Consider the following 118,265-nt stretch of genomic DNA (forward strand, 5'->3'; position numbering starts at 1 on the left):
ATCCCCCCTGAATAAACTCTATCTCTATTCTCTCCACTGTTCTTTGGACCACAACCCGGCTACAGTATGCCGGATTCTAAGGACACAACAACTGGCGATCAGGCAATGGCAATGGCGGATCTCACCAGGCAGATATCTTCACTGCTCGAAGCGTTCAGTAAGATGGCTCAATCTACTGGTACGTCTACAGGATCTTCATCAGTCTCCAACACAAGTAGCCAACTGGTGGAATCACTCTCAACCCGGATTCCGATGTTCGCATATGAACCAGATGAGGACAAGACGTTTGACTCATGGTACAGCCGCTACGAGGACATCATCACTAAGGACGGATCATCTCTCACAGATGACGCCAAAGCACGGTTAGTTCTAGCTAAACTCAACGCTAAAGAGTATTCTCATTTTGCAAATCGTATTCTCCCAACGCTTCCAAATGCACTCGGGTTCACCGATCTCATTCAAAAGCTCAAGGAGACGTTCAAGTCGACAAGCTCCATCTTCCGGAAACGACAAGATTTTCTCCGAACGGAATACAATGGGTCAGCAATTGAAGAATACACAGGTCTCGTGCTCCGTCGTTTCACATCATCAGAGTTCAAAAAAATGTCGGATGACCAGATCTGCTGCATGGTCTGGATAAATGGGCTCCGAGACAACTCATACTCGGACATCCGCACCAAAGCCCTACAAGTGATGGAAGCAAAGCCAAATTGCACACTTCTCGAATTGGAGCAGGACATCAAGCGCCTTCTTGACGTCCGAGCTGACTCCAAAAGTGTGTCAAAAGTGGAAGCAGTGTCAAACGAGATCAATGCCATACACAACGCAATCAAAAGGGACAAGTCACAGAAAGCTCCACCTTCACCATGCTACAAGTGTGGAGGTAGTCATTGGGCTAAGGAATGTAGTAAAAAGGTCACATGCTCTAACTGTAATAAGAACGGGCATATTGCAAAATTTTGCAGATCCAAGCAGCGAGACTCTTCTAAAGTCAACAAGAAGGTCAGATCAGTAGTCATCTCCACCGCGTCAACTTCTGGATCCAGTCGAATCTACCGTATCATCTCCATCAACGGAAAGAAGATTCAAATGCAACTGGATACCGGAGCCGACGTAACGTTGATCAGCGTAAAGGACTGGAATCGTTTGGGTCGTCCTCAACTTCAGGCACCATCGATCAAGGTCAAATCGGCTAACCATCAACCGATTGCAGTCAAAGGATCATTCCAGTGCAATTTCATCATCAACGGAAATTCAGCAACTGGACAGGCACATGTAGCTGAGACGGGTACTCTTTTGGGAACCGATTGGATTGCTAAGGATACAAAGCTCTGGCAACTCCTCAACAACAACCAAGTCAATGCAGTACGTTCTGATGTCGGATCAGCATGCGACTACCTGGACGGCAGTCGTGAGCAACTGAAGATTGATTTGAAGAAGGAATTCGATCACGTTTTCCAGCCAGGACTCGGTCTTTGTACCAAAACCAAAGCATCTCTTCTACCTAAGCCGGATGCACAACCAGTGTTTCGGAAAGCTCGACCTGTGCCATACGCTGCACTAACTACAGTATCCGATGAACTCGAACGTCTACAGCAAGCAGGCGTCATCTCACCAGTCGATCATTCGGAATGGGCAGCTCCGATTGTTCTGGTCAAAAAGAAGAATGGATCACTTCGCATGTGTGCAGATTTCTCCACTGGATTGAATGATGCCATCCAGCAGCATCAGCACCCACTACCAACGGCAGACGATATTTTTTCAACTCTAAACGGTGGGAAATACTTTTCGCAGATTGATCTGGCCGAAGCATATTTACAGATAGAAATTGATGAGCAAGCCAAGCAGATGCTCTGCATCAACACACATCGTGGATTGTATCGCTATAATCGACTCCCATTTGGTGTCAAGTCAGCCCCAGGATCCTTCCAACAAATTATGGATTCTATGACTTCTGGGTTAGATGGAGTTGCGGCCTATCTCGACGACATCATAATCACTGGCTCATCAGTGGCAGAGCACAATCAACGACTCAAAACGGTGATGAGTCGAATTCAAGACTTTGGATTACGCGTAAGAATAGAGAAATGCACTTTTCTAAGTCCGAAAATAACTTTTCTTGGGTTCATCATTGATAAAGATGGACGCCGACCGGATCCGGAAAAGGTTTCTGCAATTCGACACATGCCAGTACCACAAAATGAAAGTCAAGTCCGATCTTTCCTAGGACTCATTCAGTTTTATGGCTCATTCGTAAAGGAACTCTTCAAACTTCGTCCGCCACTGGATGCTCTCACCAAAAAGGATGTCGAGTTCAAATGGACATCTGAATGTCAAAATGCTTTTGACCACATCAAGCAGATTCTCCACTCGGATCTGTTGCTCACACACTACGATCCGAAACTGCCAATCATCGTCGCAGCGGACGCTTCTCAATACGGAATCGGTGCTGTCATATCACATCGATTTCCGGATGGCTCCGAGAAGGCCATCTACCACATCAGCAAGGCTCTCACTGCTCCACAGCGAAACTACAGCCAGATTGAGAAGGAGGCTTTTGGCCTCATCACTGCCGTCACCAAGTTCCATCGATTCATTCATGGTCGACACTTCACACTGCGAACTGATCACAAACCTCTTCTATCCATATTCGGCGAAAAGAAAGGGATTCCTGTGTACAGCGCAAATCGTCTCCAACGTTGGGCCATCATCTTGCTCAACTACGACTTCAATATTGAGTACATCAACACTCACGATTTTGGACAAGCCGACGCTCTCTCAAGGCTAATTTCCGAGCAAATTCAGCAAAAGGAATGTGAGGATCGTGTCATTGCTCAAATCGAATCGGAAGTCGTGACAAATTTGGTCAGCACGTGTGAACAACTACCAGTGACAGCAGATATGGTGCGTTCCTACTCCAGAAAGGACAAACTCTTAGCCGACGTGTTCCAATACACGATCTCAGGTTCGTGGCCAAAAATCATTGAAAAAAATTCACAAATTTCTCTTTTTCACAATCGACGTGACCAACTATCGATCGTCTCGGACTGTCTCATGTTCAACGATCGAATTGTCATCCCCACTTCGCTCCGAACACGTGTGCTCAAGATGCTCCATCGGGCTCACCCAGGAATCGTAAGGATGAAACAGTTGGCTCGCACTCTTGTATACTGGCCATCCATTGACAAGGATATTGAGAAGATTGTGAGAAGTTGTGATCAATGTGCCGCAATGGCAAAGGATCCTGTCAAGAACACGCTCTGCTCCTGGCCGATCTCGACTGCTCCATGGCAACGCGTACACATAGACTACGCTGGTCCCATTGATGGCACATATTTTCTGGTTATAGTTGACGCCTATTCCAAATGGCCGGAAGTGATTCCAACCACATCAATCACTTCCACAGCTACGATCAACATTTTGCGCAAACTCTTTGCACAATTCGGAGATCCAGAAACTTTGGTTTCTGACAACGGAACTCAATTTACATCCACACAGTTTGACGAATTCTGCAAGCAACGAGGAATCCGTCACACTCGATCTCCACCATTCCACCCTCAGTCGAATGGTCAAGCGGAACGATTTGTGGATACCCTGAAAAGGGCCTTAGGCAAGTTAAAAGGGGAGGGAACTACAGATACCGCCTTGTATTTGTTCCTTCAGAGTTATCGTTCTACTCCTTGCACAGCCAGTCTGAATGGCTCAACACCAGCTGAGAACTTCATTGGTCGAAAGATCCGCACCTACTTGGATCAACTACTCCCCAACGACCAACTCACCGTCTCGCACGATACAGAGATGGAAGAGCAGTTCAAAAAGCAACATGGTGCTCGCCCTCGCAACTTCCAGAAGGAGGAAAAGGTTTATGTTAAAGACTATCGAAACATAAATACTGCCTCGTGGATTCCAGGTACTATCCAAAGTCGCATCGGAAAGACACTCTACAAAGTCTTGGTCAACGGCACTACCTGGATCCGCCACTCAAATCAACTGCGCCGACGTGATGATCCAATTAAGGATGTTCCACTGGATACGTTGGACCTCATGGATTTTATGCCAAGTTCAACTACACGCCCGGACGGCTTCAACAATGCACCGCCCAAAGTGAAAACTCCTGTCAAACCGAGGACGCCATCGCCACCACCACAACTTCGTAAATCGACTCGAAATGTCAAATCACCATCAAAATTTATTGTCAAACCATCTTTGAAATCTTACCGTTAGTTATGATCTCTCTTTCCCAGTAGTTAAGCTATTTCTAGGTTCTTCCATTTGTTTTATATTGTATTCATCTTAAAAGGGGAGGTGTTACATTCTAGGCTCGCATGCATAAATATTTAGGTTTGATCTATCCCAAGTAAGAGCGCGCACGTTGGTCTGTATGCGCGTCTCTCTTTCACATTGTTTGTAGTTTGGTCAGAGTTCCCTATATAAGGGACTGACATACCTCATTCTAGTTCTTCCTTCTTTCCCAACCTATCAGTGACTTCTATTCTGTGATAGTTTATCCCCCCTGAATAAACTCTATCTCTATTCTCTCCACTGCACAGTCTCCCAGACTCCGAGTAAGAACTGCAAGGAAATTTTTGATCTACCCTCATGAAACCAAAAACTTGAGAAATTAGCAGGTCTAAAACGTTATTACTTTAATTTTTAGCGTAAAGCTCAAGGTCAGAAGTAAGAAAATTTCAGTTTTAGAATTATTCTGAGAGCATTATCCACGCATTCAATCCAAAAAATCCTGGTTTCAGATACTTTTTCAAGTCGAAAAGGCTATTTTTCATTTTGATTTCGGAAAAATCTACGGGATTTGTTCATTTCTCAACATTACCCAACGAATGATAGCTCAAATCGTGCTCCGGAGATTTTTACACATTTCTGTAGGACGGTTTTTCAATTTGCTCATTAGTTTTCGAGAAATCGATCAAATTCCGAATTTCTTTCAATTTTTTGTTATTTTCTCAAAAACTAATGAACAAATTAAAAAACCGTCCTACAGAAATGTGGACAAATCTTCGGAGCACGTTTTGAGCTATCATTCGTTGGATAATATCGAGAAATGAACAAATCCCGTAGATTTTTCCGAAATCAAAATGAAAAATTGCCTTTTCGACTTGAAAAAGTATCTGAAACCAGGATTCTTTGAATTGAATGAATGGATAATGCTCTCAGAATAATTCTAAAACTGAAACTTTATTATTTCTGACCTTGAGCTTTACGCTAAAAATTAAAGTAATAACGTTTTAGACCTGCTAATTTCTCAAATTTTTGGTTTCATGAGGGTAGATCAAAAATTTCCTTGCAGTTCTTACTCGGAGTCTGGGAGACTGTGCACTGTTCTTTGGACCACAACCCGGCTACAGTATGCCGGATTCTAAGGACACAACAGTTTCCTTACTTGATTTTATTAGTGCATTGCCCTTTTTGTTTTGTGATACTTAATTTGAAAAATAACTTCTGTGCTCCAGTAAACCCCTGCTCTAAAATCCCGCAGACACAACCAACTCGAAAACAACAATTATGATTTGAGCTTGTGACTCCCCTCGTATCAGCCGAATTCCATTTCTTCCTTCCATTCTGTCACTTTAATTTTTCGGCTCTGTTCGACAATAGCGGGACAATGGAGAACAAGCGGGACAATCCCCGAACAAGCGGGACAATCACCGATTGAACGGGATAATCACCGAATGAACGGGACAATCCTCGAATATCCCCGAGCAATCACCGAATGAACGGGACAATCACCGAACGAACGGGACAATCCCCGAATGAACGGGACAATCCCCGAATGAACGGGACAATCACCCAACTGATATACTCATCACATTTTTTAGTACTTGTGCCTATTTCTTTTTCTGGTTTTTGTTATCGAAAGAAGTTATTACAGTCATTTATTTATTTAATTATCATTAATGGGTTATTCTTCTTCAGTGTACTCTTCATCCTCAGCCATTTCCTCTCCTTCAGTGTACTCTTCATCCTCAGGCATTTCCTCTCCCTCAGTGTAGTCCTCGGTGTCAAGGTGTACACGAACGAGGTGGCTGCCACGGATTGTAATGGCTTCTATGCTTGAAAGGGGAAGTCGGTGCTCGAAGAACTTGAACCAACTGTTGTTGATGGAGCACTGAAAGTGTACTTGTGTGTATGTGTGTGTTTCAAGCGATGAAATTACCTGAAATCCTGCTTGAAGCACTTGGATGCGAATCGAGATGAAATTATTGGGGAGGGCCGGATAAATTCGTCTCTCTTCAGTGTCCCAAGTTCTTCGAAAAAAAGAATTGAAAACGATGCTCTGGAAAAAAAAAATGTTGAAGTAACACTTATGTACCACTTACGCCAAACTCTTCACGGATAGACATCAAAAAAATGAATTTCCTCTCGATTCCCTGTTCCATTAGAATGGATGTATGTGTCAAATCTAAATAAGCGTCTATTGTGGTTATAAATGACAATAAGGAACCTCGACTGAATGATTGCGTCGATTGCAATTTCGGCGCCTACGCGAAGCTCAAGAGACTTAACTTGAAATGCCAAAAAGTGCATCAAATCAGTCACTATTGGAGTGTAAATATGATTATTGGTAATTTGAAACAGCTTTGAACTTCTACGCCATTTTCCAGGTACAGGCTGTATACTTATGTCGAGTCGAAAAAAGCTGTTTTTCACAAAAAATCAATTTTTTCGAAAAGTATAGAGAGGGATCTAATTTCTTCTATCGCATAGTTTTATGCCTCCAGAGCAGTATTTTTCTGTATTTGAGATTCCATGGAAGACTTTCTCATTTATGAAAAAAATTTGAAAAATGAAGTGGCTGTATACTTATGTCGAGCAGTGTAGAAACCATCCCTGGAGAACTGTCTAGAATCTTCACACTCCTCTCATAAACACTTCTGTCTGCTCACATTCACATCATAACTATACGAGTCCCTCACATTAAAACTATGGGATTTATTTCTGAAATAAAATATCTAATTCAATGCATTGTTCTTGTATTCTCTCTGTTTGTCAACTCTCTTTTCTTCTATCTCGTCATCGCTGAATCCCCAAAAAAGTTGGGAAACTACAAGTAGTGTGCTATTTTTCAACCGGTAAGTTTCAGAATAGGATTTGTAGAACCTCATGACTCTCTTGAAATTTCAGTACGTCATGAGCAAAGCAAGCTTTTTCATTGTCATGAATTTAAAAGATAGTCCTCTTCAAAATTATCCGACAGCTGCTCTTTTGTTACTTTGTAAGTTAAGAATTAAAGATTTCAGACTATAAATTAAATTTCAGCCAGTGTTACTGGATTGTTCGGGGTTACACTTTATGCGATCTCGATTAATTTCATCTTCAGATATTTCGCACTACAGAGGTAACAGAATTGCTTGAAACGTTAGTGTCATATTGTGAAATCTTTGGTGCTTTCAGAGCCGGCCGTCTACGATATTTTGCCGGAAAATTCCTCATCGTTTGGATGGTTTATCCCTTTGTCATTGCGGTGATTGCAATGGCGGTAGTATATCAGATGGGTCCAAACGAACGTATGACTGCTCTTTTGAGGTGACGAAATGCACAAATTAAGTAGAATAATGTTTTTTTTAGACAAGATCTGAAGAAAATGTACGATTTGGATATTGACAAGGCTACGTATTCTGGATGTTTCTACTATACCATTGATGAATATGGTAACAAACTATTGTCGATGGTTACGTCTTTATTAGAACATAGAACAATCACATCTATAACCAAGCCTCAGTGGCTTTTATACATAGAAAAGGGGGGAGGAGTTTTAATATATGAAAACAATAAGTGATGCGGGGGAAGGAATGTCGGGGGATAAGAATGTGAGGATGAGGAAACAATATCAATCAGGAAGCAAAAGGGAAAGTGCAAAAGAGTTCAAAAGATTATGATTCATCATCAAAAAGGCACCCGGAATCGGGTTGACAAACATTGGAATTGGAAAGAACTCTCTGGAATTTTTTTGAACCATTTTATGAAGGTTATTCCATTATTCATCATATTCTACTTTGGAACCAAGAGTTATAGAATAATCAGAGGATTGATATCTCAAGGAGAGAGTGAATATTCTAGAAGACTGCAGACTCAACTGTACAAAGCATTGGTTGCTCAGGTGACTTTTCTAGTGAAATTATCATCTACTACTTCAGAATTTTCGGACTCTGATCCCCTTAATCTGCTTATTTCTCCCCCTTGGCGTGTACTCCTTAAGCCCATTAGATGACTTTCACATTGAGTGGGCTGGTTTGATATTCGAGTCTATGTATTCATTGTATCCCGCCATGGATCCGATTCCAATCATTTTTCTGGTGGATAACTTTCGGAATGAGTTTTTTAGTATGTCTAGTCAATAGAAACACATTTTGCTAATAAAACCCAAACCGCTCACAACAAAATAAATGAGTTTCAGATTTCTTCCGTCGAATATTCTCGAAAAACGAAGTGGCTTCTGTGACCCTTTACGAACCAAATATGGACAGTATCCCTCCTTGATTTTTGGTGTTTCGAATGTCTTTATTAAAAAACAACCGACTGATGCACACCTTTTTCGAATTGTGATACTTACTTTGAAAAATAATTTTTGTTCCTGGTAATATGGTCATGTCTAACGATTCCAATTATGTCTACTGAAGGACTCCAGTCATCCCCATCATCTAAAATCCCCCAGACACAGGCAACTCGAAAACAACAATTATGATCTGAGCTTGCCACTCCCCTATCATTTGACCGACCTTCCCCTTCAGTGCTAATCTGTCACTTTTATTTTTCTTCTTCTCTTTATTCTAACGATGGGAGCATTTCCCCAAATAAAGTTTTATATCGACTTGATCGCTATGATACTTGCCATCGTAACCAACTCTACACTCATTCTTCTTGTCATCACTAAATCCCCACAAAGACTTGGAAATTATAGACATCTCATCTGCTATTTTTCTGCAATATCGATTGTATTGGCGTTATTGCATTTTCTGGTCCAACCGGTAAGTTTCAGAAGCATTTACAGAACCGTAAGACTCTTTCGAATTTTCAGTACGTTATGAGTGAAGCAAGCTTTTTTATTGTCATGAACTTAAAAAATAGTCATCTTCAAAATCATCCGACTGCTGCTCTTTTGCTACTTTGTAAGTTAAGAATTAAAGATTACAAACTTAAAAAGGAATTTCAGCCAGTGTTCATGGATTGTTCGAGGTTACAATCTATGCGATCTCGATTAATTTCATCTTCAGATATTTCGCACTACAGAGGTAACAGGATTTCTTGAAACTTGTGACATATTGTGAGATCTTTGGTGCTTTCAGAGCCGGCCGTCTCCGATATTTTGCAGGAAAATTCCTCATCGTTTGGATGGTTTATCCCTTTGTCATTGCGGTGATTTCAATGGCGGTAGTATATCAGATGGGTCCAAACGATCGTATGACAGCTCTTTTGAGGTGACGAAATGCACAAATTAAGTAGAATAAAGTTTTTTTAGACAAGATCTGAAGGAAATGTACGATTTGGATATTGACAAGGCTACGTATTCTGGATGTTTCTACTATACCATTGATGAATATGGAAATAAACATTGGAATTGGAAAGAACTCTCAGGAATTTTTTTGAACCATTTTATGAAGGTTATTCCATTATTCATCATATTCTACTTTGGAACCAAGAGTTATAAAATAATCAGAGGATTGATATCTCAAGGAGAGAGTGAATATTCTAGAAGACTGCAGACTCAACTGTACAAAGCATTGGTTGCTCAGGTGACTTTTCTAGTGAAATTAACCTCTACCACTTCAGAATTTTCAGACTCTGATCCCCTTAATCTGCTTATTTCTTCCCATCGGCGTGTACTCCTTAAGCCCGTTAGTTGGTTTTAGCATTGAGTGGGCGGGTTTGATATTTGAGGGTTTGCTTGCATTGTATCCCGCAATGGATCCGATTCCAATTATCTTTCTGGTAAATGACTTCCGGAATGAGTTTTTTAGTAAGTGAAGTCAATAGAAACACCATTTTACCAATAAAACCTTCCTGTGGAAGCAGTGAACCGATCTCAACCAAATAAATGAGCTTTAGATTTCTTCCGTCGACTTCTATCAAAGAACCAAGTGGCTTCTGTGACTGTTTACGAACCGAACCAGGATAGTGTATCTTCTTGACTTTTTCTGTTTTGATTTTGTTTTTTTTTTTGAAAAACAACCGACTGATGTCCTTTTCGAATTGTGATCTTTCCTGTGAAAAATAATTTTTGTTCCTGGTAATATGGTCATGTCTATCGGTTTCAATTATGTCTACTGAAGGGCTCCAGTCATCCCCGTCCTCTAAAATCTCCCAGACACAACCAACTTGAAAACAACAATTATGATCTGAGCTTGTGACTCCCCTCCCATGAGCCAAATTCCATTTCTCACTTCTTTTCTGTCACTTTCATTTTTCTTCTTCTTCTCAAACGATGTCAACTTTCTCTCTAATAAAGTTTTACATTGATTTCATTACTGTGATATGTTCTATCATAACAAATTCAACACTAATCGTATTGGTCATCACAAATTCCCCACCAAAACTCGGAAACTACAGACATCTCATCTGTTATTTCTCTATTATATCGATGTTATTGTCGACTCTCGCTTTCCTTGTGGAACCGGTAAGTTCGAGGTCTAGAACCATTCCTGTACTTGCCATCCAATCCGGGCCGACTGTTTTAATTGAATAACTTTCTTCAAAAAATCGGATCAAGTCGAATAGTGGCTCAAAAAGAGGTGTTTGGAATTGTCATCGGATACAATTAAATCGAACTGAAATCCCACAGAAGCCTCCGTGACGGCTTAAACTGCAGTTAGTCGGCCCTGAACGCAAACTCCTCATTTTTTAGCAGACAACTCCTCATTTAATTTTTCAGTACTTGATTAGCGATGCGAGCTTCTTTTTGGTCATGAATTTGAAAGATGGCCTGTTTGAAAATTATCCAACTGTTGCTCTTCTGCTGCTGGGTTAGTCTGAAAAAGGGAAACTTCTGAAATATGTTATTTCAGACGGTCTTGCTGGATTGTTTGATACTACTATTCATGCAATATCAATCAGCTTTGTCTTCAGATATTTCGCCCTTCAACGGTAAGAATGCTCACCTAATGAGGGCCCTGCCATAGGGAAAATAGGGGAAAAATATAGGGGAAAAATATAGGGGAAAAATAGGGGAAAAAAGTTTCCTTTGAAACAATACTTTCTACTACAGACTGATCACAATAAGATGCCAAATGAACACGGAGATAGTTCCGTTACGTTCTGAACTAGTCATCTGTAGATTTGGAGCAGTATACCAATTACTTGACATATACGGTACCATATGTTTTCAGAGAAGGTCGCCTTCGATATTTTGCGGGAAAATTCCTCTGCATCTGGATGGCTTACCCTTTTGTTTTCGGCTTTATTGCAATGGTTATTCTCTATCAGCTGGGCCCTAACGATCGTATGACATCACTGTTAAGGCATGTTACCAAACACACATTACTTGGAAAACTTCAGAATTTTAGACAAGATCTGAAGAATATGTACGGCTTGGATATTGAAAAGACCACATATTCTGGAGGTTTCTATTGGACAATTGATGAGTACGGAGATAAAATATGGAATATTAAAGAAGCGTCTGGAATCATGGTTCTGAATATTAAGAAGCTTATTCCATTATTCATCATATTCTACTTTGGAACCAAGAGTTATAAAATAATCAGAGGATTGGTATCTCAAGGAGAGAGCGAATATTCTAGAAGACTGCAGACTCAACTGTACAAGGCATTAGTTGCACAGGTGACTTTTTTGGTATGATGAGCTGTAGTACGTTTGGATTTTCAGACCCTGATCCCATTGTTCTTCATATTTTTCCCTCTCGCTGTGTATGGCATGGGCCCATTTATTGGTCTTAGCATCGAGTGGGCTAATTTAATACTCGGATCTTTCTTTACCGTGTACCCTGCTCTGGATCCAATTCCCATCATATTTTTGGTGGATGACTATCGGAATGCCTTTTTGAGTGAGTTAATTCTAAAGAGGACACATATCCAAACTGAAATAATCCTCTAGAAACAGAAAAAAAGGAATTCTGTCAAACTGAACTACATTTCCAGACTTCTTCCGTCGAATATTTTCAAAGCATCAAATTGCTGCGGTGACATTCTACGATTCGAATATGAATACTTTCCAAGCATGATCATGTTATTTTTTGAATTTCTCATTGATTTTATTCGATTTTCGCGAATAAACATTCAGTTATGTTCTAGTTCAATTATAAATTTTGTAATTTTCCGGTTATTGGAAACAGATGGTTTATCAAAATGGAATACTAATTCAAGAATTCATAAGCAATTGACATGACAGTAAACTTTAGTTGGAACCAATTTTTTGCTGTCTCTTTTTCTGATTACCAGGCATTTGTTTTTCGTTGATCTAATTTTTTCTGTTATTCTACTGATGTTCCAAAAATTCAAAGTATCTACTTTGAAATTTACAGTTTCGTCGTTATGACAAATGTATTGCCTTCATATAACCTCATTAGATTTGATTTCTTGTTCGAGTTATTCAAACATCACAGCTCAATTCCCGATGAACACATAGCCAACTCAATACTCTTCCTGGTCATTCTGATGTTACAGAAATCTAGTCAGAAACTCATTCCCGAGAGATCAAAGTAGACATCAAAACAACTCTTAATTCTACTAATGAAATTATCGAGACACGCGAAATCACGAGTTTTTTCCTCTCTTTTCCCCCCGTATTCATACTAAACTGCTTTCAAAACGTAAACTCAAGAACCTATCTCTCTCAAAAAATGAGTTTATTTCATCTCGCGAAATCGTTCATTCAATTTCTGATTGTTCTATTTTCAATGCTCATGAACCTCATTCTAATCATCCTGGTGATCCACCAATCACCCAAGAAAATCGGAAATTACAAGTATCTCATGTGCTATTTCTGTGTGATGTCGATGATCTACGCTGGTATTGATTACATTGTTCAACCGGTTGGTATTGCGGATGTTACAGCTATCATTATTATTTAAAATTTCAGTATATTCACAGTTATGGATCCAGTTTCTCCATGATCATGGATCTTAGAGACAGTATTTTCAGCAAGTTCCGACAGGTTGCATCTGTATTGACAGCCTCTCTAGCTGCATGTTTTGGAGTTAGTATTTATGCGATTGCGATCAATTTTATTTATCGATACTTGGCGATTCAGAGGTGATTAACACAAAAAAAAATGGTATAAATTTTTGTGTTTCAGAGAAGGACGCACCCGATATTTCCATGGTTTTCGTCTATATATCTGGCTTACAATTCCAATATTGACGGGCATCCTTTGGCTCAGTGTTGCATGGTTCTTGTTGGATTATGATGAGGAATTAGCTGAGTATTTGAGGTGAAGAAATGCATTAACCATTGTTGTAAACCCGAGATATGGTTTTTTTTGGAATATTTGAAACCGAAATTTTTTTTATAAATGAAAAATTGAGAGTTAGTAGCGAATTTTTGAAAATGGAACGATGCATGAGTTCTTTAAATAGCGGACGATCAATAGAGAAAGATCATTGCTCCCAGATAATTCACAAACATTTTCTGCTCATTTTGAAGCAGAAAAGATTCTTCTAACTACTAGAGTTTCGCCCCGTTGTAGATTCTTTTTATACTATACTCAAGAACTCGTTTGAGAATTCATTCGCTAAAAGTTTAGTAAGACAATAAAATATTTTTTCCGCTGTTTTTTTGGGAAACTTTTTATCAAGACTAACTGATTGGTAGAGTCCTGGAAATGGGATCACGAGAATGAAAATTGAATATGTTTGGAGATTTATAAAAAATCATATTTTTAGTACCAGAAATACACGGTTTTTATTTATAAATCAACCTCTGTTCTTTATTTCTTTCTAGAACGCAATAGGCATCCCACTGCACCCATGAAACAATCACAGTTATTAACATTTAAAAACAGGAATATTCACCCAATATTATTGTTGTCAGCTTGTCGTTTATCGCTTCCCTAACCAACTAACCAAATTAATTTCCAGAGACAGCATCAACAACAGCTATGGCCTCGATGCAAGTGAGATAACACTAACTGGGTGTATGTACTTTAGACCAGATGAGAAGGGAAACTTACGTTGGTGTATTGAGGATACAGTCGGTGCAGGGATATTGTGTAATGTTATGGTAAGGGAAATATGAGAATGTACTTTTTGATAGGAATTGAAGAGGCTTCAAACAAAGATGAGAGCGCAATAATTCGATTTCTGATTTCCAAATTTCACTAGACTTTGAAACATCATTTTCAAAAATTTGTCTTTAGCATAACCCAATATTCCTAACCGGGCTCCACTGAAATTCTGTCTCATGACAAATTTTCAGTTTCTTGTACTCTATATACAAATTTTGAATAGCTATTTAATAATGGAATTTCCTTGTGTCTCAAAAACATTTCTCCCCAATTTCCAGGCAATTCCATTCTGTGTCATCTGCTATTTTGGCTACAAAAGTCACAAGAAGATCAGCAAAATCACTGCGAATGGAGAGAGTGATTATTCGAAGAGACTTCAGACACAGTTGTATAACGCACTTGTGGTTCAGGTGAGAATTTTATTTTACTGTTTCAAAAAAGTCATGTAGAAGATATGCCTCTTGTGAAGCAATTGACTTTGCACGCACTATTTTTTCAGACAGCCATCCCGGTGATCTTTCTGTTCTTCCCAATTGGTGCCCTTTTCACTGCTCCACTCCTTGGAATCAATCTGGAAAAAGGAAGTTTCCTGGTCACATTCTTCTATTCATTCTACCCAGTTGTTGACCCGATTCCCACTCTTTATTATGTGGATGAGTATAGAGACGCGTTTATGAGTGAGTTTAAAAGTGTTTCTGAAAACTCTCAGAAATTTATTTGTTTTCAGATTTTTGGAGAAGAAAATTGTCAAAAACTCAGATAGCCTCGGTGGTCACATTCGACGCTCACGTGGATCTTCCCTAGAACTTCGTTTTGGAATCAATCCAATAATTATTCATGAAAACGATGCGCTTCTACCCTCCTTAACCACACTAATTCCACCAATTCCTGAAATATTGAACCAAATGAACGAATACATTTGTATCCCACACACTCCGCGAATAATATTTTTCTTTACCTCATCATGTGATGTGGGAAAATGAGGTGTACATGAGAATAACACGTCAGGAGAAGAAAGAGAAACTAAAAACGAGATCACTGTTTTGATTCAAATTAATTTGCGGGCGTTTCTCTTATTTTTTGTAATTTAGATAATAAATATAGTAGATTCACGGGATTCAATCTTAAAGGCGTATTGAGGACAGTTATGATATTTTCACATCATAATGTATGCACTTCGGCGAGAGTTCATTTTCATACTTCAAGATTTTTTAAATTCAGTGCACAACACGCTGAAAGCAAGCGCCGGAAAGTTTGGTTAGTGAAATGGCTGAAGAAAAAAAGGCGGCCTAGAAATTCGACTTCGGCCGCGTTGATTATTTATTTGCCGGTATTTTCAATCACTTTTATTGTATTTCTTCAATAAATTCTATAGAATGTGACCAACATTGATAGAAAAACACTAAAAACTCTCGAAAATAACGCCAGAAATAGCACCATAAAAAACCAACTCTACCGAATTGAAATTTCTTAAACTTTTTCACTGATCAAACGTTCCGGTGCTCGCTTTTAGGGGGTTGTGCACCGAACTAAAAAAATTCTTGAAGAAAGAAAATGAACTCGAAATAAAAATAAACGCATTCACTATGATATGAAAATACGATAGCTGACCACAATTTGTCTTTAAAGTGTGTAGATTTTTTATATTTTGAACTTGTTCTGGCAAAAATAATTGAACAGATTAGTATGAGAGCTTGTAGTCGACTTCATAAATGTATTGAAAAATTATTTCATAGTAGTCCCCAACACATCAATACGCACGGTTGATGAGATTTATCGATGGCTAAACGAAGATTGTTCTGAGCAAATTCAGATTAAAGATAAGAGTATGGTGATACCGTATATTTTTGAATTTCACATTCCAAGTTCAGTTCTTGTTTGCCGTTTGCAATTTTCCCCTGTTTCTCGCCTTTAAATTATTTGGGACTTGATTTATTCCAGCAATGAGTCGCATGTATTTGGTATCGTTTACATCTCAAAAATTATCTGGATCTTTGATTGATGAATTCCAATGAGGCCGGTTGATGTTTCAGTTCGACACTTGGGAAATGTGTAGTCGTGTCTGGCATGTCTAGAATCTTGTAAATCTCGAAAACATGATGACAACGTCAATCAGAAAACCTATAAAAGCGCTGAAGATTCGTGTTATGGTAGTGGAAGTAGGTTTTCGATGGAAAACGTTTTCGTGTAGCTTCTTGCAACCCACTGGACCAAAATTTAGGTCTCAAAGTTTATCAAAGTTTTGATTTGAAACAAGAAAAGAATATGAGTGAAATAATATATTTAGATATAACTTGTCCTATTAATTATTTCAGTGAAACATACAGTCATAAATATGCCCCCCACCCCCAAATCGATGTTTTCGGAAAATATAGTTATTTTTTCTGGAAATACGTTATTAAAGTCGAATTCAGCGTGTCAAAAAACCTGCACTCCCCAGTTTTGAGAAAAAATATCGAAAAACACGTCCGGGATCACCAAAAAGTCGCTAAAACGGCGATGTCCCAAAAAATTAGAAAACTTGGGAGTACAAGTTTTTTGACACGCTGAATTCCATTTTGATAACGGTTTCCCAGAAAAATAACTCTCTTTTCCGGAAACATCAATTTTAGGGGGAGGTGCATATTTCTGACGCGCACTGTAATCTTGGAATCTTTTTGAAATTCTTTTCCAGTCTTACCACCACACAGTCTCCCAAACCCCGAAAAACAACTGCAAGCGAAAGTTCTCAGTGGAGCGCAAAGGCCGCGCGCTACAGTAGTCAAAAATAATTTTTTATTAATTTTTCAACTGAAAATTTTGATTTTATTCAAATTACGAACAATAAAGGAAATAAAAAGTGAAAATTGTCCATAACAAAAAACGAGAAAGGCAAAAGCAACATTTCGGAAAAAAGAAAACTATTTTTGGAGCAAAAATAAAGGCGCTGATACAGATCGAAGTTTTGGCCTGAAAAATCGGTTTTTCCATTATTTCTCGAAACTTATTCGGCAAAAAAGTGACCCATCCATAATAAATGAAGATCTATTTATTGCGGATTTTTTGAGCTATAATAGAGGTGGAAATGTCAAGAAATAGAGAGCTGGATACAGTTTGAAGCCGAGAATTCGCCAAAAAATTTTCAGTGGAAAATGGTGTTTTCTTAGAAAAATTATCAAATGCAACACTCAAAAGACATGATATCATGGTTTTTATAAAAATAATTGTTTTTCCTTGATGTATTCATAACATTAACCTTTATTGGAGTGACTTTTTCATCTTTAGCTTTACGCTAAAAATTAAAAAATGCACTTTTAGACCTGCAAATTTCTCAAATTTTTCGTTTCGTGAGGGGAGATCGAAAATTTCCTTGCAGTTCTTACTCCGACTTTGGGAGACCGTGCACCAAAAAAAAAAATCATTGTGCTCCATCGAGGTTCAACCAAACCACAACTTCCAATCCCCTCCAATCATCAATTCCTTTCACAACTCTCCAATTTTTTTGGACTTTCTTTCCCATAATTCATTCATCTAATGAACCACATTCATTTCCCTCCTCCTGCAACTTTTCCACAAACTCAAAGATCATTTCATGCTGTTCGAATATGGACTAACGTCACTCAATCCGGTTAACAAAAACGAACTTTTGATATCGCTTTCTGGTCACTCTCGAAATATTATAAACTTTTTCACGATTCTAATCCCCCAAATAAATCTCAAATTCAATTGTTCCTCGTAATCCGTTTTACTCTCTGAAAAACAAGCATATTCCTTCTTTTTCCAGCATTTTTTTCTGGAAAATGGCCTCAACATTTTCCGTTATCAAATCCTCCATGCAATTCCTAACCGTCACATTTTCCCTGATTATGAACTGTGTTTTAATCTATCTTGTTATCACAAAATCCTCAAAGAAAATGGGAAATTATCGACATCTGATGTGCTTTTTCTCGGTGTTCTCTATAGTTTACGCGATTTTGGATTGGATTGTACAACCGGTCAGTGTGATGGGAGATCTCGTTTTACATAAGGGTTTTCAGTACATTCACAGTCATGGAGCGAGCTTTTCGATGATTATGGATTTGAGGGAAAGTGCGTTGAGTCCGGATGTCGCGTTCTTTTTTGTTGGTGAGTAGAGACAACGATTCTAATGAGCAAGAGGATACTCAAGGAGTAATGAGCGTTTGAGAAATATTGGTGACAAGTTCTACATGAAACAGACTTATTTTTCTTGCTTCAGATTATTTATGCATTTGAAATTTTGGTCGGTTTCACTGAGCAGTCTTCATGACCAGCAGGAGTTTTCATTTGATATTGTAATTACTTGTTTTAATGAGAAATATCCGAGTTAAAACAGTTACAACTCAAAACTGTTCTAAATTGAAAGTTTCCGAATTAAACCAGAATTAACATAGGGATGCGAAGCCTAAGGTCGCGTAAACGCGCTCAGTCGCGGAGCGTTTGGCATGGTGCCAAATAATGACTTGCCTGAATCCGATTTAAATTTAACGTTTATTTGTCGTATCAAAAATTCAAAAATTTTCGTTGCGGACCTTACGCGTCACACCACTGTGGCTAAATAAGTTTTGAGCTTTTGAAGTTTTGGTCTGTTTCACTAAACATTAGAGTGTCGTCTCGCGAGAATCAGTTACAGCACTTCGCGAGAATTCCAGCTGAATCCAGCATCGTCTCGTTTTGTTCTGTCTCGTTTTGTCAAGCATAAAGTTCAGCATATTCTCGTTCAGCATAATTCAGCAAAGTTCAGTTCAGCAAAAGTTCAGTTACAGCATATTCCAGCACGTTTCATTTATTTTTCATTCCCGCATAATTTCTTGCTGGACATTGCGAGAATCTCGCGAGACGAACGTGGTCCTTCTTTTGTATAAAGAAATTTAATTTTGGCGTTTCTTATCATTTTTTCATGCAAATTTTTACGAAAGGAATGTTGAAAATAAAGCAAAATTGACATTTTTAGAACCGTGACCTTCGAAAAAAGTTCAAAATGAAGGAACACTGTACTTGATTCACAATGAAAGACCACGGAAATAACACTTTAGCATAGATTTTTCTATTTTTCTCACAGAAAAATAATTCACGTTCGTCTCGCGAGATTCTCGCAATGTCCGGGAAGAAATTATGCGGGAATGAAAATAAATGAAACGTGCCGGAATATGCTGTAACTGAACTTTTGCTGAACTGAACTTTGCTGAATTATGCTGAACGAGAATATGCTGAACTTTATGCTTGACAAAACGAGACAGAGCAAATCGAGACGATTGCGAGAATATGCTGGAATCAGCTGGAATCGTCTCGCGATACGACACTCTACTAAACATGCAAGTTACAAATGGAACAATTCGAAGATGTTAAACGTCCAATTTTGAACATCTTGCTGGAGCTTGGACTATTGGAGGTGCCTTATTCAGGGCATCGCACAGTCTTAAACTTTGCTGGGAACGTATATTTCATATTCGCTTATCGTCGACTTCGAGAGTTATCAAGCCCCAAAACTGAACCACTGTGAAAGCTTGATGGTTAAACTTCCAGTGTATGATGATTTTTGAAAAACCAGAGGATTATTCAAAATTTTGTTGCAAATGGATAAAATCTTTTTGTAACAGAAGTTTCTAGAAGTTTCACATCCCTGATAAAAATTTTAGTTCAAATATTCAGTAAGCAGAGAATTTCATACATTGCTGATTCATGCATTTGCCAATTAAGTACTAAACCATGAGTACAAGTACTGTAACCTTCACCACAATGTTTCAGCATCACTCGCCGGGTGTTTCGGTGTCACAATCTATGCAATTGCCATCAACTTCATTTTCAGATACTTTGCACTTCAAAGGTAAATTATTGAACTACAATGATATTGAAAAGTGATATAATAATTTTCATTTATGAACTAATTGGAACATAATTTTTTTGGAAATATGATAGCGAATATCAAACCAACCCATTTCCAGAGAAGGCCGTCTTCGTTATTTCGCTGGCAAACGTCTTCTCTATTGGTTCTCCATTCCAATTCTCGGTGGATTCTCTTGGGTTTATCTCTGTTGGTTGTCAATGTACCCTGAACCAGAATTCACTGATTACTTGAGGTATTTGAAGACCATTCAATAAAAACATTAAATAGAGAATTTGTGATTAGCAGTTTAGGAAACTGCAGATTTTTCTAGAAGTTTTTGAACAATATTGCTCTCCACGTTCCAATTTCAACTTTTCAGAGACTGCATAAAGTCAAGCTACGACTTGGATGCTGAAAATATCACTTACACGGGTTCATATTTCTATCGAATCGACAAGAATGGGAATGTTAACTGGAGCATTGAGAACACACTTGGAGCAGTTGGATTGAATGTTTTGATGGTGAGAATGACATGAATAATCTGTATAGCAAATGCTAGAACTTATTCCGAATATATTTCTTCTGAAACTGAATTTTTCTGTTTCAAGTATTTGATGTTACTCGAGAACCGATATTAATGCAATTTGAAGTTCAAACCTGTTTCTTCCAGTTGATCCCATTCACGACAATTCTGATATTCGGCTACAAAAGTTACCAAAAAATCAATAAATTGATGTTACAAGGGGAGAGTGATTACACGAAACGACTTCAAATGCAGCTGTATAAGGCACTGGTTGCTCAAGTTAGTAATTCAAGATGAAACGTACACATTCCTTAAAGTTTTTCAAAGCTCTATTTATGAAAATCATGAAACAAGTTTTACTAGTAAATACTGTTACACATAATCCACTTGAGCTCAAACTTTATAATTTTTATTGCTGATTTCTTCATTAATTTTCTTTCCAGACAATAATCCCCATGGTCTTCCTATTCTTCCCAATTGGAATCTTATTCTCTGCTCCTCTGTTTCATTTGAATATTGAAAAAGGAAGTGTCATTGTCACATTCTTCTATTCTTTGTACCCAGCAGTGGATCCAATTCCAATAATTATGTTCGTAGATGATTTCCGGATCGCATTTTTTGGTAAGGTTGGAATAGAGAGAGAGCCCGAGCACGCGAGGTTAAATTTTCAGCATTCTGCACTCCAAGACCTCCAAAGAATCAAGTTGCGTCAGTGATTTCTGCGGATGCAACTGTTGATGTTTCATGAATTCGATAAAAGTCGAGATCTCAAAATGATAACGATGCCAACATACTTTATAAACAAATAAAATATTCTCAAATAAATTAAAAATATAAAGCTCTCACAGTTTAAAAATTATACACATCTTATTTCATTTTTGCGAGTACACCTATTACTCAATGAGTGCAAAAAAAAAACTGTTTCTTTGAAGTCTCAAATTTTCCATGTGATACTTTCTCTTGTTTGACAAATTTTTATAACGGAAAAGAAAATGCATACATTCTCATGAAACAAACAATTCCATGTGAGAAACTCCGAAACGTTGTAAACTCAAATCAATTCAATGGTAAAGAAATCTGTCTTCTAGAGCCGCTGCTGATGTCTAATAACGATGCGATAATAAGATTTCCAGAAACTGCACTTTTTCAAATTTTGTCAAAATCAATTTTTATTGTTACGATTTCTTTTTCAGATAATTCATAAAGTCAAGATACTGCTTGAATGTTGTTTATGTAAATTAATTCATGGATATTTCAATCGAATTGATAAAAATAGGAGTGTGAACTGGGGTAGTGAAAACCCACTCGGAGCAAGTGGGCTCAGCTTTTTCATAGTGAGAATCGGATCAGTTGTTGATATTTGAAAATAATTTTAAACGATTATTTTATGTTTCAAACTACTATTATTAGTTGACTACCTTAACTAATGTAATGCATAGTTCATTTCACTTAGCCATCAATTATCTGTTGAAATATTTGGAGCTTGAACGACGTAGATTTTATAGAAATAAAAGATTTTGTTGAAAAGCTGAAGAATAATTTTTCTTATTGAACGAATTAAACAAAAAATATTTCAAAAGTACAAAACAAGTTTCTAAGTGTGTTTTTTTCAGAATTCGAGACAAAGATGATGATGATAAAGCTTTCAACTTGCTCATTTCAGATAAATAATACTATAATGATTCCAAAAACGTTGCTGATTCACAACTAGCACTAAAACTTCTGAGATCATAGTCCAACCAATAAACTCCTAGAACTTATAAGGATATGCACTCTTGAACTCTTCAATCTCTGCACTGACTAATCCCCTCTTCTCTTCTTTTTTCAAATATTTTTTCTTTTTCTCATCTTTCCAAATGAATAAATTTTCAATTACACCATCAAACAGATACATGTCTACAACAAAAAGGATATTACCTGAAAGCTCTTCTGTCTTCTCCCAACTCCCCTCCCCCTCAAAGTTCTCATTAATCTATATCATTTTGGCCACAACCAACAGACACACTTCTCTCTTTTTCTCCCCACGTGAGATATGTTATTCGGAGCGGTCAAGTATACGATTCAACTGATTTCATTCATAGTTTCGTTAGTGTCTAACGTATTACTCATCTACTTGATTCTGATGAAATCACCAAAGAAAATGGGAACATACAAATACTTGCTTGTCTATTTTTGCAGTTTCTCTATATTGTATTCTGTGTTGGATATTATTGTTGAACCGGTGAGTTATGAAAATAGAAATTAGGAGGACCCTCGCTCCAGTGAAATTATTTCTGAGCACCGAAAAGAAAGGATAAGTCTATTAAACTTTAATGGGACTTTAGACAGTTTTACATTTAATACGAAACAGTAGAATATTGCCAACGAAAGTTCAGAATTACACTACCTGTCTGAAAAGATTTCACAATTCTTAGAATAACTCAGTGAATTTGAAAAACTGTTTGTCCGCTTGGGAAAATCTCACTAGTCTGCCTCGTAATATGCGAAAACAATCATGTTTATACATATGTATGTATAGAAACAGGGGGAAATCACAAACAGGGTTAAGAGGAATTCCGTCTTCCGTCATTTCAAGATTTTTTCCGCCTTTCTCCTACAGGATATCAGCTTGAAAAGTTTGTTCGACAACTCGAATTAACTGATATTTTTGAGTTTTTTTTGCAGAAAGTATATCAGTTTTTACAAGAAAAAAAAACTAAGTTCAACACAAATAAAACCCAATTTTAGGCGCTTTTTTCAGCAATACAAGGTCAAGATCGTCTTAAAAAAGAAATTTTATTCCGCCTTCCGCTTTCCTTTCAAAACCCGTATTCCGCTCAACTCTAATTACAAAGTTAGTAGTGCCTACAGTTCCGGTTGTACGTTAAATGCTCATCATCTTTGAGCATAATGAGATCTCTGTCTTTGGCTAAAAGTTATAGCCGCAACCAAACAACATAGTCGTGGTCTAGTGGATAGCTCAAGATTTGATGTCCTCACAGTTGCCATTACTTAAAAAAAACTTGATCGCAATCGAGCGCAAATCGAATTTTCTCGAAAAAAGCGATAATTTGTAAATCGATGCGCTTCGGCCATCTTGGGACCAAGATATCCGGACAGAAAATCTATTAATGCAACAGTACTGCACAGATGATTGACTAATTTTTAACCGGAATCCAATGGCTTATACCAAAGTTGCATGAAAGCAATAATTTCTGATCCGGAAGTCAGAAATCGGATTTTCATGGCTCATACGTTAAAATAGCCCTTAGAATGAAACTATCGATATTAAACTACTATCGATAATAAAAGTGAACAAAATGAAACATTTTTTTAAAAAATTTTTTTCACCTTCATGACCAGTATGTACAAGTCAATGTCGCACCAAAAGCGTCATGTTTTTATCCTCTCATCAAAAGCTGCCAATACAACTATGACTTTCTAAATTGCACTATCTGCAAAAGCTTATAAAACACCATACAGGCCAGGGCCGGGCCGAGGGAAGATTTTGCCGGCCCGGGTGGAAATTTTTTTTGAATTTTAGCACCCCAAAAATAATTTTCAAGTGTTTTTTTATAACTAAATTCACTGTAGAGCTAATCAAATTCCTCAATTCAATCGAATTTTTGAACAAAATGGCGGTGAAAATATGGAAATCGGCCCGGCGCGTGACAAGTATGCAAAACACAATAATGAGGAGCAGAAAAGCGACATTGAAACTTCCCCATCCTCCCACTTGAAAATAACAAAACGAAACACAATTAATTGTTTTTTTACCGAAACAAATATTTACTGTTTCCCCTACCTGATTACTAGAAACCAATGGAAACCAAGATACTTTTTTGGATCATCGCTTTTTCATTATTATGAGAATTCAATATTTCAGTACATTCACAGTCACGGCTCCTCGATGTTCATGATGATGAAACTACACCATTTGAAGCACAACCCACAAGTAGCTTTCATGTTTGTCAGTGAGTATTTTTCTTCATTTTCTGAGAACTACTTATGAATTTTCCATTCATTTCAGCTCTGCTCTGTGGCTGTTACGCGGTTTCCATCACCACCATAAGCATTCAGTTTGTGTTCAGATACTTTGCAATGGAGAGGTTAGTATCATTACTTTTGAATACGAATAAAGAGTAAGTGATTCTGTTCCAGAAAAGGCCGACTATCCTATTTCCGCGGGAAATATCTGGTCATCTGGTTCCTCGTTCCTCTTATTGCAGGAGCCACGTGGATTATTCAAGACTGGGTTTTCTTGACTCCAAATCCAAAAATGAGTGAATATATTAGGTACGAGTGACAACGTAATAATAACACAGTGTGTACCAAAAATTAATATTTAAGTGAAACAGTTTACACCAAGTACGAGGTGAATGTCACTGAAATCACCTACGTCGGTGGTCTTTACTATCTGCCTGACGAGAACGGAGTACCTCAACTGGACTATAAACTACTCTGGGGCTTCTTATCGTTCTCTGTTACTATGGTGAGTATTTCCGATTTCTTGTTGTTTATCTCGTTCTTGAAATCAAAGTGATAAATCTCTAATCTCCTTATTTCCCAGGGAACCACATTCTGGACGCTGATAATATTTGCCGTGAAGAGCTACAAACTGGTCAGGGAGCTGCCGAAACACGGAGAATCTGAATACACTTATAAACTGCAGTCTCAACTTTTCAAGGCATTGGTTGTGCAGGTTAGTTTTTTGAGGGAACAAAAATTTTCTGTTTCACATTTTTTAGTAACACTGAAAAATAAATGTGACGTTAATCCAGTCCTTTCAGGCATTCAATTTAGTATTTTTGAGATTACCGGCTACACGTAATCTAAAAGTTGTAAAAATGTCACAAATAGTCAGTTTCCGCGCCATTTGATCACTCACGAGGGTGTTCAACTGCAAAAACTCGCACTAAAGGGGCTATTCACCTCCAAAAAACAAAAAATTCCGCAAATAAAAGATTTCACAAATAAAAACGCCACATCGCAATTCTTGCTACAACGCACATTGAACTGGAAAAATAATTGGCTATGAAATGTTCATCAAGTAACAGCGAAATTTAATAGTAAATAAAAATAAAAATGAACTTAATATTATTCTCGGTAAAAAACCTAGTTTGCAAATGATAACTGTTATGGAACGTCACTGAGCCGGTTAGAAATATGACACGATGCTTCCAAAAACCGAGTTATGCAACTTCAAAACCAAACTTTTAATGCTACAATGCATTATTTATGCATTTTCAAATTAAACCCCTTCATCACAAGTTATTTTGATAAGTAGCTCCCGGATTTGAAAACTCATTTAGAAATCAGTTTATTCAAAAGCTACAAAAGACGAAAAAGAAAAAAACTGAATATTCCGTAATCTTACGAGATTAGTTTCTCATCTATATAAATTTCACCGGAAATCTCTTTTTTGAGTAAAAAATGTTTTGTTAGAAACTGTACGTTTTGTGAATACTATGCATTCCATTAAACTCCACCCCTGAGTTTTATTAGATTCCAAATTGTGCTGCCAGATACTAAAATTCCAACATTTCTCTCCAAACCTCTCCAACTCTCATGCAATCTCAAAAACAGAAAATACATATTCCATCCATAAATATTCCAGGCGTCCATTCCGATCATCTTCCTATTCATCCCAATTGGAGTTCTATTCACTGCCCCTCTGCTCCACTTTGATATTGAACCCGCTAGCTTCTTAGTCACCATATTTTATTCAATGTATCCGGCCGTCGATCCACTTCCCATTATGCTCATTGTAGCGGATTATCGGGAGGGATTGTCTGGTGAGTTCAATTGGGTGTGGAAAAGATTTGGAAACGGACACATGAAAGATTCTCACGATTTCAGACGTAGGTTACCAAAAGTTCAGACTAGATACGAAAAAGACGTATACTGAAAACATAAAAAAGGCAGTCATGGGAAACGAGCAGAGTTCGAGAAATAAGATCTTGAACTCCGGCGTTGAGAACGAAGGTATTATCGCTGTCTCAAATCAATGTCCACAAAAATATTATAGGAAACAGTATTCAAATATGAATTAATCAACAAATTAAAAAGTTCCAGAACTATGCCGAAACCTTGCTGGAAAACGGAGGAACAATGTGGGATCTTCTTACACTGACCAGCAAGCGACCTCAATTTCATAAATACCTTTTTTCGTTTGAATGAATTTTTTGAGTACCCATTCGTTTTTCTTTGTTTTCCGTTTTCTCCGAACAAATATATCAAATTCTATTGTGAGTCAAAAAAACAACCGAAAAACGTGATTAACCCAACGAAATTTGTAGACCAGAAGACCGCCTCACACTCCTTTTTTGGCAATTCAAGCGAATCTCGTTTTCAGATTTTTTGATTTTTTGAATTCAGAGTAGTATCTGAAAATTTGAGAGATATGTGACAAATTGTTTCTTGTGTTATTTGTCGAATGTGTACACAGTATAAGGTTTTCACAAACTCAAATCCTTGCAATTTTTTTTACTTAATTCACACCTCATATTTTCTCACGCAACTCATTTGCAGTATTAATGAAAGTTACTGTGGTCTGACCTTTTCTCGTTCCAGCTATTAAATCAAGTTTCACATGGATTAGTTTCATTCACATTGACCAAATGACCTTGTATGAAAATAGAACACATTTTGATTCAGGAAAAAAAGTTTTTCCTTTCGAAGTATGGTTGTTATTTTGAAATTTCTTACTCGCCGTTTCTTATCCGCTAGGTTACTTTATATTTTTTATATGTATTTCTCCTGTTTCTAGATGTTTTTGAAACAAACCGGTCGGAATATTTTTGCTGAATCTTTCAAGGAACGGTTTCTGGAAAATCAGCTCTATTGAATTCCTTCAAATATGTAGGTCCAAAAACAGTCACCAAAGTAAGGTATTTAAATAAACTAATTGCATTATGAAACTGTGTTTTCCAATTTATTAGTCCCACTGAAACAAACTTCATGAAAAATTCAGATTAATAATTTTTCAGTTGCCCACAACTAACAACACACGATAATTCAAAGTGAACCTATGCAAACGCGCTCTTTTGAGAAAAATCGCTTACCTAAAATTTTTTTGTTTAAACTGAAAAACTTTGTCAAGAAATAGTTTTAAGGAGAAATATAATCGAGAAAGGCCAATTTTTTGAAAAAACAAAAAATATCAAAAAATTTCAATTTAGGCGTCAAATAATATTACCTAAATGTAGTCTTAATTTTCCCGTTGGCCCCCATATGATCCAATCGGCCTAGACGAGATTTCATTGAGAACGAAAAAGTGATGATACGCTTGTCGATTCACTTCCTTCCCACTTACTCATCAAACCAGAACAATTCCTGATGAGTTCATTATTATTAGTTCAAAAAACTAAAGGTATTGAAATCCGTGAAGCGTATTCTCATTTTCTTTTCATTTTCGATTCTTTTTTTTTACGAGTTCGATTTTTTTCGAAAATCAGTATTTGAATAAAAAGTACAAATTCGGAGGAAGGGATATTGCAAGAATGACTCCATTTTTAACGAATTTTCAGAATTACCTGAATTTTTAACGGTGTACCTTTTGGAAAAATCTAAATTTGTGTACATCCTATTGCAAACTAATTAGTTTTCGTTGAAGTCTCCAAAAGTTCCATAGACCTTTTTTTCGAAAAGAAGTCGACAAAATGTTTCCCTGTTGTTTCTTCTAGTAATAATGAGTTCACTGAAACTTTTGGGTATTCTCATTCTGTCTACCGAGAGCGGCACCTTTAACCTGTTTAGAACTTCCACTCTCAGCATAAGCGCAACTTGAAACAGTAAAACACAGTAATCTCTGATTTGTTATTTCTGATCACCTGACGTATACATATATACAGTCTATAAACATTCCAGACATTTCCCCAATGAGTATTTTATGTTTAGCTTCCCTGTTTAACATGAGGTGACGTTGTTTTTCGCTCAAGCATGTTATGTTTTGCTCACTGTTCTTTTTGGCTCTCAAACAACGTGGGAAATATGGGAGACCTATAAATATCTGATAATGAGAGTGACCCTCGGCTGTTTTTGTGTGTGTGTGTTCCAATCGGAATCTAGATAGAATTTTACGAAAATTTCACTAGTCGGTGTCCTATTGAAATTAACATATTTACAATCAGAAAACAACAAATTGAGATTCACCAAAGATTATTTTGGCTGTTAGATTTTGTGAAGTTTGTTTCTGTTTGATAAAAAAACGCTGCAACTCCCCTATAAGTTGGACTAGAAAAACCTGTCATATGTAGATTTCGGAAAAGTGTTATATTTGGAATTGTTACTGGAATTACCCAGGAAATGCGAAGATTGTTTTAGTACGTTCAAACTAGACTACGGACGATTACGAAGAACTGTCTGTTGCCTACTTACTATATCCCTAAAATAGAATTATTCATGTTTCGTAAATAAAATTTTTCCTGACTAATAGTAACTTGAAATTCTTCTGCACAGTGTGATTTGGTACATTTCATTTTCAAATTATATGTTTCTGACTACATGCTGATTCACCTGAAAGTTGTTATCGTGTGCTCTGAATGTTTTCGCTTGAAATTCATACTAGATTGGCCTACAATTATATTCTGAACAACCCATAAGAATTCTAGTTTGTTTTTGTACTTCCTTGTAAATTTTAAAGCAATGAATTCAAGACATTTTGTTTCGATTACCAGAGAAGTCACCAATAACTGTAGATTTATCTCTGTTTCATATGTAGAACTTGTAGCTTGTTGATAAAGTTCCGAAAATTTTAGTCTTATTTGAGATTAGATCATCAAAACAAGTTGATTTCCTAATGTAGAAAAAGTTATTTTTTCCGGAAATTGGTTTTTTTTAGAGAAGAAGAGGAGGAGCTAAGGTTACGTATACTGTTATTATGTAGGTGGATTGTGCGAAAATATCTTTTTGAGAACTTTGTGTGCTCGCAAGAAGGTTTTCAAGAAAATCAGATTCGTGCTCTACTAATAAACTTAATGATGAATTTTTAATTTATACCACCTCAAAACAGAGTTTTTTTGTTGATAAATGCCTCAATAGCTTATCTAGACTAGACCTCCATATTGTTCGGTTTCAAGAATGTGAAAAATAACAGTTCTCAATAAATGCGCAGTAATTTTGCTCTAAACTAATCTCATAATTTTATAGCAACATTCGAAAACCGATTTCTGAGGAAAGTTCAATATTTACATGTCAAAAATATCTGCACATGATAGTTTTCAGAGTTTGTTTTCGATTCACGTTTTCATTACTTGATTTCAAAATATTCCTGTTTCGGAACTAGTGGTTTAGTGGTGGTTGATTATTCAGCAGTATTTCTTCTTCAATGTTGTTCTGAATTATCACCAAGTGAAAAATGTTAATGAATATTGCTTTTGAACATCACGAAGAGTTTTATTTCACTCCCAAGAGTGCTATAATTAAACTCAAACTGATCAAACAACTTGTGAATTTTGCGAAATTTACTTGTCAGGGAAATCATAAAGATTTAATTGAGATATTGATTCATATTAATCGAATTCCAACCTTCTCACATGCAATTTTCAAAAAAGATTAATATGATTTTATTCTTAAAGTCTCACTGGCATTTTCCCTTTTCCTAATCCTTATCCAGCATACTCCTCATCACTTTTCCCCGAATAATAGTAAATTTCAAAGAACTCATCTTCCATTCATGACCGTTGAACACTTTGCTCTGAATACTCTCAAATTTTTGATCCTTCAATTCTCTTATTGAACTTTCACTAGATCACACCGCCCAAAGTCCAATAATTCCAGAATTCAAATCATAAAAACGAGCCAATGAAACAAGAGACGGCATTCGATGCGATGAAGTCATCTGTCCAAACAATTGCATTCATTTTCTCTTGTTTTTCAAATCTCATTCTCATTTTTCTCATCTGCACGAAATCACCGAAACGACTTGGCTCCTACAAATACTTGATGGTCTATTTCTGTGTGTTCGCAATTTGTTTTTCGGTTTTGGATATTATATTGCAACCGGTGAGTACAAGGATATTGGTAAATCGAGCAGCGGGTTTCAGATGTAGGCGTTAATAATATGGTGTTGAAACATTAGGAAACGATTTTTTAAGTATCATTCAGTTCAACAACATCTATATTTATTCATTATTTAATTATTTTTTTTATTTTATAGAGCCGTTCAGATAGAAAATATGAAACAGAAGATTGGACAAACAAATCTTCTTTAAAATACTCTAAACTGAGAGTTGCAAAACTGGAGCTTATAGTGAAGAGAAGTAGTTTTCAAGATTTCAAACCTTATCTTGAAAACTAATTTTGAGAAAAAAAACACTATTTCAATATTTCCATAAAAACTGTATTTGAGGTGTCTCTGTAATACTTTTTCCACTTCAATGGTTGAAAAATATATATTTCTGCAGTATAGAAAAGAAAAATAGAAAATTATTACTTGTCAAGGCCCGGATAGTGGGCGCCAAATTTCAAAACTTTCAAAATTAAACATTTTTTTTGCAAACAGTCAATTTTTCGACTATGACAGAATTAGAAGAAATTCTTAAAAACCATCAAAAATGTTTTTAAAAATTGTCGAAAAAATTTTCAAGGGCAGGGCCTTGACAAGTATATAAAAATTAATTTTTTGTATAACTGCAAGATCGAAAGTACATTTGTCAGAGATATTTATGTACAGTAGACCTGCTACTCCACCAACTTCAACAAAAATTTCCATTAGCTCTCACAAAAAATGTTCTAAAAATTGCTAGATGCGCGGTGCGGTTTTCTTGATAGAATATGCTTGATTGAAGACAACAAGTGCAAGAAAATATCATCAGAAAACTATAACTATTCATTTAAATTATGTTTCATCCAGATGTTGAAATATAAACTACTAATTCACTGATGTTGATATATTTACTACAAAGAATTCCACATTTTCATTTTTCGTTGTTCAGTACATCCTCTCCGCCGGCCCTGGATTCATCGTCATCACTGAAATCAAGAACACTTTCCTGGGATCATTCGGGGAAACTTGTCTACTCAGTTCCCTATGTGGTTGTTTTGGATGTATCCTTGCCACGATTGCCATTCATTTCATTTTCAGATACTTTGCTCTTGAAAGGTGAGTTCTCTGATTAATAAATTAGTCTAGTTTTTGATTCCAGAAAAGGAAAACTGCGTTATTTTCAAGGACAATATCTCATCGGGTGGCTCTCAATTCCAGGTATTGTAGGTGCTGTCTGGACTATTGTTACCGTCTATTTCTGTGCTCCGAATGATATCACTATGGAGTATTCTAGGTAAGTCAAGGACATAATTACAGTAGCCAAACATATGTAATTGTTTTTTCAGACAATTGATGAAAGACCACTACCAGATAGACCTAAATAATGTCACCTACATTGGATCTATCTACTTCATAAAAGATGGAAAAGGAAACTCGATGCCGAATGAGTTTGCACTTCTTGGAATGGCGATTCTGTTCAGTATTATGGTTAGTTTTTCTGTTTCTGGTGCATTGTTAATACGAATTGATGATCACCCTTTGATCCATACGGGATAGTAAAAACTTCATTTTCAGGGCGTCTCCTTATCCATCCTTGCATTTTTCGCAACCAAATGCTACAATCGAATCAAGACTCTGATCTACGAGGGAGAGTCCTCATTCACCAGAAATCTCCAGAAGCAACTATACAAAGCATTGGTTGCCCAGGCATCCATTCCAATGTTATTCATTTTCATGCCTGTTGGACTCTACTTAACCCTTCCACTCGTTGGAATCCAATTGGAAGTCAGTGGAGAGATTGTGACGTTTGTGTATGCTTTGTATCCGGCGTTGGATCCGCTGCCGATCATTTTTATCATTGACAACTATCGATACGCGATTTTTGGTAAGCATCAAAAGAATCAATTTCAGTTTCACGAGATTGATAAACTCCTTATGTAGTACCTAACTTGTTTATATAAAGACCACACGGATTTTCAGATTTCTTAGGCTGCTGTCACCCAACAAATCGAGTGAATGCAGAAGATGAACCTACAAGTGTTTCCAGACATATTTCTAATTGCAATTGATTTCTAATTGTTTGTTTTCTGATATACATTTTTGAACACTCAAATTTCCCATTGAATTTTGCATCACTGTCGAGCGAACTGAATTAAGATATTTTTAGGATAGGGGATTAAAATTAAATAACCACGTCGATTAGGAAATTAAGAAATTAGTAACCACAATACCTTACAGAGTCACCAAAACAGAAAAAAAATGTAGAACGGGGAAGTGATTCGGGTGAGTCTCTTAACGGAAAACATGTTTTACCGTTGCTCGCAGTGCTTATGTTGTCTTATGTAGAACTGCACCGCTAAGAAATGTATTTCAACTACAGGACCCATCTGAACAAATTATATGCACCTATAACACTACCCGGTCAGTGTTTGCGAATTATTAATAACAGTTTCAAAACATCTGTAAACAAAGGTAAACGTTCTGAAATTAATTTATGTTGAATTTAATTATTACTCTTCATAATTGTCAGTCTTACTCTTCATAATTGTCAGTTTGCTGCTGTTACCACAAAGATTGATAATAGGGTCACCATTGGTGCCTCATGAAGTCAAAATTAGAGAAGTAACAGAAGCTAATCGAATACATGATCAAAAAGTAGCGTTTACTGTAATAAAATAACTTGAATGACAAATCATCGATCACAGTTTTTGTAGATGCAGGTAATTAGCGGGGCAATCTGACATTCGCCATTATAATTTTTGGTTCTAGAAAATTCGGTTTCAGTCAGTAATTTTGAAGCTTGACCGTATTCTTAGTTTGCTGTATTCGCATATTCAGGTGTCTAAAAAAATATGTGTGTCAAGAGAAGTCAAACCAGTCAAGGAACAAGAAACTATTGAAGTCAAATAGACCAGAAAGGAGTGTTTTTTATAAATTCAACAGGTTTTTCAATACATTTTTGTTAATATAGCCATCCGGTTTCAGAAGTTTCGTTTTCAGAAGGTTTCAACTGGGCCTCGTTTTTCCAATATCGATTGTTTCTTACGTGACTTCGAAGTTAATCGCCCGTTGACGGAGCATAAAAAGATTCAACCCCATATTTTATTCCAGTTTCAACATGTTGTGTTAAAATTACTGCCTGTGTGATTGACATTGATGTGTTACCTTTTTATACAGACCAGTTCAAACGATCGTTTTTATTTATGCTTCAAACAATATTGTTTTTACCAAGCACTGAACTTGGTTATTGAAGGTATCATAAGTAAAGTCCGCTCAGAAAATAAACCAGAACAGTTCGCCCAGTAATGTCTGTGATTAAAATTGATTTATTAATTTCAACTCTTAAATTACGAAACCAAACATCATCAGTATATAGTCCATATAAAATTAAAGGAAAATGTGAAGCTTTCTTATTAAGAACTCCACGAACCATTCGACATTTATGGAGTCTTTGAAACAGAAAGATGAAGATTTTGTTTATAAAAGATTGTAAATTAACCATTTCCTCGGTAAAATAATGTTTCACTCACAGGTAAAATCAAATTGTTTTCTGTCGAAAATTAGTCTAAACGGTAATTTTCACAAGGTGTCAAAAATAAATACTTGCTTTTGAACATGCTCTCTGGAACTTTCTTTTCTGAAAATGCTATTACTGCAGTTTTAAAAAAAACTCAAACTCTGTTATAAACGTTGATTTGTTCACATTTTTATTCAAACTTCCCTGGAGCAACAACATGAGAACTGAGACCGCGAGTATGCAAAGATGTGTCTCGAGACGAGTCAAAACAAGAAAAAGGAACAAAAAACAAATGAAGTCAACTGGACCAAAAAGGGAGTGTTTTTCACTGATATTTGAATGTTCAATCACCAGTTTCTGTAGAACCACATAGTTAGCAAAACATTATTCAGATTTTATTTGCAAAAACTTACCACTTTTCCCTTAAAAATTGATCCCGGTTTCAGTAAATTATTTTGAATATTTGCTTTTTTTCAAATCTGCTTGGAGCGTTTTGTTCACCGACAGTATAAAAGTAACTTGATAGTTCACTAATCCAGAAATTATAATACAGTAACGCAGAACAATCGTATACTTATTTCATTACTGTACCAATCAGTTAATTTATGTTAGAGTTTATTTTGAAAAATAGTAATGTCCGTTTAGAAGGCATTCTCGACATGGTTTTTTTTCTCAAAAACCCAACTCCGATTCATAAAAATTTTTCAAACTCCAAGCAACAACGCTACCCTAACGAGGTATATCGTCTTGTGAGGGGCTTGATGAGGTCTCTACTGATTTTTTTCTAGAACACTATAGAAAAACAAAGCCCCCACATTTATAAGAAAAAATATGAGTACTCATTAACTATTGTCTTCTCTTTTTTGCTTTGCGAAGATATTACTTATTTGATTACTGGTCTTGCAACTTAAGAATTTTTTTTACCGATTCAGTTTCAGCATTTGTTCATGCTTCTATTTTCTTTCCGTTTTGTAATCCGTTGGCTTTGAAAAATTCTCTAGTCTTTCTACAAACTACGTCACAATCTCAATCATCTGGTCTTCTTTGCTCCTACAAAATAATTGTTGAACATTCAGAATACAAAATAGATGATTTCCGTCTTGTGATTCATGGGTGTGGAGATGAACGTAAGAGCTCAAAGGGTTCAGAAGAGAGGGGAGTGCATTTGGGTGGGGTGATTCCTTTCTCATTTTCTGATTGGTATTTAGGGCTCAACGAACGAACAAATTGCTTGTCAAACTAAACCATTTTTTTTCTGTAGGTCATATAACTGTACATTTTTTCTTGTTCAATAATCGTAATTTGTGTAATAGATGTTTCAGGGATCTGGTTTATTTAAATGGCTTTGCTTCGAAACGGTCGTTTACGTTTTCCCTCAGAATTGCTTACTTTGTTGTTTTTTTTTGGGTGAAATGAGTGAGAGCTGGTTTTCGGGAAAGCCTTTCGCGTCTTTTTTTCATAAATTGAAAAAATAAAGGAAAAAAATGCAGTTCTAATTTTGTGTAAATGCCAAATTTTCCTATATTTTGATTTTACTGTTTCAATTACCTAACTTTTTGTTAAAATGTAAAAAATAGATTATTGACAGCGCATCGTTCATATACACTTCCTCTTCCATTCAGATCACTTTTGGTCTTATTATTCAAAACAATTATTCACAATTCTGCCTCTCGCTCGATTCTAGGATATTTTTTGTAGTGTTGACGTTGATATCCTAATCAGAAATTTCCGACTAATAGCTTTCGGGTAATTCATTTGAGATGTGTTTTAATGGAGAAAGAAGGTCTTATTTGTTTTTTTTTCACAGTAACTCAATACAATTACTGAAGCAACTTCACTCATGTCTAATTGAGTAGAAGAAACAGAAATTGTTTTCGAAACTTTTCAGTTATTTTCAAAGTTAGAAAGTAAAACAGTTTCAAACACCCGATGAATCACTGAGTTAACTACTTTCAATGATTTAGAAACTTTTTCTTATTCCCAAAAAATTGTATTCACCTCCCTGGAAAATTCCAGATTAATGTCAATCCTTATACGAAAGCATGAACTTTTGTTTATGCTCTTTTGTTCCTGTTTCACCTGTCTGAAAATTAGAAATAATCCTAGAATTAATTATTTTTCATGGGCTAGTTTCACCTGAAATAGTTTTCATTTCTAGTAAGGTGTCATACTGTGACACCAAGAAGGATGGAAAATGCACGTTTTGTTAAGAAAGTTGCTTTTTTCGGTAAATGCTGAATAGCAGAATATCTGTTGAATAGTATTCTCAAATCAGTTTAAAACTTTTAACGTTAAAACTTGTTGCAAGTTATGTCTGAGAAAGCCAATTCCTTATTTATCGTTAAACAAATTTTGTTTATCATTGATCACATCTTAAATGGAACAGGCGGAAAATTCGAGAACCTCGTGAAAACAAAACAGGAATTTATTTTCTTCGTTTAGTATCTGTGGCCCTGATAAAAGATTTTTTTCTCAATTATTAGATCAATCCCAAAACATTTGTTATCTATTCCACTCAAGCTGATAATATCTTTTATTTAAATATATGCAATGCATTAAATGTGACTCTTTTTCATACACTAATGTACCTAAATCTAATCTTTATTCATTAACATTTATCCCCTCTCTCCTCCTAAATACTCTTGAGATCACTGACATTAATCGTCTAGACTTTCTTCTCATTCAAGATTTTCATTTCACTTTTTTCAGCTCTCTCACTCACTCTTTCATATTTCCAGATGCCAACTTATCAAGAGCTAAAAAACATTGTTCAATGGACATCCCTTGTCTTTTCCCTATTTCTGAACTCCCTTCTAGTCTATCTAATTTTTACAAAGTCACCAAAGAAAATGGGAAATTATCGATGGCTCATGATTTACTTCTCCTGTTTCGCCATGTTCTTTTCAATTGTTGACGCTGTGACAGGGCCGGTTAGTTTTTCAGCTGAGGTGCTAAAAATTAGCTTAAGTTTTCCATTTCAGTTCGTTCACAGTTACGAGAAAAGTTTTTGTGTGTTGGCGGACCGAACGAATTGGAAGTTTGGAGAGGAATTGCAATATTTATTGATTTGTAAGTGCACGAAAAACTTATTGAAACAGAATCCAGTTTAAAATCGAAACGGCTTCGAGAAACAGAAAATTCTCATCAAAAATTAAGGGAATTGTATTTGTAAAAATGACGTTTTATGATATCAGAGTACTGAAAATCTCACGGGAAGGTGACAATGAACTTAATGAATTTCGGTGAGAACCCCGTTCCTCAATGGAGCGTAGTTGTGAGACAAGTTTTTAAAATATCGGTATATTCACACTTAAAAAGCTTATCAAAAACCTGTACGTGAATCGGAAATAATCTGTTATGTTCCAGGTGTGCTATGTGGATGTTTTGGCGTCACAATCACATTCTTCGCCATTCATTTTGTCTTTCGATACTTTGCATTGGAGAGGTTGGTCTAGTGCCATATACGTACACACTACTGAAAAATAAAATTGATAAACTTGACTGTTTTAGGAAAAAGTGTTAACTTTAAGTTTTCTACCTCCTCTAGTTCAGATTTAAAATGGTAACAAATTATTTCCAGACAAGGCCGCCTCTCCTATTTCCACGGCTGCTATTTCATTGTCTGGTTAACAATTCCAATTCTCTTTGGTACCCTTTGGGGAATGACAATTGCATTTCTAGTGGGTCCCGATGAAGAGAAAACTGAGTACTTGAGGTAACTTTTTTTGGTTTTCCCAATCTGAAATACTAATCTGTTTTCAGAGAAAGTATAATGAGCAACTACAACTTGAGCATGGAAAATATCACTTATGTCGGATCGGTTTATTTTAGAAAAAATGCGAAAGGAGAGGAGGAACTTGTGGTGAATAGTATGATTGCGATTCTTATTTTTACGACGATGATGGTAAGTTTCCTTATACCATATTATTATAAATCAAAACATGGTTGCAAATAGATTTTAGTTATGAAACCGAATAATATTCCAGGGTACCTCCTTCGCCGTTGTCTGCTATTATGGATACTTGAGTTATAAAAGGATTACTTCATTGATAGAGGAAGGAGAGTCATCATACACAAGGAATTTACAGAGGCAGTTGTATAAAGCATTGGTTGTGCAGGTGAGTAGTTAATAATACAGCAATGATTATCATTCTAACAAGTTTGATCGTTTTCAGTTGAAAATGTCTGATTTTCAGAGGGTGTCATGGTATAAATAATTGTTCCACTAAGAAAATTTTAATGGTTCATACAGATTAATAGTAGAGCTCCATTTTTGTAGTTGCTTTTCTGTACGGGCGCTTCCTAGAAAGATATGATTATTTTAAGAGGACAGCTCAAAAATCGCACTATTATGCACTAAAATTGTTATCTTTGAGAGAGAATTTACTTTTTCGATACGTACATTGCTAGGGTGTGCCAGTACAAAAAAGTTGACAACTACAAAAATGGAGCACTACTTTTGATCTGCGTGAGCCATTAAAAACGTTCTTGGTGGAACAAACTGTGATACCATGACACGTTCTTGAAGTTGGAAATTTTCAACTGAAAAAAACCAAAATAGTTAAATTTTTAGGATAATTATGTCATGGTTTTTTTATAAGACCTGCCAAAATTGAAGAAGGTCTTCTGATATTTTGGGAAAACTGTATCAAAAACATGAAAATTTATAATGTTTCACGGAAGAGCTATCATTTAGAAATTGTTTGGGAATATCGTTGTTGAATACGCAAACTGTGAAAGAAAATAAAAAATATACATATCTGACAGTAAGAGAACCGCGAATTTCGGAACTATAAATATTTTCACTAAATTTTGAATTTTTCAAACTTACCCACTGTTTCGAAACATCATTACAAGTGTGTGTGCTCTGTGGCAATATTAGTACGTTCGAGGGAATAATCAGTCTTCTTTCAGGCAATAATCCCAATTGTCTTGATGTACCTCCCCGTCGGAAACTACCTCATTCTTCCAGTCTTTGGTGTCAATATATCTCCATTCAGCAAACTTGTCACCTTCCTTTATGCAGCCTATCCCGCGGTGGATCCACTACCACTTATGTTCATTATTGATAACTATCGAAATGCGATAGCAGGTGAGACTACGTTCAGCTTGTCGTAGCATCAACTAAGTTGAGTCGTAAGATTTATATAAATTCTCTATACGAAACTGTATTTTTTCTTCATTTTAATAATTTGTACAACCTCTCTTCCCAACGTTATTGTTGTTATTTCCAGACTTCTTCTACTGCTGTTCATCCAACAAAAATCGTGTGACTGCTAGCGAAGACGAGATCTCTCGGGGTCAAACTACTATTTGATCAGATTCAACTTTTACATTACATAATAAATCAAAATATTGTACCTGTTATAAAAATTTTTATTCGGTTACTGAAAACCTGTTTAGCGTTTAGCACACATTAGCACATAATCAAAGGAGAGGATTAATATGCTATCTAGTTTTTCTTCATTTCCTCAACTCCGAGCTATCTGTTGCGCAACTATTTCTTCACTTCGAGAATCCCCGATTCTGCTATTATTGGACGAGCAGTGACAGAATATATCTGAAACACTTGTTTCCGTTTCTTCCTTCTTTCTATTTTACACACCTGTCACACCTCTCCGATAGTCTTCAACGAAAAAGAATATGGGCAATGGATCGATTGCTGGGTAGATGGCATACAAGAATGTGCAAGGAGCAGAGAGAAATTGACAGTTCAGTTCGAAAATTGGGGAGACGAATAGAAAACCGAATGGGAGGAAAAGGAGGAATACTGGGATGGCTGTCTGGAAATGACGATTTAAGATTCTGTATTCTGAGGTTGTTTAGAATATCAAGAAAAGTGAAAACGGAAAGAAAACATTGAAGTTCGGGCTGAGTAGTACGGGATCGACACCAAGGCTGTACGAAAAAACTTGACCGAAAAATGTTTGAAAAACTTTTTTTTCGAAAATGTTTGCAAAAATTTTGGATTTTTATCACTATTTTTTTGTTACTTATTGAAAATTTCCACAGACATTTCCAAAATGTTTTGGTTATTTCAAAAATTATTAGAAAAACTGAAAAATTGTTCGCCGTAAAACTTTCCGAAATCACCGAAAAAAACCGAAAACTTTTCAAGCAGCTTTTACTCGCCCACTGACTTTTAACAAGCACCGTTTCAATTACATGAGAACTACGAAACGGTGAAAAAAGTAGTTCAATAGGTACGTTGTTCTCGATGTACAAAAATTCAGCCCATTTGGTGAATCCGCGGCCTCGGCGGCTCTAAAAGCCGAGGCCCGCGGCCGGTGCGACAACCTTGCTCCCAACCAACCTGTGCAATCAATGCTTTGTACAACTGTATTTGTATACTTCTCGAATATTCTGATTCTCCATAAGCCCTGACATCCTTCACTTGCTTCCAACTCTTATACCCAGCTACCATAATCACATTGAATGGAATCGTCATAACTACAAAATATCCGAAAAATCCATAGAAACTGTTCCAGTTGATTCGATAACCTCCAGTTGAGGAATCGGGAAGATGAAACACTGCACCGGTGTACATTGTATCCTTCATATCAAAGTCGAAAAACTGTTTGACAGTTTCTCTGGAAAAATATTTTTTAAGGAGTGCTAAGAACATCAAAGTTATGTACCTTAAGTATTCATTTTTCTCTTGATCAGCGGGTAGAAGAAGTATGGTTATTGAAAACCAGACAAAACCAGCAGTAAGGGGAACTAGGAACCAGAGAATCAAGTATTTTCCATTGAAATATTTCAGCTTTCCTTGTCTGGAATTTTTCATTTTCAGTGCTTATTTTAGTGCACAAGACAGTGTTATCAACCACGCTCTACCGAAAATAAAAAAACTTGTTGAAAATTGAGAGATGCAGAAGATACGAGAGGATTCTCCTTACAGAGCAAAACATAAGATACAAAAGTTGTGAAACGGCACAATTTCGAAATGTCTCTAATCTAACAGCTTGAATAGAGCGAGTTTGCAATGTGTACATACCTCTCCAACGCAAAATATCTGTAGATGAAATGAATCGCTATTCCATAAATACTGATTCCGAAACATGAGCATAGTATGCCTGAAAACTAAATAAATTACTTCTATACACTTGCCCGGGCCTTACTTATCAAGACCTCAGCAGTCTCCGGGGTAATTTTTTCCTTGATATCGCTTATCATGAAAAATGCAGATTTGTAGGTGTGAATATTCTGAAATGACCGAATACCATAAACTCATGTATAACCTGTGTACCGGCTGCACAACAATATCCATAAAAGAAAAAAAGATAGAGGAACAGCAAAAACAAACCATAAGATACCGATATGTTCCCATTTTCTTTGAGGATTTTGTGATGATGAGATTGATTAATAGAAAGTTGATTAGGAAAGATAAAATCACGGACAGAGTCTGGACAATAAATTTGATGGAATGGAATGTTTTTGGTAGCATGCTGTAATGTGTAAGTAAGTGATGAAGGACTGGTTATCATGTTTTTGGTCAGAAGACGTGGGTGATGAGCTCATTGAGTGTTCCGGAAATTGGATTGCTGATGAGTTTTACTGGAAGTGTCTTCCTCATTCAATAAGAAGTCTACCCTCAACTTGCTGCCCGCTCTTCAGAGTTACTAGGAAAATACCGGGAAAGTTGGATCTTAAAACAGAGTTCACAGTGGATGAAACGGCAAAACAATTATTCATCAGATGATAACAAAGTCCTGATACAGAATTTAAATCAGATGTTTTTGAAATTTTGGGAAAAAAGCTAATTCCGTCTTCCAATTTCCAATTTCTGACTTCCGGGCGTTTTTCTCGATTCCGACTTCCGACTTCCGAATTCCGGATAAGGAAATTCACTTCCGACTTCCGTTTTAGAAAAAATCACTTCCATGCAACTCTGGTATCTACATAGCATTACGATCAGTGGAGAGTGTATAATACATTCATTTATTGTTACAGTAAGTGAAAATACAAAACAAATTCTAAATAAACATGAAAATATCAATAAGTACAAGATAACAAGAATACGTAAAAGAAACCAAAAGATATGGAATGGAAATACGATAATGTTTCTTATTTTTAATCATGCAATTGCTATTGTTATTATTATTTCTCCGCCATTTCAAGCACATGTGCCTTTATCTTCAATAATACATTATCATCAGTCTTATAGTTTTGAACAAATGGAAGTAGAGGAGGAAGAGAAGGTTTATATGAAAGAGAGGGTTTATGTCCTTCAAAGATGAGCATCGCAATCACCTCCATTGCCCAACCAACAACACCGGTTATCTTCGAGTGCTGAAGGATTTCCTGAATAATTGTATTCTCAAGATATGCATACACAATGCAGGATGTAAATTCGAATTTTTCACTCAATCTGAGAGCACGGGCGTTCAAATACTTAATCATGTCTTCTTCCGCGCTTTCAACTCCTTTTAATTCCAGACAGAATGCATAGGTAGAACAAATCGATGCAACATAGAACTCATTATTCACGTCGGTATTTTTATCGTTCATTATATTTCTGAAAATTGTTAAATTTTAATTGTTCCGCTATGGATAACTAACGTTAATAACAGTGTATTGAAGATTTTTCTCTCGAGACCCGTGATATCAGGAAGTATACAGATCTCTCTTATCATTTTAGTCACTTTTCTTAGTACTTTGGGTATGTCCTGTTTTTGAGTTGTCATTTTTCCCAAAACTTCTTCGGTTCTCATCGCTCTCAAATGTCCCAGTAGTCGTTCAATACCTCCCGTAATGCCAAACAGTTTCTTTCGTAATTCTACACTTCGGCGCAGAAATCGTATGAAAACAGTGCATATCATCGAATATGCTTCACAATATCCATACTCTCTGACTATTCCACTGTGTACGTCGAGAAACCAGAATAATTCTTTGAAGAATAAATCCAGATAACGATCTGCCAACGGGGTGCCTTTTCGTGACGGATCGAATTCTTGTTTCGCTATTTTTGTACATATCAGCATCACTTCAATAGCTGGTTCAACGCCTCTCAAACAAACTGAGGTACTTTTTAAGCTAACACTTTTGTTCCACAGAGCGTGTATATAGCAAGCTGACATATAACAGAAAAGGTTGAGATCCACCTTGAAAGCATCTGATTGTGATCCAAATTTCATCGTTTCCCACAAACATGAATGAATAGGGTGCGGAGTGGAGGGCTCGAACATGCTCATCGCCAGGAGCATGTGATTGACGAATCGATTCATGTCAGTCTCGAAGGCAACAACACGGCTGAAAACATTAACGTCTCCACAAGCCACAATCTCTCTTTCCCTTCGTTTTAATTATTTTTGGATGAACTAACCTGCACAACTCATACCAAAAGAAAACGCATTGTTGAATGATGTCATTCTCTCCCGAAAATTCATCAATAATTCTGTGGATCCAATAGAGATAGTCATCCGCTCTATCACTGAGAATTTCATTTGGATAATCTACCAAGTTCCACTCGATAATCTCTCTGAGAACTATTGTGAGATCTGAGCTACGTCTTAACCGTGTACAGTATTTCATCGCTTCCACAGATTGTCTTAGAGTCGCAGTGTTCACAAGAAAGAGGCCATCGATATCAACTGATTTCATCGCTTCAACTTCTAAATGAATTAATAAAGATTACAAATCAAAATGGAGAAAAGACTAACCCAGAACAACAACAGTTTTCAAGGCTTCATGTCTTCTTTTCAGTTGAGTTAAACATTCTTTAGTAACTCTGGTTTTTGAACAATCCAAAGTTTTAAGCCTCCTCAGAACTGCTCTAGAAGACAAGAAATCTTGAGTGACATCTAGACAATTAGATCTGCAAAAGGCGGATAGACAATTCATTATTTTCATTGTGTTCTTACGTTTGTTGTGATATATCTAGATATTCCAATTGAGGAGCACTCTCCAGATTTATCCAAGTTTCACGCGGACACTCTATGATATCTTTCATGATAAGGAACTTCAGACTCGTCATTGAAGCCATTTTGGTGATCTTTGGAATTTTGGTCCCACTGATATCCAGTTGAATAAGGTTCGGGAAGCGCCCACAAATTGCATCGATATCCCTATTTCTCATCGTTATTCCAACCAATTTGAGACATTTGAGGTTTCTGTAATTGTCGGCGATCTGAAATTTACATATAAATCATTCTTATTGTATAAATGCAAAACACTCACAGTTTTAGTACAACTGGTTGGATAATTTCTAGTTCCACTCACAATCAGGCTCATATGAGTCAGACTATACCCACGTGACTTATCTGCAATCATTATTTTCAACTACTTGTTTGTTATTTCCCACATACACAATGTAGCAGCATCGGTTAGACGCACTTTTATTTCCGCATATTGAGTATTGTCGAGCGATAAGTCGAGGTGTGCTACCAACTCAATTCGGCACAGCCTTGTTAATGACTTATCCACGCCCCTGTTGGTCCGCATGTTGTAGATTTTAGTAGCAACTGGGAATCCGAAGTAATCATAAGTGAGCATCTCCTTTTCTGTCAAGTTCTTCGGTCCTGAAAATTGAATTTTATTTTCTCAAAAAAAATTTCGAAATAGTTCCTTACGTTTCTCACTTAGAGCTATCCTAAAAGCCATGTCTCGCAGTGTGGATATCACAATCTCATTGTTATTAGCGGCCATCTCGACTGGGAAGTGTTCGACGAGAAAACTGTAATGAAGAAGTTGGTTGAAAGAAGTTGAAAAGAATTTGAGAAAAATAAATGTTAAAATGTGAAAAAGAGGAGAGAGAAAATGAAAATCGGGAGAAGTGATGATGATAAAAAGGTAGATCAAAATGAAACAAAAACGAAAACTTTGAATATTAGATCAAAAAATAAAATATATCTGAAAAGACGAAAACAGACAAAGTTTATGGTGGCTAGTCTTTCCAGAACTGTTCCATTCTAGAACTGACTTTTTAGAAAAAGTTCTGATACAGTTATGGAAAGAGACGGTTTTGTTAAGGAAGAGTTCTGATAAGACACAGTTCTGAAAAGGGACAGTTCGTGGCAACCCGACGTTTCAGAACCAGGACATTTCGGAACTAAAAGGTTTCAAATAATCACTGAAAATGGAACATTTCTCAACGTGGATAAAGAAAAATGAGTAATTTGTAACTTTTCAACTATCTTGGGAGCTTAAGAATTTTTCGAATCGGAACCGATTAAACAATGAGAAATCGTCATTTTTCATCCATCAGGCTTAAACCCGATTTTGAGTAATTAACATTTCAAAAATGAAGAGTGTATAATTCATTAATTTATTGTTACAGTAAGTGAAAATACAAAATAAATGTTAAATAAACATGAAAATATCAATAAGTACAAGATAGCAAGAATATGTTCAAGAAACCAAAAGATATGCGATTCAAATATGATCATGTCATTATTATTATTATTACTTTTGTTACTTTGTATCAATCAGCCCATTCCAGCACGTTTGCCTTCATCTTCAATAATACTTCATCATCAGTCTCATAATTTTGAACAAATGGAAAAAGAGGAGGAAGAGAACGTTTATATGAAAGAGAGGGATTATGCCCTTGGTTGATTAGTATCGCAATCACCTCCATAGCCCAATAAACCACACCGGTTATCTTCGAGCGCTGAAGGATTTCCTGAACAATTGAATTCTTAAGATATGCATCCACATTCACATTGCAGCATGAAAATTCGGATTCTTTACTTAATCCGAGAGCACGGGCGTTCAAATACTCAATCATGTCTTCTTCCGCACTTTCAACTCCTTTTAATTCCAGACAGAATGCATAAGTAGAACAAATCGATGCGACATAGAACTCATTATTCACGTCGGTATTTTCATCGTTCATTATATTTCTGAAAATTATTAAATTTTAATTGTTTCGATATGGGTAACTAACATTAATAACCGTGTATCGAAGATGGTTGCCCCGAGATCCATGATATCAGGAAGTATACAGATCTCTCTTATCATTTTAGTCACTTTTCTTTGTACCTTGGGTATGTTCTGTTTTTGAGTTGTCATTTTTTCCAAAACTTCTTCGGTTCTCATTACTCTCAAGTGGTTCAATAGTTGTTCAATAGCTCCAATGCCATGTAGTTTCTCTCGTAATTTTTCACTCCGGCGCATCAACTTTATGAAAATAGTGCATATCATTGTATATCCCTCACACTTTCCATCATCTCTAACTATTCCACTGTGCATATCGAAAAACCAGAATAATTCTTTGAAGAATAAATCCAGATAGTCCTCTGCCAACGGGGTGGTTTTGTCACCTTCTTTTGACGGATCGAATTCTTCTTTCGCTTTTTTGGTACATGCCAGCATCACTTCAATAGGTCGTTGAACGTTATTCAAACAAGATAAGCTACTGTATTCTGAGTTCTCGCATCTTTCCCACACAGCTGTTATATAGATAGCAGAAATATAGCAGAAAATATCGGGATCCATAGGCCTAAAAGCATCAGAGTGTGCTCCAAATTTCATCGTATCCCACAACAAGACATGAATGTTCTCCGGAGTCGAGGATTTGAACATGTCCATCGCCAGGAGCATGTGATCTCCGAATCGATTCATGTCAGTCTCGAAGGGAGCACGGTCAAGAACATTCACTTCTCCACAAGCCGCATTACACAACTGATTCCACAAGAGAATGCTTAATTGCATCATGTCATTCTCGTCGGAAAATTCATCCATAATTCTGTGGATCCAATGAAGATACTTATCCACTCTATCACTGAGACTTTGAAGTGAATTATCTTTCATGTGCAACTCGAGAATGTCTCTGATAACATATTTAAGATCTGATTTCCGTCTTAACAGTGTGCAGTATTTCATCGCATACAGAGATTGTTTTAGTGTCGCAGTGTTCACAAGGAAGAGGCCATCGATATCAGCTGATTTCACCGCTTCAACGTCTGAAAGAAATGACAGACTTTACAAATCGAAGTGGAGAAAAGACTAACCCAGAACAATAACAGTTTTCAAGGCGTCATGTCTTCTTTTCAGTTGAGTTAAACATTCTTCAGTAACTTTGGTTTTTGAACAATCCAAAGTTTTCAGTCTCCTCAGAACTGCTCCTGAAGACAAGAAATCTTGAGTGATATCTGGTAATAAGTGACGACGGGATCTGCAAAAGGCGGATAGACAATTCATTATTCTCATTGTGTTCTTACGTTTGTTGCGATATATCTAGATATTCCAATTGAGGAGCACTCCCCAGATTTATCCAAGTTTCACGCGGACAGCTTATGATATCTCTCATGATAAGGAACTTCAGACTCGTCATTGAACCCATATTGGTGATCTTTGGAACTTTCGTCTCGCTGATATTCAATTGAATGAGTCTCGGTAATCTCCCACAAAGTTTATCGATATCCCTAGGACTCGTCGTTATTCCAACGAATTTGAGACATTTGAGGTTTCGGAAAGCGGCGCCGATCTGAATTATAAACATAAATCATTTTTATTGTATAAATACAAAACACTCACCTTTCTAGTACATATGGTTGAACATATTCCCGTTCCACTCAGGTACAGATGAGACAGACTATACCCACGTGCCTGATCTGCAATTATTATTTTCGACTACTTATTTGTTATTTTTCACATACACAAATCAGCAGGATCGGATAGACACAGTTTTATATCCTCAGGTGAAGTTGGGGAGGGCGATAATTCGAGGTGTGCTACCAACTCAATTCGGCATAGCCTTGTCAATGATTTCTTCACACTGTGTTTCCAAATGTTGTAGATTTTAGTAGCTACTTGGAATCCAAAGTAATCATAAGTGAGCATCTCTTTTTCTGTCAATGTCTTCGGCCCTGAAAATTGAATTTTATTTTCTCGTATTTTCGAAATAGTTACTTACTTGGGTTGAGCCTTTTCTCTCTTAGAGCTATCCTACCAGCTATGTCTTGCAGTGTGGGTATGACATTGTTATTAGCGGCCATCTCGACTGGGAATTGTTCGACGAGAAAACTGTAATGAAGCAGTTGGTTGAAAGAAGTTGAAAAGAATTTGAGAAAAATAAATGTTAAAATGTGAAAAAGAGGAGAGAGAAAATGAAAATCGGGAGAAGTGATGATGACAAAAAGGTAGATCAAAATGAAACAAAAACGAAAACTTTGAATTGTAGATCAAAAAATAAAGTATGTCTGAGAAGGCGAAAATAGACAAACATTTCGGTAGATATCTTCTCAAAAGGGAAGTTTATGACGAGCCTTGATTTTTTTTTAATTGGACCATATATACTTTCGACCCTCCTAATTCTAAAACTGCAATTAAAATCAGTTAAATGCTCACGTGGACCGAGTTATGAATCTTCAAAGTTTTAATACTGAAAAGTCATTTCCACGTGTACCGAAAAGTGTACCTCCTCAATCCCAAGATATTTTCGTGAAGGTTTGTCTGAGCAATTGGCTGATTTTTCTTGCAGTTCTGGAATCAGCAGGGTCGAAAGTACCTTTGGATAAATTTATGGAAAAATTTAACTCGACTCGTCATTGGCTGAATTTTCCCGTTCCAGAACTGTTGTGAGTCGACAATAACTGAAGCGCACCTAACGAACTTTTGGCTTTTTGAGGAAAAATTGAAAGTTTCAAAATAACACAAAGATCATAAATCGGGTGGCAGGTGAATCCAGAATCACCTATTCTAACAAAACTGATTAGAAAGCATACTTCTCTCCCCAATTTTATTTCAACTTCCAAATGTGATTGTCTGCGAATTAGTCTAGTCTGCAAAAAAACTATGTTTTATCCAAATTTGAGTTGTTTCGGAGACGGAAACAGATCATGTCACTATGATTATGATACTGAATTTTCTTTTGCACTTTATTCTGTATTTGTTGGTTACTTGGCTAACATTGTGATATTTCCTATTTATGTTTATGTGAATAGAACGAACGAAAAGAGAGATAAAAAAGTGAGATTCAGAGTGAAAATATTAAATTAAATTAAACTTTTAGATATCTTTGTATCCGTTTACCAATCATTTCTATAAAGTGATTAGAAATTTCAATATTCTCTCAATCATTTCATTTATCAGTATTCTAGTAGCATTAGAAATACATCCTCCACGATCTCCTGGGTAAGCTCATCAGAAACTCTTATTCAATTTCGATGGAACAAGTTATTCTTCTCACATAAATCTCTAAATTTACAGAACTACGTTGGAAGCTTTTGTATGGTTTGGCGGAGCTATCGCTTATTTTCTATTTCTTTTCATTGTGACAATCAGTTTCCACTTCCACCATTTCATGCTATTCATTTTGTCATTACAAAGATGTTTATTTCACTTTTATCCCAATTCGAAAACTTTTCTCAAATTGGATAACTTGTATAAGCGACAATTTGTAATATTTCTCTACATACTCACGGGCGTTCTGGTACTTCTGAAATGCGTCGACCCTCATGATGTTAATTTGCCAACAATAACCTTTTTGGTGAGTTTAATAATAAATCGGCTTTTGTAATAACTTGTTTGTAACTTTTCTTATTAATTTTTAGTTGATTACGACTCTTCAAAACACTTTTCTTCTGGTATCAGCACTTCTTCAAATTCTAGTTGCCTACCGTATTAAAAAACAAGGAACTTCAAAGCCTACAAAACTCCAAAAGTTTGTATTCTGGCAAACAATAGCCATAGCTATCTGTGTCAACTTATCTCTGATACCTTTATTTTACAATGTACTCCGTGATGGCTTCAAATTTGATGATGTAAGTTTATAGATTCTTTTCCCAACACCTCTGGAATGCAGTTATAAAAACTTTCATACTGTATTAGCACGACATGCGTCTTACAACCGCGCTCTACCGAAACCAAAGAAAAATGTGTGAATTGAAAGACTCAAAGTAAGAATGTCATTTTTCAAGGGCTTTTCGGTGGAGCGCAGTTGTAAAAATTGTGCCGAGCTAATATCAAATTCAGTCTAAATAAATTTCAGTTAAAAGGATACTCCATTGCCATCGACGGTGTTATAACTCTACTTCTGATTCAATTCACATATTTGGTTTGCAATCGGAAGAGTTTGGCGACAATCTGTAAGAAACTCAAACCTCGACAATGTTGCAAGTCCTCACGAGTTCAGCCTATCAGCAGACTCAATGTTGTTTCCTAGCAATGAATCATCTCAGAATTCAAATCATTTATTGACTGTGAATTCATTAAAAAATTGACAAGAAAGAGAAAAAGGCTTATTACTTATTATTAATTAATTATTAATTACTCTTCAATCATCTCCAGAGTCCGTGTCCTCTCTCTAACTAAATCGGGATCTGATGACCGATATCCTCTCACATCTTGCAAGTACTTCGACACATCCATATCCAGTTGCTTCATCCGTCGAATCGTTCTCAACGACCAAATCACTTGTCCACTATTTCTTGGATGTCGGAGAAAGAATTCGAGATGTTTACTGGACAAGTAGATATTCAGACTCTGGTTTACTCGGTTTATTGGGATTGTACGGACGTATCGGCATAGACGATTGGCTGGGTTGTCATGTTCCCTAAACACTTTATGTGTATATTTCACTTGGACAAGAAGAGTGGATAGTGTGGCTGCCACGTTATACGAGACTTCAGCGTTATAGTATAGTTGGGTCTCCTCGTCAAATTCTTCATTGTTGCATACGAGCAAGGCGCTGAAAAAATATGGTTTGGCTATATTCCTCTAATATGTAGAAAACTCACGCGAATTCAGTGAGATCCCATCGTTCAACACGTCTCACAAAGATACAAACTTCAGAAGCCACCGATAGATATCTCAACAGTTGAGTAATCAACAAATACGGCATTTTGCTAACTCTGTCCTGTCGTTGGAGAGCTACGAAAAGTTCTTCAAATGCTCCCAACTCCACAAGAATATTGCGTGCCGATTCACTTCTCTCCGTGATACCAATCAAAACCTGAAGACACCACTCGACCATGAGGTTACTTCTCAAGTCAATCCAACACAGCAACAGTTGCCACAACTCGTTCATGATATCCCAGTTTCGACCGATTTTATCAAGTTTCTCTAGACTCATTTGACGAACAAGCGTACCGAAGATGACAAAAGTCGGGAGAAGCGTATACTCAAAGGGAGGAATCGCAACGCTCATGATACAGTCCAGAGCCATAGTGCACACTTCATCAGCACGCGCACGACAGATTTCCAGAATATGAGGTTGTTCGAGAAGAATCCACGCGGATTCGTTGAAATGATAGTCAAGGGATACCAAAAGTTGATCAATCATCTCGAATATTTCATGTTGGGGAAGCATTTCGAGGCGGCCCTCTCTGAAAACACGTTGATACAGTTACAGACAAGTATCTGAAAATACTCACGTGGCAAGAACACTCAACGAGAAGTTGGTCGCGTGATCAACCTGACAATCCCACGGGAACATCCTCTTGATATCCAAAATGAGACGAATGAATGCAGACGTCCGTCTCATATCATCATTCTCATACTCCCAAATCTCATTGACATCTTCCAGAATCATCAGAATCGACTCCTTCCGTTTTAACTTGATGTAGTGTCTCAACGCTTCTTCCGTTGATTTCGGAGTCGCCACATTCAGGAGGTCGATATTGTCGACAATCGATCGACTGAGCAACGTTCCAACCGTTGCAACACTCTTCAGATTCTTGTGAGTCTTCATAATCTGTTGAAGTGTTCCCAAGTCGAGATCCGTTCCAGTACAGTCCATGTGTACTAGTTGGGGAAGCACGATTCGAGAATGCAAATATTTCAGCATCATCAATCCTCTCTTAGAATATCTGAAATCAGGGACGGCCTTCAAATTGAATTCAAAAGTTTTCAGTAATATTTACCCAGTTTTTGAAACATCCAATATTTGTAACATAGTTAGTTGAGCAATACTTTTCCATTGGTGATGCGACTTGAATTCGATATCTCTCAATATAAGAATTTTCAGATTTTTCAGTTGAGCTATGGGTCGAATGCTTGGGAAGGCAGTGTTGCTGACGTCGAGGAGCCGAAGATTCGAGAAGAATCGGCATAGATTGTTGAAGTCCTCTCCAGTGATGGATCGTCCAGCGATGGTGAGACTCTCGAGTGATGGAATTAGTGGAAACGTCTGGAAATTTATAATGTGAACAAATTCAAAAGTTGCAGTATTTATTTATTTTTGCATCGAAACAGGATAATTTTGAGTTTTGATTTTTATAGATCTATGTATTAGCACGGTACGCTTCTTACAACCGTGCTCTACCGAAACCGAAGAAAATTGGGTGCGAAATTGAGAGACTCAAAGTAAAAGAGACGCTTTTCAACGACATTCCGGTGGAGCGCAGTTGCAAGAACTGTGCCAAGCTAATAAAACCAAACAAAATTTAGTTCGTACCGTTTTCAAAAATGTAATATTGAATGCATTCGAAAACTTTTATGTATTAGCTTGCGCCAAGATAGCGGACCTATATCTCGTGGATGTGAAATAGCACAAAAATGTTGTCAACTACAAAAATTTAGCCCTAGATGTGATCTACACAGACTTATAAAATTTGAAACAATTGAGCATGTTTTGAGACCGTGATGATATCTCAAAGTTTATAGCTTCTATTGAAAAAATATCGATTTCGTTATTTTCTAACCGCTCTATCAATACTTCCTAGGTAGCTTGAATATCTAACAACCGCACGAAACAGTAAAATATTATTTTGATTTTGACCGAAAAACTAATTTCCAGTTATGTTCTTTCTACTTTCGATCAAAAAGTTACTGTTTCTACATCTCCATAATCAAAAAAAGGTTTGCAGAACTTCAGTAGATCTAGTCTTTTTGTATTCCCAAAATCGCCACTTACCTTCCAAACCCATCCTCTGTACAACTTCTCGTCTCCGCTGATATCCAAACATCTCAACTTCGATGAAGACTTCGGATTCAACGCCATTTTTAAGATTCTAGCCATATCGATATCTGAAATTTCGAGAATAATCAGTCTACAGTGTCCCCCAACCACTTACATATTCCATAATGATAATGATTTCTGAAGTCTTCCAATTGTCCGATAGTCAACGATACCAAACTCAAATTTCGGAGCATCGAGACGACTGAATCATCACATTGACAATCTGACAAATCCACGTTTGTCAGGAAGAAATTCTTCGAGAATCGACGAAGAATCATCTCGATCGACTGTTTTCGAGAGAGTAGTGCTCGGGAGAAGATCTCATTGCTCAGGTCGGGATGGATTATTTTGTTAGTTTGATTGATTTTATTATAGTCATCTGGAAATTTAATCATTTTCAGAGAAACTGGGGTGAAATTACTAGAAAACTTACCATTACAAACATATTCTGCAAGTGCTTGAATAGCTATATCGGTCAATAGAGGAGCCGACATATTCAAAGGGAATTAGTAGAGTAATGGGGGAGAGAAAACACGAAAACTAAAGGAATACAGGGGAAAAACAATGAGAAAAAGAATGATAAATGATGATAAATATGGATTGGTAAAATGGCGGGTGAGCAGATCAAAAATAGTTGGTGGAAAGAGGATGGGTCAAAATTGTTCTAGGTTGAACATTTGAAAAATTTGGTTTCGAAAAATTTGTAGATCAAAAAAACTATTTTAGTGGGAAAGCTGGCAGGCGTGAATTCGAAGATGTATGAAATATATGAACAAAAAGAATTTATAACAAAATAAATAATTTGTTTCTGAAACTGGTCTTCTATGAAAAAAAAAGAATTTGAGAGTTCACTTGTTTTTGTGTGATTTAGAAATTTCAGGTTTCAAAGATTTTTGGTTATAGTGTGACCAGCCTGGCTGCCGCGCCTTCGGCGCTTCATCCGGCTGGCCTTTCGTTCACCTTCACAGAAAAGTGTGCGCGTGGCCGAGTGGTCCAAGGCGGCGGTCTCTGCGCAATAAGCGCAAGTTCGATTTTGGGCCCGGCCGCTTTCCTTTCTCATTTCTTAAAATTTGCGGACATTGGGACAGATGGACAGACTCCCCATGCGTTTTATATATAAGAATGATTTTTCAGTTTCAAAGTATCTTTTCCAGATCTTCCCAATTATGAAATTTATTGTTCGCATTTTATCCGAAGAGATTTTCCGAAAAACAAAAACTCAGAATGAAGCAGAGATCAATGTTTCATGTTGAGTACATTCAAGATGATGGTGTTCATTAAACAGTGAGTCGAACGAAAGGAAACTATAATAAAAACTGAAAATAGATGAATTTCATGGACTACTGGGTTTTAATTTAATGGAAAATTTAAAAAAAATCGGAAAAGACTACATAGGATTGTAGATTCACAGCATCTCCAGGATAAGTCGTCACAGCCAGTTTCGAAATGAGAAGTTTGGAATCGAACGGTTTAAAAATATAAAAGTTACTTTTTTTACAGTTTCAAAGTTGTTTTGTTTTCTGACTTATTTTTAGATTCTGCTTTTTCTTTCTGTAATACTTTTTAAAAAAACTGAAATAAGACCAAAAACTCGAGATGCTTGACCATATTTGGAATTGCGTTGATTACCTAATAAGTAGATTGATCAGCGATTTCTGATCGGAATAAAATAGTACTGTTTCATGATGTATTCATTCGAACAGATTTTTAAAGTGATTTGTTGTGTTTGCGAATAATATATGAATAGAGTGATTTTAGTTCTCTTCTGTTTGGTTCTCTCTGAAATCGTTTCGTAAGAATTTTTGCACACCATTATTTTTTGTATGCCTTTAAATTTAAAACGTTTTCAATTATTGAGAGCTCAAAGAATTCAATTCAGAGATTAATAAGCAGAGGGTCATTAACCAATCAGACAGGTGAAATAAATGATGTTTCCCGCCGAAAAGTTTTCTCTTGAGCGGTCAACCTATTTACTTCTAAAATGAACGTAACTCAGCTTCTCAATATTTCTGACTTTTTTGAAACTGTAGAAAACTTCCAAGCCTTGTGGCTCGACGTGTTCTATTTGTTTCTTCTGATGGTTCTGGTAGTCCTTGTGATTTTATTCCCGTTTTATGTGTATGTTAACCAAGTGAACCGGAGAAGAGATGAGATGGTATGAATCTATACGGACTAGTTTCTGTGTATAGAGAAGAAATTTCAGATGCCAGTATTTCCCATCACCAATCACTTTTATGAAATGATGAAGATTAATTATGTATTGTTTCTTAGCTTGGTGGTTTCGTATTATCTGTTCAACTTTTTTGCAGATATGGATTGGTAAGTACTTGCACTTCACTAAATTCGTAGAAGACAGTTTTCTTGAGGAATGTGAGGTTTTTGCTGAAAAATTGGTGGAATTTTTGCTGTATCAAGTTCCACGAAACTCCTTCTGCGCAAGTTTAGCCAATTCAGTAAGATCTTATAGTTCAATGCGTTTTACCTCAATTTCACTTTACCGGATCTAAAAAATTATCGATAAGGAAAAATTAATTCACCGGAAAAACTAATACCAAAATCTTCATTTTGAAACAGTGCAACTATACTGCTTTTCTCATTCCAGGTCACTAACTTCCTTGCTTTTTCTACTCTTTGAAGTTCTCATTTTCCTCATGCTCCATGTCTACACTCAAGTGTTTCATCTACTCACATCCGTCCTTGTCATTCAGAAGTTTCTCATTTACTTCTTCCCATCAACCGAACCTTATATTTCGAGGGCCTCTCTACGTCTTAATAGTATGTATCCGATCTATTTTATTTTTGGAGGAAAAGAAACAGTAGCTATTATTGTCTTTTTCTTCTATATATCTTCTGGCAGACTATGGTTATTCTAATATTTAAAACTGTAAGTTTCCATACGAAAGTATCTCAACAATGACGGTCTTCAGGTAACAATCCCCAGTGCTTTCATATTACAATTCTATATTCCTTATCAATTTTATATTCTCTCAGTTTTGATTGTCTCCGATATCATCATCACACCGTTAATGATTCAAGTATCGTATTTATGTTGTAACAGACGAAATATCATAGCGATGAGAAATGTTTTTGAGATTTCAAGATTTCTTAAAACTATATTCAATGTCAAGAACAATTCAACTGCCAAAGTGAAACCCAGAACTTACTCGTAAGTTTGAATTTTTTTAAATTAAAGTAAAGTGTTTTGATTTCAGCGTCAGGCAGCATGGTGTCTGAGAAATCTCGAGGTTGAATCTGAAATAGTTTCAATTTCGCACGCAAAATGTCTGATAACTGCTGCAACAATATTTCATTGGAATGAATGTGTTCTCGATACAACTAGAGTGACGTGCTGAAGAATTCCTAAATATAGGAAAATAGTTTCAAATGTTCACGGTTTCTTCACCACTAGATCACACTGCACACTGACCACTAATGATTCAAGTGTCGTAGTTGTTGAAAAAGAAGTCAAGGACAGTTCAACTACTAAAGTGAAACCGATGTAGAGCAGAATTGACGCGTAACTTGCGACTTTAGAAGTTTTCGAAAATTTCTGGTAATTTAGCGCAGGGCAATATTGCGTCTAAGTAAATGTTGAGCTTGAATCAGAAATGATTTCAGCACCACACGAAATAAAATGTCTGAAAACTATAAATGATTAAAATTAAATTTTTCCTGTTACAACACTTTTGGAAATCTTTTCAGGTTATCATACGCTGATCATTCTTTAGAATCAAAACAACTATTTTTTGTTTTTTTGCTATCTTGTGCCTATTATACAGTGCCGATCATTGATAACTTTACCATTTGAAAATCAGTCATTTTAAAACGATTATTTTGAGAGCCTAACATTTAGACCCTGGTTAGAATGAATTTAACAACTCTGCAATATTTTGTAACTTTTGACATTTCACCTGTTAAAATGCAAAAGTCTTGAATTAAATGCACAATTAAATGTTTTCCTTATGGATTAGTAAATAGCAAACCACCTGTTAACAATCCAGCCATTTATTCTTATAAATTAAACCCAAAGGTTACTGTATCCTTTCAAGATTGTGTTGTCTGTTCTGGTTCCACTATCGAGCTAGATCCAATTTTAAACACTTTTCTGATCAACTTCTTAATCCCAAACGATGCAATCAACACATCCATATTCCGTTTGTTGCATCCAAGATATGATATTTGAATAATTAAAGGAGTAATTATAATATCAGTGGTCATTGTAATTATCATGATAGTTGATATAGGAGTTCCACTCAAAAACATTACTATATCAGCGAAAAGACAAATCTGGAATAAATTAGTTATCAAGAATCGCCTCTTTGTTCGCAGCTCACTGATTTAAAAACCAAAACAATCATTGTCTGCCAGAAAATATACTTGTGTGGTTTAGTTTTCAAAGCCATTGGGAGATACGAAAACTTTTTGACACTTATCATAATTGGAATGTATAAAAGAGAAGAGGATATCAGCAAAGCAGTTATTGACCAGAATGAAAAATAAAAATTCCAAAGGTTTCTGGAAGTCACAGTTCTAAAATACTCACTTCATATAAAACCATCGCTATGTCGTCATCAGAGTCATACTCGTAACTCACACTTCCCGTGCTTATATACCACAGAAAACTGATAATTTCTTTGACACCGAATGCCAAATAAATTATCCAAATAGTTTTGTTCAGTAGTTTTTGAATAACAGTTATAGGTCCTTCACTTGACGGGATAAAGTAGAGAAAGAATTTTTGAATAGCTAGTACTGAAATCATCAAATGGAATACTTGAGTGATAACGAGTAGCACGAGGAAGGAGAGGACGACCAGAATGTAGAAGAAAATAAATAGTAGTCTGAAATTTTCAATTTAAAAGTCTGCCGGTAAAAAAACCTACGAATTGTTCACTGTCATAAGATATGAAATACAAATTGATAGAAAAAAGAAAAACAACAAGAAATAAGATTTCTTTACCATTTCACAAAAATGATTTGTGATCGGAAATATTATTGCCTGAATTAATCGTGTATGATTATAAGTCATTATTGTTTTTGCATCAAATCAAACCTTCTCATCCCGCTTCATATTAATATTGAAAACATAAACATAAAACGGAAAAATCATCAATGAAACTACCATGAGGATGAAGAATAAATAAGCAAACGAAAGCAATACTGTAGGACCAATGTTTTCCATGATAATTTCAGTGATTGGTTTAGTTGAATTATTCATTCTGATTGTCTCAAAAGAGTATTGAGAACAGTGTGCTCCACCGGTGAAGAAACCGGCGAAAACCCGGTTTTTTTTTCACCGGTGAAAACTGTTATAATCACCGGTGAAATTTTTCTCGGTTTTATAAAAGTAAAAACCGGAGTTAAGTTTGGCAAAAACCGGTGTTCATCGAAATTCCCCGGTGTTCAAAATTGAAAAACCGGTTTTCCATGGTTTTCATTTTTCACCGGTGCCCGGTTTTCCCCGGGGAGTCCCCGGTGTTCACCGGTTTTCACCGTTTTTTTCTGATGATGAAAACACTTCAACGTGAACGAACAGGACAGCAACCGGGCATTTCGTAATAGGACATTTTATAACAGGACATTTCGAAACCGGACACTTTGAAACCGGACGTTTCGCAACCGAAATTATTTTGTTTCGAAGTGTCATTCGGTTGCGAAACGTCCAGTTGCGAAATGTCCGGTTGCAAAGTGATTGGTTGCGAAACGTCCGCTTTCGAAGCCTTCGGTTGCGAAACAACCGGTTTGTAAATGTTCGATTGCGAAATGTCCGGTTTTGAAATGTCCGGTTACGAAATGTCTAGTTTTGAAATGTCTGGTTGTGCATTCCCAATTTCAAAAAAACTCCGGTGAAAACCGGTGAAAACCGGGGAAAACACCGGTTTTTTCACCGGTGTTTCCCCGGTTTTTCCCCGGTGAAACACCGGTGAATTTCGGTGAAAACCGGTGAATATTTTCACCGGTTTTTCTATGAAAAACCGGTTTTCACTAGTTTTAAAATCCCGGTGGAGTACATTGATTGAGAACATTCGATGTGTTCGGCACAAAATATAGTCTCGAAACAGTGGATAAATTGTTTCAAATTTCACCTGTTCCTCCCACTTTTAATAGTTGCAACTTCCTTCATTCTCGATTCTAGGAGTGGGTGAGAATGCAATGATTTTGGTGACAGGGAAAAGTGTCTTCGGTTTCTAAATGCCGTGTGATTTCACTCACATCGAAGAATGGTGGCTGAACCTAGCTAATGGAAAATGGATCATTGGCGTTTCATATTTAGACACTTTTTTCAAAATCAGATCTCTCACTGAAAAACTCCATTTAATGTTCCCCACCCAATATGAAGTGCCCTTTTGATAGTGGTGCCATACGAACAACTATTTTAACAATTGAGGTGCCCTTCTAATACAGTTGCCCTCCAGCGATTTACACTTTTCTCTAATATCATCATTAACTGACTCCAAACTGTTCTCTCACATTACTATCAAAATTCTCCGTTTTTAGTGGAAATGCTCAATGATGTCGATGTATTGAACAACTCTTGCAAAATTAAATTTAATTCAGCAGCTGAAACACTAATAAATTTTTATCTAATTTGAAAACGGAACAAACGATCCACCTGTTCTCATGTTTCTATTTTTAATACACTTCAAGTTAGGTTACTGTATCTTCTAAATGTGTCTACTACTCTTAATTGTGATTATAATTATGTTCATAAAAAGCTGTTCATAATTTTGATAGTTTTTGTAGCGATGATGAAACACCAGTTTTATTTTCTTCGGCATATAACCATGTTTAGTATAATACCTGGATTAATATCTGTTCTTCGAAAATATTATCTCGAAACGGTGAATAATTGGTTTGAAACTTTACATGTTTCTCCTATTTTTAGTAATACCGAAAAAAAGTGACTCAGTTTTCAAATTTCCAATAAGGTTTTTGCAAGAAAACGATGAGAAAGAAGAAGAAAAATCTTCCGTACGAAACAGACATTGGTGAGTAATTTTGACTACTGAATTCTTGTTTTTTGAAATAAAGACATTTCGAGCGGAGGGATTACTTTCCCAATACCCAAGACCTGGAAGGAGGAGGAAGGAGGATTCTAAGCAATGGACGTTTAATTAAAATTAGTTTTTATTAATAAGTATATTGTATGAAACAGCTTTTGAAAAAACAGAACTACACTAAAAGAGATTGAAGTTTGAACAAACCAAAAAATCTCTTATCATTTAGCGTTTCGTTTCCTCATCTGTATCACCGCGTCCTTCGCGTACGCTGCCACTTTCCATCTTTCCGGCTCCACGTGTGATATCCTACATAACTTCAAGGATCGTGCCCTCGAGAGCGCCGTGTACATGAGGCCTGGCATAAACAGGCCTCTAGAGTATACTACGACGCCGTCGACAGTACGGCCTTGAGAGTTATGTATTGTTAGTACCTGAGCTTCTCTGACAGGGAACTGTCTCCACCAAAAATACTCGTTGCTCTTGTTTCGGATCCGGAAGCTGGTTCTATGAAGTATTTGGTTTTTGACTCCGGGGAAACTGAAATTCGAAAATTTAATATATTTTTATAAAATATTATCAACTCACTCAACCACCAGAGAATCGGGATAAATTTTCTTGATTTTCCCAATCGCTCCGTTGACTAGCTTCCTCCTCTTGTCGATGGTGGTGACAAGAGTCACCTTGCATCCGGGGGCCAGAGTCAATGGTCTGACCCATCGACTCGCTTCGATCCATTCTTCCACTTTTTCAGCATCATTCTTCTCCACCTTCAACCAGCGCATTCTAATCGAGTCGGGCATCCTGGCTATTCTCTGAAGATTAAAATATGAGTATGTTACAATAAGAAAAAAAACTCACTTATTCATTTAAACGATCCACAGTTTCGTTTTGTGGGGCTAACATAATGAATTCCTTCTCGGGCCAGGATGCCCTCAATTCATCCAACTCCTCGAAAAGCCCTCCGTGTGTGGTATCCCTGATTCTACAGAATCGTTTAAAAAACTTTTCTGTTTCTTCCGGGATCCTCACGGAGGGCATTCAAGTGTTTCGCATCCTCTTGCTCCTCGACGCGAACGTTTCTGTGGAGTCTCATCATCTTAAAGAGACCCCACAAATTTTCCGTGATGCAGGGGTAGCTGGCGTCCCGTAGAGCTTTAAACTCGAGAGGGAGAGCTGAAAATTAAAATTTCTTTTTTTTTCAAATTTTAAAGTCAAAAAATTTCGATAGTTTGAAATGTTGTATAACTAACCTTCATAAACTGCTCCGTGGGTTACCGGTTCCAACTGGAGGAGGTTTCCGAACACTACCATCGAAATCCCTCCAAATGGCTTTGCTGATCCTCCCTGACCCAGTTGCATTTGTGCGGACATTTGGTGATAAAGAAGTGCCGAAACGAGACTAATTTCGTCCACAAATGCCACGCGTACTCCTTCAAGATTACTCTTGAGGATTTTTCTCTTGCATTTGATGAAATTGTATTGCCGAAACAAGACTTATTTCATTAACAAATGCTTCAAGAGTGCTCTTAAGCGTCTTCCTCATGCGCGGTGTCGGGTCGGAAAGCGCCTCCTCATCGCTGATCTAGAAGTTTTTTCAATTAATTTCTCTAAATAGAGCCTCTACGTCATAAAGCCTAATTGTTTTCAGAATTGCAAAATCAAAAAGTTAAAAACAAAAAATAATGACTTACTACCTCTCCGACGGAAGGAAACCAGATAAAAAGAAATATTAGAATTTAAATAAAATCAGAAATATACAGTATTTTAGACGACCAGTCAATTGGCCGTCAAAGAAGTAGATATGATGAAAAAGTCAAGAAAGTCTTTCGGTGGAGAGATGACAAGACACAGAATTTTTCGTTAGTCATTTCTCAGTAAACATAAGGAATTTGAAAATTTGAAAAAGAAGAAAGAATACGAGAAAAAGATCAGAAGTTTGAATTTGAAAAAAAGAAGAAAGTAGTGTTGAAATCAGATAATCATCGGCAGCTACCGTAATCTGTTCGGGTCTCGACATTTTATTATGTATAATATAGTTTAGTTTCACACCTCTCCTACTTCTTCGGTATGATTCACTTTGTTAGTTGTCGTCTTAACTTTTGTGACTAGAGAGGAAGTATAAGTTCCCATACTAGTTACAAGTCAAGCGTGTTAGATTACTAGAGTGAGAGAGCGTGAATGACGAGAGGAATAGAGACGAGAGAAAGACGAGGCGAGAACGAACGGAAGGAAAAACAGAGGAAGACGATGAGGACGAACCGAGGAGTCGACGAAGACAGAACGGAGAGAATAAAGAAGAATAATTGTGAATAAATGATGTATTTTTAGTGGACCTAAAATGTAAGAGAAGACTTGTGAAGAATGGAAGGAATCTGAAATGAAAGAACAGAAGAAAACACAAGATTGGGTGAAAGAATGGTTTATTGAAGGATGAGATTCTAGACAACCAGTTGGTCGTCATCAGTATGGTGAAATTCGGGTAATTTTAGGGGAGAGTTAGTTGCCACGGGTTTCAGTGGACTGATGATATTCCTAATGGAGAGGGGAGACGAGAATTACAGATAATGGGAGTGGAATAAAGTGGAATTACATTAAGTGAGAAAAAGGTGAAAATATCATGAAAAAGGGGACAGTAAAACGAAGACCGTACGTCGACGCAATCGATTCGAAAGTCCCTCGTCAACGCGCCGCCCATGGAGAGAGTGAGGAGACGGCAGAGAAAAATGAGATCAGCAGAGCGCGAATGCAGCAGACGGAGACGACACCAGGGAAAAGGACGACGGGGAATCTGAAAAGGGGGGATTAGAAGAATAGAGACTTTGCTCTTTTATGTTTCAGATAGATGACTGTGTATAAGTGATATTACGTTAGATTCCGACTTGTGGAATCAATAGATTTCACAACACTCCCCGCCCCGGGAAAAGTTCCGAGTAACTGTGTTAGTCGGAACTCGAGTCGTGACGGTAACGTTTCACTCCTTCCTTCGCTTTTCTTGAAGGCATGATCCGAGTGGTCTTGGAGTTATTGGTCCTTGTGGACTTGACGGTAGATTCCTTTGGATCTGGGATGCTGGTAGGTTCTGTTTGTGTGTCTGTGTCGTCTTCGATTTCTAGCGGAATCAGTTGGTTGACAGCTCTGTCTTTGCTGGACCCGTTTACAGACACCGTGACTGAGCGAATGTTGGGATGTTCGCCTTTTATGGCTGTAATTCGACCGAGAGGCCATCTGTGTCTCGGGATGAAGTCTTCATTAATGAGCACGATTTGTCCGATTTTTGGGGGAGTGATACTGTATCGGTTCTTTTTTGTTGCACTCTCACGTAGAAGTAATAGATATGATGAAGACCAGATTTTCCATAGTTTATTCAGAGTTTCGTCAAGTTTCAGAAGGTGTTGGCGGGTTTCAGATTCTGTAGTGGTCATGGTTGGGTCGTAGATGGGGTCTCCGTTATTATTATCGGTGTCGTTTGGGACATCTAGGAGAACTGATGGTAGAAGAAAGTCGATCGGGCGAAGCACCGGTACGTCATCTTTTTCGGATGGGTTTCTGATCAAGGGGCGAGAGTTTATGACTCCTTCTACTCGTTTCAAAGTGTAATGAAGTTCTGGGAACGTGTAGGTTAGTTTTCCCAGTACTTTTCTGAATTGGCTTTTTGCGGTTCCGACTACTCGTTCATAGATTCCACCCATCCATGGTGATAGTGGTGTAATATGCTTGAACGAGATGTCGTGTCTAGCTAGAAAGCAGATTATTTCAGGGTCAGCGGAGAAATCCTGCATGTCTTTCTCGAGGATGTTTTGTCCCAGTTTGAACGCTTGAGCGTTATCAGAATATAGATAGTTTGGGACTCCACGTTGTCCGAAAATGGCTTTCAGAGCTCCGATATAACTTCTGGTGGAACTATCCGCACATAGTTCGAGATGTGTACACCTGGTGGTTAGACATGTATAGATGAGCACGTAAGCTTTCTCCTGTGTATCAAATTGGGAGATTTTGTACTTTAATGGACCAAAATAGTCGAGTCCCACTTTTGAGAATGGTGTTGATGGCATCGTTCTGTTCTTGTTGAGAGTGGATGTGTATGGATAGTGGGAAGGGAGTCCTTTGACCTTTTTGCAGGATACGCATTTGGAGATAACTGTTCTGGCTAGTCTTCCGTCCGATCTGATCCAGTATTTGGTTCTGATCGCCATCTGTAGATATTGTGTTGGTAAGTGTGTGTTTTGAAGGTGAATTTCCTGTGCGAGTAGTGTAGCTAGTTTATGTTCGGAATGAACCAGGATCGGTTGGCTGGCTTCCATAGGAATGTTCGGAGAGGAGAAATGTCTCTGTGTTCTCCATAAACCGTCTTGAGACTGGAACGGTTTTAGATTACCTTTGAATCTCCAGTTTCTGCTTTTGGCTTCCTTGTAGTGTTCTTGGAAGATGGCTAGTCTTGCGATTCTTCGTCTTTGCACTTCTCTTTCGGTTCTGTTTACGATGTTGTCGCAATCTTTGTATTCTCTGAGGAGTGGGTTCTCTGGTGTCTTTGTGTTGAGTGATTTCGTAATGAATTTCAGGATAGTATTCGTGATGTTTGTCAGCGAACTGAGCGAGTTTGTATAATCGTAAGGTACGAAGGACCTATAGTCTGTTGTCACATTTGTACTTTTCTGTTCCTGAATTGATACAGAGAATACTTCGGTTTCCGTCATAATTATATTTTGAGCCACTTTATTCATTTTTTCTTTCTTTGTTCTTCGGATGCTGGTATTTTTTGATTTTGGTTTCAGTTCTTTTTCGAACATTTCTTCCGCGTCGGAAGAATACTGTAGTTCTCCTTCTAGTTGAGTTTTCCACGTGTTTCTGTCCTCCTTCAGAAGAGCTGGTCCCGTGAACCATAATGTGGAATTTTGCAGATCTGTGGTGTTCATTCCTCGTGTGGCTAGATCTGCCGGGTTTTGGTCGGAAGCCACGTGATGGAAGGATACTTCGATATTCATTTCTTTGAGTTCGGCTTCGATCATATGCACTGAGTTTACACGATTATGTACCCATTGTTTAATCTGTTCCTTTGTTAGGATCCATGACAACGCGATTGTTGAATCGCTGAAAACGTCTAGTTTTGACGGTTTTTCGTCGTCTGATAGCTCTTTGATAAGGCTCTGGGCGTGTTTCATTCCGATTTCCACTGCTAGTGTTTCTAGTCGTGGGATTGTCCATTCAGATCCGTTACTCGGTCTTACTTTTGACTTTGCACCGATTAGAGTGGATTCGGCACTTCCATTTCCCGATCGGTATAACAGATATACTGCGTTTCCATAAGTGTGTTTCGACGCGTCACAGAATACCGCCATTTCTGGTTTCTGATTCGGGAAGTAGTGACTCTTGAGTTGTCTTGGAATTTCGATGGTTCTGTGTTTGTATAGTTCTTTGACTTTACGCCATTCGATATTGAGTTTGTCGGAAAGAGTTTGTTTCCAATCGAGTCCGTCGTTCCAGATGAGTTGCACAAATCTCTTTATTTGGACTTGTAGTGGGGCAGTGTAACCCATGGGGTCGTAGAGTTTTGCGAGAAATGACGCGACGTCCCGTTTTGTCATAGTCTTTTCTGGTGGCTCTGGGATGAGGATGGTGATTGTGTCCGTTTCTATGTTCCAGATATATCCTAGAAATTTTACTCTGTTTGATTCGGCTCTATCGGCTTCGGGAATTTCTTGCATCGTTGGTTGGTGATTTGTTGCGATTTCTCGTACGTGCATTCCCATCTCCCGGAATTGCTTTTGTACTGCGAGTACTTTTGGGAGTACTTCATCTGGATTATTTGTGGTGATCATCAGATTATCGACATATAGATTTTGTTCGATTTCTTTGCTGAGTATCGTAGCTGCCAGGAGCAGATAGTGACGGATTGTGGCTGCCAGGAGAAAGGGCGAGCATTTCATTCCGAATGGAATTCTAGTGAATCTGAATTCTACTAGATTGTCTCCCGATGGAGGTTTATTGATATCCTTGATCCATAACCATTTTGTAGCGTTACGGTCTTTCTCTTGCAACCTGATCTGGTGGAAAGCACGAGCGATATCTCCGACTGCGGGGTATTTCTTTTCTCGGTGTCGTAGTAAAATACCGGGAGCAGTTTTCAACATATTGGGTCCTTCGTAGAGGCAGTCGTTTAGTGAAAGTGTGTCTCGTTGTTTCGAGCTCGAGTCACCAACGATTCTGACTTTGGTGTTGGTCGAGTTTTCTTTGAACACCGCGTTTTGTGGGGCAAAGTACTCCGGACCCTGACTCTTCATCTCTGGAGTTACTCTTTCGATAATTCCAGCTTCGAGCTGTTCTTCGATGATTCTGTATGCTTTTAATAATTCTGGATTTCGTCTCAACTTCTCGATAAGACAGGTTAGTCTTTTGTAAGCGAGAGATTTGTTGTTTCCCATGCGGTCTTGTTTACCGTTCCATGGTAAGGCGACGTATAGTAATCCATCTTCTCCGATGATGATCTCTTTCTCGAAGAGTTGTAAGAGGTATTCTTGTGTGAGATACTCTGATTCGAGCATCGTGGCTGATTCGATCCCACAGTTCTCTGTTTGCCAGAGCTGAAGAATAAGATTTGTGAGTTCGTCATCGCTGTCCGTTCCGTATTTTTGACTCATTAGAACATTGATTGAAGGTGGATGTGAATCTTCGAGAGTTGACACTCCAGTCGGTATCATATTTTGATCCATTACTGGGCAGTGTTTGGCATTTGGGAATGTCATGGAAGCGAACGGACCAAGTTCGATGTATTTGCCTGATGGTAGGCAGATTCTTTGGGAACCGCGGATAAAGTGTGGTAAAATATCATTTCCGAGGATCATATCCATTCGAGTGTTATCGTAATCTTCGTTTGGAGTTACGTGTTTGTAGTTGATTTTCATATTTCTCAGAGTCTGTTTATCAGCTGTGGAAAAATTCGGTTTGCGATATTTTGTGCTGGGTAGGTTTGGGATTCCTGCTACGTAGGTGTTAAACTCGATGGAATCACCGACAAATGTAATTTGATAAATGTTACAGGGACTGTTTGAAGAGCCTGTTACTCCGGCTAGTGATAGTTGGATGTTTTGGACTGTTTTAAGTCCGAGTCGTTTTGCTGATCTTTCAGAGATTAGAGAAATGGCTGCACCGGTATCGACGAGTGCCAGAATTTTCTCATTTTCAGTTGTAGATAAGAGGGTGAAGGGTAGTCTGATGTCCTGTGACGAGGACGGTAAATTTGTTGGATGGAAGGTTTTGTTTTGTATTGTTTCGACAATATGATTGATGGTTACTGTGTCATCTGTTTCTTCATAGTTGTCATAGAGGCTTAGTAATGAGAACTTTTCTTGGGTGTTTGATTCTGGTGTGCTAGTCTTGTCTTCTTCTTTTTCTGACTCGCCTGTTGTTTCTGAATCATAATCTTCATCTGATTCTGAATCAGAAGAGTTTAGTTGTGATGAGTTTTGGTTCGACGGTGTATTTTCTTTTTCAGATTCTGATGTGGATGTTTCTAGTGTTAATAGTTTATTGACTTTAGCTGATAGGCTTGATATGGTTGAGTTGTGAGTTTGTGGCTCTTCTTTCGGTTTTTTGGGTGATATGGGTGATGTGATTTGTATTATTTGTTGATTTTGATTGATTTGAATTTGGGTGGAGGATGTATAGTTATTGTGAAGCGCATTATTGTTGTTGTTGACTAAGAAAAAACTGGATATCGGCTGGTTTTGGAGCGTTTGTCGGGAAATTACGGTAGTCTCGGAAGAACTCTTTCAGCTTGCACGCTGCTGTGTTGTGTCGTCCGTTACAGTAGTAACAGCTTGTCTCGGATCTACAGTAATTGAGAGAATGTTTCCCTCTGCAGTTGGTGCACAGTCTGTTCTCTTCCAGATATTTTCTGACGTTAGAGCTGCTCTTAGGGCACTGCAGTAGACGGTGACCGGGGCCACAGAGTGGGCACACGTGATCAGTTGCATAAGATTTTGGGAATGTGTATCTGATCTTTTCGATGTTTGGTCCGTTTCCGATGTTAAAAAGGTATGGTTTTTTTGAATTCTCGATGCGTGTGCTCAGCGCTTCATCGATGGTCATTTGACGCCCTTCGGAGTGCCCTGGGCAGTCTGGTGTTCCGTCTGGGATGAAGGTTGGTTTATCGGAGTCTTGTTGACTTCTTGGTCCTTGGCTGGGGGCACCGTTCATGTCAAATTTTTTGAACCGAGTGTTGTTTTCTGTATCCGGCTTCTGGGTGGGACCCGTATGTTGAGCCTGGTTTTGAGTGTAAGGGTTTACGTTTATATCTGTATTTTTGTTATGTGTATACTGAGATTGAGAGTGTTTATATTGATGACTCGCGGATCCATTTTGGCTCCGGTTTTGAGATGAGTTTTTGAATTGATTATTTCCGTATGATTTGTGGTTATTGTTGTGGGTTCTTTCTCTTTTGCCATTGAAGGCGAAGACATCTGATTCTTGTGTGTCTTCTTCGTGTTCTGTGGAACTATCAATAGCGTCGTCGTCTGATTCGGTTACTGTAGATACTGTATTAATGTTTGTTTTTTCTGTATGATGTTTCGATTTTGTTTCTGGACAGAGTCCTGTTAGTTCTTCATCCGCTAGCATTTCACTGAGGAACAGATCTGCTTTTTCGAACACGTATTCAGGTGTGATCGTTCTATTTTCTCTTTTTACTGCGCATCGTTGTCGTACTGGGTACGGCATCTTTGCCAGCAGAGCTAGAGTGTGGTGGTATGTGAAGAACTCTGGGTCGGCTTCGTTGATGCGATCGTAGAGTTGTCTTGCTACACAGAGGTGGTGGGTGAAGTTTGTTGAACTGTCAGATGGTACTCTCACACTTTCGAGTTCTCTTGCGAGACTGGTGACGCTCACCTGGTCCATGTAGAATTTGTCTAAGCTCTGGAACGTAGCTCGGATTGCTTTAGTGGCATCCGCCACAAGTGATCGATGCACTGCGGCTTGTCCAGTTACTTTTTCCAGTAAAATATCTCTGGCTATATCGAGATCAGTGTCTCCTAGCGTTACTATTTTGTTGAATAGTGTGCGGAATTTGGGGTAATATGACTTGTCTCCAGAGAATGGTGTGCAGCGTCGGAAATGGTCGAGCAGTTGTAAACTCTGTGCGCTGCTCATGTATCTTGGTCCTCTGTTTCGTTCTTCTTGAACGGATTCTTCATCGGAATCTCTTCTTTGTCTTTGGTTTTCGTTCGGTTTGTAATGGGATGGTTTCTTCTTCGGTTCTGGTAGGAAGCTCTCGTGCATTGACTGAGCTCTTTCCGGTTTCGGAGTAGACGTCGCGGTTGGAGCGTGATTTTCCGCTGAGTTGGAGTTCTTGAGTAGGCTCAGCTCCATTTCTTTCTCCCGTAGTTGCCTTTCGGCCTCTTCATTTTTTAACTGACGCAGAGGACAGTTGTGATAGGTGTGAAGGAGGGATGTGCACTCCATGCACCTGTTTGTGTTCACACAGTATCTTCTGAGTGTGTCCTTATCCACCGTGCAGGTGGAGAGATGATGTCTTCCTTCGCAGAGTTCGCACGTGGGTGGTCTCTGTTGGCTTATTGCCGCTTCGATGTTTTTGTTCACTTCTGAGTCTAGTTGTTGGTTGGACTCATTAGAGAACCTTTGATAGTTATGTGGAATTTGTTGTTGATTTGAGTAGTATTCAGTGTTGTGAATTTTTGAACGTGTTGGGTTGTTGTCTGGGTTCTGAGTCTTACGAGCGTCTTGAGAGTTTCCTCTGTATGCTGAGTGCTCGGGTAGCTTGGAATATTCGGTGTTGTTTGATTGTCTTTGCGCGTGGTGTGGTAGGTGGGTACTGTAGTTTCTGGTGTTGTCGAAAAGTTGTTGTACGTTTGGATTGCGGAAGTTTGCATTGAAGTAATTGTCCGATATTTTTTCGGATGTTCTGGTATTTTCTTGGTTATGGAAGTTTCCTCCCGTAGTCATAAGAATTGGTGTTTCTGGGATCTGGTGTGGGTGAGGGTTGGTTGGTGGGCTGGTGATAGGGTGAGTAGGTGGGCTGGTGGATGGTGTGGGTGATACAGAGCTAAGAGGTGGTGATAACTCTTTCTCTTCTTCTTGGAGACTGGACTCCTCGAAGGAGCGTTCCATTTCCTCCAAAATTTCTTCTGGAGAAACTGGAACGCTGACATTTAACTCATAAGACACAGTGTAAGCAGTTAGAATTGAAAGCAGATCTGCTATGATTGCTTTCTTTTCGTTCAGGATCGGAGCATAACTAGATACCAGTGCGAGTCCTAATGACTCGACTTCTTCTGGGTCGGATCCTGACTCGAATGCTTTAGACCTAGCGTCAGATACCTTGTTTCCTAAGAGAACAGGAAGCTCACCGACTTGTTGCAGCATCCGTTGCAGGGACTCTGCGATCCGAGGCGCATGGACGCGATCCACATCATGTTGTTGACCGCCTTCCGAAGCTTCTTGGTCGCGGATGACTTTTTGGTCTCGCTGCCACAGTCTTGCTCCATCGATGACCTTGTCGATTTGTTTGTCGAAGGCAGTAACATAGCTCTGGATCGTTCCGATCCTTTGTCTCGCGGTGCGAGGAGGAGGAGCGGGGGGACCTGGAGCCATGTTGGAGAGAGAGCACGAAAACTGTTGAGATTCTGGAAACATATAGATTAGAGGGGAGAGAGGTCTTTACGACCGAACGAGAAGAGGGAGAAATGGAAAGAGAGAAAACGAAACACAGCGGTGTAGAAACATAGAGGTTTTGCATCACAGAGTAGCAGTCGTCAAGTATCAATAGTTCGTATCTCGAGTTACGGTGAATTGTGTCAAGATTTATCCCTTCTGCGCAGAAGGGCTAATGAGAGAGAGTTGCCTAAGGTTTCGTGGCGTCGACTCCACAAACCCTTGTCTCTCTGCATAGTGTATCTTGTTGGTGTTATCCTTTAACTATTGGTAGCTGATCCTACTTTTAACCGGGGGGCGTCCATGGGCGGGAGAGGCCCAAGTATAAAAATTAGACATCCTTTGCAGGAGCGGTCTAGTGTAACATAAGAAAAAAAGACTTGTTGACGAAGTGTTCAACTTTTTGAGTTTATTTCTAAACCTCGACATATGTTTAATAATAATATAACATAAAGCTAGTAGTCCCTCAGGGAGGTTGAGCCTCATACGGTGATCTACTAGCAGTATTAACAGGTTTGAATGGATATGAGTGGGGGATGACACATAGTATGTTACCGGTACTGGTATATGAGATACTAGAATGAGGGAGGGGAAGAGGAAGAATGATTTAGAGAGAGGGAGAAATAAGAATAAGAAGATAGTTAACTAAGGAGAAGGACTGAACATATTAAACTAAAGATAAAAGGGATGAGTTAAAAGATAGATGGGAAGATGTGAAGGGTAACTAGGGAATAGATTTAATATTGGGGGTAACATCCGTACGGCTGCTGGGGAGTTGGATTGAATCCTTGTGGATTCGATTGCTGGAATTGTTGATGATGTGGTTGTTGATACATCATCTGTTGTGGCATCATTTGCTGCTGTGGGACTCGAGGCATGGCGAAGACCGGTTGAGCAGGTTGATGTGGCTGTTGGTAGTATTGTTGGCTTGGAGCTGAAATTGTATCTATGTTTTTTCTGAGGTGTTATTTAACTCGTTTACCTTGGAATTGCGGAAGTTGTTGCTGTTGTGGCATCTGCTGTTGTGGCTGCTGTTGTTGATGCATCTGCTGCGGGATAGTTTGTTGTTGTTGTTGCACCTGCTGAGATGGCTGAGGTTGCTCCGACTTCGCCGGTGTTTCCATCATCTTTGCTCGTCGTTCCCTCTCTCTTTTGTCTTTCTGTCTCTTGACAAACACTTCATCATAGAGACAGACGATCGGTAGATGGTAGCACGATGGTGGGCTCTGCCGGTCCTGACATTTGGTACATGTCTTGACTGAGTTAGGACATTGACTTCTTCCAGAGCATCCCAGCTGTGCACACTTGAGACACCTTCCCGTCTTTTTGAACTCGTTGAGCTTGCTCAGTGCAGTCGGGAAGAGGACGCAGTCGTTCATGAAGTGGGCACCGTCGCATAGTGAACAGATGGTAGAGTCTTCTGGTCTCGACGCTGGTTTGCCTCCAGTTTCAGATGATGACATGCTTTTGGCAATCTTTGACGGTCCAGCTCCTTCTTGAAGAGACGGTTTTCTTTTTAGAGAAGCCATCATAATCTCGATGTGGGAGATCCGTGTCAACACGTGTGCGTGATTGGCTGCGGTGATGGTATCAGTTCGCACTCGAGTTTCCAGAATTTCCAGATCTTCTTTTAAGCTGGCGATCTCTTCCTCTGACTGAGCAAGACGTGCCGTGACCTCATCGACTGTAGACGCCGTGAGGGACAGAGCGCCTTCGATCGACTTGATGTGTGTTCCATGATTATCGAGTTGCTTCGACATCTTGGCGACTTCATCTTGTCGTTTCTTGTCCTTTTTGCTCAGTTTTGGAGTCACTTCTGTTTCTGTCGAAGCGTTCTTTTGCTCGTCCTTGGACTCATCGGATTTGGATGGGCTTCTGTAAATCAAGGTGTTTTGATTATGTATGATTTGGTGAATGCTGCTGTGCTCTTTATCAGCAGTTATGTTCGATTGAGGTTATAAGTAACTAAGACACATAGAGATAAAGAGAAACTAAGAGAGTACAGACATAAAGAGATAATGAGAGGGACTAAGAGAGTATAGGGATAAGGAGAGTTAAGACTGAAACTGATATAACATAGTTTTAAGCTATTCTGAGAGTAAGCACCTGTCTGGTGTGTATGTATGTGAATAATATTTAGAAGGATATGATATATGGTTAATGAATTACTTGGGTTGTTGCGTTGTGATCGTCAGGTTTTAGTATTATACGTCACTAGTAAGTGATGTGATTCAACGATAACTAGATTTACGAGTCTATCTTATCATTATCGAGCCGATTATGTGACTGTTTATTATTTCTATTATACTGGTTATAGTATTTATATTTCTAGAACCGAAATGAAATACTTACTTTTCAGCATTTTCCTTATTGTCTTGGTGCTGTTCGGTTTCCGGTTTCACCGGTGACGATGTCGTTGACATTATTCCGAAGATGTTGATTCGGTTGTAAGAATATTAGCTGGAGAAGCGAATTGGGGAAGAACGACGAGAAAACGAGTCGTATAGATGATGAGAATTCTCTGTAAAGAGAGTAGGAATATGAAATGTTTTTTGATTTTCGAAATTGGTGCGAAATTTTTAGGATTTGAGCGTATCGATTACTGTGCGGGTCTCGCCGCGAAATGTTAATGCCGCATTACTATAGGCCGTGCGCCTTTGAAGAGGAGTTGCGTGTTTTGTACACTTGTGCGTCGATCGTGGTAATGAGGAGCGTGTGGGCCACGCACCGCTATCATCCGGATTATTGATTAAATAAACAAGTCGAAGGAATGTCTTACATTTTAATTTAAGACTTAGGTATATAACTCGCGATACGAGATAAGTAAATAAATATAAATATAACACTGGCTCATAGCCTTTATTATTCTGAATATAAAGTCAAATTACGAACTGTTTAAATGAAATTAAGTCATGAGTGCATAAGGTGATTACTATAAAGGATACGAGATGAATAAGATTCGAATATGATGAATTTTTGGTATAATTTAGTTTGTAGAATGAAAATTACTATAAAATTTAAAGTACTATAGAAGGGAGAAGAGGGGTGGAATGATACTTTGATGACAGTCGGTACAGATTGTATGAGAATCGGTATAGAACGTGATTAGAGTCGGTATAGATCTTGAGGATATAAGAATGGGGAGGGAATGGAACGTAACTAAGGTAAGTTCAAGGTTGAATGAGTTGAGACTCTTAGGGGACTATTCGAAAGGAGGTGAAATTGGTACGATCGGTGACAATAAACGAGTGGGAATTGGAAAGACTTTAGAATTTGGATAAGTTCGCTCGTTGTCATACTGTTGGTTTCTCTGACTTTGTTCTCTCTTTTCCAGATATGGAACTGCCATCGATTCCACGTAATCGATCTGATATGCGCAGCTTGCTCGAAGTGGTCCGGATCGATTTGATCTTCAGTTGATTGAGTGCTTCCTCGAAGAGCACACTTTACGTATTCCACGACCGCCTCTGGTAATGTTTCTTCTCTTTCATGAGTCGATTCCATTGCTGACTGATTCATCTTCTTTTGTGAAGCCACTTTACGGTCCTTCGACGGGAACTGCAAAAAATGTGACGTGAATTTAAGATTTTACTGTTAGCTTTCTTTTATCATCACTTTTTGTGATCGATTTCTGTATGAGTTGATTAAACGCTTCTAATACTTACATGTATCTTCCTTTCTCGAAATTTTCATTCGACTGGTTGCTGTTCTTAGCCTCGTAGACGACGGATGTGTTGAGTCTGGATTGAACCGTCTCTGAAATATTGCTTATGTATGTCTATATACTGGTTGCAACATGGAGGTTGAAATACGTAACCATTTGATTTTGATTCAAGTTGATTATCGCGTATGGACTATCTTTTTGATATATCGATTACGAATTTTGAGTAATACTTACAGATATATTGATTCTTCTGTCGGGCGGCTTTCTCGCTTGTGTGACGACGAATCTGCGTGACGCTCTTTTCTGAAATTTGTCTCATATATATAGGTATATTATCTTCGATTATTTGTTAATAAACGTAGAGGAAGGATATGTAACGGGAGTATAATTGCGAGAAACAGAGAAATTTTAGGTGAAGGTAACGTTTTAACGCGATGATGATGATGAAATATCGATTTTTTTTGCGATGATGCAATTTTTTCGTTTAAAGGTGGTTTTCGTCGGTGAGGACGGTTCAGTGGTTATTTCGGGTTCGTAATAAAGGAGATGCACCATTTTGTGACTAGAGAGGAAGTATAAGTTCCCATACTAGTTACAAGTCAAGCGTGTTAGATTACTAGAGTGAGAGAGCGTGAATGACGAGAGGAATAGAGACGAGAGAAAGACGAGGCGAGAACGAACGGAAGGAAAAACAGAGGAAGACGATGAGGACGAACCGAGGAGTCGACGAAGACAGAACGGAGAGAATAAAGAAGAATAATTGTGAATAAATGATGTATTTTTAGTGGACCTAAAATGTAAGAGAAGACTTGTGAAGAATGGAAGGAATCTGAAATGAAAGAACAGAAGAAAATACAAGATTGGGTGAAAGAATGGTTTATTGAAGGATGAGATTCTAGACAACCAGTTGGTCGTCATCAGTATGGTGAAATTCGGGTAATTTTAGGGGAGAGTTAGTTGCCACGGGTTTCAGTGGACTGATGATATTCCTAATGGAGAGGGGAGACGAGAATTACAGATAATGGGAGTGGAATAAAGTGGAATTACATTAAGTGAGAAAAAGGTGAAAATATCATGAAAAAGGGGACAGTAAAACGAAGACCGTACGTCGACGCAATCGATTCGAAAGTCCCTCGTCAACGCGCCGCCCATAGAGAGAGTGAGGAGACGGCAGAGAAAAATGAGATCAGCAGAGCGCGAATGCAGCAGACGGAGACGACACCAGGGAAAAGGACGACGGGGAATCTGAAAAGGGGGGATTAGAAGAATAGAGACTTTGCTCTTTTATGTTTCAGATAGATGACTGTGTATAAGTGATATTACGTTAGATTCCGACTTGTGGAATCAATAGATTTCACAACATTAACCTTTGTCTTGGCGACCTTAGCTTGCTGATTGTGTTTGCCATCTCGCTACGAGTTAGCAGAAAATGGCGAAGATGATTCAGCGTAATTGCTGCTAACTAAGTAAGAACACTTGAATGTCGACCTTTACAATAAGAGCACGACCTGACACATACCTTCAAACGCAAAAAAAAAGTTTATTATCATACCGAAGTGAAGGTGAATATAAAACTATTAACAATAGTGAAATCGCCAGGAATGTGTAGGAAATTATATGGACAGCAGACCTATGCGGCTGTAAAATTTTTGAAAAAGGAACTCGGAAAACGGGAGTCGAAGGAAGGAATTCCGCACAGCTCTGACAGCTCTGATGGACTGACATTTGAGCAGTACAAAAAGGGAGCGAATCGAGAAAACTTATTTTCACCTGCTTTTTCAATTAACACTGTCTGCTAGCCTCGTATCAAATTTAGACTCGGCTTTTATCAGTAAATTAGTGTCCCGTTTGAAATCTCGCGCAAGATTTTCACTCTATGTCAGTGGAACGTGATTGCAATGATTATTTATAGCTAACAGAGAGAATTTATTGACGTCAATACAAACACCACTAGTTCATTTACACACGCGTTGTTTCGACTTCCGGTTTCGGAATTTCAGGCTCCACCGTAGACTTCACTTCAATATTCATCAGAATCCGCATGAAATTTGCATATTTAAACTCCGTGAATATTCGTTTTACACTGTTCTTGTTCATACACAAATACGAGATTTGTACTATGAATGGTGTACTAACAATGTCAATTGCAATCGAGAAGAATCCGAAAGTTCCAAGATAGTAGGAAAACGATATAATCAGTGTTGAGAGCTGAAAAACTCAAAAATAAAATGAAACACTGTGAGATTTCGTCTTACAGTTTTGAAAAAAAGAACCGCTACCGTTTGCAAGACAATGTATCTTTGTGACTTGCTTTTTTTTGAATATTTCAAACTTTTTGTTTTTTTCATACTTATAACAACTGGGATGTAGAGTGAGCTGGATATCAAGTAGAACAAATTGAACATGATGTTAGAGACCTTCAGAAATTTATGAAAATTGTAGAAGTGATTGACTTACCGAGTAAAGCGTGATTGTCTCTTCTTCATCACAAACGGTTACTGTAGATATTATTGACCGATACAGGCAGATTAACTCCTTCATCATGATAGAAACATACAATGTCCAGATGTATTTTGTTAAAGTTTTCTGGATATCCACTACACGTGGAATTGAAGACGGATAGAAGTAGATAATGAATTTACGAATTGCAACTAATGAAATCAATAATTGAAATACTTGTGTGATTATATGAAGTGCGAAGGCGAGGAAACCCAATGAGTGAAAAAGTAAAATCAATGAAATCCTTTCCAATCTGAAATTAAATGCTTGATGGAATTCATGAAAGTTGAAACGCACTTTGAAGTATCCGAGTTATCGTCCTCTCTTCTTGAAGCGATTAACAGTAAACCAGAGATACTGATAAAAAGAAAAAATATTATCAAATAAGTTGCTTGAACCATTTTATAAAAATGGTTGGTTACTGGAAACAAGATCATCTGAAAATGAGAAATACAGTGGAGACTACTTGACTCTTACTGTCATATTAGCACGACACGTTTCTTACAACCGCGCTCTACCGAAACCGAAAAAATTGTGTGCGAAATTGAGAGAAGCAGAGAAAAAGAGACATTTTCAAGGAAATTTCAGTGGAGCGCAGTTGTAAGAACTGTGCCAAGCAAGTATCTCACCTGGCTATCTCGCTCTCTATTAATTTTATTTACGTAAACATAAAAGGGAAATACTATTATTAATAACAAAAATATGAAGCAGATGATGTAAAGGAGAACTAAGGTATGTATTGACTTCAATTCATCTGAAATCAAGGATAAGCGGGTAGCATTACAAGTTGAATTCTCAAAAAGTGCGGAGTAGTTTTTCATTTTATTTCAGTCGTAAAGAAGCAAGTGCTAACAAGTTTCATACGAATGAAACTCGATTCGAGAAGAGGGAGAGAACCGTGAAAAATTATTCTTATTTTCACCTGTTTTTAATTAGAATTTTCCATTAAATGGCAATCGCATAGAAACTTGATTTTGTAGGTTTTTTTGTCTCTGTTTCACCTTCATATTCTGAATCAATTTCAGAAAAACAAAAAAGGAATTTATTCTCAATATCACGTAGCAAGACCAATACAAGCATAAACAGTAGCACAAGTTGTTTTCGCCGCATTGCACTCCCATTCGCATCTGGAAAAAACCAATTTTCCGACAAAAAATCACACGTCTTTAAGCTACAGTAAGAATATGCACTGCTAAATCGACAGTAATCCCTTGGGTTATTTGGGTGTGTAGGGGCCATGCACCACGTAAAACTCACACTGTATTCGTAATCATTCCATCCCAGTCTTCCGATTTCTGCGCTATCATCATTTGTAAACATTTCTGATATTGGTTTGAAGATGATTTAACAAAAGTCGGATATCCTGGAGCAAACTTGTACGAGTCAAAGTTATTTTGCCATGCGAATGCTTGGAATGCCTATAATGTTCATTTTTTCAGCTCCATTCAAATGGAAACTTCCTACTTTTATGTCAGTACAGTTAGACGGTGTTGGCTGCTGATAACAAGCAATTTTCATAGTTCCAGTCAACCACACGGACGTGTATTCCAGAGTCGGATAAGCTCCTCCGACTGACTTTGCAGTTTCTGAAAATTACCAGTTATAACCTAACTGCTAAATTTCTCACCGAGGATAAAATGTCTTTCATGTTCTGACTGCAACCCAGCGGGCGCTATTAGATTTCCTTGTGCTTTGCAGAAGTTCATAGCACCTGTATAATTGATAAACTTGGGAGCCTTCTCCACTTTGATGCAAGTTGGTCCGGCAGGTCTCAAGAATATTTTCCATGAGTCAGTGACACATTTCTTGCCATAAGATAGTTTCCAAATAGAGTTGGAGAATGACAGCGTATAGTTGTCAGGGGTGTCCTGAAATGTTATTAAAACGTGTTAGTAATCAGATGTATTCTCACCGATCTTGTATATAAATCGTTCTGCATACTCGGACACTGTTGTTGTTGATCAATTTTAATAGCAGTCTTGATCCCATTCGAAGCGTTAGTTTGAGTTATAACAGATATTGAGTAGGTATCACATAGGGTACAGCTGTTGTCGGTACCAAAGGCAAGCTAAAATTCAATATACTTTATTTGTAGCAATGAAACATTCAAAGTCAAATGATATCAACCTGCTGAAACGTAGTATTTTATAAATCACTCACCATACACGTGTTACTTTTCAAACACAAATCCATACAACTTTCAAAGTTTCCACTTTCCGATTGAACATCACAATACTTTGTTTCAGAAGTATCAGAAGGATAACCCCAAAACAACAATAAGTTGACCGATTCATTCTGCAATCAATTGAGAAGAGTTCCCCAAAACGTTTGATTTTTTTTTTGAACTCACGAGACTGGAAAGCAAAATAAAAGCGAATAAAACCAAAAAACGAAGAGTGTAACAAGACATTATTGAAACATGGAATAATGAGGATACACATATGAGAGAGTGCATTTGTCTTTTGATCTCTTGGCGGAGCTGTCAAGGTGATGATTTTTTAAACACATGAACATATGAAATAAGAGGAAGAAACAAAGTGCGATGAAGCAACAAATCGAAAAAAATAATAGTTTATTCATTTCGGCGAGTATTCAAACTAGGTGTCTGAAACAGTGGAAACAGAGTTTAAAGAAGGACTGAAGTCTTTTTTTTTCAGATTCTGATATTTCAGAAAATTCTGTACAACTTTCATCATTGGAGCATATGCTAAAAATCGCTCTAAACGCTCTGAATTCCCGTTTTCCCGGCTCAAAAGGAGCCTTTGTGGAAGAGTTTTCCCACGCAAATTTTTCCCTTCGTGTAGTCCTCTCGGACAAAATAATTTTTTAATCCCTCCTTTTCTCACTTTTTTAAACAAAATTTCGTGTTTTTTCTTCTTTTTAACGATATAAATCAACAAAACACAATCATCTGACAATCATCAATAATAACAAAGTTTTATTTTTCTATTTACCGATAACAGGATATTTCTCGGTTAATAATATAATTTCATCACATTATCTATAATTTTCAGTTTCACATAAAGCCTAACATTTGAGCGCTTTTGTAAGAACTGTGTCGAACTAATATTCAAATTGCAGATTTCCAAATAACATTCTCCAAACCTCATTTTACTGTTCCTTTTTTCGAGTTTTGTGTTCTGATTTATGCTATTCTCATGTTCTTATTATCTCATGAGTCTTCCCTTCGAAACAAAACTTCCTGTTAAAAAACATAACATCATCTTGCCCTTATTACTTACCACCCCGATTTCTGATTCCCCAGTCACATTACTCATATCTCATTATCCCTAACAGACAGATCCCCTCCTTCTGACCATTCTCATGTTTTTTCTTCTCGAAAAACTTCCGATCGAATAAGCACGAACCCATAATTTCCTGTGATATTGCACGTTTTCTTTTCATCCAACTCCCTTTTCATTCATTCTGATTTTTTATTCTCAAAAAATGAATCTCGCAGTGAAAAATATCATTCAAAATATCTGCTTTTCATTTGCTCTAATCACAAACTGTACATTAATATTCTTGATAATTAAAAGATCTCCTCCGAAATTGGGCACCTATAAGTATCTGATGATATTCTTCTCAACGGTTTCCACTGGATATTCATTTATGGAATACTTCTTGAATCCACTCATATTTTCATATAAAGACTGTTTTCAAGTGATAGCGAAGGTTCAGTTCGCAAACAATCCGCTGATCGATCGATATCTTCTTTGTGAGTCTTGAGGGAGGGGAGATAGAAAGTGTGGAACGAAAAAGATGGGTGTTACTAACTATGATTTGTGTAAACCAGTTTTAAAACCTTTGGTAACAGTGAATTTTTTCAAATAGTGTTCATAAAATATCCAGTTGCTCTGTGATCTTGCTATTGTTATTCATTGCAATTTCAATTATCGAAAAATATATTGAGTGGCCAAATTCCTAGAAGGTCAACGCAGTACAAATCAATAAATTACTTTGAAAGAATTACCGTTTCAGTTGCTGACTAAAATAACGTAGTACTTTTTCAGCTAATCTGTGCGGGTTAGAAGTTTAAAATTTATAAATTTATTCTCACTAAAACATTTACCTTTCGGAAATTAGTCTCGCAAGCAGGGATGTGCGGAACGGAAATCGGAAATTTCCAAAAACACTTTGCGGAACTGTTTTCCGTCAGAAAATTTCCCAATTTTTTTCGGAAATTACTGAAAAGAATATTGCGGAATATTTCCGAATTCCGAAATTTCCGAAGTTTTTAGTTCCGTACAGCTCTGATCGCAAGAGCTAGGAAAAGCAGCGAAATATACACACTTTTCCTCGGAATATCTCCAACTCATTCGCGATTAATAGAACACTCTGTTTCAACTCATGCACATCTTTTCTGTTACCGTCAATTGGCACTTGTTTCTTACTACCTCCTTCTGAATTCGGCACGTAGAAATTACAAAAGCTCTGTGCGGCTTGACCTACCCGCAATTGAGCTCTAATCAGTTTTCTGTGTAGCGCAATTTCAACACTAATTTTGTGATCTGTAATGAGGTGTGATAGACCACCAGTATATGATGACGTACGCATAAGCTCAATGCAATTGGCACGTGCAGAGGAATCAAATTTTCTGTTTCAATTTCTAGAAATATCTATCGTACTCTTTCATTTCTAGTCTCCTGCTCGTTCTTAGTGCTGCCATAGCTGTTACAAATGCAGACCGGACGCCAAAATTGCGATATCTCTGTTATCTTGAGGAGAATTATCACTGCCAGACCCAGGCTAGCTCCGCAGTCGCGCTCTATTGATAACGTTGTTATCAATTTGTCGGAGGTTGGACGAGACTCATCGTGAATTATGTATTTATCGTCGGGGAAACCTTCAGTAAAGGTTCTAAGGCTTCAAAATGCCACATGACGCAAATACTCTTCTCAAAACTTTCTGTTTCATCCTCCTCAAAAACATGAGTATTTCAATCTGGAACATTGACGTTCTTTCCATAGAAACTCTACAAGCCATGAAGCGTAGCAGACTTCTAGTCTCGCATCAATGAAGATGGATCTTTAGTAGATCTAGAAAGCAAACTTGATGATCACTGAAATCAACATTATAGATTACGGATGCGGATTCTGTGGAGTCATCATGTCGATGTTCGTTGTTCATTTCGTTTTTCGATTCTTCGCATTGGAAAGGAAAGGAAATTTGAAGTATTTTGAGGGATGGTTCTTCATATGCTGGCTTGCCGTTCCCATATTCATGGGCTTTATTTGGGCTCAAACTGTTCTGGCATTTCTACATGAAGACCCCGAAAGTTCAGAGTATATGAGGTAATGTGCATTTTCAGTTTCAAATATTTGTCATATGCAATGTTAGAAGTTTTCTTAACTACTTTTTTGTTGTTTCCAAACCTATTCCAACCAACTTTCAGAGAAATCCTCCTCCAAAACTATAACTTAACTATACCGGAAATTATGTACGTCGGTGTTTTGTATCACAAAAAGACAGCAGACGGAAAGGATATTCTGAATTACAAAGGGATTCAGGGAGTGTGTATTCTGGGAACTATTATGGTGGGTGTCTGTTAGCACGTGCAATTTTTCAACAACATTTTACTTGGATTGACTAAAACGGAGAACATTTAAGCACTGTTTAAAAAAATAGTGGATCATTATAAAGTGATGATTATAAACTTTTCAGACTGTCTGCTTCGTTTTCATAATCTATTACGGAAATTTGACCTACAAACGAATAAAACATTTGATACTGGAAGGGAGGTCAGAGTATACGAGGAAACTTCAGAAACAACTTTATCAGGCATTGGTGCTTCAGGTAATTTATTTTTTTTTAATTTTTACATCCATAACCGATCATAACATATGTATGCTATTCCTGAAACATAATTTTTTCCATAAACCTATAATAATTTATTAACAAAGTTTTGCGGTTTCTTCAAATCAAAAAAATTACTCTTCCCATAACTGAAAATTCCAGACAATCATTCCGGTATTCTTCATGATTGTCCCTCTATCCATCTATTTCTTCTCTCCTCTCTTCCATCTTGGATTCCAAATTATTGGAGATGTCACCACTTTCACCACAGCGCTCTACCCAATAATCGACCCGTTGCCTGTCATTTTTGTCATCGACAATTATCGGAATGCTGTTTTTGGTAAGGGGAAAGAAAATGGGGAATTAAGAATAATTTGAGGTTTTCAGAGTTCTTCGGATGTCTCAAAGCTGCAAGAGAAGTGAATATTAATGTGACGAGTAGCAGTGTTGTTAATTAATGTTTCAACGATGTTTAATAAAATATTTCAAGTTTTTATGGTCAGTGGTTAGAATTTTCGAAAGTTCCTAAAAACTAGAGTGAGCATAAATTTTGGAAATGGATAAAGTTCGAAATCAGAATATTTCGACACTGAAGAGTTGGGAAAGCTAAAATTCATTTCAAACTGAAATTTCCTGAAATTGCGACATTCTGTAACTGAAACATTTTAAAACTGTGTCATTAAATCCAAGATCATTATAAACAAAAAAGTTTCAAAACTAAAATGAGTTGAAACCGTAAAATGTTCAGATCGTGGTTTTTCAAAATCAATACCTTGAAAGTGGAGTGTTTTCGAAATTCACCGTGACATTCCGAAATTGAGGAATCTAGACCAGCGAAACTGCATCGAAAATACAAAATTTTGGAACTTACATCGTGAACCGAAAAGTTAACCGAAAAGTTTCAAAAACGACCGATTTTAAAACCAAGATTTAAAGAATAGAGACATTTCAAAACCAAATCGATTCGAAACCAAAAACTTTAGAAACTAGAGTTCTCGAACTAGCATGGCTTCCTTTGCTTCATGACAGTGACTGAAGATGTTCTTTCCGTTTTTTTCCCAAATACTTTTCTTTGAAATCAAAATTTTCGGTTTCAAGGCTTCTTGAATTCTGAAGAATTCCTCCTTGTGCTCATTAATGTTCGTATCCTCAGACTGTTATTTATGCTAATCTTGAAACATAATTCAAAAAGTTCACGAAAATATCTTATCTCTTTCTTCTAAACACTAATCCTCATATCTTCCCGCTAGTTGTAAGTAATAAATAATTTGAGATTTTCAGAGTTCTTCGGATGTGTCAAAGCTGCAAGAGAAGGGAATTTCAATGTGACGAGTAGCAGTGTTGGTAAATAATGTTTCAACGATGTTAAATAAACTAATACGATTTTTTATGGTCAGTATGATTCGTGAAACAAGTTCATTGAGAAAAGCATTTCAAAATAGATGAAATTCGAAATCAGAATATTTCGGCACTGAAACGCTGCGAAAGTTAAGATTCATTAGTAACTTAAATTTTCTGAAACTGCGACGATCTGCAATTAAAACATTTCAAAACTTTATTGTTTAAAAAATAAAAGAATTCAAAACTAAACGGCTTCAAAACTAAAATGAGGTGAAACCGTAACATAGTGGCATTAAAAAAATCAAAAACTTGAAAGTGGAGTTTCTAAAGAAAATTCACTGTTTCGAAACCAAGACGTTTGACGTTTCGAAACCAGATAACTCGAAATAGAAACATATGACACCGTAACATTCCAAAAGTGAAAAATCGTCAAACGAAGCCGATCGAAAATACAACATTTTGAAACTTACATCTTGACGCTTCGAAACAGAAAAGTTTGGAAAACCAGAACAATTGGTAAATTTCAAAACCGTGTCAATTCGAAACCAAAACGTTCAGATATACCGGGGTAGAGTTCTCGAACTAGCATGGTTTCCTTCGCTTCATGACAGTGTCAGAAGATTGGCTTATTCAAAATCATTTCCCTATCCTCACAACTGTTATTTATCCAAACCTAGAAACATAATCCACCAACAACTGTACCTACTTATCTCACCTCCTCCTGTCCAAACACGGATCCTCATATCTTCCCGCTAAGTAGCCATAATTACAAGTCGATTCCTTTCCCACTTCACACCTTATTACCGTAACCGATTCCCTAGAATAGGTGCGACTATCTGCACAAATATGAGGGGACAACTCTTTTTGGCGGTGGATCTTGGTTTGTTACTGTGCGATGTAATATTTCCCTCAAAGAGTTACCTCTTGTATAATATTTTTCGCAGCAGAAAAATTCTACAAGTGAAGATTAGACTTAATCACCACCAATTCATTTTCGATCTACTCGAAACAGTAACAATCGTTACCATCTGTCTATTCCTCTTACTAGAACACTCTGACACCTCCAAATACTATTGCTACTGTTTAGATAACCCAAACACCTTCCTGTTGTCCTTCAATCATCTTAATTACTGGATTAGTGCAGATGTTTATACCAGGTGCCTTTTCATCACTACTCATCAAAATAATGTCTTCCGGGAGGTATTTGCCAGCGTACTGTAGCGTTAGTCACATTGTTTTTTTTTTCAGTTTCATCCCCATAATTTTGAGTCCACAAGTATGTTTTCTATCGCTATATCCTTTGCTCGAGAAGATTTTGTGATGTTCATATAGAACACAACCGAAACAAGTTATTTTAGTAGTCTCTCTTTCTTTTTCTCGGAAAAGTGCATTTCATCAAATTATGACGGATCGATGCACTTTGAGCAAACTGATCATCCGTTTGTTTTCCAACAAAACATTTTTTCATGAACTTTTACATGTTTTGTTTCAGTTTTGGTGTGTATGATGGCATCATGTATTTTGTGTGCACTTTTTACTGTTTCTTAGATGTTTTAAGTCTCGGTTTTTGACTCATTAATGATTATTCTTCATATACACTATCAGCTCAAAAATCTGAGTTATGGTTTCTTGATACTCCGTGTACCACTCCTTACAGTGCTCAAACTTCAAGCGGTGATGAGTCATCAGTAGGCGGAGTTTGGGAGAAATCGTGATGTGCAGATGATTCTTCCCTTAGCTTCGTGTACCGTTTAGATTGGTATGAAAACTTTGATACCAGGTATTTTGTGTTTCAAATGCAACATTAGTGTCAACTTAGTATTTCATGAACACTGTTTTGAATTTAAAATTTTTTATGAAGTCCACCGAAAACGTTCGCAGTAGAGTCAAGGTACAGAAACTTTGTCCAGCTTCATCCGGTTTAGACCCCATTAGTTATTTGTTAGATGATTAACGACTTCTCTCGTTTAATTTTTTTTCACTTGCCGAAAATGTTTCGATGGTTCGAATTATTACTTTTTTCAATTCTCAAAAACTTAATCTTTTGTTGAAAATAACACTATTTCAGTATCAAAAAACATCAATTGGAACTTAATAAGTATTCATTTCAAACCGGAATCCATTTTTATTTTGATCTTAAATAGCCGAAAATAATTTACTCCTGTTGAGATACTACATAGCTTTCTAATATTATCCTCAAAAACGGTCTGCAAATGAAACGCTTTCTCTGTTTCCAAAAGTTATCGCTCAAATTGAGACGAATTGGGACGCCCCGATCAAGGAAGAGGACACATATTTTTATACTTTAATATGGATGTCAAGAAAATAATTTAAAATCAGTGTTTCATCATAGGTGCATTTGGGACGGGACGCGTTGTGAATTAATCAGTTTTTGTAACGAACTTCTTATTCTGTTTCACGACGCTTATAATGAAGATGTCATAAAAAAGCTTTAGTTTTCCATTTCTTCCGCAAATTTTTCTCAAGACAATTGTTTGATTAAAAGTTCAAAACTTTGCCCTTTTTTAATTTTCTCATTATGACATGACGCACCTTGCAAATCCCCATTCTCGCAAATTCTAATTATACTCAAAACATGATAAATGCACAACTCAATGACCTCATCACTCTCTCTCTCTTTATCATCTTCTTTCCGTCTACACAATGATGGTCACTAATCACTCATTTTCATGGAATGAAGCCTAATGAGCAACGCGTTGATCACTGCGGTTTGAACTTTTTTTCAAAACCAGAATGTGACTCTTGACGTAATAGTCTTTCGGATCCCTTGACAAATCGGGTCACATCCAAAGGCCTCCGTCTGCTCACCGCCTGTCGATATTCACAACTCTATCCTAATGTTTATACTGTCATTTACAACTCTTTCTGAGTCATTATACGCCCATAAAACTAATTTTATTAGCGACTGACTGTTGATCTGTTGTGACCGCAAAGAGGGAAAAAGCAGATGTTTTATGACTCTACTCGTTCTCATTGGTCCGTTTCGTAATATAGGAGGGTGAGGAGATGTCTTCCTCGGTGTTTACAATCCACACCTCGTTTGTTCTCATTTTTTACTGTCTCATTATGTGTTCTTGGGTAGGTCGCCGAAGAGTTGCTTGGTGGAACGTAGTTTCAATTGAATTTTTCAATTTTACAGTTTCAGTACGTAAATTTTATTGCTAGTTTGTTTATCCGTCAATTCGCTTCCAATCGTTGAACTTTCGTCTTCTTTTCTGTACCGTCATTCCAGTTTGGCCAGGATTATCAGTACCGTTTTCCAAGTTTTTTCTATCTAAAAATATCTGTAGATTAAAATTTTTCTAACAACTGATCTACAGTGTTTTCCACCGGTATTTACTGTGAAAGTTCCTGACATGGAAAAACGGACTTTTGGAAAACCAAGTGACTTTTTTGTTGTTTGTGGAACAGTGTCTGAAACAAAAAATTCCGGTGTCACCAAGTTTTCAAAATATCGCATTTGTTATGGTTAGATCGTTTGATATTCTTTAAGAGATTGAACTTCAAATGGGAAAACGGAAAACTTGAAGACCAGATATTTTCAAAATTCCTGCTCTATGTTTTAATTATTCTTTTAATTATAAATTATTCAGTAATTGACAATGATGGCTCCATAATCATTTTCTCATTGATCTGAAACAGAAAACTTTTGAAATATGGAAAAATTGGAAATTTTCAACGAGTTTTATCCGACAGTTCTTATAGAAGAAATTCTTATAATTTCCATTGAGCAACTAGCCTTAACATGTTCTTCAGTTTCAACTCGAAACTGCAATTTTTTCCAGTTTCGCGCAGTCTTTGAAGTTTTTTCCAAGAATTTTCAAAATGTTGTTCGCAGTTTAATATGTATATTCTCAAATCGATAACTTTTTGTTCACCTCCTTTTTCAGATGCTCTCCAATATACCGGCACCCTCACCACCTCCAGCGGACATTCTTCCAAGCATGGCTTCATCGCCGTCATCATCATCAAGTGGTCAGAGTCCAGGTATGTTTCTTCGGGTTAAAAATAAATGCTGATTGTTTGGGAATCCGTATTTTTTGAAAGTTTAGAACCGGCATTGAAGTCTCTAACTAGCTTCAATAATCCAAAAACAACTACATGTCTTTCTTGAAACATGCCAAATGTTTGAAAGTTAGTCACGGAACAAAACTCCGGAAAAGTCTGGCGCCTTGTCAAATCCTGCAACATACAGTACCTTTATCTTCTCCATTTCTTTTATTTTTCAAACAATTTGTCGACCCCACCGTCCCCCTCAAACATTTCCTTCTTTTCTCTTCCCCCGCTATCCTAATATGTTTCCCATCGCCACCCTCCCCCGCATTCCCCTTTTTTCATTCCCATATTTATTGCGTATACATGGGATGCCGGCAGGCAGGTGTGCATTACAAAATAATTGCGTTCGCACTTTTTGTTCTGAACTTTTTCTAATGCAAATGCGTTAAAACGGCGTCTCCCATCATTGTGTGTTTCAATTGAGAGCATAGGTGAGAAGTGGGAGTGTGAATTGGGTTCGACTATTGAGATAGGCGGTCTATGGAGGGGTGTCGGGATATGAGAGGGTGGTATGTAGTTTGTATATATCGGTTTTTGTGAGAGAATCTTTTGGTGGGCTCCCGCCCCTTAAAATTATTTCGTATCGGCAGTTTTGAATAAGGGAGATACACTTGCATCGAAGTCTTAAATTTATTCACTCTTTCAAATGTCTCAGAAACAGCAAGTTTATGAAATTAAACTAGTAAGTGTGGTTTATATATATTAGGTTGATGCATAAGTTTCTTTCTTTTTTTGGGTAATTTTTGGTATGAAATTTCTAGAAGACTAATAGTTCACATAATAAGAAACATTGTTGGTTAGTACCTATAACTCATTGTGATTATACCTGCGACTTGACGTCCACCATCCGCCTAATCTCAGCCGGAGCCACGTCAAAACACTTGAGGAACCCTTTTTTGGTACCATTTTTCGTCTCTATTTTTTTCCTAGAAAATGTTGAAAAGAATGTGTGAGCTATTCAGAATTAAAACAAGCAAGAAAAGCTATTTATAAAAAGCAAAAAAAAGCATTCCAACTAAGCAACGATAGTTCAGTGCGGGTCCCTGATGAAAGGGTAGGATCAGCAATTTAGGAGTGTGCGAGTATTTTCGATATTTCTTTAACTGTAGATAGGGAAATTGGTGGAAATGTTGGTTATTGAGTAAAGTAGACATTGATGTTTCTAAATTTACTTTGTTTCCAATATTCACATCTTTTGTCCTTTTTCGCAGGAAGCCCGAAGTCAACATCATCAAAATCACTTGATTTTTGAGTTTGATGAGGCCTACTGCTCCTACCTCTAAAGCAATCTACTAGATATGTTGCACATTTTTAGATCAATGTGTGTACTATTGATTACTTACAATAAAATAGTTCAGACTTATTTGTGAGCGTTCAGAAGAGACCTAGACTCCACTCAGGTCTAGTACACAAAATTTCTCGAAAGCGCAAAAATAATAAGAAATTTATCAGCCAAGTTTTATCACTCAATTTGATGGCTTTGTCATAAACTTTTTCAAGACATAATTTTCTCATGTTATCCTCTAACTTTTACAAATAGTTTGGTACAAATGTGCTCTCAAATATTTCTGTAATTTGTTTGAACCCAGCTGAACCATGGTTTCTCGTTGCTGTCGATCGTCTTATCACAACTTTTTTGTTTTCTACATTCCGACTGAAAACTAAAATGAGATAACAAGATCAAATCTTTTTCTATAAATTGCGTTCAATTTCTTATGAAGATCTTATCATTTCGATACCAATGCGACAAAAATCAAAAAACTTTCCAAAACAGGCATTTGGTTGGCGATCAAAAAAGCCATCGTTTTCACGAGCGAACTGTCTAGGCACCAACTTGAAACATTATATGTTAGCCACTAAAGAGGTCATTAGAATGCAAAAAAATTTGGGTTGAAAAACAACCTCATCGCTTAGAGACCGGGAGCCGAAGTCACACCTTCAAAAAAGAAAGAAACTTATGCATCAACCTAATATTTCGCATTCGCTTTTGTATTTTTTTAAAATTTTGCGGCTCTAGAGTATAACCGGAAGATCTTTTCTGTCCAATCATCCTAGCCGTTAAAATATTTACTATTTAGAAATGCTGAAACTGAAAAAAGTTGATACGCCAACAATCAGTTTCTCAATCAGGGTTGAGCGGAATTCAGTCTACCGCGTTCCGTTTTGCTGACATGGAATGATCGCGAATTGATATGCCTGGTTTTGGTTCATTATATTTTCAAACGAACACCTGTGCAAAAGTAAAATGTTTCTGAAAATATTGTGTTTTGTGCTATCATACTTTTTGAGAAAATTGAATTTTTGAAAAAATGATGAAAAACGTTTTTCGCAAACTTCAAACTTTCATAACTTGCTTCAATCTAACTCAAAATGGAAGATCTAAAAAATGAAAGAAAGCTAAACTCTTCTAATTTTAGAAAACAATAACATAAAAATGCTACAAACTTTAATAATATGAGATTGGAAACGAAATAACATTTTTTCTCCAATACGTGAAAACCGTATAAAAAATTCTAACCGTAGAAATCGATTGAAAATAGTGTCATAAAGAAGCGAATGCATAAAGATGTTGAAAACACTCATAAAACCACGGGGCACTCCAAAAGCAGAAAAAATATAGAAAAAAATTTGAATTCAAAAATTTGAAAAAAAATGAAATTTGAATTTTTCTTGCAAAATATCTATGGAAGTAATGTAGTTTTGTCTCAAAATTGAATTTTTTGTATTTTCAGCTTTAAATTGGAACATAAACGAATATGATGTGAAATGTTTTGGCTGAGTTATCATAGGTTGAATAGTGAATAGCTTTTAAAAATTAACACTGGTATCATCCGGCCTCCGGCCACGACTTTCTAGAAAATGTTATAATTTTATTTAACTATTCGAGTATATCTGGTTTCTAGCTTTCAGAAAATATTTACATTTTTGCTGTACGTCACGATTGAAGACAGTTACCATGATGTTAGTGAGGTGTGGTGAGAAAAGGTAATTGCAAGGTGGCTATTCAGTATTGTGACTTGTGTTTCACTCCATATCCGAAAATTAGATGCTTACAACTAGAATTCATTTTGTTATCTAACAGAATACAACTTTGAGAGTAGGTTTTTGACAAAAATATTCTATGCTTGGTTGCGTGGAGCGTCCTCTACTTTTGATGACATAACACCAGACCACGGAATCAAACATAGATTTTTTTTGTTAAAAAAACCTATTCACAGTGTTGTACAGTGTTAGATAACAAAATTAATTTTAATATATGCATCTAATTTTTGGATATGGAGTGAAACACAAGTCACAATACTGAATAGCCACCTTGCAATTACCTTTTCTCACCAGACCTCACTAACATCATGGTAACTGTCTTCAATCGTGACGTACAGCAAAAATGCAAATATTTTTTGAAAGCTAGAAACCAGATATACTCGAATAATTAAATAAAATTATAACATTTTCTCGAAAGTCGTGGCCGGAAGCCGGATGATACCAGTGTTAATTTTTAAAAGTTATTCCCAATTCAAGCTATTATAGCTCAGCCAAAACACTTCACATTATGTTTGTTTATGTTTCAATTTAAAGCTGAAGATACAAAAAATTTAATTTTGAGACAAAACTAGATTACTTCTATAGATATTTTCACGGAAAAATTTAATTTTCAAATTTTTGAATTCAAATTTTTTTCTATATTTTTTCTGCTTTTGGAGTGCCCCGGGGTTTTATGAGTGTTTTCAACATATTTATGCATTTGCTACTTTATGACACTATTTTCAATCGATTTCTACGGTTAGAATTTTTTATACGGTTTTTACGTACTGGAGAAAAAATGTAATTTCGTTTCCAATTTTATATTATTAAAGTTTGTAGCATTTTTATGTTATTGTTTTCTAAAATTAGAAGAGTTTAGCTTTCTTTTGTTTTTTAGATCTTCCATTTTGAGTTAGATTGAAGCAAGTTATGAAAGTTTGAAGTTTGCGAAAAACGTTTTTCATCATTTTTTCAAAAATTCAATTTTCTCAAAAACTATGATAGCACAAAACACAATATTTTTAGAAACATTTTATTTTTGCATGGGTGTTCGTTTGAAAATATAATGAACCAAAACCAGGCATATCAATTCACGATCATTCCATGTGAGCCTCCCCCTTTTCTGGATCACCGGAACTTGACACATGTATCATTCCTTTTTCCATTTCGCATCATTATAGTCGATTTTTAGTCACATTCCTGAAAACCTCTCCATTATGCTTCTCCATTTCACGAAGTCATCACTTTTCCGTTTTGAAGTAGTAAATTAATATGGAATCATTGAAACAGTTAGTTTTATTTTGTTTAATAAACGTCACCTCCCCATATCCGAAGTTTCCTTATCTTCCACTCTGCTGTATGCCTCATGTGGCATTAAAAAACAATTTTTCGAGTAATTTTTTATGCGGATAGAAAATTCGTGAAATGTTCTCCGTAAGTGCTTTTCTCATGAGACACCAACTCTTCAAACTTTTTGAAAAAAAAACATATTTCTGAAACAGTATAAAAATCAAAAAATTGGAATATAATGTTTCACGTCCGGTTTATTCAAAAATGGGAATTAGTGGTGGCAGAACTTCCTCACGTCCTCTGCAATGTTAGGCCAGCGAGTGAAACTACGAATCCTGGCAGAACAATAGTAGTATTGTTATGATTGTCAATTCCTCCTATTTCCTACCTCGCTCTTTTCCGAAAACTACTGCTTCACAGATATATCATTTTTGTTGCACTAACTTTCATATCAATGAGATTTCGTCCATAATAATCTCAAATAAATCTCCTCCATCTATGACGCTCCAGACTTCTCATCCAATTACCTAGGCTCCGCCCACTTTTTGCAAGCGCCAGTATATCATCATTGACGTGAAAAGGCGGAGCCTCTTGTCCTATTATGGACTTTTTCGTCATTAAACAAAAACTGATAATAAGTATTTCATTTTTCTCCTGCCTAAACAACTAGGCTTATTTTTAGGGATTTTTTTTCATTATCCTCTTCTCCACGTCCTCAGCACATATTCTCACCGTATTGTCTTACGTAACTATTAGGATTGACTAGGAAAGTTCATTGAGGTCATTTCGAGGTCATTCTGTTGTGAACCACTAGTTTCTGTTATGCGTGTAAGTGACACCCAGACATCTGTCCTACCTTGAACGGAGCACAAATTGAATAGGTGAAGATAGGATAAGGGTTTGGACAGGGTGTTGTACAGTAGGAATGGGATATTTGTAGTCTAGAAATGTTTTATCGGTTTCAATATATTTCCTTAATGGTTTTCTTCTCATAATACTGGTATTAAGTAAAACATTTATCAAATCCTCAGGTAACAAAATGAAAGGATTCACAATCACCGACTTGTGTCCAGAGATGTTCCATCACAGTGTCTCGCCGGATGTGTCTTCCATTGATTCGTCAGGTTTGTCCTATTCCGTTTGTGGTTTATTTAAGAACAGTATATTTTCAGAAGCCTCAACTCCGATGAGCTCAGAATCGATGGAGCTGAAATCAAATGCAGTTTCACCAGGTAGGTTTTAGAGACTTTTATGGGGGTGTAAACTGATAAGTGCATCTTTCCTGCGCGAAAAATTTCAGTTCCGCCTATTTTCTGAGACACTCCATATGCAAGTGGGCGGAGCTCGCTCGGTGGCCGAACTTGGTCGAGACCATGCGAAAGTTCGGTCACCACCGATGGCAAATTTTTGTAATTTTCTCCATATTTGTAGTTAAAAATGCTCTTAATGAAAACTAAAGGAACTATTATTCAAATTTCTGATAAGAAATTTTTTGAAAATTACCAAGGTACCGTTTTTGCTGTTTTTGCCGATACACCATGCCAACTTGTTTCTCAAAACTTCGTTCATAAATACTGTAAAACGGTAAAAAGTAGGAGAAATGCCAAAAACCATGGAGGTGTTAGTTCTAGGCTCCGCCCACTTTTAAGCGTCAGTGATGAGAAAAAACGCTATGCGTTGGCATAAGGTGAAGGTGGAAGGAGTCAGAGAACCATGGAGTGGCTAGAATAAAATGGGCGGATTCAAAAATAACAGGGACACACGTTTTTTTTTTCAAAATCTAAAGTAGGAAAAAATCAGACCAGATTTTCCTACCGTTTCTAGCATTCCATTTCAGTGTCACTGTGATTATCATCTGCTTCTTGGATAAATTCCAAATCAGCCTTTCTTTCAGCTCCCAGCTCCCCAGAATCCAAGGAAACGGACCCTCTCGAAAGACCGCCGTATTCGTACAACTCACTGATTGCAATGGCCATCCAGAGCAGTCCATTCAAGCGATTGAGACTCTCGGAGATCTATTCCTACATCTCCAACAACTTCCCGTATTACCAGATGAACAAGTCACAGTGGCAGAATTCGGTTCGTCACAACTTGTCGTTGCATAAGGAGTTTCAGAAGGTTCGGACGATTGATGGGAAAGGTAAATTCTAGTTTCATAATTTTTTCCAGCTACAACTGCGATTCAAACTATTTCATAACTGAACTAACATTTCGGCAACCGTAGTATTTTTAGGTAGCTACTGGGAAATGACTGCCGCGTTGGGAACCGAGATGTATATTGGAAAAGAGTGTGGAAAGCTCCGTCGTCAGTCAGCAAAAAGCAGGAAGGTCAAGGATAACGTCCCCCAACTATTCGATCCATCTCCTCTCCTTGGATTCACAGATCCCTCTACGATCCCCCAACTCCCGAATATTCCCCTCTACTCCCAGAACCCAATGATGTATAATCTCACTCAAGCATTCCTTCAGAATCCTCATTTGATTCCATTGATCCTCCAGAATTTCCCACTCCAAAACCCTCCTAACTTTTCCGGAACTTTCCCGCCACTCTCGTTCCCGTTCCCATCAGTTCAAACTCCTTGAAGGATTTGGATCTTTTGAGTTTCCAATGTGTTATTGCATGCTTTTCACCGTTTCAATGTTGATCAATTTGTCTTATTTTTTGTCAAATAAAGTTTTGAGTAGAACTGGATGCCAAGACTCAGGATATTTCAGATGCGGACTATTTGTCAGAAACTAATAGTTTGGGTTTTCTAACCAAATAAATAAAAATTTCGAAACAGCATCAATGTTAGATTCCAAATCCGATTCTCATATGCGACGTCTATTCTTCTATTTGTCTCACAGTGTGTTTTTTTTGGAAAATTTTACTTGAAATAGCTGCGTGTCATCGAATAAAGCGCACACGAGAATACAGAAACAGCTGTTTTGAAACTGAACATTTTTTGACACCAGTAAAACCTAACTAAACCAGTCAATACTGTAAAAATTCGCAGTAGAATACGGTACCAGTTGATTCATGATCGAATTCAATAATTTCTGGGAAGAAGAACAACCTGAAATAATATATTTTCAAAATCCATACCTAGACACACAGATTTCTTCAAAACAAAAAGTGGAAAACAATCCGCGCCGAGTCCGGATTTTCCTACCGTTTCTGACATTCCATTTCAGTCTTTCTGGGATTTTTCCATGTTTCATATCTATTTCTGGTCTCAAAGTTTCCTTGTTTCATAAAAACGAATGAAACATGCGCAAACGAGAATACAGAGCTGGCTGTTTTGAAACTGATTGTGAGAAATGTCTTTGAAAACAAGAACCATGAAAACCAGCCTAAACCTGTTTCTACACAATTTATTGTACTCACGCTCCTTAAAATTTGAATGCTCTAGTTTAAAAATTGTTTGTTTCACAAAGACTGTAAAAGTTCCCAGTACGATGATGATTGGGTTTACTAATTTCTGGAAGAAAGAAGACAGCAACCTGAAGTGATAATTCTTTCAAAATCCAGACAATCTGAAACTGTGACAATTCGAATCTTGTCTGACTGAAAGTCTGTAATATGAAAATTCAAATAATCACTTTCATCTAGTTTCGGTTTCAGAATTTATTCACAGAGGTTGTAACAGACTCCCAAACATTCAATGCTAGTCCTGAAAACTGATATTTCAAAACTGAGATCATGGGAATTTTCGCTTACAAACTCTGAAAGAAATTGATCAATTTTAAAATATCTGATAATGAGCTACTCAGTTCCGAAACGTCTCGGTTTCAAAATGTCTTGAAGTCTGTCCCAGCCTTTGGATTGAAGTTTGTATACTTCTATCAGGCTACTAAATTTTGTATCATCCCCTTCCCTCCCTCCTTCTCCCCCATCACGTCTTCTGGAAACTCCTCCTCCTCTCCCCATGATCGCCTTCGGCCATACGCTATATAATAATAATTCAATTTATTGGTGGCCGGGCCATCGTCCCCTCCCTCCTCTCCCTGATTACGCCTCTCTTCTCATCAAATTACGCGAGATTTCCATCCACTGAATATCATCATTTATAAGCAGATGGCTGTCTAACTTTTTTCTACGATTACGAAGGATTTTTGGTCTGTTTTGAATATTCAGATATGCTCTTGTTCCTGCGAACGGATCAACTTCGTAATTCTGATTTCATTTTAAAAAAATGACTGAAACAGGAAAAAAAGAGAAAAACGAGAAATTTGAATCGAAAAAAGAGAAGCGTCAATGCAATTAATTGAGACTCAAATTTTTTCTTCCATTTAACATTGACCTTGTTTTTTTCCAGTTACACTTTCTCTAGAATACGGAAAATTCAATCTTCGCATCATTGCTATCATACTAAAAGGGTCTTGCTTATTTTGTGTATAACCCTGAAAGAATTTCGAATAAATATTAGGAAAAAGAGTTAAGCAGATTTTTTCATGACACATGTTGCTACAATTTTTTCTATAAATCTGTATATCATACGAAACTTGGGGGCTATGTTCAAAAATGTCATAGCGTCAACGATATTAATTTTATCTCCTAGTCACAAGTTTTTGATTTCTTGAAACACGGTCTATGTACTTTTCACTTTTGTACATTGAGTTACCCGTTCAGGAATGTTGTAAATTGTTGAGACAATATGGGTTACGGTGATAACTTATCAAAAATTTATGATATTCAAATAAAACTGCAAGTCCTACTACATTCAATACTGTTGCACTAAGCATTGAATTAATAAATGGAAAATATCGAATAAATATTGAGTTCGCCGAGAATATGTGGAAATTTTGAAACAGGATTTAATGTTTTTCATAGAACCATTGAAAATTTTCAAATTTTTTCAAATTTTTTCGAATTTTTTGAATTTTTCGCGAAAAAGTCAAATTTTCGACTATGATTCAGAATTAGAAGAAAATCTGAAAAATGGTAAAAAATGGTCACATTTTCGATGAAAAATTGAAAAAATTTCGAAAAAAAATTAGGAAAAAGAGGGTCATTTTTTGAAGCCGGGGCCTTCGGGCTGGGCCGGGCCTTGAAAAATTTCTACCGGCCCGGCCCGGGCCTTGACAACTATGCTGAAAACAGTATTGATCGTTGTCCAATTCCCGAACTTAGCAACATGAAAAAATGAACTACCGACTGAAAGATATGTAGCCGTTTTGTGTTTTAGGCCGTCTCTTTGATACTCCTAAACACTCAACTTGTCTTTTGAAATGGCATTTTTCCAACTTTCTCTGTTTTATTAAGTTTATGTGACAGGCTCAGGAAGAAAAAAAAAACAATATTTCGTCTGTTGACTGTGGACACTGCTCTTTAATGTTTCAAGTGTATTGTTACTTGAAATCCACAAATTGATTTTGATTCTGGACATCTTATTAAATCCGACTTTTTTAAAAACTGCGAGGCTGTTCTGCCAGTTATAAATGTCGATTCCCAACACCTTCTAAAACAACTATCGCAATTTTATCTGAATTATAAGAAACTGAAAATATTGTTGAGAGTATTATACATCATCATCAGAGCTTCGATATACGTAACATATTGAAAAAATTCATAAAGATCTTAACTTCTAGATAAAACAGTTGAAATATCTCAAGTATCCATTTCCCAAATATCCAAAAGTCCTCCTCCTCCTCCTAAAATCAACCTCTTCAATTTGTTCTCTCTATCTAACTCTCTCTCTCTTTTACACTTGAAAATGTCGCCGTCAAATGCCAAAAGAAGCCTCTCCACACAAGAATTTTTGCATATGCTCTTTCCATCTCTTCTACTTTTTCCCCTTTTCATTCTTCTTCTTGTTCACATCTCGAAATGTGTCACACATCCGTTATGTTTCGGTCCCCGCGTCGTAAAACTTTTTTTGTTTCTTGTGCTGATAAAAATGTGAAAGATGAGGAAGAACACTTGGTCAACGTGAAAACTTTTTTCCGTTGGGAATTCGAATGAAGGACACCAGACGAGAGAGATGGAAGAGGGGGGAGGACCACGAACTATCTCTCGAATTCCTTTCATTTTGTCTTTGATCAACACTCATTTTCTTTAGTCCTTTTCTCTTTCCGGGTCCTAATTGTTTCCATTTTTGGAACCACAACTAGTCAAGTCTGCTCAATGAACTTTTATAAAAGTCGGAAAATGGTTTTCTCGTTTCTGTGAATGCTTCACGTCAGGAAGATGTGAAATCAGAATCTGGAAATTCCAGCCACACATCAGAACGTTTTGAAACGGTGAAAATATTTTTCTCCCTAAAAAAGTATCGGTTTCACTTGCAGTTTTTGGAGTTTTCAAAGCAATTCAACATGAAGAAAACGCGTAGTAAAAAATGTGTTTTTAATTTTTTCTTGGCTACACATTCTTGGACTTCTAGAAACATGTATTTTTAAAAAACCGAGACCTCTTAAATCTTAGCAAACAGTACTATAAATATATCTTGATTCAATTCCCTTGTACATACATATGAAACCGCCCGACTCATGCTGACCCGCATCAAATTTTCTCGGTTTCAATGAAGCTGCATTTGGAACGCCCAGAATCATAATTCAATTTTAGAAGCTTGGACAAACATCTGAAATCAGACACCAAGATGTCAGCTTTCGAGTTATTTGAGTAACCAAGAACACAAGCTCAGAGTTATGTTTTATCATTTTACTCACTTTCAAGATTATGTGAAAAAGTGTAAAACTATAATTTAACATCTCTGTTTCTATGGTGCTGAAGAAAATAGGTAGAAAAATTGAGAATCAGAATGATATCAGCTATTCAGTGTCAATTTTTTACTTTTTCTCTTGTGAGAGTTTTTTAGTGGAGTTCTGTTTCAGAACGTTTAAAACTGTGGGTAAAGGTTGTAAAGAAGTTACATTTGTAATTGACATTTCAGAATCTTTTGTATTAACTTTTTTCATAAGCCAGCTAAAAAATAATATTTGCAAACTTTGAATTCGTTGACAATACACACGATACACTGTCAAAATTTCAACATTCTTTCTATCTCGACTTTTCAAGTTTTCAAGTTGAACAACAACGTTTTTTACACCATTTCGAGAATTATCGGTTTCAAAGTGTCTAGTTTTGAAACATCTCGAAGGCAAGTCCAGTATCTGCCGTGCTACAATTTCCAATGATCTCAGAACTTAAAATTTCGATTTTTTCTGTTTTGAAAAGCGAAGAATTTTGATTTACCATCCTCTTCTTTATTCAGATCCAGATATATATTTTTTCTTTAAGAATCTGATCATAAATCGAGATTCACACGGTTTCCCCTATCTAGCTGTTAAAGTAGTTTCTGATGTTCTTTGTATTGTGAGTTTTCTTAGTAATGTGCTGTTTCAGATAAATGATATAAAGTGTAGCATTATATTATTTCTTTGTTGAGATGATTTTTTTACAACATTCTGCAGTTTCGAAATTTTTACTAAGGTTGTCGTAATTTTAGATGCTATTGCTACTTCTTTCAGTTGTTGGAATTTTCGTTTTAGAAATGTTTAAGAAATGACAAACTCCTTCCACATATAACGCATTCTCTGTAAGACTCGAGCAACGTGTGCCCTAGGGCAAGATTTTTATAAAAACAGATACTATTAGTCATTAGTAACCTATATGCAGAAATTTGAGCTCGGGCTCCGGGTTACGGTAGTACTGTAGGTGCTCAAAGAGCAAAAAAATTATTTTTTTGTTTTTCACCGTAGAACGCTGTAATTTTTGGAATGAATTGAGTATCATTAGTGTAGTATTTTCTCAAAATTTTAAAACATGAAAATAATTTTTGACCAAGATATAACAAAATTGGTCCATTTTTTCTGACATTTTGGGAAAAACTGTAATTTTTATGGAACAAATAGGTAATACCTTTTTACCAAACTATGTTTACATGAGACAACAATGTTTTAGCTTTATTTTAAAAATAAAAAATTTCAAAAAATCCTATACTGTTTTTTGAAAAATCTAGATATCTGAAACTGAAAAAAACTTTTTTTGAGATAACTCAAAAATTGTTTCAGAATCAAACTGTTCATCCTTTTTTAAATGTTTTTTGTACTGACACTTTATTTCCAACTCTTCAACATCATTGAGAAAAATGAACTTCTATGTATGAATTTTCGCCAAATTTTCCACTTTTTTCAAAAGTTGATTTTTGAAATATTAATAATGAATACCTTTTTACCACACTAGTTTTACATTACACATCAACACTTTAACTTCATTTTGAAATTAAAATTTCAGAAAAAAAACGATACATATTGTCTGAAAAATTTTGATGTCTGAAACTGAAAAAAAATTTTTTGAGATAACTTTAAAATTCTTTAAGAATCGAATTCTCCGCTAAATTTGGAGCATTTTTTGTATTGACCTTTTATTTCTAATTGTTTCTCATCATTATAAAAAATCCAATTTTCTTTCAATTCAACCATTTTAAGAACATAGTCAGTTTCAGGCTCAAATTTGACGTATCACGTGGTTACGCAGTTATTTATCTCTCTAAATAGATTTTGTAGTTCATAAGTATTCTAATCCATGTTTAATTAATAGGATTTATGTTCAAAGTTTTTTAGCAACAATAAGCATTCACTACCAAAAAATTTTCAGCAACATTTTTTGTGAAAACTAGAAATAGTTTCTTGTCAATAAAGAAAAGATCTTAACAGTAATAACTTGAACAAACTATTTAGAGAGATAAATAACTGCGTAACCACGTGATACGTCAAATTTGAGCCTGAAACTGACTATGTTCTTAAAATGGTTGAATTGAAAGAAAATTGGATTTTTTATAATGATGAGAAACAATTAGAAATAAAAGGTCAATACAAAAAATGCTCCAAATTTAGCGGAGAATTCGATTCTAAAAGAATTTTAAAGTTATCTCAAAAAAAATTTTTTTCAGTTTCAGACATCAAAATTTTTCAGACAATATGTATCGATTTTTTTCTGAAATTTTAATTTCAAAATGAAGTTAAAGTGTTGATGTGTAATGTAAAACTAGTGTGGTAAAAAGGTATTCATTATTAATATTTCAAAAATCAACTTTTGAAAAAAGTGGAAAACTTGGCGAAAATTCATACATAGAAGTTCATTTTTCTCAATGATGTTGAAGAGTTGGAAATAAAGTGTCAGTACAAAAAACATTTAAAAAAGGATGAACAGTTTGATTCTGAAACAATTTTTGAGTTATCTCAAAAAAAGTTTTTTTCAGTTTCAGATATCTAGATTTTTCAAAAAACAGTATAGGATTTTTTGAAATTTTTTATTTTTAAAATAAAGCTAAAACATTGTTGTCTCATGTAAACATAGTTTGGTAAAAAGGTATTACCTATTTGTTCCATAAAAATTACAGTTTTTCCCAAAATGTCAGAAAAAATGGACCAATTTTGTTATATCTTGGTCAAAAATTATTTTCATGTTTTAAAATTTTGAGAAAATACTACACTAATGATACTCAATTCATTCCAAAAATTACAGCGTTCTACGGTGAAAAACAAAAAAATAATTTTTTTGCTCTTTGAGCACCTACAGTACTACCGTAACCCGGAGCCCGAGCTCAAATTTCTGCATATAGGTTACTAATGACTAATAGTATATTTGACTGCAATATCTAAGCTGTACCATGCATACAGGCCCTAGGCCCACACCCTTTGGTGCCATGCTCGAGTCTTACAGAGAATGCGTTATATGATTCAGTGAAATCATACTATTGAAACCAAATTTTCCAAAACTTTAAAATTAATTCGTCATTTTTCAACCACCTCTACCAAATTGTTTCCAGAACGTTTCTCTCCATTACTTCTCACTTCTCCTTCTTCCCCTTTTTCCTTCTCCAATTTCCTTCTTTCTGTCTACCGCTTAATTCCAAAAGACTACAAGAACGAGGGAGGAGACCACCATGTTTTTGCTTCGTTTCCATCGTCCAATTTGTCGAATTTTCGCAACTCGAAACACTATTTCTTTCTTCTTCTCTCTCTAAACGGACGGAGTAAAAAAGAAGACAAGTAAGTCTTGTCAACCTCTTCGTTTTTCTTCACTTTTCAATCTGTGTACAACATACTTTCAAGCTGGAACTATTCTTCTCGTTTTCAGTTAATTTCTTGTTTCAGTTATAGTTTATCCGTTCAATTTTTCTCAGTTATTATTTCACTCCTCGACAATTTTTTCATTCGGACTCACCAGAATGCTGGAATCGAAACCAATGAGATTGACATTTCAGGTATCCTTCCGGTGTAACGGGATCTTTTTTATTTGGCAATATGATATCCGAATTGTGATTCTTCTTCTGAAGCAAGCACGCCATCCGGCACCGAAGACATCCAAGGTGAGATTTTTTAATTTTTGAAAGTATTAAATTTTAAATTGATTGGTTTTAAAACTGAAAATGATGTAATCTTCAAATTTATGTAATCTTCCTATTCATGTTTTTAGTATTGTGTGCTTGGACATTTAAAAAGTAGGTAATCTTATTTCAATTAGCATCGACTTGAATTTGTGTCATAAATTTTCCTTTCATTTTTTTAAAAGTCCATATTGAAAACTGATTCAAGATTAGCGTAAATGTATTCATAATTTGGGCAGACAATTGGCATGCATCTCGTACCTGAAAATGTGGCTTGTTAGGTAAACATAATGAAACTAGGTGGATGATACCAAACCTGATTTCTTAGATTCGTTTTTAGCGACTACTAAAAACACTAGACCTTCTTTATCTGGTTTGTCCAGTAGGAACCTTATCTGAGTCGCACATACATCTTCTTAATTAATGTCCCTTCTAGTAACTGTTATGTTTTTAATAAAAGATCTTTCGGCGGCGCAGAGAAAGGATGTGTCTTGGCGCTGCCCACTTTTGCAATTTGCCGCTGTTAAATTTCATGTTTAATCTTTTTTGCATAATTAATGACAAATTTCTGTCGATTTGATCAAAACCGACTATTTTTCTGCAAAATCCAGCTCGAAATTACATGAAAAAATGGCACGCCGCAGAGTTGCCAAACGCCTATTCAATCTGATCCTCAGATGAGATTCTATTGAAAACATAATAACCTGTTCAAAGTCTCTAGATCATGATCTGAAATGCGCGGAAGTCTTCCGTGTTTTGCGATTCTGAAAGTTTTCTTCCGTGCATATCAGATCATGATCCCGTCTGTTTGGGCGCCTTTTTATGTCAATTAGTTTTTTTGTGTCTTCGCTATGTTAATTCCGTTTGGAAATCTTGAACTCTATTCGGCGAATTCTTGCCGTTACACAAACTAATTTTGATGGCGACATCTATTTTTTCATACTCACTCCAGTTTATCGAGATCAGTGAATCTCTAAATAACAAGAATAATGCTACTGGATGACACTTGAAAGTATAAGTAGTTTCGGAAATCCATACTGTTCCAGCATTGTTTTTTAAAGAACAGTGCTGCATCAAATTAATATTGAAATTTTACTCGAATGAATACCTTCCATAATGTACTTCCTCTCCCACTCTGCTTACTAGTCTTCGTTAGTGCAGTTGCAGAAACCATGCTATTCTTGTTTCCATTCGGTCTGACGATGTTTTCAGAATAAGTTGCACTATAGTGAAAAATTTTGGGCATCATTATTCTGTTCAAGCTATCTTCAACTCAATTAATTGTTGTCCTCTGAGGAGGAAAAAGTTAGTTTTGAGATATTTTTTTCTCGAAATGGGGGGGGGGGGGGAGGTGAAATGTGATGAACAATAAAGTTTGTATATTAACAATCGGTGGATCAGGATAATAACATGAATACCATTTATTTATTTTTTCATACTAATGAAACAGCAAATCTATGGTTCTCATATCTTTTCGATAGAAATCCTTCGCATTTTCAGATGTTCAAAAAAACTATGTTGTAAAAAGTTGAGGCATTTTGTCGGCTCAAAACCGACCAAAAAAGAAAAAAAAAGGGAAAATGCATGAAATTTGTGAGTTTTTATTGTTTTGCAACATGTCCGTTCTTTTTCTTCTTTTTTTCTTCTCTATTCTCCGGGACGTCTTCTCATAATATGCCCCGAGGCGGTCCGGGTGAAAATATCTGAAATAGGAGAGGCGGCGTGAAAAAAGTTTTTGTTTAGTGGGGGGACCACCCACCAAAACACATAGTTTTGATATAACTTCTGAAATTTCTCAGTTCCCTTCGGACTTCTTTCAAGAATCTACATTCCTTTCTTTTCTTTGCAAAGAATACTCAAATAAAATCAAATAGTAGGAGGTCATGAGTAAACGAAAAAAAGAAGAAAAAACCGAAAATGAGATTTCCTGAAATTTCTCACTTTGTTGACATTGTTTCGATTTCATGTCTTATTCCCAGAAGTCACATGTATCCTATGATTTCTCTCCCTTATTTTATTATAGGGTTACTGTAGGTATCTCGATGGAGTTTGACCTTTTTCGAATTAGAGTTACAGTTTCAAGATTTTCATTTTTTAAATAGGGATTTGTTGGAATCAATCGATGGAGGAATCTAAAATCAGAAAATTTCACTATTTTTGTCTCTTTTGTTTCTAAAATAAACAAATTATTCCAGATAATGTTCTTGGACCTATATAATGCGGCTTTTATCTCACGTCTAGACTTATGAATTTAGTGAAACATGCTATAAAGTTTATAGCTGAGAACACAGGAAACCTGGAATGGTGGTAGGTGACGTTCTCGCTTACCAAGACACTGAATATTCGGTCATCTTTCAGACCACGCCCATCGACCAGATGAGGTTTTGCATTCCCACGCGTAATCATAGATTTTAATTCCCCTGAAGCAACTATCCACCAAACAACGATTCAATTCTATTCGAATTTAGAGCTCCAAAATCGATTGTTACTTGTAACAACTTTTCTGAAACAGAAAAATTACATATATTGTCCAAGCTCGAGTTATACTTGAACATTTTACTGTTTCCCGCCTCGTGTATCCTATTCTTGCCCATCGTTAAGTATTAGGGTTGACAGTCGGTCTACAAAAAAATTTTCGTTATGTAAATGTCATTGAAACCATTCACAATTTTTTCACCTATTCCTGCGCGTATTGGTTTCAAAATACGCCACAATCTTTCAAATGTCGTCATTTTGTTTGTTGTTGTTTTGATCACTACTCTACCCATTCATGCACTAATGTTCCCCGTTCTTTTGACAACTCAAACTCTTTCTTGTCTCCGGAAAGATGAAGCTTACCGTGTCCTTCTCTATCCAGGAAAAAAACAAGTAAAAAAGAAAAAAACCTTAGAGACGTTGTATTTTAATCTAGTTAATGTTCGAACAGACAATGCAACGTCAATGTCCTTTTTTGACTCTGTAATACCATATCCGGGCGAAATTGAACAAAGCTACTGAATATCGGAAAAAGACAATAGAGAGATACCGAGCATATTTATTAAAAACCCTTTCCTTGTTTGATAATAGGTTACTGTAGGTTTTTAGCTTTCTCGAAATTTAATGTTTCAAGAGTTTTATCTTTAGTTTAAAAAAGTAATGATAACATCAACATTGATCGGTGCTATATTCAAAGTAGAACCTTTTTGAAATTAAGTGGCAGTGTACACTTTTCGCCTTATCATGAAATATTCTGACTATTTCAAAAAAGTCATAAGCGTAATCACCAATTTTATCATTAGTCGTTTGGTCTATTTTCGTCTGAAAAGTTTTTTCCCTTCGAAAAAAGTTGTCAATATTTCCAACTACCTTTTTTTCACAGGCTCATGAGATTTCGATTCATGCTACAACTATGATCTTACTATTAAAAAAATTTACTTTTTCAGCTTGGTTACAAAAATCTTATTAAGTTGACAGAACAATTTCATTGATTACCTGAACCTTCATATCAATTTCACTTTGGATGCAATTTTAGCACAGTTTCATTAAATTGTATCCAATGTTTCAAAAGATCTTGAAATGTAGATCCCTTTTAGGATCACCTAATATCATTATCAATATTTCGTCATTATCAATATTTCGATGCTCATTATCAATATTTCGATGCTCATTATCAATATTTCGATGCTCATTATCAATATTTCGATGCTTTATCAATATTTCGATGCATTATCAATATTTCGATGCTCATTATCAATATTTCGATGCTCATTATCAATATTTCGATGCTGAAACACGGCCCCCCTAGCCTTAAAAGGGCTCTCACGGATTCTGATATTATCGACGGTTATGTTGCCTACGAAGACTACAGGAAGCTTTACGATCATGTCGTGAAACTGACCCACCAAATCAATGAACTTCAATCTAGCCTGATGGAATCCGCGTCCGCCAAAGTCAGCGAAAGGCTGACCGACACTTGTCCTATCCTTCCAGACCCATTTCCCATCGGACAGCCGGTTAGTTTAATTGTTCGCGACGATGTCTTCACTGATCCCTCCACGAATACCAAATCCTACGCTAACGCTGCTTTGAATGGTTTGGCTAAGCCTATCGATACACTTTCTATTGCTAAAGAGGCCGCTAAAATCATGGACAAGGCCACCCGGGCCGTTGTCGAGAGGATGCCAGATAATAAAGAAGACCCTGATCAAGAGAAGTTAGACCTGGTTTTTTTCACAAAATTCAGTACCACTCACGGACTCCCGGTGCCTTCCGAAGCACATCGTCACTTTTCTAAGACCGCCTGTCGTCCACTGAAACTCCAGTTCGCTAACAACTCCGAGCGTGACAAATTTCTCCATGGTTTCTACAAAGTTAAAAACTCCGACCCGTCTCTCTCGTCTATCCATAACCGCCCACGAGCTCGGAGGGATCTCACTAAGGAGGAGCTGAAAAGACTTTACGAATCGAGAAAGTTCGTATACGACAACAATCTGAAGGAAAAGTCTTCCAAGTATATCATGGTGGATATCGACTACAAGCTGAACCGTAACCCTCGCCCTTTTATCTAGATGCCTGGTATCCTCCTTCTTCCCTTCTCTCTTCTCACAAGTTAGTTCCTTCATTTTCTTCTTCCATCTCTCCTTCTCACTCTTATCTGACTCCATCTTCCCCAATCATCCAATCCAGACAGTCTGACATAAGCCTAGATGTTCTACTTTCCAATGTTCGCGGTGTCGCTTCCTTGTCTAAAATTTGCCTTATCATCGACTTCTTCCGATCTTCCAACCACCACCTCTTAGCATTAACCGAAACCTTTCTTGATCAAACTGTATCATCTTCTCTCTTTACCTTTCCTGATATCAACATCGTTAGGTTTGACCGCGATCCCTCCCTTCATCATAAGTCTAGAGGAGGCGGAGTCGCAATTTTATCCAAAAGTAGTATCACAGTCTCTCCAATTGAAATTAATTCAGCAGTCCACTATCCTCTCCACAAGTCTGAAATTCTTTCCTGCAAGATTGCACCAGCCGCTGCTTCTTCTTCCAACTTCGCTCCATTTACTATATGCCTAGTTTATAGACCACCCGATTCACGCACCCTTGAGTCGGAAGCTCTCTTTAATCACCTGAATACTTTCCTCCCTCTCAAATCTTGCCTCCTAATCGGGGATTTCAATTTTCCCGAAATAGTCTGGTCTCATAAATCTCATGCTCCTCACAACTTTCAGAGCTTTCTAGATTCCCGTGGGTTTGCTCAGCTCACAAACTTTCCTACTAGAATTGGCCCTACTTCTTCCAACATTCTCGACCTCATCATCACATCCAACGATTTTCCCATCTATAAATTAGAATGTAGTCCACCTCTTCTCAATTCAGATCATCTCAGCGTTCATTGTGTATTCGGACCTCCCATTACAAACTCTAATACATCCAGACCTCCACCCGTTTGTCGCAATCGCCTTGACTACCGTAAATGCGATTTCAAAGCCTTAAACTCTTCACTGGCTTCTACTGACTGGGATCTTCTACTCAGCACCCTCCCCTCAGCATCTGACAAATATGATAAATTTATCTCAATCCTTTCTAATCTAATTTCCTCCCACACCCCCTTCATGTCTCCTGTCAAAACCCGCGGTCCTTCTAACCTTGCCAGGCAGCTCAAACGGGTACGCTCCTCATATTCTAAAGCTCTCAAACTACCCACTCCTCCCCCTGCTTTAATCCGTAAATTCCAAGCCCGAATCAAAAACATTCAGCATAGTATCAAACGTAAATTTTACCGCCGCGAAAATCATATCCTCGCCGCCCCCCACAGTAGGTCATCCCGTGCCTTGATAAACACACGGGTTAAAGGCAGGTCTGCAATCCCACATCTTTCCGTAGGCAACGAACTTATTACTTCAGATTCCGCTAAAGCTTCTATTTTCTCTTCTGAATTTCTGTCAAATTATAATTCCACCGTGCCTTCCTCTCCATCCTTTCCCATCATCAATCCGTCATCTTCCCCTCATGCACTCCCACCCATAGACCTTTTCCCCCCATGGGTTATTGAGCAAGCTATCACCAAGATTCCCTCCAAATGTGGTTTCTCAGTTCATTTAGCCAACTACTACGTTATCAAACAATGCGCCACTACTCTTGCCTTACCCCTTTCCATAATATTTTCTGAGTCATTTAAATCTTCAATTGTCCCCAAAGCCTGGTTGCACGCCACTATTATACCCGTCTTCAAGAAAGGTAATCCCTCCGCACCTCAAAATTACCGTCCCATAAGTCTAACAGATCCCTTTGCACGCCTTTTTGAAAGAATAATCTGCCGTCAAATCAGATTGGACGTAGGTCACCAGTTTAGCGTTCACCAGCACGGGTTCCTTCCTCGTCGTTCTTGCCCCAGTTCTCTTGTTTACTCCACGTCCAACTACAAAAGGATTCTTAAAGATCACCAGACTGTTGACGTAGTTTTTTTCGATTTTTGGAAAGCATTTGACAAGGTAAACCACACTCTCTTACTCAAGAAACTTTACAGTTTTGGTATCCCCACCCAATACGTTTCCTGGTTCAAATCTTTCCTGAAGGATCGTACTTTCTCCGTCATGGTTAATGGTTCTTTGAATAGTAAAGTTTCCCCCATACCCTCTGGAGTTCCACAAGGTACAGTAGCCGGCCCTCTCCTCTTTCTAGTTTTTTTAAACGATCTCCTGCTTTCTCTTCCTCCCAGCTTACACTTTGCAGCTTTTGCGGATGATATCAAGCTCTACTCTCACGACCCTATTCTTTTGCAAACCGGTATCGATACTGTATCCAAATGGGCCTCCTCCAACTCTCTCCCTCTTGCTCATACTAAAACTACTCTTCTACGGCTCGGTTCCAAAAACCCGGGTCATCTTTATAACATAGACTCCATCCCCATCACCGAATCTTCAGCAGTACGGGATTTAGGATTGTTAACAGATTCACACTTGAAATTTGATAGCCATATCGCCAAATCTTCTTCATTAGCTATCCTACGCTGCAGCCAACTACTCAAGTCATTTCGATCTCGATCCCTTCCTCTGTACAAACACTTATTCAACACCTATGTCCTTCCAGTTCTTGAATATTGCTCTTCTGTTTACTCTCCGTCTCCCTCTAGCATCCTCTCTCATAAACTTGAAAAACCTCTTCGTTCGTTTACCAGAAAAGTTCTTCAGAGGTGTAACATACACTATACCTCCTATCTAAATCGTCTCGAGATTCTTGACTTATACTCCCTCCGTCACCGTCGTCTCAAATCACAATTAATTCTACTTTATAAAATCATTTGCGGCGCTACTTTTTTTCCCTGAAATCCAGGCATATGTCAGACTGTCCAACTCTAACAGACGCCCCATGACACTCATTTGTATTAGGCCCCAAGTTAATGACTTTTTCTCTTCCACAGTCCCCATCTGGAATTCCATCACATCTAATTGCCCCAAATTTCTCCCACCCGGTAAATTCATCTCCCTTCTTGAACAATCCATTAATCGGTTATAATTATGAGCTTTTTCACCTCCAATATGTTATATCGCCCCCCACTCGCCCCATTCCATTTTAACTGTCAGTCATATTAATTTATTCTTTTTGAAATTCTCACCACCAATACATCCACAATATTCGGTTTTAAATTTATCTTTCCCCAACCCTATCTTGCCATTATGATCCTCTATTTATACATTGTTCCCCCACCCCTACCTGGTCTTTCGCCTCGTGAGGGGCTTGATCAGGTCTCAAGTGTTAACTACTGATTTTTTTCTTTGTGTCAATAAATTAAATTAAATATGATTTTGCCATTCACGTTTTTTGTAGCAGTTCAGTGACAAAAACCTCATACTTGTCAAATCACGGGCCGGCCCGCGGGCCGGGCCGGGCCGGGCCGGGCTCGCTGAAAATTTCAGGGCCCGGGCCGGCCCGCAGGGCCCGCAGCAAAAAATTATTTTTGAAAAATAGAATTGAAAGTCTTGGAAATTAAATTTTTTCTTCGGTTTACACTAAAAAGAGGTCGGGGGATTCGATAAGACTACTTTCAGAAGCCTCCAGCAAGTTCTTGATCCTGATTCTGATCATCGGCTGATTTTTTTTTCAATATTTTGACGGGCCGAACGGGCCGGGCCGGGCCGGGCCGGAAGATATTTTTAGCGGGCCCGGCCCGTGACAAGTATGAAAAACCTAAATGAGCTGCTGATAGCTTCTCTCATACTCCCAATTTTTAATTTTCCAAAAGTTACAGATCATTGAATACACCTATTATTTTTTCAATACTGTTTTGGTAAACTTCCATTATCAACTCTACTGTTCAGAGCACATGAAAGAAAAATTAAAGAATATTCTCCTGTATCGAATTAATGTTAAATTAGGAGAAATGAAACCGAAAATAATGGCTTATTTGTTCTTGTTGTTTCCCATGTCATTATGGTTTTTCGACATAGTTCCGCTGAACTGAAATGGTTTTAAACAGACTTGTGCAGGGCCGGAATAAAAATTGTTTTAGGTTCGGTCCGGAAAGGTCCGCACCCGGCCCACTCGACCCGGTCCTGCCCGTTTTGAACCAAAATTTAAATGTTTTGACATCTTGTTTTTAAGTCTTGTCCACGACAAAAAATGAGCCGCCCCGATTTTTGAAAAGTCTGGTTTTAAACAATGACAACAAAAATGGAGCACTTTTCAAGGGCTTTCCTATCAAGGGCAGAATATATAGAAAATCAAAAAAATTGTCTGTTTAATGACTCCTACTTCATACCTTCAATAAAATAATTGAACAGTAAATAGATGTTGGGAATCACTTAACCTCATGGGTTGGGATTGCGCTTCAATGACTAAGACCCGCACACAAAAACGAACTAAAATTGAATCTGGGTGATTGACAATGATTATATGTCCCAGCCGTCCTCATTATTGAGAATATCTCGTTGTGATGAGCATTGCAGCATCGCTCAAAAAACTTTCAAACCTATGGAAAGATGGGGTTCAACTTCTCTTCACTGTTTAAAATCAGTCGATAACAAAAATTACGCTTCCTCGAAACAGTGAAAAACTTTCATTTTTCTCAATATTCCACTTCGTTCATACTCCACACCGGTGCAAAGCACCTACCACTCCCATATCTTGAACCTTGTCCCCCATGTGCACCCAAGTAATGTTCCGTGCAAATTTGAACTTTCTCCTCCTTCTCCTCCTTCTGTTCCTCCCCGATTATTCTTTTTTCGTCTCTTTCCAAAATCTATAACTTCTTCTCTCCTCCTCAACTCCTCAAACTTCTTCAAATCTCTCTTCGTCACCAAATCAAGAATAGAAGTCAATGAAGTCAGTCTCCCGCCGCCCGTCTTCTTCTTCTATCCGTAACTCAATTCAGTCCCGTCGCCTCACTTCCATGACCTTCCTCTCCACTCCTCCTCCTCCTTCTTCTTCATTTTGTCACTGTTTATTCGTTCTACGCCTTCTTCTACTTCTGAAAAAGTGAACAACGTCTTCTCCGTTTCCATTACTTTTTTTTGAGAATCTGATTCTGAAAAAAGAAAAGAAAGGGTGTCGCTTCTGAGAGGATTCGTGTGACGCAAGGGGAAGGAAGGTGACACATCATGCCACGATGGGTAAGAGTGTGTTCTCAATAACAATTTGAACTTATTTTGAGAATTTGGGTAGGGCCTCCACCGTGGAGGGAAAATTTATATGTTTCAAAGAGTTTTTATGGATTCAAGTTACATTTTTAATTCATTGAGACAACATTGTTTTTAACTCTGACCTACCGAAATTTAATTTTATTTATTTATTTCATCGAAGGGTGGATGCCACTTCTGCAAAATCACCTTGAAATCACCTTGAAATTCACTTTTTAATTCTTTTCATTGTTTCAAAAAAATTTAGTAGAGCGAGGTTATAAGAAAAAGGTTACTCACAAGTAGTTATCACTATTCAGCCCGAAATATTCCAGTTTCATGAATCAAAAATTAATCAGAAATCATGATAAATGATATTCGATTCATGTATCCAGTATTTATTGCACCCAAAATCTAAAAATGTTCAAAATTCTCGACATGGATTATAAACAAAACCTTTAAAAATTCATTGATTTCATGTTTCACGATAACTGTAATTTTTCTTTCGCACAAGCCGTATATTGAATAAGATGTATTCATTTTGGATGCCCATTGAAACTATGATTATTATAAAGACGAACCCAGTTCAGAGATGCATCCCAAAATGAGAATGTGTTAAACTTATCAAAACTATAAGAAACCGAGAAATTCACAACAATCCTCACTCCCCCGTCACCTCAACTAACTTCAAATTTTCAGATGAGTCATCCCGGTTGGGTGATGGTTTCATTCCTCACCGAACTACTATCTCAATCATCGAAAGGAATCGCTCAATCACTGGATAATTGTGCAAATGATACGGAAATCATCAATGCGTTACTCAAAGATAGTTATAATAAGGTGAGCAACGTGAGAATTATCAAAAACAAAATCAGCATCGAAACGAAGTTTTTTTTCAATATTTGAAGAATGTGAAACTGAAAATAATAAAACATTTCCAGCACTACATACCATCGCATCCAACACATGTCCGAGTCGATATGTGGGTTCAAGAAGTGACATCTGTTTCAGAACTTACACAAGACTTCGAAATCGGTTTGTTGTTATTAGCGCGCCATCAGCTGTTACATTACCTTATTTAAGATCTGTACATCAACGAATTCTGGGAGGATCCTGCATTAGTATACGAAGATATGAATCCATGTAAACGGAATATCTCATTTGATGATAAGGTTCTGCAGAGGTTATGGATACCCAACACTTGTTTTATCAATTCCAAAAATGCAGCTATTCATGAATCACCGTTTCGGTGAGTTAGTTTTGAAAAAAAGAAACGATCGTCATATTGAAGTAGAGAGAATCCGAACATCATAAACCACATGTTTGAAACAGTAAAATAGTTTTCATTTCAGACATTCCACAAATTTTCATTACCTAGTTTATTATATAATATAAAACTTTCCAGAAACGTCTTCCTAATGGTATTCTCAAATGGAACACTTTGGACGAATTATCGAATGAAACTAACTGGACCATGTGATATGAAACTGAAGCGATTTCCATTTGACAAGCAGAAATGTTATCTCACTTTTGAGTCGTACGTTTTTGTATCGAGTCAAAATCCACTAACATGATTAAAATTTAGAGATAGCTGATATGAAACAGTAGTTTGTTTTGATATTTATAAAATTCAAAATAAGCTTTTGTTTCTTATCTAAAAATCGAGGAATATTACCATACTGTCATAAAATAACTGATATGAAACTGTAGAAAACATTTCAGATTCAATTACAACACCGGAGAAGTGAGAATGTCGTGGAACCAGCCATATCCTGTTATTCTACTCAAAAGAATTGATCTACCCGATTTCAAATTGGTCAATTTCAGTGTGATTGCAGTAGAGCAGGTTTGTAAAATCGTCTGTTGTATTAGTATTCGGGAATACTCTATTTAGAAATAATGAGAACTAGAAACAGACAAATTAGGTATATTTATGCAAGACATGAGACATGCATTATCACTGAACTACTAGTGGGCCGTGAGTATCTTTAATTTCAGATGTACCCTGCCGGGTGGTGGGATGAGTTGACTGTCGCTTTTGTGTTCCAACGAAGATACGGGTGGTATGTTCTACAAGGGTAAATAGTCTTGTTTTCCTGGTTTTTCCAAAGAATTCGAAATTTCAGATACATACCAACTATGGTCACAATTGTCATCTCTTGGATTTCATTCTATTTGGGACCGAGGTGAGTACATTTGAATGTGATTGGACCTATCTATCAGGGTTGTGCAATATTTGAAACATGACTCAACTATAATTGAGCAATCCAACTTAAGACAAAATCGTGTTTCCATGTATTTCTTATCTGAATTTTGTTCTTTAAACTCTAATTATTAAAATTTTGAAAACCCAATTGATATATGTAACATCTCTGCTTCTGTTGCTTCTAGAGTGTCGCCTCGCGAGACGAAACTCGCAAAATTCCCGATTTCCCGGTTTCGGCTCGACTCGGTTCGTCCCGGTTCGTCTCGCACTCTGTCTCGGTTTGGTTCGGTTCGTCTCGGTTCGGTTTGTCTTGCATTCGGTTCGTCTCGATTCGCAAAAAGTTCGGAAAGTTAATTTCCCGCAAATTACTCGCAAAGTTCACAAGACAAAGTGAACTATTCTCGTATTTCACGCGTTGATCATTTCTACCGTTAATTTTCTGAAAATAAAAATTTGGTAATTAAAGTCTTGAACTTTTCCAAAATAATAAAATAAATTTCAGAAAAAATAAATGGAAATGAGATTAGAAAAAGTTCACGACTTTAATTACCAAATTTTTATTTTCAGAAAATTAACGGTAGAAATGATCAACGCGTGAAATACGAGAATAGTTCACTTTGTCTTGTGAACTTTGCGAGTAATTTGCGGGAAATGAACTTTCCGAACTTTTTGCGAATCGAGACGAACCGAATGCAAGACAAACCGAACCGAGACGAACCGAATGCAAGACAAACCGAACCGAGACGAACCGAACCGAGACGAACCGAACCGAACCGAGACAGAGTGCGAGACGAACCGGGACGAACCGAGACCGAATTCCCGCGGGACTCGCATGAACTCTAGCTACTCGCGGGACAGGGTGTCTTCCGAGGCGACACTCTAGTTGCTTCATTTTATGATATTATCGAAACATTTATAGTTCCAACTTTTTTATACCAGTAACCACAATAATATTATCGAAACATCTATAGTTTTTTTTACTCATTATAAATCATTTACAACTTCCCCCTTCCACCCTCTAAATTCCCAAATCTTTGCAGAGCAATCCCCGCCCGAACAATGCTCGGAGTCAACTCCCTCCTTGCGATGACATTTCAATTCGGAAATATTATTCGAAATCTGCCACGTGTCTCTTATGTAAAAGCAATCGATGTATGGATGTTATCTGGAATGTTATTCATCTTCCTATCACTTCTCGAGTTGGCGGTCGTTGGATTCATGTCGAGGAATGAGGGATTGCCTCCGAAAGTCAGTTTTTTACTTAAATGTAAACATTTTTCTGATGTTTCAATGCGTTGCCAAACCTGATGAAAGCCCAAAATAAATAATGAGCTCAAAAAATTTTCCAATTATAAAATTCCAGATCAAAAAACGAAAAAGACAAGATGAAGATGACGAGGGATTCTCATGGAAGAGTATGCAGACAAGTCCTCATTTAGAACTGAGACAGGTATGATTTCAACGGGTTTCTTTTTCAAGATTCTAAAAGCGTTTTGCAGTTCTGGGTGGACAAACGAGTCAATTCACTACGGAATGACAGTGGAGTGCCTCCAGCTGAAGATTATGTGAGTCCTCTATACTTCAAATCAGACATATTGATGACTGAAACTATGTAATGAACCACACTCAGCTCAGCTTCCAGAAACTAAATTTTGAAGAGGTTATCATGAAACTGTAACATTTTTTCAAAAAATTATTTCAAAATGGGGCTCGTTACTTACTAAATGACAGGGGTGTGCGGACAGGAAAATTTCGGAATTTCGGACACTAAAAAATGTCCGAGTTTCAAAATTTCGGAATTTCGGAATCTCGGACTATTCCGAATTTCAAATTTTCGGACTTTCGGAATTTCGGAATATTCCGATTTTCGGACTTTCGGAATTTTTTTTCAACAGACTGTCCCATTTACCCATATCGAATGCTGAAAACCGTTTTTTTTGTTAAAAAAACACTGCGAAAAGACGAAAATTAAAAAAAACCGCCTGAAAACTGCGGAAAAAATTTGTTCGAGACCCGTCATGAAAAGTGCGCATGCGCCTTTAGTACAGTACTTTCTCTTCCATTCCGAATTTTTTTCGGAACGTTCCGATCGGAATTCCATTCCGAAATTTTTTTTCGGAATATTCCGATCGGAATTTCATTCCGAAATTTTTTTTTCGGAATATTCCGATCGGAATTTCGTTCCGAAATTTTTTTTTCGGAATATTCCGATCGGAATTCCGTTCCGAAAATGAGCCGATTTTCGGAATTTTTCGGAATTCCGAATTCCGTTCCGCACACCCCTGCTAAATGATCAGTGCCTATTTTGCGACTATTACCTTTTAATAAAGCCTTTCAACTAAAATCCATTCATGAAACCGTAACCCTGACTTCCCCAATTTCAGGCACCAATGGAACTCGAACAACCGTATCAAAACATAACAAAACGAAGAGAAAAACGGAAATGGATGAGTGGATTGAGGAGAAAATGGAGGGCAATGAAGGAGTTACGACCCGAAACTGTTGATTTTTATAGGTGGGTGAATCGATAGATATTCAACAAACATACCCGATCGTAACAAGATCTACGGATTCGATGATACTGTAAAGTTTGAGAAAAAATATTGATGCAGTTAAAAAAAATTTTTATTACACCACAATTACAATCAGATCTGAAGATCAAAACGTAATTAGGAGTATTTTACTGTTCTATGAAAGTTGTTAATTAAATTAAATTTAGAAAATGTTATAGTCATTTATTTTCAGTGCAATATTCTTCCCAACGGCGTACATGCTTTTCAACATTTCGTAAGTCTCATCTCTCTTCTGAATTATCTAAACTCCTCTTTCTTTAATTTCAGATACTGGAGTTTCTATTTGACAAGTCTTTCGGAATATTTCGATGAGGATGTGAACATTGAACAACCATAGTTTCATTATTATCTTCTATTTCTTATTCTATTTACTTTCCTGAAAATATCATCAAAACTTGATCTCTTTTCTATGTGACCTCTTGTTGTTTTGGTTCTTTTTTGTACGTTTCCATAATGAATTTTATTAATTGATTATTTTTCTGCATGTTGGAAATTTATAATGCAAAGAAAGTATGCACAGCTTTCAAAATGAACCTGTAAGTAATGGGAAATTCTGTTTCCTAATGCTTTTGAAACGTAGTGATGTTAATGGACTGGAATTCAATCGTGCCAAGGTAAACTCCATCCTTAGTTATTGAACGCATTTAGAGCATACTTGTCACGGGCCGGCCCGTCAAAATATTGAAAAAAAAGCTTGCTGCGGGCCCTGCGGGCCGGCCCGTGATTTGACAAGTATAATTTAGAGAAATAACACCGAAAATTTCATCTTACTATACTTTTCGAGTCAAGAAAATATCATAAATCAAACTAATGCCACTTCTTATATAAGTTCAGTTACAGCAATATTTTTCCAACTTTAATAGTCTATACAATCATGAATCGTATTGACTTCAGTTTATCTTACTTCAGATTGTTTATGTGTCAATCCAATAACTAAACGATTGAAAACTCACAGCTTTCTTATTAAACGTGTTCAATTTATTGGTGTTAAGCAAATGGTAGAAGACAATTAAAGTATTACAAAATAACTGTTAAAAAATTCTCAGGTATTTTTTGGCGAGGGTTGGGCAGTGAAAATGTTAAAAGGGCCATGTGGCCATTGAATAGGGCAAATTGCCCACAAAAAGGGCCACATGGCCCAGTGGGCACTAGTTTGGCGCGGGTTGGGCACAAGCTGGAGAGTTGGTTGCCGAAAGGAGAAGCTGGTTGGATGTGGGCACGGGTTGGGCACCTGTTTGGCCCCGGTTGGGCACCACTTTGGCCCGAAGTGGGCACAAGTTGAGAAATCGCGCTCTACAGCACACGCTGATTTTTCACCACGATTTTTCTAATTTATTTCGTTTCTTTTTCAATTCTTTCGTCCTT

General features: G+C 37.1%; 19 protein-coding genes across 19 annotated transcripts; 11 read left to right on the forward strand and 8 right to left on the reverse strand.

The window, feature by feature from the left end:
• Positions 1-5,917: 5,917 nt before the first annotated feature.
• Positions 5,918-6,395, reverse strand: GCK72_013204 (uncharacterized protein; the record flags this gene model as incomplete). Its single annotated transcript, XM_053729715.1, has 3 exons — positions 5,918-6,124; positions 6,173-6,292; positions 6,336-6,395. 3 exons carry the CDS (start codon positions 6,393-6,395, stop codon positions 5,918-5,920), a joined length of 387 nt encoding a protein of 128 aa, XP_053584487.1.
• Positions 6,396-7,146: 751 nt separating this feature from the next.
• On the forward strand, positions 7,147-8,496 carry GCK72_013205 (uncharacterized protein; the record flags this gene model as incomplete). The annotated part of the gene is made up of 5 exons (XM_053729716.1): positions 7,147-7,231; positions 7,276-7,354; positions 7,411-7,542; positions 7,585-7,667; positions 8,414-8,496. 5 exons carry the CDS (start codon positions 7,147-7,149, stop codon positions 8,494-8,496), a joined length of 462 nt encoding a protein of 153 aa, XP_053584488.1.
• Positions 8,497-8,792: 296 nt separating this feature from the next.
• Positions 8,793-12,190, forward strand: GCK72_013206 (uncharacterized protein; the record flags this gene model as incomplete). The annotated part of the gene is made up of 10 exons (XM_053729717.1): positions 8,793-8,984; positions 9,035-9,125; positions 9,170-9,248; positions 9,476-9,749; positions 9,796-9,945; positions 10,886-10,976; positions 11,019-11,097; positions 11,517-11,790; positions 11,836-12,013; positions 12,108-12,190. 10 exons carry the CDS (start codon positions 8,793-8,795, stop codon positions 12,188-12,190), a joined length of 1,491 nt encoding a protein of 496 aa, XP_053584489.1.
• A 675-nt stretch (positions 12,191-12,865) lies between these two features.
• Positions 12,866-14,994, forward strand: GCK72_013207 (uncharacterized protein; the record flags this gene model as incomplete). The annotated part of the gene is made up of 7 exons (XM_053729718.1): positions 12,866-13,000; positions 13,048-13,220; positions 13,264-13,398; positions 14,045-14,186; positions 14,469-14,600; positions 14,690-14,867; positions 14,918-14,994. The coding sequence occupies 7 exons, from the start codon at positions 12,866-12,868 to the stop codon at positions 14,992-14,994; spliced, it is 972 nt and encodes a 323-aa protein (XP_053584490.1).
• A 2,975-nt stretch (positions 14,995-17,969) lies between these two features.
• On the forward strand, positions 17,970-21,285 carry GCK72_013208 (uncharacterized protein; the record flags this gene model as incomplete). Its single annotated transcript, XM_053729719.1, has 7 exons — positions 17,970-18,294; positions 19,936-20,014; positions 20,133-20,267; positions 20,394-20,535; positions 20,685-20,816; positions 20,981-21,158; positions 21,209-21,285. The coding sequence occupies 7 exons, from the start codon at positions 17,970-17,972 to the stop codon at positions 21,283-21,285; spliced, it is 1,068 nt and encodes a 355-aa protein (XP_053584491.1).
• A 3,141-nt stretch (positions 21,286-24,426) lies between these two features.
• On the forward strand, positions 24,427-26,674 carry GCK72_013209 (uncharacterized protein; the record flags this gene model as incomplete). Its single annotated transcript, XM_053729720.1, has 8 exons — positions 24,427-24,490; positions 24,547-24,625; positions 24,678-24,812; positions 24,867-25,008; positions 25,087-25,218; positions 26,134-26,311; positions 26,376-26,501; positions 26,592-26,674. 8 exons carry the CDS (start codon positions 24,427-24,429, stop codon positions 26,672-26,674), a joined length of 939 nt encoding a protein of 312 aa, XP_053584492.1.
• Positions 26,675-30,320: 3,646 nt separating this feature from the next.
• GCK72_013210 (uncharacterized protein) lies at positions 30,321-32,445 on the forward strand (the record flags this gene model as incomplete). The annotated part of the gene is made up of 5 exons (XM_003094719.2): positions 30,321-30,521; positions 31,454-31,620; positions 31,664-31,798; positions 31,851-31,992; positions 32,080-32,445. The coding sequence occupies 5 exons, from the start codon at positions 30,321-30,323 to the stop codon at positions 32,443-32,445; spliced, it is 1,011 nt and encodes a 336-aa protein (XP_003094767.2).
• A 4,425-nt stretch (positions 32,446-36,870) lies between these two features.
• GCK72_013211 (uncharacterized protein) lies at positions 36,871-39,338 on the forward strand (the record flags this gene model as incomplete). Its single annotated transcript, XM_053729721.1, has 8 exons — positions 36,871-36,951; positions 37,003-37,090; positions 37,388-37,466; positions 37,602-37,736; positions 37,784-37,925; positions 38,008-38,139; positions 38,936-39,113; positions 39,256-39,338. The coding sequence occupies 8 exons, from the start codon at positions 36,871-36,873 to the stop codon at positions 39,336-39,338; spliced, it is 918 nt and encodes a 305-aa protein (XP_053584493.1).
• Positions 39,339-39,618: 280 nt separating this feature from the next.
• On the reverse strand, positions 39,619-41,291 carry GCK72_013212 (uncharacterized protein; the record flags this gene model as incomplete). Its single annotated transcript, XM_053729722.1, has 6 exons — positions 39,619-39,804; positions 40,335-40,611; positions 40,660-40,794; positions 41,019-41,097; positions 41,143-41,227; positions 41,271-41,291. 6 exons carry the CDS (start codon positions 41,289-41,291, stop codon positions 39,619-39,621), a joined length of 783 nt encoding a protein of 260 aa, XP_053584494.1.
• Positions 41,292-42,121: 830 nt separating this feature from the next.
• Positions 42,122-44,668, reverse strand: GCK72_013213 (uncharacterized protein; the record flags this gene model as incomplete). The annotated part of the gene is made up of 8 exons (XM_003089646.2): positions 42,122-42,539; positions 42,584-43,273; positions 43,347-43,635; positions 43,684-43,838; positions 43,885-44,150; positions 44,201-44,283; positions 44,329-44,541; positions 44,593-44,668. 8 exons carry the CDS (start codon positions 44,666-44,668, stop codon positions 42,122-42,124), a joined length of 2,190 nt encoding a protein of 729 aa, XP_003089694.2.
• A 775-nt stretch (positions 44,669-45,443) lies between these two features.
• GCK72_013214 (uncharacterized protein) lies at positions 45,444-47,961 on the reverse strand (the record flags this gene model as incomplete). Its single annotated transcript, XM_003089647.2, has 7 exons — positions 45,444-45,864; positions 45,909-46,926; positions 46,975-47,138; positions 47,185-47,450; positions 47,501-47,577; positions 47,623-47,832; positions 47,880-47,961. The coding sequence occupies 7 exons, from the start codon at positions 47,959-47,961 to the stop codon at positions 45,444-45,446; spliced, it is 2,238 nt and encodes a 745-aa protein (XP_003089695.2).
• A 2,279-nt stretch (positions 47,962-50,240) lies between these two features.
• On the reverse strand, positions 50,241-53,359 carry GCK72_013215 (uncharacterized protein; the record flags this gene model as incomplete). The annotated part of the gene is made up of 8 exons (XM_053729723.1): positions 50,241-50,264; positions 50,309-50,654; positions 50,704-51,291; positions 51,340-51,774; positions 51,829-52,094; positions 52,821-52,933; positions 52,981-53,244; positions 53,299-53,359. 8 exons carry the CDS (start codon positions 53,357-53,359, stop codon positions 50,241-50,243), a joined length of 2,097 nt encoding a protein of 698 aa, XP_053584495.1.
• A 3,550-nt stretch (positions 53,360-56,909) lies between these two features.
• GCK72_013216 (uncharacterized protein) lies at positions 56,910-57,765 on the reverse strand (the record flags this gene model as incomplete). The annotated part of the gene is made up of 3 exons (XM_003094706.2): positions 56,910-57,152; positions 57,409-57,706; positions 57,749-57,765. 3 exons carry the CDS (start codon positions 57,763-57,765, stop codon positions 56,910-56,912), a joined length of 558 nt encoding a protein of 185 aa, XP_003094754.2.
• Positions 57,766-60,088: 2,323 nt separating this feature from the next.
• GCK72_013217 (uncharacterized protein) lies at positions 60,089-61,237 on the reverse strand (the record flags this gene model as incomplete). The annotated part of the gene is made up of 5 exons (XM_053729724.1): positions 60,089-60,172; positions 60,298-60,403; positions 60,452-60,678; positions 60,870-61,039; positions 61,117-61,237. The coding sequence occupies 5 exons, from the start codon at positions 61,235-61,237 to the stop codon at positions 60,089-60,091; spliced, it is 708 nt and encodes a 235-aa protein (XP_053584496.1).
• A 14,914-nt stretch (positions 61,238-76,151) lies between these two features.
• Positions 76,152-79,101, reverse strand: GCK72_013218 (uncharacterized protein; the record flags this gene model as incomplete). The annotated part of the gene is made up of 8 exons (XM_053729725.1): positions 76,152-76,400; positions 76,650-76,944; positions 77,949-78,109; positions 78,156-78,277; positions 78,403-78,559; positions 78,604-78,759; positions 78,852-78,986; positions 79,042-79,101. The coding sequence occupies 8 exons, from the start codon at positions 79,099-79,101 to the stop codon at positions 76,152-76,154; spliced, it is 1,335 nt and encodes a 444-aa protein (XP_053584497.1).
• Positions 79,102-81,746: 2,645 nt separating this feature from the next.
• Positions 81,747-82,945, forward strand: GCK72_013219 (uncharacterized protein; the record flags this gene model as incomplete). The annotated part of the gene is made up of 4 exons (XM_053729726.1): positions 81,747-81,985; positions 82,087-82,228; positions 82,650-82,827; positions 82,875-82,945. 4 exons carry the CDS (start codon positions 81,747-81,749, stop codon positions 82,943-82,945), a joined length of 630 nt encoding a protein of 209 aa, XP_053584498.1.
• Positions 82,946-93,255: 10,310 nt separating this feature from the next.
• Positions 93,256-94,799, forward strand: GCK72_013220 (uncharacterized protein; the record flags this gene model as incomplete). Its single annotated transcript, XM_003088819.2, has 4 exons — positions 93,256-93,340; positions 93,389-93,448; positions 94,111-94,356; positions 94,450-94,799. 4 exons carry the CDS (start codon positions 93,256-93,258, stop codon positions 94,797-94,799), a joined length of 741 nt encoding a protein of 246 aa, XP_003088867.2.
• Positions 94,800-106,290: 11,491 nt separating this feature from the next.
• On the forward strand, positions 106,291-107,076 carry GCK72_013221 (uncharacterized protein; the record flags this gene model as incomplete). The annotated part of the gene is made up of 1 exon (XM_053729727.1): positions 106,291-107,076. The coding sequence occupies one exon, from the start codon at positions 106,291-106,293 to the stop codon at positions 107,074-107,076; it is 786 nt and encodes a 261-aa protein (XP_053584499.1).
• A 5,027-nt stretch (positions 107,077-112,103) lies between these two features.
• GCK72_013222 (uncharacterized protein) lies at positions 112,104-117,237 on the forward strand (the record flags this gene model as incomplete). The annotated part of the gene is made up of 14 exons (XM_053729728.1): positions 112,104-112,115; positions 112,821-112,961; positions 113,063-113,156; positions 113,205-113,370; positions 113,527-113,658; positions 113,844-113,967; positions 114,120-114,199; positions 114,248-114,307; positions 115,368-115,575; positions 115,691-115,777; positions 115,827-115,892; positions 116,712-116,842; positions 117,073-117,114; positions 117,168-117,237. 14 exons carry the CDS (start codon positions 112,104-112,106, stop codon positions 117,235-117,237), a joined length of 1,413 nt encoding a protein of 470 aa, XP_053584500.1.
• Between the last annotated feature and the right edge of the window lie 1,028 nt (positions 117,238-118,265).

Source organism: Caenorhabditis remanei, chromosome IV (genome assembly GCF_010183535.1).
Source record: "Caenorhabditis remanei strain PX506 chromosome IV, whole genome shotgun sequence".
Taxonomy (NCBI): Eukaryota; Metazoa; Nematoda; class Chromadorea; order Rhabditida; family Rhabditidae; genus Caenorhabditis; species Caenorhabditis remanei.